Source organism: Anticarsia gemmatalis, chromosome 9 (assembly GCF_050436995.1).
Source record: "Anticarsia gemmatalis isolate Benzon Research Colony breed Stoneville strain chromosome 9, ilAntGemm2 primary, whole genome shotgun sequence".
Classification (NCBI taxonomy): domain Eukaryota; kingdom Metazoa; phylum Arthropoda; class Insecta; order Lepidoptera; family Erebidae; genus Anticarsia; species Anticarsia gemmatalis.
The window spans coordinates 5,259,438-5,395,426 of NC_134753.1; the positions used below are offsets into that span (position 1 = coordinate 5,259,438).

The 135,989-nt window shown below is 34.9% G+C and overlaps 9 protein-coding genes across 12 annotated transcripts; 8 read left to right on the plus strand and 1 right to left on the minus strand.

Moving 5' to 3' along the window:
- The first annotated feature begins 5,235 nt into the window (after nucleotides 1–5,235).
- LOC142975483 (uncharacterized) lies at nucleotides 5,236–6,502 on the plus strand. The gene is made up of 2 exons (XM_076118338.1): nucleotides 5,236–5,351; nucleotides 5,482–6,502. The coding sequence occupies exons 1-2, from the start codon at nucleotides 5,285–5,287 to the stop codon at nucleotides 6,153–6,155; spliced, it is 741 nt and encodes a 246-aa protein (XP_075974453.1). The 5' UTR covers nucleotides 5,236–5,284; the 3' UTR covers nucleotides 6,156–6,502.
- A 4,277-nt stretch (nucleotides 6,503–10,779) lies between these two features.
- LOC142975504 (uncharacterized) lies at nucleotides 10,780–14,819 on the plus strand. 2 transcript variants are annotated; one of them, XM_076118362.1, is made up of 9 exons: nucleotides 10,781–10,922; nucleotides 11,565–11,642; nucleotides 12,134–12,208; nucleotides 12,684–12,776; nucleotides 12,929–12,967; nucleotides 13,353–13,409; nucleotides 13,920–13,979; nucleotides 14,366–14,437; nucleotides 14,701–14,819. In XM_076118362.1, the coding sequence occupies exons 1-9, from the start codon at nucleotides 10,853–10,855 to the stop codon at nucleotides 14,730–14,732; spliced, it is 576 nt and encodes a 191-aa protein (XP_075974477.1). In that variant the 5' UTR covers nucleotides 10,781–10,852; the 3' UTR covers nucleotides 14,733–14,819. The 2 variants fall into 2 exon arrangements, with proteins under 2 accessions (XP_075974478.1, XP_075974477.1); XM_076118363.1 differs by lacking the exon at nucleotides 12,684–12,776 and having other exon boundaries at nucleotides 10,780–10,922.
- Nucleotides 14,820–16,249: 1,430 nt separating this feature from the next.
- Nucleotides 16,250–20,669, plus strand: LOC142975543 (uncharacterized). Its single transcript, XM_076118463.1, has 8 exons — nucleotides 16,250–16,386; nucleotides 16,883–16,966; nucleotides 17,471–17,560; nucleotides 17,729–17,767; nucleotides 17,881–17,937; nucleotides 18,241–18,306; nucleotides 19,688–19,762; nucleotides 20,452–20,669. The coding sequence occupies exons 1-8, from the start codon at nucleotides 16,317–16,319 to the stop codon at nucleotides 20,481–20,483; spliced, it is 513 nt and encodes a 170-aa protein (XP_075974578.1). The 5' UTR covers nucleotides 16,250–16,316; the 3' UTR covers nucleotides 20,484–20,669.
- Nucleotides 20,670–22,548: 1,879 nt separating this feature from the next.
- On the plus strand, nucleotides 22,549–29,718 carry LOC142975706 (uncharacterized). Its single transcript, XM_076118707.1, has 21 exons — nucleotides 22,549–22,671; nucleotides 22,996–23,631; nucleotides 23,713–23,754; nucleotides 24,104–24,151; nucleotides 24,256–24,297; nucleotides 24,521–24,565; nucleotides 24,810–24,854; nucleotides 25,015–25,074; nucleotides 25,381–25,425; nucleotides 25,518–25,559; nucleotides 25,644–25,688; nucleotides 26,023–26,067; nucleotides 26,217–26,261; nucleotides 26,522–26,563; nucleotides 26,721–26,765; nucleotides 26,914–26,955; nucleotides 27,109–27,153; nucleotides 27,557–27,598; nucleotides 27,726–28,772; nucleotides 28,861–28,902; nucleotides 29,491–29,718. Exons 1-19 carry the CDS (start codon nucleotides 22,605–22,607, stop codon nucleotides 28,766–28,768), a joined length of 2,466 nt encoding a protein of 821 aa, XP_075974822.1. The 5' UTR covers nucleotides 22,549–22,604; the 3' UTR covers nucleotides 28,769–28,772; nucleotides 28,861–28,902; nucleotides 29,491–29,718.
- A 1,638-nt stretch (nucleotides 29,719–31,356) lies between these two features.
- Nucleotides 31,357–38,065, plus strand: LOC142975696 (uncharacterized). Its single transcript, XM_076118694.1, has 18 exons — nucleotides 31,357–31,492; nucleotides 31,630–32,433; nucleotides 32,516–32,554; nucleotides 32,905–32,949; nucleotides 33,170–33,211; nucleotides 33,318–33,362; nucleotides 33,645–33,686; nucleotides 33,803–33,847; nucleotides 33,968–34,009; nucleotides 34,238–34,429; nucleotides 34,774–34,857; nucleotides 35,174–35,215; nucleotides 35,343–35,384; nucleotides 35,598–35,639; nucleotides 35,834–36,232; nucleotides 36,551–36,583; nucleotides 37,187–37,225; nucleotides 37,746–38,065. The coding sequence occupies exons 1-18, from the start codon at nucleotides 31,423–31,425 to the stop codon at nucleotides 37,763–37,765; spliced, it is 2,067 nt and encodes a 688-aa protein (XP_075974809.1). The 5' UTR covers nucleotides 31,357–31,422; the 3' UTR covers nucleotides 37,766–38,065.
- A 617-nt stretch (nucleotides 38,066–38,682) lies between these two features.
- On the plus strand, nucleotides 38,683–41,138 carry LOC142975494 (odorant receptor 4-like). Its single transcript, XM_076118349.1, has 5 exons — nucleotides 38,683–39,503; nucleotides 39,696–39,792; nucleotides 40,082–40,186; nucleotides 40,458–40,613; nucleotides 41,082–41,138. Exons 1-5 carry the CDS (start codon nucleotides 38,683–38,685, stop codon nucleotides 41,136–41,138), a joined length of 1,236 nt encoding a protein of 411 aa, XP_075974464.1.
- Nucleotides 41,139–42,896: 1,758 nt separating this feature from the next.
- Nucleotides 42,897–58,034, plus strand: LOC142975457 (uncharacterized). Of its 3 annotated transcripts, none has more exons than XM_076118302.1 (28): nucleotides 42,897–42,984; nucleotides 43,628–43,675; nucleotides 44,065–44,109; nucleotides 44,474–44,530; nucleotides 44,714–44,761; nucleotides 45,140–45,196; nucleotides 45,469–45,519; nucleotides 46,268–46,318; nucleotides 46,485–46,541; nucleotides 47,248–47,301; nucleotides 47,774–47,818; nucleotides 47,995–48,045; nucleotides 48,172–48,474; nucleotides 49,125–49,178; nucleotides 49,784–49,840; nucleotides 50,249–50,305; nucleotides 50,546–50,599; nucleotides 50,732–50,785; nucleotides 50,880–50,930; nucleotides 51,128–51,178; nucleotides 51,403–51,456; nucleotides 51,899–51,952; nucleotides 52,345–52,401; nucleotides 52,994–53,338; nucleotides 53,664–53,723; nucleotides 55,896–55,955; nucleotides 56,122–56,193; nucleotides 57,119–58,033. In XM_076118302.1, the coding sequence occupies exons 1-28, from the start codon at nucleotides 42,915–42,917 to the stop codon at nucleotides 57,943–57,945; spliced, it is 2,844 nt and encodes a 947-aa protein (XP_075974417.1). In that variant the 5' UTR covers nucleotides 42,897–42,914; the 3' UTR covers nucleotides 57,946–58,033. The 3 variants fall into 3 exon arrangements, with proteins under 3 accessions (XP_075974417.1, XP_075974418.1, XP_075974419.1); XM_076118303.1 differs by having other exon boundaries at nucleotides 53,000–53,338; XM_076118304.1 differs by lacking the exon at nucleotides 46,268–46,318 and having other exon boundaries at nucleotides 57,119–58,034.
- A 2,766-nt stretch (nucleotides 58,035–60,800) lies between these two features.
- On the plus strand, nucleotides 60,801–66,169 carry LOC142975244 (uncharacterized). Its single transcript, XM_076117979.1, has 8 exons — nucleotides 60,801–60,845; nucleotides 61,237–61,296; nucleotides 61,463–61,534; nucleotides 61,763–61,823; nucleotides 62,460–62,606; nucleotides 62,871–65,210; nucleotides 65,314–65,396; nucleotides 66,035–66,169. The coding sequence occupies exons 1-7, from the start codon at nucleotides 60,801–60,803 to the stop codon at nucleotides 65,370–65,372; spliced, it is 2,784 nt and encodes a 927-aa protein (XP_075974094.1). The 3' UTR covers nucleotides 65,373–65,396; nucleotides 66,035–66,169.
- A 1,609-nt stretch (nucleotides 66,170–67,778) lies between these two features.
- LOC142975456 (uncharacterized) lies at nucleotides 67,779–120,678 on the minus strand. Its single transcript, XM_076118301.1, has 5 exons — nucleotides 120,573–120,678; nucleotides 120,257–120,403; nucleotides 93,242–93,389; nucleotides 77,120–77,221; nucleotides 67,779–69,200 (listed from the first exon to the last, which is right to left on the minus strand). The coding sequence occupies exons 2-5, from the start codon at nucleotides 120,275–120,277 to the stop codon at nucleotides 69,148–69,150; spliced, it is 324 nt and encodes a 107-aa protein (XP_075974416.1). The 5' UTR covers nucleotides 120,278–120,403; nucleotides 120,573–120,678; the 3' UTR covers nucleotides 67,779–69,147.
- Nucleotides 120,679–135,989: the final 15,311 nt, after the last annotated feature.

Below are 135,989 nucleotides of genomic sequence, written 5' to 3' on the forward strand. Positions count from 1 at the left end.
TTAAAAGTAAGTAATCGCTTTATTGTTAATCATGTGAATCATAATTATTATTATTATCATTGTAGTGCTTTGTGGTATACGATGTTTTTTGTTTAATTACCAGGCGCATAGATAAACAAATCTGATGGTTTTCCAACACGGGAACAGGCAACATACAATTGACCATGTGAGAAACATGGGTTTTCTAGATTAATACCACAAACACTTAATGATTGCCCCTGGGACTTGTTTATAGTCATAGCAAAAGCAAGCCGCACTGGAAACTGTAGTCGTTTAAACTCAAATGGCACATCAGTCGGAATCATTGGGATGCGCGGTATGAGAACATCTTCTCCTTCATACTTTCCTTTGAGTATAGTTGCTTCTATCACATTGTTTAGTAATTTTTTTATCGCTAACCGTGTACCGTTGCAAAGACGCGGTTGGTTGATATTTCGCAACATTATAACCACCGATCCAACCTTTAATTGAAGATTGTGAGGTGGCAATCCTGGCAAATCCAGCGAGTTTAAAAATTCCGGTGGATAGTTGACTACATCATCTTGATTAGTAGCCGAATCAACTGATTTATATATCCTCAATTCGCCTGTAATTTGTTCTTGAATTTTGAAATTTAATTCATTTACATCTATGTTTTTTGCAGCCAGTATAGCTCGTTCGCTCAACCAATCATAGTTTCTGTAATTTTGAGAAACATCTGGAAACACCTTTTGAATAAGTTCATCTTTTGATTGAGTTAACTGACAAAAACTTTGAGGAAAGTTAATGCAGCCAGTCAACATGTCTATAGGAAATTTGCCATTACCAATGTCAATGAGTTGTTTAGAGAATATGTTTCCAGATTGGTCATTTTGCAACTCGACGCGCATATTCTTGCTTAAATGTAGTACTTTAACATGTTTCCACAAATTGGAGGACTTTAGACATGCATTGAGTTCATCAGCTGGCGTTGATCGTGGAATCACTGGCAATGTTTGACGAAAATCTCCTGCTAATAAAATCATTGCACCACCAACTCGGTTATTATTGCTCCGTAGATCTTTTAAGGTTCTGTCTAAAGCCTCCAAAGATTTTTTATGTGCCATCGTGCATTCATCCCAAACAATCAATTTACATTGCTGCAAAACCTTTGCCATTGCAGAGTTCTTCGAATCGTTGCAGGTTGGAGTTTCATTGCTTTGCATATTTAATGGCAATTTCAGTGCTGAATGGGCTGTTCGACCACCTTCAAGCAAAGTTGCTGCGATTCCCGACGAAGCGAGTGCAAGTGCAATTTTATTTTGTGAGCGAATTGTTGCTAATATTAATGAAATCAAAAAAGTTTTTCGTGTACCACCAGGTGCATCTAAGAAGTAAATCCCTCCAGTTTCATTATTTGTTACTTTCATAAGAGTTTCAAATACATACTTCTGTTGTTCATTTAACAGTGGAAGATTTGTTTGAATTAATTCTTTCAAAGCGTTGAGATCATACAGTTTTTCTCGATGCAACTCTTGGTTAAAAGCATCATGCATTGGACGATTGGGCGCGGTCAGGCCTAATTGAATTAATAGTTTGTTTGACATTATCAAGCACATGTCCTCAATTGAAATCAATGCTTCATTGTAAATTTCTTCACTGATTTGTATATTTGGATTTCCCATTCTATTCCGTATTTGATACAAAATATCATCACACATATAATCTTTGTACTTGATCCACAAATCAATTGGGTTTGATGGGAAGCATGTAGATATGATTATAGAAAACAATGTTCGTATTTGATGAGCGTGTGATGATATTACAGCATCATTGAGAGTTTGATCCCAATGAGCGTCATTTTCAAGCAATTGCAAACGTTGACAGGCTTCTCTGTAGGATCCGCACAATTCACCATCAACAGTTCGTAACTGTTGGAATGATGTTGGGCCACGTACATTGACTAATAGCAGTCGTAAATAAAAACATTCATCATTGCTTGGATGTACTGAATAAATCCGGCCAATCGCATCGGTGGAATATACATCTGTATATCCTGGAACTGGTTTTCCTTGTTTCCGTCGTATAAATCTCCTTGAGGATTGATTCCAGGTATAATATTTTGGCATTTCAGAATATAGCAATGTTTGTGCGAAATCATCGTTTTGGCATGTCTCAAAAAAACTGGTTGATGTAGTAGATGGTGGCTGAGCAGCTCTTTGTACTGCGTTCTGTGCTGTAAAATACACTCTTTGTCCATTTTCTAGCTGACCCGACAGACTTCGTCCTGTCAAAAAGATTTGTAAATGTTTTTTTGCCTACGTATTTAAAAAAAATCTCCTGAACTAAAACTGGTTAATGTAGTAGATGGTGGCTGAGCAGCTCTTTGTACTGCGTTCTGTGCTGTAAAATACACTCTTTGTCCATTTTCTCTTTTTCATTTTCATGTGCTGTAATATTGCTTTGAATGTCACCACGATATACGAATTTGTTTCGTGTATTAGTTGACAAAAGCAAACTCAATAGGTTAGGTCACAGACAATTTTTTTTTTTAATTTGATATGACTTGAAGTCAAATCCTTTTAAGCCGTACGAATTATTTTGTTTACGTAAAATTTGGATATTAAAAATAATAAAACACTGTTGGTAAAGCGATTTTTGTTTGACTGATGTAATGACGTGGAAACTGATGCATTTTATCTCGCGTGCCGAAACTAATACAAAAGAAACGCGAGTTTCGGAACGCGACATTTAAACTCCTCCAACTATGTATTCTGTGCTCCAACGAACACACGCACATTGTTTTGACAGATACGATCTTTGACTTTAGGAACACACCTACATTGCTTAGACAACAATGAGTGCATGTAATTTTGATATGAACTTTATACCATAGCAATAAAGCTCAAATTGACTACGTTTTAGTTACAAATCATTTGTATGAGAAAAAGAAAAGGGTTATTTTTAGGATTTTTCCAGCGATAATTCTAATTTTTCTCGCCGTAAAAACCATCCTTAAACTTCAACGAACATTTTAAAAAAAGATTTGGCCAAATTGGTCGAGGCGTTGTTGAGTTATGCGCTTACCAACACATTTTGCGATTCATTTTTATATTATAGATTATATTACGTGTTAGTTTCGTACCTGTTTTCAGCAGCTCTTTCCTCTAAGATCCCACTCTACAAGATTTCATACTTAAACGCAATATAAGACCGGAGACAACGGCTCAGATTGAACACATAGTTTGAAACACATAAAATCCAATCGAAATTCACTTCCTTCTTAATCCGGACCGTAATCAAGTGAATCGCAATTAAATTAAACAGCCATTCACCAACTTCACTTTGACTTCTCAGCTCCAAGATACGGATTTCCATTAAATTAAACACCGTCTTCGCACAACTATTTATAAAGATTCCGTGGTAAAGGGTGAACTCTATTCAGGATGTGAAATTTGACGTGTGAGACCTTAACGGTTCAAATAAAGCGTGCCCGGGAGACCATTGTGTACGATTCAAAGGTGGAACATATCTATCTCATAACCATCGAAATGCCTTATTATTCCTTGTGATTTCTTCATTTTGATGAAAAAGACGTACTTTTATAGAGCTGTGTGTCATTTTATTCATTTATTTGCTTGCTTTTTTTAGTTTTCGTGCAATATATGTTGATTGTTTGTGGACTTCTGAAGTAGCAACTTTTGATTGTTTAGAAATATGTGTAGTAATAAATAAAAACGTTGTAGTGTCGTGGATAACTGAGTAAAATAAACTGTTTGAATATGTATTAACAAAGTCTTTAAGTTAAAACATCCAAGCTATCACCTGTATCCAAAATGTATTCAAGCTTCAATAACTGAAATGAAATTATAATAGTATATGTCCTAAGAATGTCATAATTTTAATTCTGATATAAAATACAAAGGTAGGTATTAACCGCACTCGTAAGATATCCATTCACCGTATGAAAACGTATAACATTGCGTGTGAATAAGAATACACGCAAAGGGCCCGAATACGGCTCACGTGTATAACACGTCCAATATCTTACGACCCGTTTAACTTTATTTGCGCCTTATTCTTTTCACTATTCTTTAAGAGGGAAGAATGGCAACAGAGCTCAAAATACACTAGCCACCTTTGAAGATGATCGTGAAGCGTGTACGTTCGAATTTATATAGATTTAGAACGCATTCCACAAATGAACACAATTTAAAGACGAATGCCTCTTTGGATTTGAAATTTGAATGAGCGTGCCTCGATTCGACCGTAATGACGTCATATTTTCCTGTTTGGGGTCGAGAGACAGAAGGGTTAGCTAGATAAATTTCTTTGTACGTTATGCAAATAAAATGTATTCAATAACTCTTCTATAACCAACACTTTGTTGTAAGAGAATAAACAACAATTTTAACGAGAGATTTTTGTGGCATATAACTCGCATAAATGTCACAATAAGTTTACTCTTCTAGAGGAATTTACTATGTAACAATAGATTTCTATATGATAATATGATATGTATATCATAGTATGTCTTGCAAACTTAAGTAAGGGGAAAGCTCGCACATCTTCATTGACTTCTATTACAATGCAAATTAATTCCACTAATAACGAATAACACATTATTTGAGTGCTCATCAAATTCCAATATTTAGTTCCGCAAATAACCCGAGGGAATTGCAAAGCCGTAGCAAGCCATACTCGTGCGGCATTAACATGAAGTGGATGACATACTCATCGACTTAATCCACATTATACATGCATCAAAGACTCGAGAATAGCATTGAGTACCCCTGTGATTTGGGAACAATACGAATTATGAACCATCGCTACGTTTGAGAGCTACTTGACCCATTTATGTCAGTATTAAATTACAGAACCACTTTTTATGCAACTTTAGACCTTATGAGTGGTCAATAAAGTAGAAATTAGGTAGTTATGAAGTAACGAGACAATAGTTTAAACGTAATTGGAACTATTCCGTGCAATTTAAATAAACTTGCTACGGAATTAATTTTTCTAGTACCAAATGTCAATAATAATATAGTCATAAAATACTGATGATAGGTCAATAATAAAGATTTTTTTTACACGTGCAATTCTTATCTTTATTACAGATTAAAAATAGTGTCATTACTCCATATAATTATGTAAACATTAGTTCGTGATTAAATTTTATTTAGTTGTAAAAAATATCAAAAACATGACCAATATAAACTATTACGACGGTAATTATAATTTTTATGGTATTATTTTTGATTTATAACCTAGTGTGCTGTGAAATCAGTAGCGTGTTATTCTTGAGGGTTGGCAAGCAACCATCAAGATGATCCGCATGTGGTCGTTGGCGCTTGCGCTTTTTCTGTGCGTCACGGCAGTCTGCGGACAAGAAGGTAAAAATAAAATTGTCGTCTATATTTTCAAATACTCTGTTCTTTTAAGTAAATGTTGTGTGGATATCAGTGCGTCATTTATTTGTTTTGTATTGTATTTTAAGTACATTGTAACTTTAAATTTTTTTAGAGCCGGACTTAAATGAAGAACTTACCAGCCTAACGAGTGCCTTACAAGGAGTGGATGATGGTTTACGTGAAGTGAGCTCGACGATTACTGATCTAAGTGATAGTACATCTGGTTTGGAAGGTGCAGTCTCAGATTTAGGAGAAGAGTTTTCTGAAATCGCAAGTGAGCCAGGCTGTGAACCTACAAATTGTTGTATTCCAAATCTGGCTTGTCCTGGCATCCCTGTAGAAGATGGTAGTCCCGAAGAGGGAGGCAGCCCTGATGACGGTGGAAGTCCTGAGGAAGGAGGTAGCCCTGAAGACGGTGGAAGTCCCGAGGAGGGAGGCAGCCCTGAAGACGGTGGAAGTCCCGAGGAAGGAGGCAGCCCTGAAGACGGTGGGAGTCCCGAGGAAGGAGGCAGCCCTGAAGACGGATGTAGCCCTGAAGAAGATGGGGGCAGCCTTGGAGACGTGGGTTGTCCTGAAGAAGGAATCTATCCTGATGTGGAATATCCGGAAGAACCAGCACTAGAATTTGGTGGGGGTCCCATCCCTGACGAAGGCAACCCTGATGAAGGTATCCCTGAAGAAGGCAACCCCGATGAAGGCAACCCTGATGAAGGCATCCCTGACGAAGGCAACCCTGATGAAGGCATCCCTGACGAAGGCAACCCTGATGAAGGCAATATTTGTTGAAATTTATTTATTTCAAATACAAAAATTTATAAAAAAATATTTATTTATTTTTAAACTTCTTATACAAAGTTGTGTAAAGGCGGACTTAACCTTGGGGTGATGCAGAGATTAAATGAAGCAGAAAAAAATATAAAGGTTCACAAATAAATCTAATCTTATTTATTTGTAAACCTTTTAACCTGTAAAATCTAAATCTAGACATCATATTTGTATTTGTACCTAAGCAATCATTATAAATGTAACTTTCTTTTAGAGTTACGCTCTCAGTTCAAAATGTACTAGGAAACAGTTCTCTATATTTCCAATTGCTGGAAATAATAAATAAAGTGAGTTTGATAGAAATACGAGCCTTTGAATTTCATTTAGTACTTACATAACCTTATCTATACTAATATTATAAAGCTGAAGAGTTTGTTTGTTAGTTTGTTTGAACGCGCTAATCTCAGGAACTACTAGTCCGATTTGAATAATTCTTTCAGTAGATAGCCCATTTATCAAGGCCTACCTTGATAAATGGGCTATCTTGCTTGGCATCTAGCTTGATATATAGCCTACAGCCTACTATAGGCTATATATCAAGCGAAGTTGCGCAGGTCAGCTAGTTTCTTTTAAAATTCCTAGTACACCACAACAGAATGGTTTACATTAAAAGTGTTAACAATTTGTATTAAAAGTTGAAGACATTTGCAAACAGTTCTGGCATGCAAATTAGGTAATGGTGGTTATACTTGAAATTATCTCACAAATTAAAATAATAATTTTAATTTTTAAACTTATTACTACTACAAAAGAAATATAACAAAATAACCCAGGCGAAGGCAACCCCTTCGAAGACAATCCCGATAAAGGCAACCCCGACGAAGGCAATCCCCATGAAAGCAACCCCGATGAAGGCAACCACGACGAAGGCAATCCCCATGAAGGCAACCACGACGAAGGCAATCCTAGAAAGGCTGTGTTTACGATTAAGGCCGAGACGTGTGCGTTCGCGCAGCGGAATGTTGTTGAATTTAAAGATATTAATTATGCAGATATTTAGTGTATGACGTCGTATAATTGTGTGTGGTAAAAAAAAAATTGTGTACGCAGCTATTGTGGAGAAATTCACCAAAAACTGATTCCGCTGGGCGAACGTTGTCCTGGCGGAACTTATTTTAATCCATAGACTTTAGAAGAAAAGAGGTGTGTCCAAAAATTAGTGTGTATTTGTGTGTAATTGTGTATGTATGAATAAAATGAGTGCATGCATAAACTTCGGAGAAATTCAAGTTTCCGCTACGCGAACGTTTGGCCATTAGCTAGTTTTCATATAAAGCGCTTACATAGAGAGCTGTAGATTTTTACATACGTTGTTTTGAATTTGTTTATATTTGTTTAAAAAACAGATTTAGAAAAAATCGTAGGGCTTAAAAGATAAAAATATAAACGTAAAATACACTTAATAGGTCTTAGTTCTTAAAGTATGCACTTTGGGGTCTAGATTTTCACGTTTATACAAACCTTGTAAGTATCTGAAACATGTTGCCAAGTATCAATGATGTTCCGTTATTAATTAAAGAGTTAAAGGACAATTTTACCATGAATAGATCACTGTTTACAAAACAGTCAAATATCACGACGTTCTAAAGGAATTGCATGGTAAAATGTATGCCAAAAATTAGTTTATTCATTCAACTATTCACATGCAAAATTTCATGTCATTAAATTTAGTAATTAAAGAAATCAATTAAAATACTGACGAAGCATCGAAAACCTACATAACCCGACCAAGTTCGGATAGCTACAAAAAAGCGTCCATGCAATATATTTAGGTAACATCCCAAAATTTACCGTATAATACCGGTATTGAATTGGTATAGGTGATAACACAATTGTTGTTTCGATATAATTTAAAGGTCATTTATTTTTGTACACCAAATGTTAGTTAAAACAAATTTAAGTTTATTGCTATCGTTGCAAGCGTTTGTTAACGTTATTATAATTACTTATTTAAGTGTGTAATGAAACATAATTAAGTATGTACTTAATAAAAAAAATTTTTGTACACGGATATTTAAATAGAAAAGTACTTGTTAATTGAAGATTTGTTTTTATCGTAGATAGTTGGGTTATTATTAAAAAAATATTTTTAATTCAAGAAATGCAATTGTTTTATTTTTTCCTAACGCTTGTGTACGGAACTGTACCATATTAGTAAATACTATATTGGAAGGTTAAGAACGTCTCTTAGATATATGGCTGGGCCGCTTTTTTGTAGCTATCCGAACTTGGTCGGGTTATGTAGGTTTTCGATGCTTCGTCAGTATTTTAATTGATTTCTTTAATTACTAAATTTAATGACATGAAATTTTGCATGTGAATAGTTGAATGAATAAACTAATTTTTGGCATACATTTTACCATGCAATTCCTTTAGAACGTCGTGATATTTGACTGTTTTGTAAACAGTGATCTATTCATGGTAAAATTGTCCTTTAACTCTTTAATTAATATCGGAACATCATTGATACTTGGCAACATGTTTCAGATACTTACAAGGTTTGTATAAACGTGAAAATCTAGACCCCAAAGTGCATACTTTAAGAACTAAGACCTATTAAGTGTATTTTACGTTTATATTTTTATCTTTTAAGCCCTACGATTTTTTCTAAATCTGTTTTTTAAACAAATATAAACAAATTCAAAACAACGTATGTAAAAATCTACAGCTCTCTATGTAAGCGCTTTATATGAAAACTAGCTAATGGCCAAACGTTCGCGTAGCGGAAACTTGAATTTCTCCGAAGTTTATGCATGCACTCATTTTATTCATACATACACAATTACACACAAATACACACTAATTTTTGGACACACCTCTTTTCTTCTAAAGTCTATGGATTAAAATAAGTTCCGCCAGGACAACGTTCGCCCAGCGGAATCAGTTTTTGGTGAATTTCTCCACAATGGCTGCGTACACAATTTTTTTTTTACCATACACAATTATACGACGTCATACACTAAATATCTGCATAATTAATATCTTTAAATTCAACAACATTCCGCTGCGCGAACGCACACGGCCGAGACATTTTTGATTTAACTATACTCAACTCAACTCCAAGCGAGATGTACATGTTATTGACTACCATACTTCTTGGTTAGGTTGTTATAAATGTAGTGAAATAATTAAAGCCACTGGTCGACTACACGTCAGACAGACTTGTCTTCGACTGTTGTAGGTACAGCAGTGCGATTCTGTCCAATTCGAACCATTGAGTATCGAGATATTGACATTTGAAATGTACTGCCAAAATATTTCTAACGGAGCCCGGTAGAGGCGTTAAACAGATTTTCATACAAATTTTCTCGATAGCTGGCCGGTTGTCGCTAGTCGATAGCAGTAGAAAATCGCGGTACAGTAGCATGATTCTGTACAATCGGAACCATCGAGATTTGAGAGTTTGACATTTAAAATGTACTACAAATATATTTTCTACGATGTCCACTAGAGGCGCTGATCAGATTTTCATACCAAATTTTTCGACAGGTAGCCGGCTGTCACAACCGACCTGTCATCGAGAGTATGAAAATCTGATCAGCGCCTCTGACGGGTGTCGTATTTTAGTAGTACATTCTAAATGTCTAAATTTCGATACTCGACGCGATCGCTCTACTATTATACATATGCAAAAATATTATCACAACCGTCAAAAACAAATAAAAGAATATAAAACAAAGGCGTCCATCTAGTCTAACTATAATCCGACAACTTAGTAGAGACCCTAGATGTGCACGATTTATCTACATTATAGAAAACAATTCTGTGTATTTAGTATTAAGTAGCTGTATTGCACAGGCCACCGTCAACTGCATAATCTTGCCGGTCATTGATTTCTTAAACTCTAAATTTAGCGCTTTGTTTTTCTGAAACTAGAAAATAAATGATTATTAAAAAAAAAATACATATCACAAACATTACACCAGTAGCGAAATTCTGCATAATCTCTACTGTCGAGTATCGAGACTTTGACATTTAGAATGTATTGCAAAAATTGTTCCTACGACGCCCGTCAAAGGCGCTGATCAGATTTTCATACAAAATGTCTCGGAGACAAGCTGGTTGCCTGTAGTCGATAATAGTAGAGAATCGAGCTACTGTATGCGTATTACGTATCTCAGGTGACAACTAGTGTACGTTAAATTGATGGTCACTATTCGTGAGTGAACGTGTTAATCACTATAATCTAAAAACAATGTACAGTATAAACAGGTACAGGCTTTCAAATAGTTGTCAGCTGAGATGCTTAACAGCTCCTCAATTTTGCCATGATTTGGAAATACGGTCGGTGCTACGAGTAATTACAAATTTAAAAAGCAGTACTTACCCTCGCAAATAAGTATAAAAGAACAGGAATAATCGAATTTGTTATTGCAATTAATTACAAGCTAATGCAAAAGCTATGTCCCACTCACACGTGATTAGTTTTTGCTCACGTTTTCAAAATGCAATGAAAAATAACACATTACGTCAATAACAAAGGCGATGGATTCTTTGCTATACAGTATGACGCACATAATAGGAGTAACGGTATAAGCGTGATCACGGATTGGTATAATTGTCTCAATATAATATTTTATAGCATTTGTATTCCACTTATATTTAAAAATACCTTTATATATTCTAACAGTTTATCAGGTACTCGTAGAGTCATCAAGATGATGAATAAATCTGTATTAACGCTTGTGCTGCTTTTATCATTTACTGCTGCGATTCGAGGGCAATACGGTAAGATTCTTGTTGCACGCCGTACATACTTTCAGAACTACTCAAAAACGAAGAAAAATAATGTGTTGACCTCAAAAACCAAGTAAGTGCTCATCGTTAAAAAATTACTCGAGCGGGCGATAACATCGAGCAGCAATCAGGGCTCGATCGAGTAAAACTGTAAGTACGGAGAAGAGGAGAACTTCATAAACAACATATTTAAAGTTGTCAAATATAGTTTGATCAAGATTAATACATTGTTTTATGAAACTCACTTGTAATAGTTTTGAGAAAGAATCATTATTATTGAAGCTATATAGCTGTGATAGCCGAGTGGTATAAATTGACACCTCCCACGCAAGTGGTCGCAGGTTCGAACCCGAGGCAACACACCAATGACTTTTCGAATTTATACGTGTATTAGAAATAATTATCACATGCTCCAACGGTGAAGGAAAACATCGTGAGGAAACCTTGCATGCCTAAAATTTGTTTAATACACTTATTGAGGACATGCAAAGTCCCCAACCCGCCCTTGGCCAGCGTGGTGGACTCAAGGCCTAGCCCCTCCCTCATTACGGGAGGAGACCCTTGCCCAGCAGTGGGACATTAATGGGTTAAATTTATTATATAAAAATGAAAAATAATTAATATATAATGTAGGTTCAGCGGTTGGCGTCGCGAGTGGTGCCGCAAATGGAGTAGGGACAACAACTTCAGGACTCGCTGCTACTAATGGAGGTATAGATAAATATATTGTTATTCATAATAATATCTATGGCATAAAACTAAGTACTATATAGACCGTTTGTACTGAGGTAAATAAAAGCGACCCACCTAAAAACCGATTCCTGTACCTCGATTCTCTACCACTATCGACTACCAACAACCGGCTAGCTATCGAAATATTGACATTTAGAATGTACTGCCAAAACATTTTCTACGACGCCGTCAGAGGCGCTGATCAGATTTTCATACAACATTTCTCGATGACAGGTCGGTTGTCGGTAGTTGATAGTAATAGAGAATTGAGCTACTGAAATGCCAATGTCATAACGCCTTTATTGGTGCTATTGTGTATTTTAAAATATTATATACCAAAATGGATCCGCCGGAGATAGTTTGCAGTGAAAAGCTATGGGGGAGGCCTTTACCGAGCAGTGGGACGATATAGGCTCATATTTATAAACCTATCTTAAATAAAGTTCTTTAAAATGTAATCTCTTTAATAGGTTCAGCAGTTAGCTTGACAAGTGGGGCAACAAACGGCGCTGGTGCAGCCACAGGAGCCGCAACTGCAGCTGGAGGTGATAAATATAGTTTAAAAATTGCATTTTTAAAATGAACTACCCGTGAAAGGAAAATCAGGTGATGTTGGTTTGCCTTTGCGTTCTTGGTTAGCGTCCTCGGAGGTATCAAATCTGTTGCTGCTTGCAGTCTACAGTGCATGTCGCAAACGCACCGTTATAGTAGCGCGATTAAAACGGAACCATCGAGTTTCGATACACTGACATTTAAAATGGCCTGAAAAAATAGTTTCTACGACGTCCGCTAGAGGCGCTGATCAAATTTTCATACAAAATTTTTCGATGGCTGCTAATTAATTAAAAGCTACTTGAAACCAGTTATTTTAATGTCTTGATCTTGATGATGTAACTCATAAGTTCCTCAAAGCCTATTGTCACTTGGCTGTATTATTTGTCACAGATCTTTATTTGATGTCACTGTGTATTTCACGATACTACATAGTAAAAAAAAATATATTCTAATATAATGTATTAGGTTCAGCGGTCGGCGTAGCAACTGGTGTAGCAAATAATGGATATCGAAATGGTGCAGGAACCTTGACAGGAGTCGGAACTTCGACATCATCGGGTATTATTTATAAATTGATAATAATTGTTGCGGCTATTGTATTGTAAAGCTAGCACATAGTAATTAATATTTTTGGCAAAATTGTGTCATAATTATTATACTTGACGGCAAAACTGTTTCAATAACTAATATTTTCTTTTATTTTTGATCAGGTGTGGGTCAAGCAGTTGCTTCTTCTACTGGAGTTAGTGGTAAATATAATTTAAATGCGTTTACATTAAGCTTGAAAAAAGGTGTATTTTCGAATTCGATTCGATTTCGAATATCATTCGCTTTGGCCCTTGTGTTAGAGAGTGTTGTGTTGATACATATGTAAATTGTGCATGTTTCACACACGCCACTAATGGTTGCTGGCTCCGATTTTAGGTATATTATTCCTAATCGCATACTGGTTTAAATTTAAGGACTAAATTATCCGTTAAATTAAAATTAAAGTAGGCGTTTCTTAACCTCTAAGTATACGCTGCATGGTTAGTGCACTATTTATGTAAAATAATATAATATCGATTTTACGTGTAAATTGGTTACTTACCCAAGAATAAAGTGACAGTAAACTAATGTTTTTTTTTTCGCAAGGAACTTCCGTTGCATCAAATCCTGCATCGACGCAGTCACAAATTTCATCACTCACTGGTAAATAAAGTAAATTTATTCGATAAGGTATATTTTATAACAGATTTTAGAGTTCTGAACTATTACGAAGACTTCGCTGGGTGCCTGTCTGTCACCAGATTCTATCTCACGCTATCGCTGTTGAAGTATTTCTATTGCCGCTATAACAAAAACAATACAAATGGTCGGTTGTGTTTTTTTTTAATAAAAGAAATGCATATTATACCCATACTCTACTCTGGTTCGACAAGTGGAAGCGAGTGGAGCCAAGACAAATGCAGAAATAGATTTTATAGTAAACTATATGATATTAAACATAATTGACCCCCGGTTTCTGAGTACATTTGACGGCATTTTATCTATTCAATAGCGTTTTTTTTTTTGTATAAGTTTTAACGCTATTAATAAATAAACTGCAGCTAAATGCACCTCAGAAACCGGGGGTAAAAGAAATAGCTTCACTATTACTACTGTACATATAAATTTATACTTTAATGTCTATCTATACTTATATGAATGTGCTTGTTTTAGGTAGTGGAAATGGTGCACAAACGGTGATCGTCCAACAAAGCCCACCGTTCCCTCCACCAGGTATATTTTTGTCATTTTATTGCAGTTAACTAAATAATTTACTCAGTTTCATATTCATATAAACAATAACAATAGGAGCTTATGATTGATTTGAAATTAATAATCTTCTGGTATTATCAATCCTAAATTTCTTTAAAAACCTTTTAAACAAATCTTCAAAGTTTAATACATTTATTGAGGGCATGTAAAGTCCCCAACCTGCACTTGGCCTGCGTGGCGGACTTAAGACCTAGCCCTTCCCTCGTTTGGGAGACTTTTGCCCAGCAGTGGGACAAAATGAGTTAAAAAAGAGTTATTCCTTTCCTGTTAAAGAAGATTAATTCCCTGTAAAAAATGTATGACCTTTTTGGGCTTAGAAATTATAATTTTACAATAATAATTACCAGGAGCACCGGGAGGGACTGGACCTTTCGGATCTCAAGATCAACTAGAAAATTTGATACTACAGACAGCTTCAGGTAAATGTATTTAAACTATATTGCGAGTCCAATAATAATCTAAGAAAGCTAAGCTAAAGGAAAATAATTTACTAATTATATTCTTTACACTTACTGTCCAACTAACCAAGTAACCATTATTTCTTACATTTCCTTCAATTATATTTATCTTAGCTATAGTAAAGATTATCCTTCTAAAATTAAATTAAAATAATATCTTTACACTATTATAATTCATTTTCAAAACATAGGTGAGGTTTTCATATTGTTATTATTTGTTGCAGATATTACGGGCTTTGCCTCCAGTGTCGCTTAGTTGCACTTTGAATGCAGGATAGGCGTTACCGGAGAAAGGGACAATATGCATGTTACCTAACAAAAATAATAATTAATTATAAAAATACCTACTTTTTCATTTACCCTATTTTGTTCATCATTGCTTTGCGAGTCTGTTCTGTGGATTGGTGACCATCTTATACGTGCTATTTAAATTCAATGGCGGTTACTTGGTACCTACCCGTAGCCGTCATTAATCAACCGGTTATTAGTAACTGAGAAAAAATAAAAGTTCCCAAAATAATAATCATTTATTTCGACCAAACGACCATAAATATAGAAAAAAAAATTTACTGAAGAATATAGCTTTATCAACTTAAATATGTATCATCAAATCTTTGGTTCTATACAGAAATTTCCAGTTATCACTGGAAATAAGAAAAGTATTATTTAAGGCACGGGGGTTTATAACCCCTTTGAATATCCAAGCTACGTACTGGACCGAGATTTAATGTATATTGATGACCGAGGAACTAAATTATAGTGAACGACACTGTATACTACATACATCAACAGATAGGTACTACAAACAATAGTCAGTGAAAATATTTTAATATTTTTAAATATTTTGTCTCCGATATATTGAGTAGAAAGTTAAACAATAGGTAGATTTTATTATTTCCTCTCATATAAAATAATTATCTTATGAAAAAAGTATAATGTTTTCATTACAACTCTTACTATCGACAACCTTGCAGTACATTTTAAATATCAAATTCTTAACTGGTACCTACTGACGATACAGGCTACAGCAACGTATTGTTGATTATTTTCATAGTAATTCTAACTAGATTTGATCAAAGCACTGCCTATACGATTTGAGTAGCTACTAGCTATCTGTATTTACCTAACCACACAAATTATCCCCCACTCTATCCAAGTAGTAATTATCACAAAAAAATAAATAATTACCACTAACTAACCACACCAGAAATCTCGATGCCCGGATATAAAAAACAACTGTCAAATGTCCGATAATTTATAACCTCGAAATATATAAAATCTAGCCTCTAACACGGGATGTTTAACCATATGTAATTTAATCATTATCGGACTGAAATACACAAAATCCTTTTTAAAATTCAATTCAATGGTGTTGTACAAGGTGTGCGGTAGGACCATACCAACATGATCTCATTATAAATATATCCAAGGGCCGGCGCAGGCGTGCGTAGAGACCATACCTAATAACTAAATAGTTCTTCTTACACAATCACTCTAGAAATAATTTTCTTCTCTGCTAGTATTTGATTTTGCGGTTATACTTTAGTTTAGTTACCTGCCTGTAGGGTAGGCAGGACTTGATTAAATTTATTTTTTTCGGGAACCATTTATATTTTGCGGTAGAATAATTTGACTGCCATAAAACGTGATAAAACTGTCACGCTATTCCATTAAAAAAATACTCGAAAATCACATAAAAATGTATCGAAACGTGGTCACGGCCAAAATATAAATATTTTAATGCACAGGTTTAATATTTTTATAGCATTTCAAATTTTTAAAAGCATAGATTTTGAAGTTTAGAATTAGTTGCTGTTTCGGCAGTCAAGTTGTCGTCAAGATGAAAAATAAAACTCTACTAGTACTTGCATTTCTATTATCATGTGCTATAACAATCCAAGGGCAAGCAGGTTCGTAATATTTTTTATTTATTTTATACTACTTCTTTACTTTAATACAACATTTCCTGCACTATTATTTGGTATTGTGTCCTTGGACTTACAAACATGCAAAAAACGGACACAAAAAACAACCAAATAACTACATATAGGTAAAATGCGTACCTTAAAAGGCATTTTAAAGTAAAATGCGTGTTCGCGTTAATTCCCGTATTCTATTATACATTACATATTTTTGGATTGCACAAATATTTTGTTTACGGCCTCTCGACGGAATAGAAGTGCCCTGGCCACCTTAACCACCTTTAACCACCAGTTAATATTGAAATGTCACCTTGCCACACCGTCGTCGTTACGTGAGTTAGGTGACATACATTTCAATATTAACTGCTTGAATACGTAGCCAGCGACGCCTTCATGGCGTCCTGGTGAGGCAGGGCTCTAACCACTGCGCCTCGGAGGCATTTTGATGTTGTACTTAAATAATAAATTTATTATGTACTTACAGCAACGGGTGTAGCAACTGGTGCAGCCACTGGTGTAGCTAGTGGAGTTGGAGCAGCTACTTCAGGTGCTGCGTCTGCAGCTGGAGGTAAATTCATAGTTAAAAAAATCTGTGTTGCAAGAAACTAATTTATACTGCATATATTTTAAAACCGCGCTTTTCAGAGGTATTTCTTTCACGAAGAAATTTGCATCGAAATACACTTCATTTTAATTGAAACCACTTTTGAAATGTCTACCTACATGAAGTGTTGATTGATTAATTGTATTGATATACTTTATGTAGGTTCCCTGATGAAAGAAATGGCCGAATGTTATAAGTGGCTTAATACTATCCTACTAATATTATAAATGCAAAAGTTTGTGAGAATGTATGTATGGATGTTTGTTACTCTTTTACGCAAACACTACTGAACCGATTACGATGAAATTTGGTATGTAGGTAGCTGAAGACCTAGAATAACATATAGGCTTATCCCGGAGTTCCCGAGGGATCGGGATTTACGGGAAGGGTTTCCACGCGGACGAAGTCACGGGCGGCCTCTACTTAATTATAAATGAAAAATATGATAAGGTCATAATGATATGATAGGTTCAGGGGCCGGTGCTGCGACTGGAGCGGCAACTGCAGTCGGATCTGGCGCAGGAATAGCAACAGGCACCGCAGCTTCTACGGCTGCCGGTAAATTATACTACATTTTTTTTTTTATTCTTATATAATTTTGAATGTGATTTTAGTAGTGTGAAGTGAAAGAATTACATAGTAAGTTTTAAACATACTAGAAGTCATAAACAAAGTGTAATTATGACCAACATTTGTTTGAGTAATATTTGTTGATTATATATTTAGGAGCTGGGAAAGCAGTTACTGCTGCCTCTGGAGTCGGTGGTAAGTGAAACGTGTACAAACTAAAAGTAATGGATTCATATGTTATATAACCATATTTGTATATATGTTCAAAATGAATTAGCCAATAACAATAAACTTTTTATTTTATTTAGGAAGTGCCCTCTCTTCCGCTCCCGCAGCAACACAAACATCAATTTCAGAATTATCTGGTAAATCAATATTATTTTTTCTATGTAATAAGACTACCGTTTACCGTTTAACTCGCAAAAGTTGCTTTAATTGTCAAATTTGCATCCTTTTTTAAAAAAAAATATTTACATAAATGTTACGGCAATTTAACTAAAAGGTGATTTCTATGTTAAATGTAAGGAAGTTTCGGTCGTAGAACTTATTGCGGACCCCAATATTTTTTTTTTTTCATTTTGAAAAGTTGCACCTTCCGTCAGTATTATTGTATAGTGCATTAGGCAAGTAATATAAGTTGATTCATTATAATAATATGTTTGTTACAGGATCTAACAATGGGGCACAGACAGTGCTCGTGCAACAAACGCCCATTCCGAGACTACCACCACCAGGTATGTTCTCGTCACACATGATTTTATTACTGCCATTTGTACATTTAAGTAATAAAACTGTGCATTTATCCATATAGGTGCTGCCGAAATTCTGTTGTTAAATATTTTGACAAAAAACCATTTGTTATTGATCACAATGTTATAAAATGTTTCATGATATACGTATGTTGTGTGTACCATGAAAACATTTTCAACATTGATAAACATTTCTTAAGGATTTTTAAACATTAACTGAATGTTACGATTCCTAAATATTTTTAGTGAATGTTTTATAAATAAATTTAACCCATTAATGTCCCACTGCTGGGCAAGGGTCTCCTCTCGTAATGAAGGAGGGGTTAGGCCTTGAGTCCACCACGCTGGCCAAGTGCGGGTTGGGGACTTTGCATGCCTCTCAATAAATGTTTTAAACAAATTTTTGGCATGCAAGGTTTCCTCACGATGTTTTCCTTCACCGTCGGAGCATGTGATAATTATTTCTAATACACACATAACTTCGAAAAGTCATTGGCGTGTTGCCTCGGGTTCGAACCTGCGACCACTTGCTTGGGAGGTGTCAACTTATATAGTGAATGTATTAGATAGAAAATATTTGTAGTCACTACTTCTTATTCTTAATCTTCCACGCTAAGAATTGATTTTGTGTCGCGGTGACTTTTACAAACCTGCAAACAACGGACACAACCAGACCCGGAACAACTATTTGTAAATCGCACAATTAATTGTTCCTTGTGGGAATCAAACTCACGAGTGTCCGAAGCAAGTGGATAGTGCGACCACCTTAACCAATGCGCCACAGATGCCATTTTTAAATAGCATTATGACAACTCTATATTAGTTAAAAAAAATCTTTAAAACTCGTTGGTTTTTATTAGGTTACTAGCTTTTACCCGCGACTTCGTCCGCCACCTTAATTTTCCCATTATGCGTCATTTTCCCGGGATAAAAAGTAGCCTATATCCTTTCTCGGATATCAAACACTTCATACCAAATTTCATGCAAATTGGTTCCGTAGTTTAGGCGTGATTGAGTAACAGACAGACAGACAGAGTTACTTTCGCATTTATAATTTTAATATGGATTATTTATTACATTAAGCTGCACGTTTGGCGCAAACAAATGGTTAAAGTGGTCACCTCGTCACAATAATCAAAGCGCCGCGTGTGGTGGGTTCGAATCCCACCCGGTGCAAATCTTTGTGTGATGAGCACAAGTATTTGTTCTGAGCCTGGATGTTAATGTATTTATTTAGAAGTATAAGTTAACAGTTTACATTTTCGTAATTATCAGTTATTTGGTTACCATAGTACAAGTTCTGCTTAGTTTGGAATGAAATGACCGTGTGTGAGTTGTCCAATGATATATTTATTTATTCTCATAGGAGGACCACCACCAGGAGCAGCAGGAGCAGGACAGCAGGACGGTCTCGAAAGGGTCCTTCTATCTACTATTTCTGGTAAATACAAACAAAATAAATTATTCTACGAATTCTAACTGCTTTAAACTACATAATGACATGTTGATACCAAGTCCTGAATTAGCATGGCCGCGCACACATTCAATACGCCAAAACAGGCGGGTTAAAGACTTACCTTTAACAACTGTCTATAGAACTCTCAGACATGACCATCGATTCATCATCGATTTTTAACTGTTTCATCGTGAAATCAGCATACATCTGACCACAATATAGAGAGGTGCCGATAAGTTTCGAGAACAAAAAAGAATAGTATAACAGGTGATACCTTTTTTAATAGGAAAAAAATATCGCAAAAATTATAAGAAAAATAATTTACGGGGCGATTTGAGGTCGGGAAGGGGGTTGGAGGAGCATTTAGGTAATGAAAAAAAAAACGGTTTGTCGCATTTTCCGGACAAACTACGAGTCCTAGAAAAATAAATATAAAAATGACGGACTGGCAGAAAATGCCATTGGCATTAAGTCCGCCTTTATACACTTTTGTATAAGAAGTTTGAAATAAATAAAGAATAAAACAACAATAGTAGTTTTACAATTTTGTATTTTACTGTATTTAAAGGCTTTGGCGCGGGTCTAATAGGCGTATAGGCGCAAAATATGTGAATACTAATAGACAATACCACTTATTTTGATTCTATATTTATTTGTTAATCTTATGTTTACAGGTGTGTCGTCACTTGCCTCCTCCTTCGCGTAGATGAACTGTGATGGAAAATGTATGATAATGTCTATATATAAGAAAAATCTGGAATCATCACAATATCAATAATAAAAGCAACCCGTTTTATTAACTATGATTAACAATTACCAAAAGTAATAATTTCTAATGAACAATATAATTATTTGTGTATATTAACAAAAATTGTGTATTTTTTACAAATTGGCTTCATTTACATATTGTTGGTGACATTGATCAATAAAATACCTAAATTCAATTTAACCGATGTTTATTATGAAACCTGCTTTTTGTTGACCTGTGAAAAAACTTTTACTATTTATAGTAGACTTCCCTTTTTATAGTATACTTTAAAGTCTATTTGTTTATTTTATCTGCCAAGTCGAGCGCAAAGCAAACGCTGCCGTACCATCCTTTACCGGAACCATTACGCCGCATTTTCAGGCCCTTATTCGAGAACCTCTAGATAAGACCAGCACGCAGAATTTTTTGTCGTCTAGTAAGCTATATTTAAAATCCAAAATTTCAAGTCTGTAGGTCATTTAATTCCGAAGTTAAGCGAAAGCAAGGTTTCGCACTCACAACCTTCACAACAAAATAGAACTAGTACTTCCCATAATCTTAGAGAGCTGAAATTTGGTACAGAGTTAGGGTTTAATAGCCATATAAAGGGAAAACTGGAGTACCTGGTGACCTGGCTCCATCGAAACTTGGCCAGTTTTTGGTGGGATTTAATTTTGCAGTAAAACCTGTGCGCAACATAATTTTTAAACTTTGCAAGTTGCAACAAATGGAAGAATTTTCATGTTTAGTTTGAAAATAAACCAAAACACTATCAAGAAAGAGGTTCCTTTCTGCTTATTTAAAGCCCAGTACATTAATTGATTTCGATTAAGATGGTGATGATATTGGTAAAGAGATGAATTTCGTACACTGATAAAGTTATATACAGGACGTTGATAATACTTTGATATCATATAATTTTACGACAACTACACAGCCACAGATAAGACTTAACTTACAGATTCACGATAACAATGTAGATAAACTAGTATAGCCTAAACGGGATAGCGGCGACAACGGTGCAGTAGCTCGATTCTCTACAACTATCGACTACCGACATCTGGCTAGCTATTTAAAAGTGCCTCTAACGGGCGTCGTAGGAACTATTTTGGCAGTACATTTTAAATTTCAAACTCTCGATACCCGACAGCACCGACTGTAGAGAATCGCGCTACTACACGGGACAATTTATTATTTGTGCGATTCACAAATAATTGTTTCAGGTGTGGTTATACTTTGTGTCCGTTGTTTGTATGTTTGTAAAAGTTGCCGTGACACAAAAGCAATTCTTAGTGTGGGAGTTGTCTTTTAGAAAAAAAATATGTATAAATCACACAGCATCTCATCATGCTAATATATCGTATAACAAAACATAAAAAAAAACAAAAAGGAGATATTTTACTATCATCGAATGATGCACCGGATTATTTGTATTCTTATGGGATGGGCTCTTGGGGGAAATAATGACACAAAAAAACCTTTTATTTCAATATAAATGCATAAAAAATTTTCAAGATATTTTAAAGTTCTTCGCATCGCAATCTTCATCGTTACTGTTGCCTTTGTCATCAGTCCATCTATCCATCTATGGTCAAAGTTTAAAGAAGAATAAGAAAAACAGTAAAGAAATCAATAAATAATTTAATGTGTGTACTTACCAAACTGGCTTGTAGACCAAGAATAATCTATTTTAATGCTACTGTACATAGGAGATATATTTATGCAAAAATCTTATAGTTTTGCGTTCCAATTAAAGGACCTATTAGTTTCCAGATTAATTATTCTGAAGGTGTCTACCACGTGTTGTATTTCCCACTACATTGAGGAGCTTCATTTATAGAATGTTAACTCTATATTCCATCCCAAGGAATGGTCACGCATGATATTAATGGGATATTAACCACGTGCGTCATAAGATAAAATGTCCTGATTATTACGTCATAAAAATTATCACTTAATCACGAATCTAAGAAATGAAAGTAAAATGTTATTTTATAGCCTTCATATTGTTTATAAGCTTGGAACGTGAACGATTGTATAATTTGTTCTGCCTCGTATAATTGTAAACACATACACAAGATGAACCGACGCTTAAAAGCGACCGCATTGTTGTTGCTTTTCAATCTTTGTATTTTAAGACAAGCTCGTAAGTATTCCATACATACCAAGGATTTAATAATATTACTTCTTAACTTTTAAACTCTCGCGTTGCATGTTTAATGAGCCTGCGACCACGGCGAGTGCAACCTGCGCCGAAACGTTAGGCATTTTAGGTTAAACTGCGTGTTCGCGTTAATTCCCGTATTCTATTATACATTAAGTATTACTTCTTGCATTAAAAAAAATATTTATCATAAGATTTTTTTTACGGAATTGCGCCTAGCAGAAGCTTTAATATACTCGCTAATAATTGAAAGCATTTTACAGTTTTGTAGTGTTGGTCTACAGTTCAAAATTTCTATCTTTACAGGGTCAACTAATTTAGGCGAAGGTTTAGGTGTAACAACCTATGGCTTAGGTTCAACGGCAAGAGAAACTTCTGGTATTTTGCCTGGTTTACCTTCTGTGTACAGAGGTGATAGTGCCGCGCTTGATGGATTTGGGGACACGATTAGGGGTGTGGGTGATTTAGTTTCTGGAGTCTCTTCATTGGGTGCCGGGCCTGGCGGAATACCTGATGTTGATTCTTTCGGTGTTCCCTACGGCGGTGCGTCTCTTCCTTTATCGAATCCTACATCTACAATCAATCCTGTAACTACTGGTAATCCTGTTTCAACAATCCCTGTAAACCCGGTGTCAACAATTCCTGTAAATACAGCCAATCCGGTGTCAACAATTCCTGTAAATACAGCCAATCCGGTGTCAACAATTCCTGTAAATACAGCCACTCCGGTGTCAACAATTCCTGTAGTTACAGCCACTCCGGTGTCAACAATTCCTGTAAATACAGCCACTCCGGTGTCAACAATTCCTGTAAATACAGCCACTCCGGTGTCAACAATTCCTGTAAATACAGCCACTCCGGTGTCAACAATTCCTGTAAATACAGCCACTCCGGTGTCAACAATTCCTGTAAATACAGGCAATCCCGTAACCACTATACCAAGTAAGTAGAGTTCATTTGACTTGAAAAAAAATAAACTATATTAAATACAGCTTTTAAAATCTAATTTTGTATATTTGGCAGCGACTATAAATGGTATTGGACAGGGCGCAGCTACAGCTTCAGGTAAATAATTAACTGATACAAACTGGAAAAAATGTTATTCAGACTATGATCGATCTGGTTTTTTACTAAGCAACAGAACTTTAAAAAATAGCAGCTTATGTGCAGAATATACAAAAAATGTACGAAAATCAGGCTCCAGGCTTTTTTCCTCCGTGGTGCTGTGGTCGCCACGCCACCACCATTGCGTTGGGAGGTCGTGGCTTCGATTCCTACACGGAACAATTATTTGCGCGATCCACATACATAACTGTTTCGGGTCTGAGAATGTCAAAGTCCCCATGAAAAAAGAGCAATGCTATGTGCGGGAGTTGTCTTTAAATAATAATAATATTAATGAGTATTAATACAGGTGCTGCCACCGGTGGCGCAGGATCAGGCGCAGCAGCTGCAACCGCTAGTAAGAATTATTATTTTAAACAGAACTATTAAAAAATAATTACTTAGTGAAAATATGTTCATGGGTATATTGTTCCGTCTCTTATCAATGTATTTGAATCGCAGGTGGCGCAAGTAACGGTGGACAAGGGGCAGGCAGCGCAGCGAGTAAGTTTATTTTATATAGTTACTTTACGACATCAATTATATCAATCACACTAATTGATTAAAAATAGGTTTCTTTAAGAGTTGATCACTTTAAAAAATACTGCCAAAATAGTTCCTATGATTAGATTTTCTGGCTAGCCGGTTATCGGTAGTCGATATAAGTCAAGAATCGAGCTACAATTTCATATATAGATTTCTCATACACGACCTTTTCCGCATTCAGGTGCTGCTACTGGCGCTGGGTCTGGTGGAGCGGCTTCCGCTGCTAGTAAGAATTATTGTTTTAACTATAGTATAGAACAAAATCTTAATTTCATCACTTCAAAAATAGTTACGTAACTTTCAGACACGCAAAGATTCTTTCATATTTTTCTTGATCTCTATAAAAAGTCTTTGCAGTATCATATGACACCTCAATGTACTTTAAAATAGTCTGAATTCAAGAAATTATTAATAAGTAAGACCGAAGAAAATTCCGGTTTAATTACAGTATAATATTTGTTTCCATACAGGTACTGCCACTGGTGCTGATTCTGGAGGAGCAACTACAGCTTCTAGTAAGAACAAAATACTGAAAATAATACGTCAAAATTGGTTTCAATTTGTAGCGTTAGGAATGCAGTGCATCGCTTTATTATTAATACAAGCAATGTAAAATTGTAAGTAAACACATGCAATAACATATAATTTTCACTACTTATTTATTTTTTATTACAGGTGGAACAAATAATGGCCAGCGAAATACAGCCAAAGTAGCGGCAAAGAAAGCAGCTCGAGGCAAGTGTTAACGAAAAACCGTTATTACAGCAACAATTAATACAATCACTAATCAGTAGCGCAATTCGTTACTGTCGAGTATCAAAAGTTTAACATTTAAAATGCACTGCCAAAATAGTTCTCACGAAGCCCGCTAGAGGCACTGATGAGATTTTCGTACAAAATTTATCGATAGCTAGCCGGTTGTCGGTAGTCGATAGTAGTAGAGTATCGAGCTACAAAGCTTGGTTCAACCTCATGTGTTTATTATATGACTGGATAAAATAACAGCCGACAATTTAACTTTAACTTTGTACTTTCTCACAGATGCCGCTAAGGTTGCTGGTCCTGGAGGTTCTGCTACAGTTGTTGGTAATTATTGTTATATTTGGTCATGAATATACTCAGATCAAAATTAATTCCTCAACAGTACTCGTTGAATTCTACAAATATTTTTCTTACAGAAAAAGCAAACGATGACGATCAAGGTGCAGTAACGGCTGTCGGTAAGCAATATAATGTATATGATTATAAATCACATTTAAATAAGTATCATGCTATAAATAATAAAATAATATTTATCCACACAGGCGCTGCATCAGGTGCTGGTACCGGAGGAGCGGCTACAGTTGCTGGTATTTTTTTAAATAACCAGTAGCGTGATTCTCTACTACTATTGATGACCGACAACCGGCTAGCTATCGAAAAAAAATGTATGACAACCGGTTCAACGCCTCTAGCAAGAGTCGTAGAAACTATTTTCGCAGTACATTTTAAATGTCAAACTCTCGATACTCGATGGTTTAAATTGTAGAGAATCGTGCTGCAGAGTAAATTAGTATTAACTAATAAAGAAAAAAACAATGCGTTGTATTTTTAAAGCCTTGATTAATAGAGTGAAGTATTTTATAAAAAAAAGTAATATAATATTATGTTGATCAGAATTTCATAAGATTTATGTTTCCACAGACGGAGCCAGTAGTGGTGGGCAGGGCGCTGCCAGTGCTGCAGCAAGTAAGTAATTTAATGTAACTTCTTTTGCAAAAAAAATTAATACATTACATTGGACGAATTTTCATTTTGTTTACTGTAAATTTTTGCGTCTTAAAAAAAGGATCTTTACAGCAACATGCTTTGAACAGAATTTTGCGAATGATTCACAGGTACAGCCATTGGCGCTGGATCTGGTGGGGCTGCTACTGTTGCTAGTGAGAACTATCACATTATTAAAATTCAAAACTTGGACTGTAAAATGTAACGAGTAGCGAGAGTAGTACTGTCGAGTAAAGAGAGTTCGATATTTAAAATTTACTGTAAAGTAGTTCATATGGAGCCCGGTAGAGGAGCTAAACAGATATTCGTGTAAAATTTCTCGATAGCTAGCCGGTTGCCGGTAGTCGATAGATGTAGAGAATAAAATAATCTTGGTTTATTTAACAAGTACTCATCAATGTATTTTTTGTAACAGATGGAGCAAACACTGCTGGCCAAGGCGTAGCTACAGCTGCAGGTATATCAAATACTCTTATATTAGTTGTTTGTGTAGTCAGTTATTACTCGTCATAATACATATGTGCGAGCTGAAAAAGATGGTCTTATATATTATGCAGCAATATTTTCATTTTATTGTGTATTGATCTGAATTTAATTACCAATTCTGTGCATAGGCGCTGCGACGGGCGCTGGATCTGGTGGTGCTGCTACAGTTGCTAGTAAGAACTACTATCACATTATTAAAATTCAAAGATTTTGTTGACGGGTGACGGTTGACGGAGGTCGATAGTTGTAGAGAAATGAGCTACAGAATAAAATAATCTTGATTTATTTAACAAGAACTCATCAATGTATTTTTTGAAACAGATGGAGCGAGCACTACTGGTCAAGGTGTAGCTACAGCAGCAGGTATATGAAATACTTCTTGAAATATTAGTTGTCGGTGTAGTCAGTTATTACTTGTCATAATATGTGCGAGCTGAAAGAGATGGCTTTATATGCAGCAGTTTTTTAATTTTTTTGGTGAATTGATCTGAATTTGATTACCAATTCTGTGCATAGGTGCTGCGACGGGCGCTGGATCTGGTGGTGCTGCCACAGTTGCTAGTAAGAATCACTGCATAACAAAAATTAAGTGCTTTAATATATTTTATTAGCTGACCCGCGCAACTTCACTTGCGTCACTTTCATTGCTTCATAAGAGAGAATGGGTCAAATTTTCCCCCGTTTTTGGAACCTCTTTTACTAGTACTCTGCTCCTATTGGATATAGCGTGATGATGTACAGCATATAGCCTTCCTCGATAAATGGGCTATCCAACACCGAACATTTTTTTCAAATCGGACCAGTAGTTCCTGAGGTGAGCACGTTCAAACAAACAAACAAACAATCAAACAGACAAACTCTTCAGCTTTATAATATTAGTATAGATGAACTTAAAAACATAAGCATTCCTTATATTAAATAAATTGATCACTGCGTGAAAATTACATGACAACGTTTTACTCAGATGCAGCAAGTAGTGGTGGACAAGGTGGAGCTACGGCTGCTGGTAAGTGCTTTTTATCGACATTAAATAATAAACTGAATAAGAAATAAGCGCAAGAATAAATTCCTTAATTGCTTTTATAAAGTTGCTGACACACGTATCAAAATATTAATTGATTATGTATTCACAGGCGCAGCAACGAGCGCTGTATCAAATCCTGTGACTGCTACTGTTCCTGTAACTACAGTGAATCCTACGTATACAGCTGTACCTGTGACTACTACCAATCCCGTATACACAACAAATCCAACATATACTACAAATCCTGCTACAACTTATCCCGTAGTTGCTAATCCTGGAACTACTGTAAATCCTGGAACTACAACTTACCCCGTAGTAACTAACCCTGGAACTACTGTAAATCCTGGAGCTGCAACTTACCCCGTAGTTACTAATCCTGGAGCTACAAATTATCCCGTAGTAACTAACCCTGGAACTACTGTAAATGGTGCAGCTGCAACTTACCCCGTAGTTACAAATCCTGGAGCTACAAATTATCCCGTAGTTACTAACCCTGGAACTACTGTTAATCCTGGAGCTGCAACTTACCCCGTAGTTACAAATCCTGGAGCTACAAATTATCCCGTAGTTACTAATCCTGGGACTTCAACTTATCCCGTAATTACAAATCCTGGAACTATTGTAAATCCTGGAGCTACAAATTATCCCGTAGTTGTTAATCCAGGAACTTCTGTAAATCCTGGAACTACAACTTACCCCGTAGTTACTAACCCTGGAAATACTTTAAATCCTGGAGCTGCTACTTACCCCGTAGTTACTAATCCTGGAGCTACAAATTATCCCGTAGTTACTAATCCTGGAACTACTGCAAACCCTGGAACTACAACTTACCCTGTAGTTACTAATCCTGGAAATACTGTGAATCCTGGAACTACAACTTACCCTGTAGTTACTAATCCTGGAACATCAAGTTATCCCGTAGCTACTAATCCTGGAACAACTAGTTATCCCGTATCTTCCAATCCTATATCTACATTAACTCCCGGTGCTACAAATTATCCCATATCTGGGAATCCTGTAACCACTTTGACTCCGGGAACTACAAATTACCCCGGAACTACAATTAATCCTGGATCTACAACTTATCCTGTAACTACAATAAATCCTGGAACCACCGCCTATCCTGTGACTACGAATCCTACTTATAATTGATCATGTAAGTTAATTTTAAATTACTAATTTTATAAAACTGACGTACATGTGCACATTAATGTTGAATTTACTAATTTACGTATTTTTGGTAGCTGCTACAAATACTGAAGGGCAAGGCGCAGCAACAGCTGTGGGTAAGTAACAATTGTATATTAGGTACCAAAAATAATAACTTGGCAACAGAACCCATATGTTGCTGTACTATTGTTATTGTTACCGATTCATACATAATGTATTATCAAGTTGATTGCATTATTTTTTATATAACCCTAAAAAAATAAAAACCCGATTGCCAGTTACTGAAAACAAAATGTCAGTGGGTCAGTTGTTGTATGAATGTTTCTGTAGCTCGATTCTCTACTACTATCGACTACCGACAACCGACCTGTCATAGAGAAATTTTGTATGAAAATCTGATCAGCGCCTCTGACGGGTGTCGTAGGAAATATTTTGGCAGTACATTCTAAATGTCAAAATTTCGGTAGCTAGCCGGTTGGCGGTAGTCGATAGTGGTAGAGAATCGAGGTACTGATATTTAACTGGAAGGATATCGATCTGGAAATAACTTCATGCACACAAGTATTGCTGCAAGTGGACCCGGAGGCGCTGCTTCAGCTGTTCATAAGACTAGGCAGGGCAAACTAAATCTTTGAAATAATTCAAAGATAATATTAAGTTACATTCAAATTACTTTCAATATTAAATTCGTTTTTTTCGTCCAGGAGCTGCCAGCGCCGCTTAAGCAGAAACCATTTTCAGCAGAGTTTTTGTCACAAGATCTTTTTACCAGAAGCAAAATTAAATCTTTATTTTGTCACTTCTATCTGTTTATGTATTGCATTCTGTTAATTTTATGTTTTTGTTATATGTAATCAAGACAAACAGAAATTAGAAAGGATTTTGTTGCTACATATGTACCTTATTATAATAATAAAGTTTTGTAAATAATATTTAAATGTTTTTCTTTCATTTCCATTTTTTTGCACACATTTGAAATCAAGTCCATGATCAATATTTGGCGAGCTTTATTATAAATCGTCACTTAAGTTTTAAATAATACTAGCCTGGCAGTGTAACAGTATACTTGTTTAAAAAAAAACCAACAACCAAAGTCAAATATGCTTTATTTCATAAACTTTAAGAAGTATTAGAATTGAATTTATGGATACAGGAATAAAGATTTGTCAAGATTAAACTCTTTTTCTTTCTATCTTTACGTACGCAAAGCATATTAATTCTCAATCTCTCATGGATCATACAATTTCAGTTTGAAAACCCTACCTAATATAGGATACAGTTAAGAAATCATTAGTGCTAGTAAACATTTGCAATACAAGCTCTTATCAGCAACACAGGTATCTGGTTATATCCTGTGTTGTTTGTTGAACTGTCCTGTACTGTCCAGTGTTTTTCTATAAACAACAAAGCTACTATTATAAACAGCAGAAAAAATCTTATATTCGCTTTTGACTTATATTAAATATCGCCAGCAAAATTTTACAACAGAAGATTTTGTTCTAAAAGACAGTATTAAATAGCTGCTGAAAAAGAGACTAAGGAAATGTTCTACATTTATTTTTAAGATAACTCAGAAGCTGCAATAGAGCTAAGTGGATTTTTTAACTGCTATTGACTGTCTACTTCCATAAGGACGGCGAAAGTTGCATGGAACCTTGGTGGGTGCCGGAGGAAACATATTTGAAGTATAAAACTATCAACTATTGGGACTATAGAATCGACAATTAATGTCGATTCTATAGTCCCGATAGTTGAAAGTTGATAGTGATAGTGATACTGGAATAAAGCTATAATCATGTACATATATGTATGTTTTATTATATTATTTTACATGACATCAGTGGGAAAATTGCTTACTATTATATCGACTGCCGTATCAATGAGCACCTCTAGCACTATAAAATGGGTTAGATTACAAGTTAGAGTAAGTATTCATAAGAATAAGGTAATTAGCATGCAAACTAGCTACTAGCAACAGATCTAGTACTAAACTTTTCCAAAGTAAACTTAAAAATAAGCGCTGGTGTGCTTACAGATGATTATTTATTATAAGTTTCTAAAAGTAAATAGGTAAATACCTCCCCATGATGAGCACTGTAGCTATTCGTGTGAGCTTGTAGCTAGTCCAAATGTAAAACAACAAAAATAAATACACAACTATCACGTAAAAAGGGGTTCTGAATGGGTGTTAATCTAAACAGATCGGTCCCCAAATGATTGGGAATAAATTAGGTAGATAAACGCATTACTGTAACAGACTGAAATAAATACCAAGATTTTTTAGGAGATCAGAAATACATAAGAAATCTAGTAGCTTTAAATCATATTACTTAAAGTATCCAATTGTGTTACAAAGTTTTGTTCAATAATATAAACAAGTCATAAAAATGCAGGAATAATCACGGATTTGATAACAGTCAAATAAATATATGTTTCGTTAAAAGGTAATTAATTACGTGCGTCATTAGAGAAATGACCATATTACCTACGTCATAAAAATTATAACATGATCACGAATCAAAATTATTGTAGCAATATAGTATTTTATAGCTTTTCTTTTCTCTTTATAAGCATAATCTTCGCGTGATGTATTCTAGAAGTTATCAGTCTTTCCGTTATAGGCGACAGTGTACAAAATGATGGACCCACGCCTAGTAGCCACGGCATTGTTGTTGCTATTCAATTCTTGCATAATAAGACCAGCACGTAAGTTTTCATTGCTTCTTAATAAATAAATACCAGAGTAATTATTTATATTGAATCCGTAATAATGAACCATTTTGTGAATTAGTTTATCGATTATATTATCTAAACGTAAAAATCGTGGTTCTGTTTTGTTTCAGAGTCTACAGATTTAGGTGAAGGTTTAGGTGTAACAACTTATGGACTCGGGTCTACTTTAAGAGAAACATCCGGTGTGTTACCCGGTGCGCCATCTTTGTACAGAGGAATAAGCAATGCACTTGGTGGAGTTGGGGACACAATCAAGGGTGTGGGTGATTTAGTTTCTGGATTCTCTTCATTAGGAGCCGGGCCTGGCGGAATACCTGATGTCGATTCTTTCGGCGTTCCTTACGGCGGTGCGTCGGTACCTTTGTCAAATCCTGGAAATGCGGGAGGCCCTGGAAACGTAGTAAACTCTGGTAATACAGGTATTCCTGGTAATACGATAAATTCCGGAACTACAGGTATTCCTGGTAATACCATAAATTCTGGAAGCACAGGAATTCCCGGAAATTCTGTTATTCCTACAAACACGGTAAATTCCGCAAATTCGGTAATTCCTACAAATACAATCAACCCTGGATATACAAACAACCCTGGTACTGGAATCTACCCTGGAAGTACAGTTCCTGGCAATACAGGCAATACAATAAATAGTGGAACTACAATAACTCCGGGATCTACCACATATCCCGGAACTACAATAACGCCAGGAACTACAAATCCGGTAACTACTGTAAGTCCCGGAACAACCACCTATCCCGGAACTACAATAACGCCAGGAACTACAAATCCGGTAACTACTGTAAGTCCCGGAACAACCACCTATCCCGGAACTACAATAACGCCAGGAACTACAGCTTATCCCGTAACTACAATCACTCCGGGAACTACAACTAGTCCCGTAATCACGGCGGTACCAGGTGAGTAAAATTTTACACAGTTCGATAATTTTGTACATTCCAATATTGTTTATAATATAAAAATGTATTTTTTTCGGAGCAGTCACAAATGCCGGCGGACAGGGCGCAACTTCGGCTGTTGGTAAGCATAGAGTACATATAAATGTGCAGTGACAACTAACTTATTTCAAAATATGTTAAAACTGACAACATGTCGTTTTAAATACAGTAGGGTAAATTTGGGTAACTTTGAATCATTTGGATAACATTGACAGAGGGAATTTGAACTAGTGTGGATTATTTTTTCATATGAAACCAACACAATTAATAAAGGTTGATTTTAGTTTTGCAAACTTTTATAAGTTGTGTTGGTTTCATATGAAAAAATAATCGAAACTAGTTCATATTCCCACTGTCAATGTGTACCCAAATGATTCAAAGTTACCCAGGTTGACTGTAAAACTGTGAATTTATTAAATTATCTGCACACAGGGACTGCCACCGGTGTGGGGTCTGGAGTAGCTACTACAGTTGCTAGTAAGAATAATATTAACCAAAACTAGATATCTCAATGTAATAATTTTGGTAAATTTCAAGTATACCTGTATGACAAGATGTATGGATGTGAATGAAACAAGGGAAGTTTGTAAGAAGTTTTTGGGTAAGAAGGCGAGGTTTTATATAGTTATAATGTAAATTGTTGATATCATATAACGAATGATCAATTAATTATATTGTTGTACGTATTCTGACACAGACGGAGTAACTGGTGGTGGACAAAGCGCGACTTCAGCTGTAGGTAATGAAATAAAATATTGAACAAGATTTATAATTCAAACAATATTCATTCTATGTACAACAATATCTAGTTATAGAAAAATACTTATAAATGTTTTTGTTTACAGGCGCAGCTAACGGCATCGGATCTGGATCAGCTGCTTCAGTTGCAAGTAAGAGTTAAAAGTGTTTATTTCAATAACATAACAGCAACAAAATCACTTGGGGTCCGTTTTTAAGCAAATACTCCATGAGGTAACTCTAGTCTTCCTTAATCTACATTACTATGTAGAGTTATAATATAAAAATATAGTTATGTTCACCTACAACAAAATACAAACGCCGTAAATGGAGTCCAAAATTCATATTAAAAACCATCATGAATTGTTTTATAAATCTATTATTTTTATAAAATAGTTGAACAGTTATATTGAATACTACTTCATTTTATACAGACGGAGTTGGTAACGGCGGACAAGGTGCAGTCGCAGCAGTAGGTAAATAAATCAAGCAAACTATATTAGCCTCTTAATATAAAGAAATGATATAGCTGCTCACATTTATTGAGCAAACAATCTGAAAATGTATCAAACTAATAAATGTTTGTACACAGGTACTGCCACGGGCACTGGATCTGGAGGAACGGCTACAGTTGCTAGTAAGAATATTTTTCAACTAAAATATGACACCATTACAGAGGTGTCTTAATAAAATAATAACAAAACAATTGTTTTATGTTTCTGTTACATATTTTAACAAAAATCATCTTCTAACACAGATGCTGCCGGCAGTGGTGGGCAAGGTGCAGCCACGGCTGCAGGTATAAACACAAAATATTTTGAAACCCATTCAGAAGCTTTAATATTCACTTTTTCAACCCATAGTTGTTCCTCTATTGGACAAAAAAGGGTCTCTTCCCGAAAGAGGAGCTTAGCCATATTTTCACCACGCTGTCCAGTTACGGATTGGGGACTTTGCATGCCTTCAATGAGTTATCAAACTTGGCTACCACTGTCTCACATTCAATAAAAAATAATATTTTTTACAGGTACTTCCACAGGCACTGGTTTTAGTCCTGTATCTACTGTTCCTGTAACTACAGGCAATCCTACATATGGAGCTATACCTGTAACTACTGTGAGTCCCACGTACACCACTGTTCCTGTGACCACAACAAGTACTACATATACACCAGTTCCGGTAACTACAACATATCCGGCCACTGTAACTGGTATACCAGGTAAGAAAATATTGAGTAGATTTTTCCATTGTTTTATTGATTACATAATTTAAAAGTTTTGATAGATTTGCCATGGATCCTTAGAATATAACAGCAAAAAGAGATAAAAGTCGGTTTCATGCCCAAAAAAAGTTTCGTAGCAACTTTTTTAAATCAGACAAAGCGTCATACAAAAAAAATATATATAGATATTTCACAAAATTAGTTTGATAACGTGCCCAGTAGTTGGCTAGGCGATGCATGTATTTTATACTCCTCTGCCTAGAGCTTCTGGCGTGACAGACATAACATTTACCTTAGTAGTATAGTAGAATTGATATAAAATCTTATATTTTTTTGGACAGCCACAAATAATTTTGGCCAAGGTGCTGCCTCATCTGTAGGCGCTGCTTCGGGCGTAGGATCTGGAAGTGCTGCCTCAGTTGCCAGTAAGAATTTCTGTGCTAACCAAACCTAGATATATAGAAATATTTGGTAAAAAAATCTGTAATTATACTGCTTGTAACGGAATTCCCACACGGGACAATTATTTGTGTGATCCACTAATAATTGTTTCGGGTCTGGTTGTGCTTTGTGTCCGTTGTTTGTATGTTTGTAAAAATCCCCGCGACACAAGAGAAATTCTTAGTGCGGGAGTTGCCTTTTCAAAAAAAAAAGATACCTATCAACTGTTAAATTACTAGATGGATGATAGATAGAATGTTAAAGTTTACATCAAATTCTCATAAAAATAATTTTATACAGATGGTGCAGGTATTGGTGGTCAAGGCGCATCCGCAGCTGTTGGTAAATAAAACTGCTTAGTCAATTTTGATTAGTTTCTTTTAGTCGTTACACGTCTTTAGAAAAAGTGATGATTTGATATTTGATATTTGATTTGTTTGAATCTCATAAAATAATATTTTGTATACAGGTAGTGCGGGCGCTGGACCTGGAAGTGCTGCTACTGTTGCTAGTAAATATAATAATGTCTTCAGTATAAAAACTTTTTAACGTAAAGATTTTTATAATTTATGACTCCACCCGAATTGTTTAATCTTAGAAGTCTCATTTGTGGTGATGTTTTTCTGCTCAAGCGTTTAGCTGCTCAATTACATCTTTATTAGTATGTTAAATAAACCTGCTAATTAAATTTTGCCAAAACTTAATCATCAACTTTTAAATGCAGATGCTGCGAGCAGTGGAGGCCAAGGTGTAGCCACGGCTGCAGGTAAAAATACGAAATATCTTAATTTAGGCTAAATGCTTAAAAAAAACAAAATCAATTTAATTCTCTCTAAAAATTGAAATTAAACGCTCTTTCTCGGTCTGCAGAACTTAACCGAAATATTCAGATGGGAGGCAGGATTATTTGTGCATTTATATAAATATTAAGGATGAAATAAGAATAATATAAACTTACAGGGGCGGCGGGTAGCGGACTGAATCCCGGAGTAGGATCCATTCCAATAACTGGAACGAATCCTACATACACTGTTCCTGTTACTAACTCTAACCCCACTTACGTTTCAAATCCTGTAACTACAAATTATCCCGTAGCTAACAATCCTATATATGCTACTAATCCTGTAGGTACAAATGCTGTAGCGACAAATGCTGTAGCTACAACTCCCGTAACTACAAATTATCCTATAACAACAACAAACCCAACGATTACAAACGTTCCTGTAACTACAAGTAATCCTGGAATTACGAATTATCCCGTAGCTAACAATCCTATATATGCTACTAATCCTGTAGCTACAACTCCTGTAACTACGATCCCAACATATACAACCAATCCTACAGTGGGAAATGTTCCATGTGAGTAATATTTTATATTATAAATCAATATACATAAAACTCTTACGTTACTGAATGAATGACTAACTGATGGACAACACACAGCCGAAACTACTGAGCGTAGAAATAAAGATTCCTTAAGAGTAGAGGAGCATTAAGAGAAGATATTTTCAAATCCTATTCCAAAAGTTAGTTATATTATGAACGCAGAAAGTTGGTAACATTATGAAAGTCTCTACAATTCATATTAATATACACAATTAGATTGCAAACTTTTATATAAAGAAATATTATACTATTTAAAGACCTAAGCAATTAATTATATATTTTTGTTAATAGCTGGATATGGACAAGGCTCAGCTGCTTCTGCAGGTATGTTAACGTAGTTTTAATACGTATAAGAAACAGTAAAATTAATGTATCTTGCCTGTAATGCCCGGTTTCTGAGGCACATTTAGCGGTAATTTATCTATTCAAACGATCATGCTTATATAAACTTAAACACTATGGAATATATAAACTTGTGCTTAATTTACCTCAGAAGTCGGGGGTAAATAATGTAAAAACATGGTCATGCTGGTCTCACATTTTTTTCTCGCAGCGAGTCGCGTACTAACTAACCTATCCACTTCGCTGTAAAACAATGTTATAGGCTTTTACATATATATCTTGTTTACGGGATCCCATTCAATTGATAGGTACAATATCACTATTCTCTACTACTATCGATTATCAACAACCAACTAGCTAACTGTATTATGAAAAACTGATGAGCGCCTCTAGTGGGCGCCGTAGGAACTAATTTTACAGTACATTTTAAATGTACTCCTCTCGATTCTCAATAGTGAATCGCGCTATAGGTTCTTATAGCTTATAGCGCAATTGATTATTCAAATTATATTATATTCGTTCTTATAACAAATCCAGATATGCTTACATATTAACTAAATATAATAAATAAATGTCTCCACACAGGCGCTGCTGCGAGCGGACTCGGAGGTGCTTCAGCTTCCGGTAAATATTAAAATATCAGCAAGAATTAAGAGAGTATGAAAAGTTACATTGGTCATATTCAAAGCATTGTTTCTTTAGTCATAGTAATTACCTCCAATAAATCATCATTAACGGTGAAAGTTAGACTCGATTCAGTCACCCTTACACCTAAGAATGATAAATTATTTCTAATACACACGAAGCGTACCAAAAATCAGAGCTTCAGGTTTTCGGAACCACGATTCTAATTCCTAATTGTAGAAGGCGATTGGTTATGTAGTCGTAGTTATCAGTCACTGCTAATTTTACTATACATTTTATATTGTATATTTTAACCCTCTTATTCATAAACACACTATAAATCTATTTTAGTTAAACAACTACCATAATATTTTTTCTCTTTTTTTTATCTCGCTACAGAGAGAAAGAAACAAAACGCTTTACAAGCCTTTCGTAACTTTATATATTTTTATGAATAAGAGGGTTAGATTTTATATTGTTCTATAATAATTTTATAACTAATGACTTATGTTTAACCCAGGATCTGCCGCTGCTTTCTGATCAGAAACAAACAGCCAAACCTTCAGCGGATATCAAATGGGCAGAGAATGAACCACTTAGAAATAATAAATAAATAATAATGATTTATTTAAGTTTCAAATAAAATTGTGTATCAAAGAAAAACCAAATGGAAAATGCTGTTCGATGAAACTAGAAGTAAAGTTATATTTTAAAACATAAAAAATAATTGATGTCCTATTTTAAAAATGAATTCCTCTATATGAAACATAATAACGTTACACCCCAAATATTTGGAAAAGAAAAGCTGATACCAAATTTGGAAATAAAGATTATACTGTACTTTATTGCTTTTATTTCATACCTACTTTTACCTTTTATCCACTATACTGAGAAATACAACCAATCAATAGAACGGTACTGTGTAATCGTGTAATATTGAAATGTCAATCCAAGCTTACTCATTACAACTTGAAATTGACATTAAAACTAGCCCTTTGATCTAGAAAACAAACTAGTTGTTTTAAAGTAATATGATTGACAGAAACACTCCTTTACACAAACCGATTTCTACAAGGATTAAGTTAAGTTTTATTTATTTTTGTCCTGGAATATTTGAATAATACTTTCTAACCAGTACAGGCTTTTGGCCAACGTCTTGGCCTTACTTCTCAAAAAGGCGATCAATGCAATACCAAGCAAAAGGCAGTAGTTGGTCGAATAAAATAATATGTTAATCAGTCTATTTAATAAGTAGTGAAACGTTGAAATAGTTTATGGTCGATTCTTATTTAGAAGTGCACATCCATAGTCTCTTAAAATTCAATTATTCAACATCACCTTACATGCAATCGTAGAGTCTAAATATATTTTCTAATTTATTCATTCGCTTAAACTATCGATAAAAATCAGTAGTATATTACAATTTAACAAAGCAAGACAACGTGTTTACAGTCAAAATGGTTGAAGCTGACAAATCTTATAACGATTTGAAAAATGATTTTATATATGAAATGGATTTCATTGCTAACATAGGCACTAAAATGTTTCTGTTTCCTTTTACGAATAGAACGAAAGTTTCTACGTACGGCTACTATTTTACATATAGTCTGGTGATCTTTACTTCAATACAATTATCCGTTACTTTATGCTTAACTGGTTTTGCTGATTGGTTCGAAATCATCAACATTGCACCAAATCTAGGAGTGTGTCTCATGATTTTAGTGAAGTATGGAAAAATAAACAGAAACAGAGATTTGTATAATGCCATATCTCAACATTTTCGCCTTGACGTTTGGGAAGCTATTTCAGAATCGAAAGAACATAAGAGAATTTTGAATCAATACACGCAAACTACGAGATATATCGTACGATTTGCTTTTTACTATACGATAGTTTTAGTAGCCATCGTTGTTTTATTTCCCAGGCTTATTATGTTGTACGAAACGGATATAATTGGTAAAGAGATGCAGTACTTGTATCCTTTTGATGGTTGGTACCCCTTTGACAAAGTGCAGTGGTATTACATTGCCTATGTCTGGGAGAGTTTTATGACTTCTGTGATTATTTTCCTCTACCTATTCGGCAATATGCTTCATATGACTTTTACTAGACATATTTGTATGGAATTGAAGATTCTTGGAGAAACAATGGAAAATCTATTAAGTGAAGATGATGTTACCAAAATTAACGGAAACTTAAAGATAGATTTAGACAACATTCACTATAATATAAGGAAGAAAATAAAGTTTATCATTTCCAAGCATCAATTTCTTGCCCGGTAAGTCTAACAGATCATTATTCGTACATGCATCTGCATGCATGCTGAAAGAAAAGTTTACTTTAATCACCTTATATTCATAAAATTGATATCCATGCCTAGTGCCACGCGTTATATTACCAAAGACTTATATTATAGACAAAGGGGGATTCAGTTATTAAGCCTAAAAGGACTTTTTTGTCTTTCTTCCAGCATTACCTCCGGCCTGGACACTGTCATGGGAGATGGAATGCTGTTAACATATGTTTTTGGATCAGTTTTCATTTGCCTCACTGCGTTTACAGCTACCGTAATACAATTTGACTTCTTTGAATTAACCGCTAAACTTTACTTGAGACTTGATTTTCTACCACTATCGACTATCGACAACAGGCTAGCTATCGAGAAATTGTGTATGAGAATCTTATCAGCGCCTCTAACGGGCGTCGTAGGAACTATTTTAGCAGTACATTTTAAATGTCAAACTTTCGATAATAGATAGTACCGACTGTAGAATAGATAATCGTACTACTTTGGTCATATATTTTTTTTAGCAATTTTTCTTATGTTTATAATAATCAAAAAAATATCTGTTTCAGGTTGTTGACGACCTGTATAAGTCTCTCCGTTATTTTTCTTTCTTTTGCTCTTTACTTGTAGAAACATTCTTTCAATGTATTATGGGACAACTTCTTATTAATCACGTATGTTATGTTTAGTTGTTGAAATAAAACTTATCTCATTTATTTATTTTTCAGCTTTATTTTCTGTTTATATTTCTCATTTATTGATTCACTTTAATGCTTATTTCTCTATCTGTTTTGTTGCTACAAAAAACGTGCGTTCAACGCACTGCTATTTTCCAGTTTAACATATTAATGTCAATATTGAACCTTAGCTCATCAAACGATGGCTGTCCAAACTTTGAACTATAAGTACCAATAATTTAACAAATATTCAACAATTAATTTTCAGAGTGAAAAGCTAGAAAGAGCGATATACTTTGCCGACTGGGTGTACGCAGACTCTGACACTAAGAACATGTTACTAATATTGCTTATGCGTTCACAAAAACCTTTCAGTTACAGCGCCAACGGTTACTTAACTATGAACTTGGATACTTTTAGTGGCGTAAGTGTCATTACGTAATCAATTACTTATATACATATCAAGCCTTCTTCTTACAGGGGTAGCCAGAGACTTGGTCCACATGGTACGATCCTTACAAAATTCCCTTGCTTTATTCTCATTCATAGATCTTGTCATACAGGACCGCCGGTTACGACTACTACACACTTGACCTTTTTGCAAGACATCGCCGATATGATTTGTGTATTTACACGAACGTGTCTCCTCGCGGCGCTTCCATTTACATCCACACAGAAAACTGTGTTCGTCATTCGGCATTCAATTACCTATTCATTTACGATTAACCATGTCATAAATCTGAACCAGTGTTAATGTTTTTTCGTTAGGAATATGTGTAGAAAAAATTAAACAAGTAATACATTCATAGTACTTTTATTCCGAGAAGAGACGTCTAGAAATGGAAAAGATTTTCGTACTTATTACTTAATTAAAATTGCGTTTTCTTTACAGATCTGTAGCCTCTCGTACCAGTTCTTCAATTTACTCCGCACTGCATACTCGGAGTAATATCTCAATTCTACTACAAAATAGAGAGACCACCAAGATCTAATTTGCACAACTTTACAAAATGTTTTCACTTATAAAACACACAAATACACTAAATTATACATATTTAAAACTGTAAATTATAATGTAAGCAAGTTGGTGAATGTTATTTGTAGACCAAAATAATTTACCTAATGTTGTAGTTTTCAACCAATCACATAGTAGATCAATTAAATAAAGACAATCAAAATACGAGCGTTTTATTTATCAATCTTATTTTCAGCACCACATCACTACAGGTTCTTAAAAACATTTTTACCTAGTTTTTACAGAATGAGCGCATCAGTAACTAATATCGCGTTAGTTGTTAGCTAAGAACTTATTAATCGTACAATCAAACGCTCACACTTTTAAGTTAGAGTCCAGACAGGCGAGTTTCTTTAAAAAAAAGTAATAATGTAGAATAACAATATAATCCAAAAAGGTCTTATAAGTACCTCTAGCCAATATAAAATTAGAATAAGTACCTCTATACTATCTATTTAACTTAACTTTAGCACGATGTGAGACGTTCACATAAACTTGAATGAAATCATAAGAATATTGCACAACATTGTCAACGTATTCCGATGCAAAACTAAAAGTATTATGAATATTTGTGCAGGGATATCTACAAAATAACGGCGTGCACTCGATGGCGAAAACGTGGAAATCTGCGCAGACAATAGCACCGTAACTTCGTATATTGAAATCGGCCCACGTTCGAAGTCGTAAAGGCAAGATGTCTATGCTCATATCGACAGTCTACGTGAAAAATAGGCGCAAAATAGATATTGTTTCGGTTCAATATTCACCCTATATTGAATTGCTTTATTTGGAAGTAAAGGCCTAATGTGTTTATTAAGAAAAGTTTGTATTCTTGTGATTTACGAATATCTTGCAAACGCGAATAGGAGGAAAGGTTATAAAGATAACTCGTTCGGTGATTTTATACAGAGTTGCAAATTTAGCTTAAGAGATTTACAGGGGTCAAGTTTTTCTGTGCGACTAACTACTTTTTATATCGCTTCGTGAATGCTTTGTGCATTATGCGCCTCCGTGGCGCAGTGGTTTAAGTCGCCATGCCGCTACCATTGCGTCGGAAGGTCGTGGGTTTTATTCCCATACGGAGCACAAATTATTGTTTCATTTGTTTGGTGGTACTTTGTGTCCGTTGTTTGTATGTTTATAAAAGTCCCCGCGCCACAAAGGACAATTCTAAGTGCTGTTGTCTTTTAAAAAATAAAATAAAAACCATAAAAAGTGTTAGTTAAAAAAACCTTGCTGCTTTAGTTACATGTGTAAATCCCCCATAGCATATTTTCAGCTTCTATGGGATTATAAAGGGTAGGTAGAATAAAGATTGAATTCTATCTATACGCCTTACACTTTGAACAAAAAAGTCGCAAGTTGAAAAACGGTATTATACACAAATTTCTGTCCCTCTAAAACTACTATTTTTTATGTAATACCAATTATATACGTTTTTTTTTAATTATGTACCTTTCCGTTACCAAAGTAATATTAAAAAATCCAGCTATACGGACCAAAACTTACTTTTATATAACAATAAACAAATAAAAACTATCATCGGTCACGAGTGTAGTAAAAAAACATAATTAATTAAGTTATAAAAGAAAACTAATATTTATAATATTTTGTCACGATTACTGATAAGGGTGTGATAATTTTTATAGGTTTTTTGGTTTAAATACGGAAGGTTTTTTTGGAATCTTCACTCAGTTGGGCAGACCGAAGATGGGAAGACTACATTGGACCGTCTTCGTAGTCCTATTAGCCTTACCTTTAGGGCTTTTAGCACAAGAAAGTAAGTTCTTTTTCATTTATTTTATATTTCTTTGTTTTTACTCAATGCCTCTGCAATACGTTTGTTTTACTTTTTCATTTTATTTTAAACAAATGTTATCAGCAAATATTAAATAAATTAAAACTACTGTCATTTACGAGGTCCTGGATTCGGTTCTGGTGACAGTCAAAAAGTTGCATAGTGGTTTTATATTCTGATAAAATATTATTAACTTGCGACCCAGCTTCGCTCGGTTTATCTAGTTATTTTATAAAAAAAGCCTTTGCTACTTTTACGTGTAAACCCTATTGCTATCATGGTTAGTAACCGACATACGGTTCTTATGGCATGGAACTAAGAATATAAACAGCGAATCTAGCTTTCATTCCAGCCGATTTTAGAAGAGAGATTATTATCATCAAACTAGCTGACCCGCGCAGCTCCGCTCACGCTTTCTTGTTTTTATTTAGTACCTCGCATTTTCGTATTTATTCACCTTTGACACCTTCTCTGGACTTCCACAAATAATTCAAGACCAAAATTAGCCAAATCGGTCCAGCCGTTCTCGAGCTTTAGCGATACTAACGAACAGCAATTCATTTATATATACAATGGATTAATTGTTTATCACCATAGTTTTACTTTAATTAAATATTATATTTAGTTCCAGATTCTTATGTTGGAAGTTCTTCGGGATCTTCATCACAATCAGGTAATTTATTCTATTTGGTAGCCGGTATATTATTTTTGATAATATATTAGGTCGGGGAAAAAGTCTTTTCGCATTTTAGTATGTATGAACTTGTAATAAAATCTCTTTGGCTTCAAGAATCACAAATGAGTACACGGTTCATTAGGTTTCTCTCAGTGAGCTCGTGAGGTACCCAAATATCGAGCTTTTTTGTGTAGAGTAAAGATTTTATTACATGTTCATACATACTATAATGCGAAAAAAAATTTTCCCCGACCTAATAATTATAACTACTATTGTTTTCCTATTTTCCAAACAAAGATTTAGTTTATAATTAAATAGATATTTTGTTGCTCTTTCATATGATATCTAACATCGTATATACAATAAATATTTTTTTTATATTACAGAGGGCAATGGAGGCAAAGTGATATCAGATTCTTACTCAGACTCATGTAAGTATTCAAACTTCTTCTCTTTGCAATGATTTCACAAGCGACGGCTAATAAGACTTTTATTAGACAACCGTATTAAATCATGATACTGTATGCTTATGCATACAAAAATAAACGGTAGAACAGTCTAAGAAATAACAACAAAAAGAAATCAATATGGTGCTTGTTTAACTATACCTACCTAAACTTTGAGTCATCGAATACTTAGATTGCCGGTGATAGTATAAGTGGATAACCCCCGGTTTCTGAGGTAAATTTAATGATAGTTTATCTATTCAATAACGTTGTTTATATGAGTTCCAACGCTATTGAATAAATCAACTACTGCTTAATCAAAAAATAAAAATTACTATGTGATGTTCAGATTCTGATGACGACGGCACCGGATCATCTTCAGGTTCCTCATCACAAGCCGAAAGTGGTAAGATTGCTTAAATTCTCATTTATTTTACATATATACAATTAATTGTTTATGCGAGTAGTAATAGAGTAGAGTAAGTAATTGGTTTAGTATGCAGTTAAGCCGTTTTTTTTTACAAAAGAAGAAATCGCATAATACACATCTTTGTAATAAATCATATTATTTACACCTATACAATCACAGGTGATGGAGGCGCTATAGAAGCTAACTCAGGAGCCTCTTCATATAGCGGTAAGCATAATAAAATCATTAGCCCAATACGTAAGTTGTTACATCGCTATAATATCACACAAGTACTACTTACTACTGCTATTAATAAATTTAACCCATTACTGTCCAACTGCTGGGCAAGGGTCTCCTCCCGTAATGAGACAGGAGTTAGGCCTTGAGTCCACACTGGCCAAGTGCGGGTTGGGGACTTTGCATGCCCTCAATAAATGTATTAAACAAATTTTAGGCATGCAAGGCTTCCTCACGGTGCTTTCCTTCACCGTTGGTGCATGCGATAATTATTGCTAATACACACATAACTTCGAAAAGATGACTTTACTACACAATTTTAACATGAGAATGACTGCTCTACAAAATCATATTCTTTTTCAATTTCAGATTTCGATGATGATGATGAGGAATCATCGTCGGGCTCCTCGTCACAAGCCGGAAGCAGTAAGCCAATATTATTACAATTAAATTATTTTGAAACTATATTGTTATATTTGCATTTAACTTATTGTTAGAGGCACCCATAGCTAGTTGCGCTCACTCTTGGCGCGGACATCCCATAGATGGGTGACCGCTTAGTGATATTTAAGCTAGGTGTCTCGGTGCTTCGGAAGCCACGTCGGTCCCGTTTGTTGTCTACCAAGATAGTAGTCGTTAAGCCATGTCAAAGGCCTTGCTGATTGTTTATTTGTACTTATAAAATTATATAATTCCAGGTGGCAGTGGAACTGATGTGGCTAGCGAATCAGAATCTTCTTCCAGTGGTGGTGAGTATTAATTTATCTGATTCACGGCAGTTTACTTAGACACAAAATGGTGAATCGTTGCAAATTCGAAGAAGAAAAATGCAAATTGCTACATTGCAATATCGCACGTTACAAAGCGTCTTCCTCCAATTTTTCGAGCATTTTCGTGAATTTTGCTGATCTCGTCTAAAATATGTTTAAAAATATGTCTATTGCTTTAGTTTCACATCTTCTCAAAGTTTAATTCGATATTTTCGTATCTATTACAATATAATCGTATTATTATTTTTTTTAACTTATCACGTTTTTGCCAGTTTAACACTTTGTGAATTAAAAGACTACCTTTAAACGTAGCATTTTTTTATTAAGACTCAAGGGGTAGCAGCTCTTATTCCGGGCTCGTTTACACACAAGGCAGTAAGATATATATCGGAGGCGCTCATAGCCAGTTGTGCTCACCGGTCGGTAAACAATCTGTGGGTTAAGCAACCGTTGGCGCGGTCATTCTATAGATGGGTGACCGGATAGTGGTATTTAAATTGAGCGTCTCCGTTATTCGGAGGGCACGTAAAAAGTCGGTCCTGGTTGTTGTCAACTAAGATAACAGACATAAAGCCATGTCAAAGGCCTTTCAGGCGGCTTGAACAACTTTGACACTAGGTTGACCATACGAGTAGTAGTTAGTAGTAGTAAGATATATCGTAATATTTACGTTAAAATCTATTGATTACTATGAAAGCAAATTCTGATTTTTATCTTTTCTATTTAGGATCCGGCAATAGTGCGTCTAATTCTTATTCCGGCTCCTCCACACAAAGCGGTAAAGAAACAAATAATAATTCTTATTCTTCTTTTTCCAATTAACGTTTCATTATTTTGTTTTAATTTAATAATAATTACCATAGTAAAACAGGATTTTTAAAGAATGCATATGATTTTATGTGTAAAGAACCAAAACCAATCTACATATGCTCTTATTATTTTAGGATCCGGTAATAGCGGCAGCAGTTCATACTCTGGCTCCTCAACACAAGCTGGAAGAGGTAAACCATATTTTTTTCCACTCGTCTATTTATTCAAATTGAAATCATTCGTCTCAGGCTAATGCCCTTAGATAAATATATAGACCTTAGCCTAAGAATATATAGAAACTAGAACCCACCCGCGACTTCGTCCGCGTGGAATCCCTTCCCGTGTTAATCCAAATCCCTCTAGAACTCCGGGATAAAAAGTAGCCTATGTGTTATCCTGGGTCTTCAGCTAACTACATACCAAATTTCATCGTAATCGATTCAGTAGTATTTGCGTGGAAGAGCAAACATCCATACATACCTACTCACAAACTTTCGCATTTATAATATTAGCAGGATAGTAGGATCTATGGCGGTAGTACAAGTAACTACTTATTACAAAGTCTTGGGTTAGATTCCCGGATCGATCATGTGTCTATAGGGTGCTCCTTTTCTCTATTTTGAAATAGTACTAGTTAGCATCATGCCTGGCTCCTATGGCAATAGGACGAAAAAATTGCAGCCAAAAGTAAATGTAGTTCCATAAGACACTTCTAACTACACAGATAAAGCTTACTTCCGACTCTAGACGTCTAACCACCGGTTTCTGGGGTACATTTAGGGGCAGTTTATCGGTTCAATAGCGTTTAAACTCATATAACAAAACGCTATTGAATAGATAAACTACCGCTAAATGTACTCAGAAACTGGGGGTAAACGTCATTTTTTTTAATTGTAGGAGGCGGCAGTACTGGCAGCAGTTCCTACTCCGGATCATCGTCACAATCGACCGGTAAGATCTTACTTAAGTATTATCCTGAACTCTTGTATACTGGCACTCCAATTAGAAAAACGGCAAAATCAATATATTATAGGTCGGGGAAAAAGTCCTTTCGCATTATAGTATATGTATCAACTTGTAATAAAATCTCTTTGGCTTCAAGAATCACAAATGAGTACACGGTTCATCATGTTTCTTTCAGTCAGCTCGTGAGGTACCCAAATATCGAGCTTTTTTGTGAAGAGAAAAGATTTTATTACAAGTTCATACATACTAAAATGCGAAAAGACTTTTTCCCCGATCTAATATTTGATTAAATGCATTTGCTTTTGTGTTTTTACGTTATTGAAAAAGATATGGCAAAAAAATGGAAAGAGGTTAACGACTTATTATATCACTATCAACGTGAAAATGGGAATTTAGTTTTAAAAGCCACACTCACGAAGCATCGAACGCGCCGACATTTTATTTATTTTATGTTTAGGTTCTGGCCGCAGCGGATCATCATCTGGTTCATCTGCTGGAAGTTGTGAGTACTTTTTAGTAGTTTGAACTCACCATGTTCCAAAATTTTAATGCTGATTTCAGAATTACAAAACGTGAAATAAAAAGGGCCATCAAAAATAAATCTTTACATTCCAGAAATTATACTTCAAGTAATTCGAAAATAAAAATAACAGAATAAAATTAAATGTTTTATTTCAGCATCTTCTGGAAGCGGTAAAAGCGGATCAAGCAGCTCATCTTCGAGTTCATGTGAGATTATTGATATATATTTTAATAGAACTTATTTCATTGTATTTCAAGTATGTTATCAATTTTACATAGACGCATTTTTAAATATTGATAAAGTTTTATTTAAACAAATCGATCAAATTTCAGGGTCATCAGTCTCTAGTGGGATATCAAGAAGACCGCCATTTGCTTACCCAGGACCTAATATTCAACCCTACCCGATTCGCCGACCATACTTACCAAGCCCGTATCCAACACCTATGCCATACGAGCCACAGATAGAACCATATCCAGTTGAACCTATAGATACCTCTCCAATTGAACCACCAATCATAGAAGAACCTCCTGTGGAGCCACCAAGTCCACCTCCTTCGAAGCCACCTACAAAGCCTCCAGCATCAACACCTGCGAAACCACCCACGAAACCAGCTACTCCGCCACCTGCATCAGGTATCTTTTATGTTCGATTTTTAAGACCGTTTAAATAGATGTTTATTTATTTAAATGCTAGATAGTTACACCACGTTTTATCAGTACTATAAATAATTTAGGAAATTTGTTTTTTCATAAACTTAGTCTATGCAATATTAGTTTTCTTTAAAAATATTTCTAAGCCTACAAGAGAATCTTTCCATTTTATTCGTAGCCTTAAGCAGCGTGTTGTGTTTTCATATGTAAAATAGTCAAATAATACCATATAGAACGACTACGTATAAAAACTGCTAACATTTATTACCAACTAAATTGACGAACGTCATTTACCTACTGTTTAATTTGTCGTTGGACGACTATCGTCACTAGCTGTTCCCATTATAACGATTGTTTGTCGTCAAAATTTTTTATTCTTTATCTAGCTGTTCCCACTGTCACGATAATCTATCGTCACTGCAAAAAATGTCGTAGACGACAGTTAGTCGTGTCGTCCTCTATGTGAACACCTCCATTTAAACACATAAGCCACGACACTTAAAACTACACGACCATCTGTCGTCACGACATAATGGGAACACGTCCTTAGGATGTCAAGTTGGATTCGGGATATGACTATATCAAACAAGTTCTATGGATACTGTTGTAAACGAGATTTGTATTATTTATAGGAGCAGCAGGTGGAAGCGCAGCAGCAGCTTCAGGCGCGTCTTCTTCGGTTGTTGGTAAATGAAATATATTTTTTACTAGCTTTTACCCGCAACTTCGACCGCCACCTTAATTTTCCCATCATGCGTAACTTTCCCGGGATTAAGTAGCCTATGTCCTTTGTCGGGTATTGAAATATCTCCATACCAAATTTCATGCAAATTGGTTAAGTAGTTTAAGGTTAAGTAGGCGTGATTGAGTAACAGACAGACAGACAGAGTTACTTTCGCATTTATAATATTAGTATGGAAGTATGGATTATAATGCCTACTTTTTTTCTAAAGCCAACTGCCGCACAGCCCCACAGTGTCCCCACGACACAAGAGCAAAAATTTATTCTTAATGCTTCTCTTGTGTCGTGGGAACTTTTGCAAACATACAAACAACGGACACAAAGTACAACCAGACCCGAAACAATTATTTGTGGCACCTCATTTGGCAAATGTTACCAAAACTCTGTTAAGAATTTGAATAATTTTTGGATCAACAAAATAAGAATAATAAGAACGGGAGGACAAATGGAGATTATGGAGAGTCATAATTTCGTAATATTTTTTTGGAATAAATAATATAGTTGTCGCTATAAGGGGGCATTAACTAAATGTGAATGCAATAACTACAGGAGGTGCGGCTGGCGCGGCAGCTGCATCTTCAAGCGCAGCCTCATCTGCAGTTACAGGTAAAAATACTATAATATACTCTTATTAAGACTATATTATCAACTACGGATTTAAAAAAATAGTTACTTGTTGTTGTATAATTTAACATAGAGATTCAAAACAAGAGTTTTTGCAAATTGCACGTTTGACGCAGTGGTTAAAGTAGCCACCTCGCCGCAAAAACCGTAGCACCGCGTGTGGTGGGTTCGAATCCTACCCGGGACCAATCTTTGTCTGATGATCACGGGTTTTTGATCCGAGCCCGGTTGTTAATTTATCTATTTTCATGTTTGTAGAAGTATATAAGTAAGTTTAGTTTTTAGAAGAATATAAGTATTTGGTTACCATAGTACAAGCTGTGCTTACTTTGGAATCAAATGACCGTGTGAGTTGTTAAATGATATTTAATTATATTTATTTATGTATAGGTGGTGCACGCAGCGGTAATGCAGCTGCTTCAAACGCAGCTTCGTCAGTCTCGGCTGGTAAAACAAACTTACTATTGCCTGTTACTCCAATTGAAACTAAGTGTTCTATCTATAATAAATTAATAGCAGTGATAGATAACCAATCATGACATGTGTGTACACAAGACTCTGAATTTCTTAGGTTTCGTGTGTACTAGAAATTATTTTTACAGACATACATATACAATATTATACCTAAATATTTAGATTGATCATGATGTGATTGATATTGAAGATTGATGATGTTGTTTTTAAAAGGTGCTGGTAAAGGTGCCGCGGCGGCAGGCAGTGCGGCTTCATCCACTGTTTCTGGTATTATTATATTGATGTTTCTTAACAATTACATATAAATTTATATACAAAAACTATTACATACAGTAATATTCATGGCTATTAATTAGTTCATTATTATTATAAATGCAATAATCATAATATTTCTACAAGGTGCATCTGGTGCTGGGTCATCAGCAGCGGGTTCCTCTTCTTCAGTTTCGAACGGTACAATTTATTGGCTATATTTTTTTCTTATTAAATTATTATTAAATTATTATTTCTGGCTGAATACTAATTTAACTTTTTTTTTTCTTAAAAGGTGCCAATGGTGGTGCAGCAACAGCGGCAGGCGCCTCATCATCAGCAACAGGTACAAATTTTCCTCGATATAAAGTTTTCTTTTACTAAATTGAATTTGTGATTTCAGAGAAAAACACTCCTAAGCCAATACTATCCAAAGTCATGCATAACCCTCTAGTCCGGAGTTATTTGAGTTAACTTCTACTTGAAATTTGAAGTTATCTAGTAATGATTATTAACTTGAAACGATTATTATTTTCATAAAAGGTGCGACTGGTGGTGCAGCTACAGCGGCAGGCGCCTCATCTTCAACAATAGGTGAAAATTTAGCTTCCAACAATAATTAATTTATAACCAACATCTTTTAAATTATAAAGCTATATATTACTGGAATTGATGGTATTCATTTTCTCATATAGTGATTATGACTCAAGCATTTAAGGTTAAACCACTGTCGAGTTGCATTTTTGTTTTATTTGACATTAAAGTTTGATGATACTTAGTAGTTTGTATAATATTAACTTGAAATCACTTTTTTAAAGGTGCAAATGGTGGCGGCGCTACAGCGGCAGGCGCTTCGTCCTCATCTTCAACCGGTAAAGATTTAATTTTAGCTAGGCTTAGTAGTTTTAGTAGTGACAGCCAAGTGTTCTAAGAATGTACCTCACACGCAAGTGGTTAATGGTTCGCCCCTTCCCTATTTCCCCCTTACCCACATCACCAGATAGTAAAGAGGATGCTTTCTGATTCAAAAATAACCATATAATAGCTATGCAAATACTAAAAAATTCAAAGCTTTTGTGTTGCATAAAAATAGATGAGTACTTATTTGTCACTAGCTGACCCGTGCAACTTCGCTTACGTCACATAAGAGAGCCATTTTTCCCGTTTTTGTAACATTTTTCACTGGAGAATTTTTCAAATCGGACCAGTAGTTACTAAGATTAGCGCGTTCAAACAAACAATCAAACAAACAAACTCTTCAGCTTTATAATATAAGTATAGATTAAAAATAAATAATTACTATTTTCATTGAAGGTGCGAATGGTGGTGGAGTAACTGCAGCCGGCGCTTCATCTTCATCTGCTACCGGTATATATTCATCTTTTACGATAATATACTGAGTTCACTTTATTCTGATATAAATCGCTCTGTAACTGAAATAATTTTGTGTTACCTCTGTATATTAACGGTCAGTTCGTTTATCAAAAGCAACAGACAAACTTTAGGGGTAAAGTAAAATTGACAGTCAAATCTGTTTCTACACAAATTTTAATTTACTCATAGTTTTATGAAGAAACAGTTTTAACACAAATGTCAAGTAAAAGTGGCTTTAACGGTTACTTTAGAAATGTATAAAGAAACCCACCGTAAGATAGGAAACTATTATATTTAACTCAGTCCGATCTGTCTTTGCCTGTGTACCATGTACGTATATTTTTATTGATAGCTATTCATTACTAAAATGATTACGACTTTTATAGAAGGTGCCAACGGAGGCGGCGCAACATCAGCAGGTGCTTCTTCTTCTTCTGCTACCGGTACGATATTACATTTATTGTTTCTACCCCGATGCATAATTATCTTTCTTAATAATTTCTATCTTAAATTGAAAAACATATATATATGTTACTGTAAAAGCCCGAACGGTGGTAAATCCTAAGATTTTCCGGTATAACCTAAGATTTACCAACTCGCAATAGTAAAAGTCCGAACAATTCTTTTATTTCGAACTTTTACCTATATTCACTTGATGATGTCGGGATGTCGCCGGAGCCCCGCTTCGCGGGGCTCTTCCTTCTGGGTGGTTAAAAAAAAATAACCACGAAGGCTAAGGTGGGAGCTTCGCTTCGCTCGCTCCCACCTTAGCCTTCTAACCTAACCTACCCATGTCGCTGTGCCCAAAACTCCTTCTTTATAACTATGTCACAGTATATAATTATATCGTGAAATAGTTATGAAGGAGGATTTTTTTATATATGGTAACATAGTTTTTAAACTCTGGCTTGTTCGGACTTTTACCATTGAGAGTTGGTAAATCTTAGGTTTTACCGGAAAATCTTAGGATTTACCACAGTTCGGGCTTTTACAGTAACATATATATTTCAAATCCGTAATATGTTGTTATTTAAGCTGCAGGCGATGACGATGCAGCTGCCGCCGCTGCCGCTGCCGCTGCGGCTGCTGCAGCTGCTGCAGGTGGTGGATCAGGACAAGAGCCAGCGCCAGGTGAAGAGCCTGCACCAGATGAAGAGCCGGCACCAGGTGAAGAGCCTGCACCAGATGAAGAGCCTGCGCCAGGTGAAGAGTCTGCACCAGATGAAGAGCCGGCGCCAGGTGAAGAGCCTGCACCAGATGAAGAGCCGGCGCCAGGTGAAGAGCCAGCGCCAGGTGAAGAGCCGGCGCCAGGTGAAGAGCCGGCGCCAGGTGGAGAGCCGGCGCCAGGTGAAGAGCCAGCCCCCGGATCAGGTCAACCAGGTTTGTTATAAGTTTTGATTACAATTTAAGTGTAATGTATGTTTACAAAATCCCTACAGTCAATAATTTTGTGTTAGTCAGGTCAAATAATTTTATATGCATAGATGTTTATAATTCTATTATACATTGATTATAATATCCAAGCGGTATTTCTTTTTTTAAGTTATAGCCATTATTGTTAAATGTGTAGGGCCGAAATGGATGAGACAAGCGGAGGACCATATAAAGTGGCGTGTTGATGGGGAGGCCTATACTCAACAATGGGTGGAAACGGGCTGATTAGATAGATAGATAGGTAGCCATTATTTACTTTTTTCTGTTTTAGCATCGAGTGACGGCGATGGAGCAGCAGCTGCTGCGGCTGCTGCTGCCGCTGCAGCTGCAGGTATTACATTGTTCATTTAATGCTTAATTCGTTAAATTTTATTGAATTTGCCAAAAATTTATGCACCAATTAACACCAGAGTCATTTGAAATAATTTATGAATGACAAGGTAGAATAACCATCCTAGCGGTATATTTAAAATTCTATAATAATTTTCAATTAAAGTATCTCCAAGTACTAAAAACGTACTACACACGCTACAAACTTATTAACATATATTTATAGTCGAATGTTCAACCATCATACATTTACAGCCGCAAAATTAATTGTCGATGGTCGATAATAGCAGAGAATCTATTTAATGTATTAAACTAGTCCCAAAAATTAAGGGATATTAAAAAAGAATCCAAATTTTTGGGTGATTTTCAACAAGCTGTAACTCCGAGGAAAATGGTCGTACAGAAAAAATAAAAAAAACAAATTGTAGCTCCAAGTGTCTAATTTTTAGATATGACCATGAATTTTTTTTGTCATGGCCAGGTCTGGAGAAATCCTACGAAAACTACCAAAAAAAAATTTTTCCACATTTTTTTCCTACTAAAAAAAGGTCCACGGGCTTCAAAAATTTTTTTTTATTCTTTCTTTCTAAAGTTCTTTTAGAAAATTTAATCCTCTTTAATTTGCCTTATTTAAAAAGCCTGTACGACGATTTGCCACGGAGTTATCGTCAATCAAAGCAAAAAAGTTATTTTTGACTTTGATATTCAATAACTCCGGAAATAATGATCGTACAGGAAATCAAAGGAGGGTTTTGAAAACTGCACAATATTCTCTATAAGAAAATGTAAACATCTTCTAAGAATTTTTTTTTTTTTTTAATTGAAACCTCGGACTGAAAAAAAGACAAAAATTCGCGAAATTAAGGATATTTGGATAACTTGGTATAACTTTTGATAAAATGGATGAACGAAGGATATCGTCGGTAATTTTTCAACCTCAAAGTGTCCCCTAAAATGCCTCAAAAATTCAAAGCGCTGCGATTTTTTTTTCATGGTGCCCCGAAGCTTCAAATTCTTTGTTGTTGCAAAAATCACCATTGTGAGCAATGTTGTGATTTTTATTCATTTTTCTAATAAAAATTTTTTTTTCTCCCTAAAATCTTTATTTTTTCGATTAAAAAGCAAATCGCGTGCCTATGCTCACTCCACGACATCGTCGAGCCCGATTGGCTTATGCGCATGACCATCACGATTGGGGACGTAGACAGTGGACCAGTGTCTTATGGACTGACGAATCTCGATTTTGACTTTATGGCAGCGATAGACGATCTCTCGTTTTGCGATTTGCTTTTTAATCGAAAAAATAAAGATTTTAGAGAGAAAAAAAAATTGTTATTAAAAAAATGAATAAAAATCACAAAATTGCTCACAATGGTGATTTTTGCAACAGCAAAGAATTTGAAGCTTCGGGGCACAATGAAAAAAAAATAGCAGCGCTTTGAATTTTTGAGGGATTTTAGGGGACACTTTGAGGTTGAAAAATTACCGACGATATCCTTCGTTCATCCATTTTATCCAAAGTTATACCAAGTTATCCAAATATCCTTAATTTCGCGAATTTTTGTCTTCTTTTCAGTCCGAGGTTTCAATTTAAAAAAAAAAAATTCTAAGAAGATGTTTACATTTTCTTATAGAGAATATTGTGCAGTTTTCAAAACCCTCCTTTGATTTCCTGTACGATCATTATTTCCGGAGTTATTGAATATCAAAGTCAAAAATAACTTTTTTGCTTTGATTGACGATAACTCCGTGGCAAATCGTCGTACAGGCTTTTTGAATACGGCAAATTAAAGAAGATTAAATTTTCTAAAAGAACTCTAGAACGAAAGAATAAAAAAAAAATTTTTGAAGCCCGTGGACCTTTTTTTAGGAGGGAAAAAATTTGGAAAAATTTTTTTTTGGTAGTTTTCGTAGGATTTCTCCAGACCTGGCCATGACAAAAACAATTCATGGTCATATCTAAAAACTAGACACTTGGAGCTACAATTTGTTTTTTTTATTTTTTCTGTACGACCATTTTCCTCGGAGTTTCAGCTTGTTGAAAATTACCCAAAAATTTGGATTCTTTTTTTATATCCCTTAATTTTTGGGACTAGTGTATATATTGATTGGATAATATCCAAGCGGTATTTTTTTTTTATTAATAGTCATTAATTACTTTTTTATATTTTAGCATCGAATGACGGCGATGGAGCGGCAGCTGCTGCGGCTGCTGCTGCCGCTGCGGCTGCAGGTATTGCATTGTTCATTTAAGAGTTAATTTATTGAAACATTAAGCTGTAAGACACAATTTTCATAAGTTACGTACAAAACCATTAAATGTGCATTTTTTTGTCCATTTCAACGTCTTTAATTTTAAAACACACATATTTCAAATATGTCATGTATTTTTATTTAAGCTGGAGGCGATGACGATGCAGCCGCTGCCGCTGCTGCTGCGGCTGCTGCAGCTGCTGCAGGTGGTGGATCAGGTAAAGAGACAGCGCCAAAAGCGCCAAAAATTTTTGCACCAATTAATACCAGAGTCATTTGAAATAATTTATGAATGACAAGGTAGAGTAACCTTACTATATTCAAAATCCAATAATAGTTTTCAGTTTAAATATCTCTCAATACTAAAAAAACGTCCTATACACACTACAAACTTATTAACACATGTTTATAGTCGAATTTTCAACCGTCATATTATAAATTTACAGTCGCAATATATTTGTCGATGGTCGACAGTGGTAGAGAATCAAGCTACTGTAGCTCGACTCTGTACATACACTCGATATTAACGTCACGCTATCGACTACCATACATTGCTGTCGAGCTGCTCGTTAGGAAACCGGCAGAAATCCTGCAAAGAATCGCGAGCTATTTAATAATATAGTGGATGATAAATAATCATGTAAGGTAATATTCACATAAATAATAATTATGGTATTCGTTAAATCGTATTAGTAAAAATAATAATACAGCAATAATACGAAAAAATCAAATTATTTTTGATCAACGAAACATTAAACACTTCGTTTTCTTGTTTTACTTACTATTTTTTTCTTGTCTATATCCATAGACAAGATAAAAACGAACTATGATCTTAGCTGTCAAAATTGAAGTAGGCAATCAAAAACGCCAATAATTGTGCCAATGAAATGACGGTCGTTTGTGAACTGCGGGAAATCCAAACAGCTGTTAGTGTGCTTCAATCAATCGTTCATTGGTCTGTTATTAATTCGGTCGGTCTATTATTAAAAGTGTTGATGGGATCCACTAATCACTAAAATAATTCTTGCTCGTATGGGATTCAACTAATAAGTTTAAAAAATCTAAAGTGACCCATTGTTAGGTAAGGGTAAGGTCCAACAACAATCATAGTTTCTAATGACTGATTTTGTTCTGTTGTTTTAGCTGACCAAGGGCCAGGTGAAGAGCCAGGTGTAGAACCAGGCAAAGAGCCAGGTGAAGAACCAGGCGAGGAACCAGGCGAAGAGCCCGGTGAAGAACCAGGTGAAGAACCTGGCGAGGAACCAGGCCAAGAACCAGGTGAAGAACCAGGCGAGGAACCAGGTGAACAACCAGGCGAAGAGCCAGGTGAAGAACCTGGCGAGGAACCAGGTGAAGAACCAGGCGAAGAACCAGGTGAAGAACCAGGTGAAGAACCAGGTGAAGAACCAGGCGAAGAACCAGGTGAAGAACCAGGCGAACAACCAGGTGAACAACCAGGTGAAGAACCAGGTGAGGAACCAGGCGAAGAACCAGGTGAAGAACCAGGTGAAGAACCAGGTGAGGAACCAGGTGAGGAACCAGGCGAACAACCAGGTGAAGAACCAGGTGAAGAACCAGGTGAAGAACCAGGCGAACAACCAGGTGAACAACCAGGTGAAGAACCAGGTGAGGAACCAGGCGAACAACCAGGTGAAGAACCAGGTGAAGAACCAGGTGAAGAACCAGGCGAACAACCAGGTGAACAACCAGGTGAAGAACCAGGTGAGGAACCAGGCGAAGAACCAGGTGAAGAACCAGGTGAAGAACCAGGTGAGGAACCAGGTGAAGAACCAGGTGAGGAACCAGGTGAGGAACCAGGCGAAGAACCAGGTGAAGAACCAGGTGAAGAACCAGGCGAAGAACCAGGTGAAGAACCAGGCGATCAACCAGGTGAGGAACCAGGTGAGGAACCAGGTGAGGAACCAGGCAAACAACCAGGTGAGGAACCAGGCGAACAACCAGGTGAATAACCAGGCGAACAACCAGGTGAAGAACCAGGGGAAGAGCCAGGTGAAGAACCTGGCGAGGAACCAGGCGAAGAACCAGGTGAAGAACCAGGTGAAGAACCAGGTGAGGAACCAGGTGAAGAACCAGGTGAGGAACCAGGTGAGGAACCAGGCGAAGAACCAGGTGAAGAACCAGGTGAAGAACCAGGCGAAGAACCAGGTGAAGAACCAGGCGATCAACCAGGTGAGGAACCAGGTGAGGAACCAGGTGAGGAACCAGGCAAACAACCAGGTGAGGAACCAGGCGAACAACCAGGTGAAGAACCAGGCGAACAACCAGGTGAAGAACCAGGGGAAGAGCCAGGTGAAGAACCTGGCGAGGAACCAGGTGAAGAACCAGGCGAAGAACCAGGTGAAGAACCTGGCGAAGAGCCAGGTGAAGAACCAGGTGAAGAACCAGGCGAACAACCTGGCGAAGAGCCAGGTGAAGAACCAGGTGAGGAACCAGGCGAAGAACCAGGTGAAGAACCAGGTGAAGAACCAGGTGAGGAACCAGGTGAGGAACCAGGCGAACAACCAGGTGAAGAACCAGGTGAGAAACCAGGTGAAGAACCAGGTGAAGAACCAGGTGAAGAACCAGGTGAAGAACCAGGTGAGGAACCAGGTGAGGAACCAGGCGAAGAACCAGTTGAAGAACCAGGTGAAGAACCAGGCGAAGAACCAGGTGAAGAACCAGGCGAACAACCAGGTGAAGAACCAGGCGAAGAACCAGGTGAACAACCAGGTGAAGAACCAGGTGAGGAACCAGGTGAGGAACCAGGCGAACAACCAGGTGAAGAACCAGGCGAACAACCAGGTGAACAACCAGGTGAAGAACCAGGTGAGGAACCAGGTGAAGAACCAGGTGAAGAACCAGGTGAAGAACCAGGTGAGGAACCAGGCGAACAACCAGGCGAACAACCAGGTGAAGAACCAGGTGAGGAACCAGGCGAAGAACCAGGTGAAGAACCAGGTGAAGAACCAGGCGAAGAACCAGGTGAAGAACCAGGCGAACAACCAGGTGAAGAACCAGGCGAAGAACCAGGTGAACAACCAGGCGAAGAACCAGGCGAAGAACCAGGTGAGGAACCAGGCGAAGAGCCCGGTGAAGAACCAGGTGAGGAACCAGGTGAAGAACCAGGTGAGGAACCAGGTGAGGAACCAGGCGAAGAACCAGGCGAAGAACCAGGTGAAGAACCAGGGGAAGAGCCAGGTGAAGAACCTGGCGAACAACCAGGTGAAGAACCAGGCGAAGAACCAGGTGAAGAACCTGGCGAAGAGCCAGGTGAAGAACCAGGTGAAGAACCAGGCGAACAACCAGGTGAACAACCAGGTGAAGAACCAGGTGAGGAACCAGGCGAAGAACCAGGTGAAGAACCAGGTGAAGAACCAGGTGAGGAACCAGGTGAGGAACCAGGCGAACAACCAGGTGAAGAACCAGGCGAAGAACCAGGTGAAGAACCAGGTGAAGAACCAGGCGAAGAACCAAGCGAAGAGCCAGGCGAAGAACCGGGCGAAGAACCAGGCGAAGAGCCCGGTGAAGAACCAGGTGAGGAACCAGGCGAAGAACCAGGCGAAGAACCAGGCGAAGAACCGGGCGAAGAGCCGGCGCCAGGTGAAGAGCCAGCCCCCGGATCAGGTCAACCAGGTTTGTTATAACTTTTAATTACAATTTAAGTGTAATATATGTTTACAAAATCCCTATAATCAGTAATTTAGTGTCAGTTAGGACAAGTAATTTCAGCTACTTCCCATTTGGTCAACTTCCCGTTTGGTAAACCTCAAATTATACCTACTTCATACGTTTAATCCTATTTATTTAATTTAGTACAGTCGGTGTGAAATTAATGTTGAAGTTTTTAAAAGTTTCAAAGTCTTAAGACAAAATCTCGACCATCAAAAAGTACGGCTTATCAAGGAGCAGTAAAGATAAACGTAATTCTGTCAATTTCCAAACTAAAATTTAATTTACCCGAGTGGAAAGCAGAAGTTATTTAGTACCTTGGATTTTGAAAAAGCTCCAAGAATTGCAATAAAAAGACATTTCCAAACACAGCTGTCAAAGGGTGATTTCATTTTAGCAGAGCGCTATTAAGAAAGGCAAAACCTCTTGGCTTGTTACAACATAAAGAATCTCACAATCACGCCGAACTATGTATGGCTCTTGCACATTTAACCAGGGAGTACATACATGATGGCTGGCTACACATTATGAGTCAAAGGTAAATTGATTTTGCAGTACCTATTGAAATTAAAGTCTAAAGTCTCTCGTCTCTAAATCTAGACTTTTCTTCTCCCACTTACTAATCCATACTATTCCATACTAATATGTATTATAAATGCGAAAGTAACTCTGTCTGTCTGCCTGTTACTCAATCACGCCTAAACTACTGAACCAATTTGCATGAAATTTGGTATCGAGATATTTCGATACCCGAGAAAGGACATAGGTTACTTTTTATCCCGGATAAATGACCCATTCCCATGGGAAAATTCAGGTGGCGGACGAAGTCGCGGGTAAAAGCTAGTCTACAATATATTAATACTATCAACAGTTTCATGTTTTCTTTCTGTCCTTGACTGTACCCATCTTAAATGAAAGTTTACCAAATGGGAATAAATGTATGAAATCAATAATGTTTACCAAATGCAACTTTTTGTTAGGTATAAGCTGAGGTTTACCAAATGGGAAGTCTACCTAATGGGAAGTCGCCGTAATTTCACATGCATAGATGTTTATAATTCTTATATGCAATGATTTTCATATACCCAAGCGGTACTTTTTTTTTTAATTCATAGTCATTATTTACTTTTTTATGTTTTAGCATCGAGTGACGGCGATGGAGCAGCAGCTGCTGCGGCTGCTGCTGCCGCTGCAGCTGCAGGTATTACATTGTTCATTTAATGCTCAATTTATTAAATTTTATTGAATTTGCCAAAAATGTATGCACCTATTAATACCAGAGTCATTTGAAATAATTTATGAATGACAAGGTAGAATAACCATACTAGCGGTATATTTAAAATTCTATAATAATTTTCAATTAAAGTATCTCCAAGTACTAAAAACGTACTACACACGCTACAAACTTATTAACATAATATATGTTTATAGTCGAATGTTCAACCATCATATACATTTACGGCCGCAAAATTAATTGTCGATGGTCGATAATAGCAGAGAATCTGTTTAATCTATTATATATTGATTGGATAATATCCAAGCGGTATTTCTTTTTTTTATTAATAGTCATTAATTACTTTTTTATATTTTAGCATCGAATGACGGCGATGGAGCGGCAGCTGCTGCGGCTGCTGCTGCCGCTGCGGCTGCAGGTATTGCATTGTTCATTTAAGAGTTAATTTATTGAAACATTAAGCTGTAAGACACAATTTTCATAAGTTACGTACAAAACCATTAAATGTGCATTTTTTTGTCCATTTCAACGTCTTTAATTTTAAAACACACATATTTCAAATATGTCATGTATTTTTATTTAAGCTGGAGGCGATGACGATGCAGCCGCTGCCGCTGCTGCTGCGGCTGCTGCAGCTGCTGCAGGTGGTGGATCAGGTAAAGAGACAGCGCCAAAAGCGCCAAAAAATTTTGCACCAATTAATACCAGAGTCATTTGAAATAATTGATCAATGACAAGGTAGAGTAACCTTACTATATTCAAAATCCAATAATAGTTTTCAGTTTAAATATCTCTCAGTACTAAAAAAACGTCCTATACACACTACAAACTTATTAACACATGTTTATAGTCGAATTTTTGACCGTCATATTATAAATTTACAGCCGCAATATATTTGTCGATGGTCGACAGTGGTAGAGAATCAAGCTACTGTAGCTCGATTCTGTACATACACTCGATATTAACGTCACGCTATCGACTACCATACATTGCTGTCGAGCTGCTCGTTAGGAAACCGGCAGAAATCCGGAAAGAATCGCGAGCTATTTAATAATATAGTGGATGATAAATAATCCTGTAAGGTATTATTCACATAAATAATAATTATGGTCTTCGTTAAATCGTATTAGTAAAAATAATAATACAGCAATAATACGAAAAAATCAAATTATTTTTGATCAACGAAACATTAAACACTTCGTTTACTTGTTTTACTTCCTATTTTTTTCTTGTCTATATCCATAGACAAGAAAAAAACGAACTATGATCTTAGCGGTCAAAATTGAAGTAGGCAATCAAAAACGCCAATTGTGCCAATGAAATGACGGTCGTTTGTGAACTGCAGGAAATCCAAACAGCTGTTAGTGTGCTTCAATCAATCGTTCATTGGTCTGTTATTAATTCGGTAGGTCTGTTATTAAAAGTGTTGATGGGATCCACTAATCACTAAAATAATTCTTGGTAGCTCGTATGGGATTCAACTAATAAGTTTAAAAAATCCAAAGTGACCCATTGTTAGGTAAGGGTGAGGTCCAACAACAATCATAGTTTCTAATGACTGATTTTGTTCTGTTGATTTAGCTGACCAAGGGCCAGGTGAAGAGCCAGGTGTAGAACCAGGCAAAGAGCCAGATGAAGAACCAGGCGAGGAACCAGGCGAAGAGCCCGGTGAAGAACCAGGTGAAGAACCCGGCGAACAACCAGGTGAAGAGCCCGGTGAAGAACCAGGTGAAGAACCAGGCGAAGAACCAGGTGAAGAACCAGGTGAAGAACCAGGCGAACAACCAGGTGAAGAACCAGGTGAGGAGCCAGGTGAGGAACCAGGCGAAGAACCAGGTGAAGAACCAGGCGAACAACCAGGTGAAGAACCAGGTGAGGAACCAGGTGAGGAACCAGGCGAAGAACCAGGCGAAGAACCAGGTGAAGAGCCAAGCGAAGAACCGGGCGAAGAACCAGGCGAACAACCAGGTGAGGAACCAGGTGAGGAACCAGGCGAAGAACCAGGTGAACAACCAGGTGAAGAACCAGGTGAGGAACCAGGCGAAGAACCAGGTGAAGAACCAGGTATGGAACCAGGTGAAGAACCAGGCGAAGAGCCAGGTGAGGAACCAGGCGAAGAACCAGGTGAAGAGCCAGGCGAAGAACCAGGTGAAGAACCAGGTGAGGAACCAGGTGAAGAGCCAGGCGAAGAACCGGGCGAAGAACCAGGCGAACAACCAGGTGAGGAACCAGGTGAGGAACCAGGCGAAGAACCAGGTGAACAACCAGGTGAAGAACCAGGTGAGGAACCAGGCGAAGAACCAGGTGAAGAACCAGGTATGGAACCAGGTGAAGAACCAGGCGAAGAGCCAGGTGAGGAACCAGGCGAAGAACCAGGTGAAGAGCCAGGCGAAGAACCAGGTGAAGAACCAGGTGAGGAACCAGGTGAAGAACCAGGTGAGGAACCAGGCGAAGAACCAGGTGAAGAACCTGGCGAAGAACCAGGCGAAGAACCGGGCGAAGAACCAGGCGAAGAGCCCGGTGAAGAACCAAGTGAGGAACCAGGCGAAGAACCAGGTGAAGAACCAGGCGAAGAGCCCGGTGAAGAACCAGGTGAGGAACCAAGTGAAGAACCAGGCGAAGAACCAGGCCAAGAACCAGGTGAAGAACCAGGCGAAGAGCCCGGTGAAGAACCAGGTGAGGAACCAAGTGAAGAACCAGGTGAGGAACCAGGCGAAGAACCAGGCGAAGAACCAGGCGAAGAGCCAGGCGAAGAACCGGGCGAAGAACCAGGCGAAGAGCCCGGTGAAGAACCAAGTGAGGAACCAGGCGAAGAACCAGGCCAAGAACCAGGTGAAGAACCAGGTGAGGAACCAGGCGTAGAACCCGGCGAAGAACCAGGCGAAGAACCAGGTGAAGAACCTGGCGAAGAACCAGGCGAAGAACCGGGCGAAGAACCAGGCGAAGAGCCCGGTGAAGAACCAAGTGAGGAACCAGGCGAAGAACCAGGTGAAGAACCAGGCGAAGAGCCCGGTGAAGAACCAGGTGAGGAACCAGGCGAAGAACCAGGTGAAGAGCCAGGTATGGAACCAGGTGAAGAACCAGGCGAAGAACCAGGTGAACAACCAGGCGAACAACCAGGTGAAGAGCCAGGTATGGAACCAGGTGAAGAACCAGGCGAAGAGCCAGGTGAAGAACCTGGCGAGGAACCTGGCGAGGAACCAGGCGAACAACCAGGTGAAGAACCAGGTGAGGAACCAGGCGAAGAACCAGGTGAAGAACCTGGCGAAGAACCAGGCGAAGAGCCCGGTGAAGAACCAGGCGAAGAACCAGGTGAAGAGCCAGGCGAAGAACCAGGTGAAGAACCAGGCGAAGAACCAGGTGAAGAGCCAGGTATGGAACCAGGTGAAGAACCAGGCGAAGAACCAGGTGAGGAACCAAGCGAAGAACCAGGTGAAGAGCCAGGTATGGAACCAGGTGAAGAACCAGGCGAAGAGCCAGGTGAGGAACCAGGCGAAGAACCAGGTGAAGAGCCAGGTATGGAACCAGGTGAAGAACCAGGCGAAGAACCAGGTGAGGAACCAGGTGAAGAGCCAGGTATGGAACCAGGTGAAGAACCAGGCGAAGAGCCAGGTGAAGAACCTGGCGAGGAACCTGGCGAGGAACCAGGCGAACAACCAGGTGAAGAACCAGGTGAGGAACCAGGCGAAGAACCAGGTGAAGAACCTGGCGAAGAACCAGGCGAAGAGCCAGGTGAAGAACCAGGTGAGGAACCAGGCGAACAACCAGGCGAAGAACCAGGCGAAGAACCAGGTGAAGAACCAGGTGAAGAACCAGGCGAAGGACCAGGTGAGGAACCAGGCGAAGAACCAGGTGAAGAACCAGGTATGGAACCAGGTGAAGAACCAGGCGAAGAGCCAGGTGAAGAACCTGGCGAGGAACCAAGTGAAGAACCAGGCGAAGAACCAGGTGAAGAACCTGGCGAAGAACCAGGCGAAGAACCAGGTGAAGAACCTGGCGAAGAACCAGGCGAAGAGCCAGGTGTAGAACCAGGTGAGGAACCAGGCGAACAACCAGGTGAAGAACCAGGCGAGGAACCAGGCGAAGAGCCAGGTGAAGAACCAGGTGAAGAACCAGGCGAAGAACCAGGCGAAGAGCCAGGTGAAGAACCTGGCGAGGAACCAGGTGAAGAACCAGGCGAAGAACCAGGTGAAGAACCAGGTGAAGAACCAGGTGAGGAACCAGGTGAAGAAACACCAATTGGTCCTGGAGGGAACAAATGCGAGAATAGTGGTTCTCGTGGTAAATCAAGGACCTACTCATTTTATGAGCTCTACAAACGCCTGGTAGAAGGTATGTATTATTGATCTTTTTGGTAATGTGGTACATTTTTTGTGCTTATTCTTTGCATATAGAGAGAGATCTTGTGAAAATTATTTAAATAAATGATTTTCAGCTATTCGGCGTAGAAAAGGTAAAGGAAAGGGAAGAATACCCAAACTTTGTTTCTGCTAATGCTGGTCACCAAGAATTATTAAGGTATGTGATCACCGCGAGAATAAACAGATGTTTTTTATTTAAATCTCAAGTTTCAATTTGAAATCAATAACATTTTATTATGAAATAGTGATTATGAAAGTAGATGGTAGACCTAGTTGACCCAAACAGTAGCTCGATTCTCTACTACTATCGACAATCGGCTTGTCATCGAAAAACGGGCGTCTTAGGAACTATTTTGGCAGTACATTCTAAATGTCAAACTCTCGATACTTGACAGTACAGATTATACAGAATTGCGCTACAAGAGCGGAATATTCTGACAGTATAGAGTAGTTCAACGTTCAAGATATAATAAGGAATCAGTTCCCACTATCTGAATCCCGATTTTCTACAATTATTACTACTAAGTATCGAGAGTTTGTTATTTCAAATGTACTGCATTAAAGTTCCTAAGCTCTTCAGATTTTCACACGAAAATTCTTGATAGCTAGCCGGTTGTTGATAGCGGTAGAGAATAGTGATACAGATCAACGCCCACGCTATATGACGATAATTACTTAGGTGCAAAGATTTGACTTTTTTTATTAAATCAATGTACTGGATTGTTAATCAAAGAACGAATGGGAAAAGCGCTTCAAGTAACAAATACAAGTTTAATGTATCCGGTTTCATTCTAGGTACACAGAAAAAACCATTTACGATGTTGTTAAGACGGACAGCGGCTACTCAAAATGGACTACGAGATATATTTAACCCCATCATTACAATGTATTTAGTAATGACTATTTAATCACAATATAGCAAGCATTATGAAAATGTATATTTTGTTTTATTTATGCACCCACGAAGGTTAAATAAACACAGCAGTCACAGCAATTGCTGTGTTTATATTTTTATTAGAAATAAATAAAATGATGTACCCATTATTCTCAAATACTCTTGTATAGTATAAACTTATAGTAACAAATGACAGTATTGTTGTGATTGGTTAGAAGCCTGAAAATCGTCGATGATATTTTACAAATAATTAGATAGAATTCTATAAAAAAACAAATGGTACTTTAAACAGAATAAAGTTTACTAATAATGAAAAATCTACGTATAATCCCAAATATTCGAAGCAATGTTCGCGTCAGCCACATCCAATAAAAATGTAGATCATTTTCTATTAGTTTAATCACGGCTATTGGGTGACCATGATTTGAATGTCAAAGGAGCTTTTGAAAAACGTGCTTACTTCTCAAGCATGAGAGCTCCAATAAATGTTAGATACAGAAGATGGCTGAATACGGAAACAAATCTAATTTAAAAATAAATAAGTTTGAGAACCCACAATTTTTAGTTGAGCAAGAAACTATGGGTGTGATATTTTGTAGAGGGGCGTTACAAAACCTACACAATAAACATGTATATGTATGTGTTACTATAACTAGCAAAACAGCTGTGTTTAGCGGATTTTTATCATTGCGTTCCCCACAGGAGTCACTGCAGTGTATATTATGACTGATCACAGGATTCGATCGTCCTAGGTTTGTTAGAATTTTACTGGCTGAAAATTCGATGTAACAACACCCGTCGTAATTTAACGAAATACTCCACTGACATAATATTAGTCCATAATATTTTGTGCAGATCTCAAAAAATTTTGTATGCTAATATTGTGACACTGTTTATGAGTATGAATGCTTGAAAATGCTATCGGAACGGTAAAAATTACAGAAAAACCATACCTTTGATGGATTCACCCCCTTATACACGAATTTCGTTTAGGAGATGAAATGAGCCATGTAAGCAGACTAAAGTGGCTGCTCACTACATCTGGTAACGCAAATCTCATTACCTTTACTACATATTTCCAATAATTCGTTTGGAGTGCGGAAAGCCCCTTACACACCGGAATCTCGGCTTACAATGTGATATTTTACATATTTTGCGTTTAATTTATAGCTGTCCTGTCCCCTCACATAGTTTTTTAACAAATCAAAATTATATTTTTTTTGTAACAATTTTTGAGACCAAATAGTGTAATCACAAATATGTATATGCAATATGGCTTAAACTTAAACTAAATCATGCATGGTATCGGATACGATTGTTAAGAAAATCTTAGATGGTAAACCTCAATACTCTAAAATCTAAATAGTTAAGACAAAAACTAACTATAAATATAAACCTTTTCAAAAGTTCAAACACGCCAGTGTAATTATTAAATTAGGGCAATTCTCTATAGTCAGCACTGTTGAGTATCGACGGTTTGTCATTCAAAAACTGGCATAATAGCTTTTACGAAGCCCGCTAGAGAAGTGACAGATTTTCACACAAAATATTTCGATAGCTAGCTGTAGGTACTAGGTAGCCAATAGTAGTAGAGCATCGAGCTATAGTTTAAAATAAGTAATAGGTTTTAAATAAAACATAATATACAAACAAATATTTTTTATTTACAGTTTTTTTTATAAAATTCGCAAAGTCCATACAAAATTATAATACAGCATTCGGCACATACATACATATATGTAATACATGGGTACAAAAATATATTACAACATTCGTTCACTACTTTATTGTTATCACAGTTTTTGCAATCATATTGTATTTACATATTATACGTGAAAAGGCATCTTCCAACATTTTTTTTCTAAAATCGATTAACTAAGTATTCATATTATATAAATCTATTCAAACAAAATATTTAGCATCAAAGCAGTATTTTTAAAACAACAAACAATAACTCCTGTAGCACATCCGCGGTCAGTTTCAATAACCTACCATACTCAACCTTCATTATTATCTAGAACCGATCCATATCTTTCTACGTACGGTCGTTTATTGTAAGTTAGGGTTTGCCACACTAACCCCCGGTTTTTGAGTATATTTAACGGTAGTTTATATTATATTCAATAGCGTTAAACCTCATAAAAAAAAACGCTATTGAATAGATAAACTACCGCTAAATGTAGTCAGAAACCGGTGGTAAATCAATCCCACGCTCTACCAGCCAAACAACAACCTATAAGAATGTTGCCAAATAAATCGATCTATTCCCGATTTTAGTATCTGGTGATGCAAATTGTCCATCTATTACCCCCGGTTTTGAGATCCATTTAGCGGTACTTTATCTATCCAATAACGTTTAAACTTATATAAAAAACGCTATAGAATACATAAACTACCCATAAATGTACTCAGAAACCGGGCATTAGTAATTCGTTCCCATCGTTCGGTTTATGTAGTTTTAAAATATACTTGATGTTTTTGTGGATAAATGTAAGTATGTTAAAGCTCAGGTTTTAAACCTCGATTCAGCTAAATTAACATTACCTAACGTAACTAAGAGTGTTCGTGGTAATAATCTAATTATTTCATTTGTCAAGATACTGGTCATTATGCTTTTCAAAACTAGGAATCCTTGCTTTGAAAACATTTAGAAATGCTTCGTCGTACTATTATTTTGATCTATAAAGATCACTGGTTTTTACTGGCTGCTTCCTTTTAACCGATTGCATCGATTGTCTAGAGATATATTTCTAAACGAGCAATCGATCGATCGTTGTTTTAAAATAGAAAATTCTATCTATGTTTTTTTATTTGTCATTTTCTTTATTTATGTTTTATAACTAATATTATTCATTATTGGAAAATGTGGAAGAGCCTTTTTATATGTAACATTCGCATTCATATTCACATTCATATTTAATTTTATACAAAGAAAGGTACTCAGGTATTAAATAATTATTTTGTACAAATAGACGTAGACACCATTTCGTGTTTTTATTTTAACTAGATTGTTCTACCTTCTTAGATAGAGACGCCTTCTATAATAAAACCGGGGTAACGCAGGCCCTGCAAGCAAAAAGGCTTTGAGTAACTTACTTGCAAAATATAATGCCTCCAAAGACTTTTTTGATTAATTGAGAAACAAAATTGTGAAGTTCAAGAGTTCTATGTCAATGTTGGTAACACAATTTTGCTTAAAATAGTAATTATTAAAAATAATGCTCAGTGTACGTAAGGAAGTTTTTACAAAAAAATGTAAGATTGCATTAAGTGCTAAGAGTAAATGAGGCGTTAATTTTAAATAAGCAGTTATATGTATATTATCGCGAAATTAATATTGGGGATACACATGCAAACCATCACCATTTCCAGCATACTGTAGTTCATTCAGCACTATAACTGATACTAATCTTAAAATCTTACATTCAATTAGGCAAAACATCATATTTTATTATAAAATAACATGATACAAAATAATGCGTTTGGCAAAACAGCGACATCTATCCTCCCCTACCCGAACTAAGTATTACTCTTTTGATCAGAGACGTACTCCGACGCGCTAAAACGTAGGAAATTATCTATTATTATGTTATTATTAAATTTATACATCAATAACAAACAAAACTATCATAACAATGAGTATTATTACAACATATTCAGCCTTAGTTCAATACTTTCGAATAGATAACAAAAAACTAACATGTATTTGATAACTTTGCAATATTAACTGAACAGAACAAGGTCAAATATAAAGAAATAACAATCACAATGAGTTTTTACATCGATTTCAGTTCTTTTATATTCAGCACAATAACGTATTCAACATAATTATTGTTTGATTCCTAAAACCTTGATTTAATGAAACGGTTTAATTTCGTTTTAATTTAATGAAAATACCTGTTAAAAATAGTGTTGATAGTTTTAGGAAACTGTTTTACAATAACGCGTGTAATTAAATCGAGTTGAATAATTAAATTACGACTTGTTTATGCAACAAATTTGACTGACAGGGCCGGATTAGACCTGGCTGTAATATAATAAATATTATTTTATAATATACAACAACGTGTATTTACTTACACTAATATTAAATATGAAGCCAGCAACCAATGAAATAGTGAAATTTAAAATACTGCTCGAAGCCAGTTACATTAATTATACGATGTAATTGTAATCAAATACGTGTATAATTTTAACTAAGTACTTAGAAATCACACTCGAAGGTATTTTTATAGAACTGCATTATAATCACTTATCAAGTAAGAACATAATTAGAAAAACAAATGATCTAACATTCCGGAGACAGAAAGCGAAACATTATAGCTTCATGTTTCCATCGCTAACTTTCCCAATATTTTTCACTGCATATTAGTTTTGATACTCTGAAGTCTGAAGGACTTTCATTTGTGACATACAAAAATTTTATCATTGTTGATAATACCTGCGTACTTTTATATTAGTTAAGTAATACCACAAAACCAAATATTTTCGCTGCATGTCAAAACCAGGGCGCCTCCTCTCATTGTCTATCCGCGCTAACAATTTAATACAAAATGTTACAAACACATTCAATATAAGCAAGAATAATCACTCAAGTAAAGTTATATCAGTATTGAAGAGTGCTTGAATGTCGGACTTTACAAACTTGGTACTTGAGTCGATAATTTTAAGGTTGAAATTGGGGTGTGTCATTTATGTCGGATTTCACGCTCGTCGGCTCGGAAATGCACAAAGTTTCCTTTTGTGGCGTTTCTCATAACTTGATTTGTGACGGCGCAACCCTTCAGCCGGGTTCCGGCATGGCGCCGCAGCGGCGAGACGCGTCACTTCCGGCATGTGGTGAACACGCACACATACGAGAGAGCGGGCGATCATTTCATCCCACAACTTTATACTAAGTAACACTAACATTTTGTGACTTCTTTTTAGTTTCTCGTCGTTGGTTTCTACTCATTTTGTTTTGCTTGTAACAAGCTTTTAAGAATTCTATTTTTGCATTAACTTTACTGGATACATCTAAAACCGTCACCCTTATGCTTTTTGATGAAAAATCTTTGCTGGTTGTTACATTTGTAGCCCAAAAAAAAGTATATTTAAGAGAAAATATTGATGTGAATGTGACACAGCGTAGTATAACATAACACAATTTCATTTAGGACTCTCTGTAGAGGTATCATACCCTGAACGCAAAGGTAATATCAAAGATCATAAAACGCTGATCGCTTCCCTCATTACCAAGACCTCAACCTCACATGGAACAAGCGATGCACGTATTACAGACGTGCAAAGTTTTAAGTCAGACAAGAACTCGTGTTCATTAAGAACAAACCTAGAATTTAATTCGTGTTAAAATTTAAACAGGCTAAAGTGCATGTAGACTGTTTAGTATTGTTCACTGAAGGCTGAGCCCTGTTAGAAAAGTAAATATACATTGTATAACTATGTTGTAGCTCTAAAAAAAAAATATTTTACGATTTTTCGGTCTGCAATTTGATAAACATACCGTATGTTATATGCTTATTTATTTAATGGTGTCCTATCGCATTTCATAAGGGAAGTTCCCTAAGATAATTCTTTTTTGTATATAAAGGGCAAAGAACTCCATTAATCAACTAACCACATCCTTGTTCCTCACATAAAAACTTTTCAAATACAGTCTACTTAAAAAGTATAAAATAGTATTTCATCTTAGTTCAGCAACAAATCTTTTACTTATTTGTTCAGAACAATGACGAAGCAAAACAAACAATTTCTTCATAAAAGAAAATACATGTCTAAGCTGTCACAGCAAAAAAGCTTATGAAACTGTCTCGAGTTCCCAACTCCGAGGGAACTTTCAAGATATATCCGTTTTTCCGCCCCCCGTTTAAAACAATCGCTGTCTTACAAGTACCGCTTAAAACTATTGCAAAGTATCTATTTGCAGAACAAAATACAAAACACGAACATTTTTCAAAAGCATAAAACTAAAGGGTTTAATTCGACAAACACACAACTCCCTCGTATTTTTGTGAGCAAACATATAAATATGCATTAGACAAATATCACGACAGCTCGGACTAGAAATGGCAGAGGTGGATTTGGGCTTCAATTAATTTTGTAAGTCTCAACTCTTTTATTAAATCAACACGCGGGCAACTGTTCACTACCCGTGTACGGGCTTGTGATATGTCAATTTCATAATTAAAATGCGTTTGACCGTACCGGAGGGCCCACGAGATTAAGAGTGGACGCAAATTGAATATTCCGGACGACGGGTTGAAAGTGAACCCCGAAAATATAAATGAAGTCATCGAGAAATTTCCTCAAACACAATTAAAAAGGTCCGTTATGAATAATTTAATCTCATACTGTTTGGTGTTATTAATTTGATGAAAATTCTTAATTTGCAACGACCCAAAATTATTACAGCTCTTTGGATATTAATTGAATACGTTTGTTTAGATGATAAAAATATAAGTTAATTTAAATTTTGAATTATTTAAATCTCACGATATTAAAATATTATGTGTTATTTATTTTATTTTAGTCTACTGAAATATAATCTTCTGCCTTCTTATTTGAAGCGTCTCTGAAACACGTTAAAACCCAACATACCAAAGGCATTAAATATGTCCTTAGCCCTGACACCAGATTATCACAAAATATTTATAGTACGTCTACGGTTATATCCAAAATTCGTATCGAACTACCACCAAAGTCCAAGTCGAAATAATAATGCATATAATATCCTCTAAGAAACAAAACATGAACAATATTATTATCTAAACCAGTAGTGAAATATTGTACATGCAAATGTAGACAATGCATTGACACCAATGACTCAGCAACCAGTCAAACTGGACTTTAAATTACTCACAAGCATTTCCTATACGAAAATAATACAACCTCATGTTTTTAATTGATCGCAGTTTGACGTGTCAAAATGGTTTGCCCTCAGGTCAATTCCAGTGTTCTAACTGATAAGGCCTGCTGCATACCGGGCAAGTCAACTTGCCTCAATCACTTGACTAATACAAGAAAAAAATGTTTAATAATGAGTACCTCTTTTATTTATGTTTTAGGCGAAAGTACTGATTTGTTTCATTAGTACATAAATCCTGTATTAAATTGAGTTTTATGTTTATATTTATTAATTTTCATCTGATCTGTTAAATCACCACACTATCATATATTACAGATCAAATGAAAAGTTAATAATACAAACACAAAACTCAATTTCATAAAAGATTTACGTTGGAATTCGGACTGGACCAATAATTTTATGTCTGGTTGCCTTCGGAGTTCCCAACATTACATTTATGTGATTCATTGAATGGTTTTTGTTCCTAAAAGTACCGCGGTTTAAAAATATAGGAGGTTTTATGAACTTTCCTGTCTCCTATTTTAATTGGGTTTACCACTTATTTTTAATTGAAGTCTTTTTGTGTCTTTGAAGTTAATGTTTGTTGTTAATTGAACTACAATCGTATGCAGTAAAAACTCACGAACTCCAATTTATTTAAGGACAGGCAGTACTTTCACAGCAAGAATAGTAACATTGACATTGAATGGGTGCCAAATATAGCCTGTTTTCATTGATTACTAAGGACGTGGCAAACAAGTCTTTTAGATTTTGAGTTAATCTTGTAAATTAGCGTGTTCTTAGTTTAATTTTGTTTCGTTTGGTTGCGTGGCTGTTACATTGATTGATGTACCTTAGTCGATGTACTGTTCCATATACCTAAATTAATTACAAATGTCTCACTTTTAACGACCTCTCAACATCTTATTACTAAAAAAAATTCACGCTACGGTAAGACTTTACTGCAACAGATTATTTATGTCCTACGCATATCTAGCCCGCCATATATTTATTAGACTTGTCTAATCACTATCATCGTGCGCGAATGTCCTAAGTCTTGTCCAGTCGTTCCGGCAATTGCGTGCGTGAACCAGTGACCTTCGTAATGCCGGATCAGAAAGCAAAGCTCTGTTTCCCTATTCACTTTATTTATAATTATTTTCTTTTGTTAGCTATTGTTAAATCAATCACGACTTTCGATATGGCTTGTCGCAAAATTTTCGTGTAATGTGTCCGTAATTATTACTGGCTGGCCTAGTTTTGTTTGACATAGTTCTCGGTATATGTAACCGACTGTACCTTTCTAACTCGGATCAATAAAAATATTTTGATTACAGTACTAAATAGGATGTATTACTTTTCAGTGTAATAAAATACTGACACTAAAAAAAATATGTTTTTTTTTAATAAACTGAACCATTGCTGTCCCACTGCCGGGTAAAGGTCTCCCCCCGGAATTAACGAGAATTTGTCCTTGAGGCCGAGTACGTTTAGGGGCTTTTCTGATTTTATGTACTTACTAACCTAATAACTTTAAAATAGCTTTAAGCGACACGAGATAGCATAGAAACAAGTATTTTACATGGATAGAAAACTAGTTCCAAGTGATTAAATACAGTTATTAGCTTGTACATTTTTACATAATTATTTAAATTAAATGTTGTTTAACACGACTTGTGTTGTAAATAACTACGATAGTTAGAACACTTTGAAACTTTCTTCATCATAAATTTGCAAATCTATACTAATATTATAAAGCTGAAGAGTTTGTTTATTTGTTTGAACGCGCTAATCTCAAGAACTTAATTAACCGATTTTAAAAATTCTTTCAGTGTTAGATAGCCCATTTATCAAGGAAGGCTATAGGCTATATATCATCACGCTACGACTAATAAGTGCAGAGCAGCAGTAAAAAATATTACAAAAACGGGGAAAATTTTGATGCAACCGAAGTTGCGCTGGTCAGCTAGTTTAAGATAAAGTAACAAATCAATCGACACTTGTAAATTTTAACGTAACTGGAAATATAATAAATATTGTATTACATAAAGCTTACTACACGTTAACGACCCACTACAAGTTTCTAGTGCGTGTAAGTAAACAAGCGCTCCTGGCTCCGTCATAAAATTCGGCAATCATCGCTAACGTAACACAATAACCCCCCGGTTTCTAAAGTACATTTAGCGGTAGTTTATCTATTAAATAACGGTTTTTTGTATGAGTTGAAACTCTAGTGAATAGATAAACTACCGCTAAATGTACCTCAGAAACCGGGAGTCAGTAACTTAGCGGACTTTACAAAATCGATATCTTTTTTAATACAGTTACAGCCAGCAAAATAAATCCTAATCTTATAAGAAATTTTAATACACACAAAAAAGAAGAAAATAAAATATCTATTTGCTGATTTAATAAGTAAAAAAAGAAAATATCTATGTACTGATTTAATCCAAACCTAAGTAAAGTTTACTATTATTACTTTATCAATGCAAAACAAAATTCAAAGTTCATATCTCTTCATGTATCAACACAGCTGATAATTTTCCAACATAATGGCTAATGGTAGCTAATCGTCCGTCGTCAGGCGACGCCTTAGCCCTTAGCCTATTGTCAGTGAACAATGGTGGCCGTTACGACATAATATTAACCTACTAACACTTCCTACTACACCGTATTTCCATTTCAACTGTACTTTACAACAATGCATTGGATGTACCCGAATCTATTCCCGACAGCAAAAAAAACTTAAAAAATTGTATTTGGTTGCTGTGAAGTCGTTCTGCTTATAATATAGTTAATGTTTTCTTTTATTAAAAACCTAAAATATATCGTAATGAATATGTATTTTACGAAACACTTGTCAACATAATATATTTAACTATTATCTAAAATGTATTAACGTCAAATGAGAGCAGAAAACATGACTAAATACATAATTTTAAAACAACAAATTAAACACATTTTTCTGTTGGCACCAACTTGAAAGACATTTGGAAAATCTTCAAAATACGATAATAGATTAAGTTTTGTACAAACCACTCCATATACTTTAGCCAGTCTAAAATTAACTAAAAAGACATGCAGATACAAACAAAACAATAACATTGCGACATAATTACAAAAGCTATTTATAATTGCAATATATTATCCATTCTAATTACTATTATAATAACATATTAGAAGATATCTATCTACTTAATATACTGGCAGTGCGAACATGCAAATTATTGTGCAACGCAGGTAATAAATAAAACAGTTATCATTTCATTATATTTATTTATAAATTATAAATAACATGGGCTATATTCACAGCTACATTCACAACAAAATCACTATACAAATATTATACAAATTATACAGCACATTTGTATTATAACAACAATATACAATTGTAATTTTTATACAACATACTATACCATTTTCCCACTACTGGCATATTGCCCAATATCCCAAGGGGAAAACAGTCAGTTGGGAATAACTCATGCAATAACTACCCATGCAATTAAATTTTACTACAGCATTATTTAACAAAAAAAAGTAATAATTTACAATCAATATGCTATTCTCCAATTGATAGTTTTTGGTAGAATAACATATTAAATAGTTACAGTAAACCACACAAAGTTGTAACACGAGGTTGGTTGAAGTAAATAAAGGAATTTCTTCTAACATTAGCTTGACCTTAAACGTGCTTAGACGCCAGAGACAGGCAGTCTCTAGGTGACGTCACAGTCCAGTGCATACACTTACATAATATTTATCTATTTAATTTCGTTATATAATTTGTACCAAAAAATATCTATTCACCCTTTGTTAGTATTTTTCTATATAAATTAACGACTCCTCCGGGATTAATATCACTTAAACCTAAATATATGTACAGGTACTTGTTTGCCGAATTGGCAAGAAATATTGTCACCTATGGTATACAAAATTCATAAATGCTTGATAAGATTTGCTTCTGAACAGTTTGCTTCTCAATCCATTAGGAAAATGAAAAAAAGGGACAAAGTATTCAGAAGTAAAAAGTTGTAGTCAAGCGTGTATGAATTGAAAGCGTTGTACGTCGTGTTACAATTTGTGTGGTGTATATTAGTGCTAACTACATATTGACTAGGTATTCATCGGCCGTAAGGTTTACCTTGCGAGCCAGGGGGTACGAAGCCGTAGCCAGAAGCTCCTACGACGACACCACTGGTCTGACCAGGGTCACCGCTCGGAGAGGGGGGGAATAGCACTGGACCTGGAAAACACATAAGATACACATTAATATTATACTTCGGAGTCCTCAAAATCCTTTAGACAAAAACCAATCACCGATTTTAGGTGAGAAGGTGTTTGTTATTGGTTTCTTTGTTGTCGCAGAGAAGAGTGAGAGGTTAACTTGTGAAATGTTATTAATATACATTATACACCTTAGTACAAGTGCATAAAATATTTCTCGTGGTCAGTGATCGAGTTAAGTATAGTGAGAGAGAGAGAGCAACATCAAGTGTATTAGTCTATAATTCTAAATCATTTCGAATATTCTAGATAATTCTTTGTAGCTTTTGACCATTTTAACCTTGTATATTCTTGCTAGCTTGCTTATCGTTGCTATGTGTTCGACGACTGCACCTACTTCTATTGATATATTTTCTTTCTATGAATTTAAGAGCATGATTTACCAATACTCAACACTAATTACTGCATAATTTATAAACTGTACGCTAAATAATAACCAAAAAAGCATCACCATAAGACGACAACCGGACAAAAGCAACATACCAAAACTAAGATTGCAATCAATCTGTCACTTTATCTTGAACTAACGACTATTATAAAATTTGTCAGCAGCTCTAACAAAGGTAAATTCATAACCCGTTAATCAATTGTCAAGATTTTATCAATTAGGTAAACGAATTTGACAATGAAAAAAAAGAACGTTGACCGTTTGACAATTTGAACGACAATGGCCTTTGGGCGAAATAGAAGGGGAAGAGAATAGTTTAAAGTATTTATAAACACGCGACATGTTGTATGTATTTTTAACTATAACTACTAGTCTACTTGTCTACTTTGTTGATATAGCAGCTATTAAATAAGAGTTGTATAGCCGATCTAGATATTTATTAAACGCTAAAAACCTGCGAATATGATTTTTGTTTCCTAGTATATTATGCTACTACTTTTCAAATTACTATATACAACATAACGCATGTTGTGCCGTCTTTTTTGTCCTTAAAAAGAAGGAGTTTCTCAATTCAACCGTAATTTATTTAACGTTTTAATTCAATCACTTTTTTATATATCTACTGCCTCGAGAGAACTTTAATAAGTACAAACATTAAAATACATACACAATGCACACTCAACGCACAAACAAGTATCTGTCGGTCCCCAAAATATTTGGACCGTGTGAATATTGCAACCTTGACACCAAGCGCAGTTACTGCACGGTGAACCACCATAACCAACAAACGACCGTTAAAAGCATTCTTATTTAAAACCAAAATAAGTAGAATATAAGGCTACTTCGTTGATATTCTCTTTTCTACTACTATCGTCCATTACTAGGTAGCTATCGATAAATTTTGTATGAAAACCTAGTGTGCTATTTTTTGCGTATTTTTTTCTATTGACAGCTTTTTGTAGGCCATAATTGTATATATTGGCTTAGCCTTTGTTCCAAACTTTGTTGGAGTCGGCTTCCAGTCTCACCGGATGCAGCTGGATACCATTGTTTCACATGGAGCGACTGCCTATCTGACCTCCACAACCCAATACCTGGGTTATAACACGATACCCTTTCAGTAAGACTGGTTGACAGACTTTCAAGCTTCTGACTACTGTTAACGACTGTCAAAGATCTTCGTAAATTACAGCCGGGACCCACAATTTAACGTGCCTTCCGAAACACGGAGAAACTCGATATGTATAAGATGGTCACCCATCCACAGAAAAACCTCGGCAAGCATAGCTTAACCTCAGAGATCGATCCGCGCGGCTGTTCTTAACTAAGCCACGAGCTCCTCCTCCTCTCTCCTCGAGTATATTTACTAAAATTGTGGTGAGTAATGTGTTATGACAAAGTTGTAATGAACTGCATATGACTGCAAATTAACGTACACTAGTTGTTAACTGAGACACATTTCGAAGATTCTGTTGAGCCTAAAGTATGGTCCCGTAGAAACTACTTTTTGCACATTTTAAATGTCGGACTGTAGATTTTAGAGGAGAGATTATTAGTAGAAATCGCTACTGAAACCTTATCAAAAGTTTGATCTTTAATCGCAACCGGACTAGACGATTTCCTTTAAATAGATACAAATCAATATTTCCATTTAGAATAACCTACGTAGCACCTACTATATAATTAGTCGTAACTTAACACGAATTAAAACATTTATATATTTGTCATAATAATGAAGATATGTTGCCAATAATTTAGCCAGTAATTGAGTTATTACGCAATTATTACATAAAACGGATTCAATCCGGCTTAAGATCGTATCGCAGATGAGATTTTCAAGTATTTTTGTTAACAATCGTCAAGCCGTAAATAATTTTCGTTTTATTGCAATCTTCGTGAGAACTTTCACATCTTCTGAATCATCCCACAAACTAAAGGATTTAACTTTGATAAATAAAGTCATCAAGTATATTGGGTTAGTTTGATAGCCGGTTTCACTTCTTATAAATAAATTCGGATAGCCCATTGGGTGGAATTTTCACTTATTTACTTAGCCTTCGTGGTTATTTTATTTTTAACCACCCAGAAGGAGTGCGACAGTCCGGCGACATCTCGACATCATCAAGTGAATATAGGTAAAAGTTCGAAATAAAAGAATTGTTCGGACTTTTACCATTGCGAGTTGGTAAATCTTAGGTTTTACCGGAAAATCTTAGGATTTACCACAGTTCGGGCTTTTACAGTAACATATACAATTATTGCTGTCAATTTATCGGTTAGGTTATCTGATGATTTATTCCTACAAGCTGTGAAACCGGCCCTGAATCTTCTCGGCCTTATCAAGCATTTAACTAGAATAATAAAGATTCTCACAATTATTATTATTTTGCCAAATACTTCCGTTAGAAAAAAAACTTTGCTCTACAAAATTAAAATGACTATCAAACAAAAAGAACAATTGATTTTTTAATAAAGTGACGTCAATGTGTTCGAAACATAATTAAATAATTACATCGCATGATATACGAACTATTTGCTTTAATTAATTCTGAAAGATTAATGATTGTTTCAAATTAATGAGCTTCACGTGTTTTTGTTATAATTTATTCTGATGATTTGTTTTTTATTTACATATCAATTTTTACGGATATTTACCTAATATTGTAAAATAACTTGAAGATAACTGATATTGTATTACAACCCAATTAACACGTCCCATATTTCGTTTCTTTTGTCTATAAACTCAAATTATATTGCAATAAAGTCAGTAGTATCAGTTAATTAGTATTAATATTATTATAGAGATCTTGTGTCGCAGACATCTACAACGAACAGGTCGCATGTATATTTGTTACAGACCGGAATCGAACCAACGACCCGCAGAGGTAGCAAACCAGCAATTACTATAACTACTAAGCCTTCAGATAAAGTCCCACATTCGAAGTAAAATTGAATTGATTTTACCCTGAATTATGGGAGTATTGCCCATAATAATGGGTAAAACCATTTGCAAATATATTTTTGCTTTTATCGTAACCATTAATTTGCATTTCCTTACTTGGTCGCAATTACTTAAACTGTTAAACGGCCCTCTATTTCTTATCTTACCTAATTCTCAGTTGGTAATTACTACAATTGAGACCCATGAACAACCATGCTGTTCGGCTAACATGCAAATCGCTACATTTCTGTTTTAAGTCGATTTATTCAACTATTTATTTTGCCTTTAAGTTGTTTGTAATGAGCTGCTGATGATATTGTATTTGTATAGCGTAATAGCCGAAATAGGCAATTATGCTAATATTTGTGACAGCGTTATTTTTGCGTAAAGAAATTTATTGAAGCTGACATTAACCGATCGAAGAAAATTTTGCAAAAAAATACATCAACATTTTGGCCAAACAGGGAATCAAACCCAAAATCTTACGTACAGCACGTACGGCTAGAACAACGAAACAAACTTTAATCAAAGTATTAATTCATTTGATACACATTTTGAATGCCAATTTTTTAATCAAAATATCGCGTGTCCAATGTTCAACCAACATAAAAAAATAAATAATGTCATCATCCTTCAATGTCAACATTCACTGGAAGTGACAGGCCTATTAGTGCCCCCAACCGTATAATAACATTTAATTATTATATCAAACATCCACTATCATTTAAAACAAATATAATTGTCCCTGTACCCATTCATAAAGTTACCCAATCAATGCAAACGTAAAATAGCAGTAACACAATAAGCTTTCGTTAACCTCAAAATAACTGCTAATTATAGCAGACAAAATTATAACGTTACGAAATGTGGGTCTATGACAAATAAGATGTTACAGCACTAGTAATGGGAAGTTAAGTGGACAATTACGACATAATATGCCAACTCAAGGATATTTTGAATAGTTTAACTATTGATTGCTATTACCTTTTTGTTAGTGGATTAAGATCGATTGTTTTATGTTTAAATATTTTATAATAGACAGTTTTATTCGCTTTAAAAACGATTACTCTGCTCCCGTGATACCAAACAACCTAAATATCTTTTAAAGAATTGATCCTTCTTCTTTTGCTGAATCACTTACTATCAAAGGCATCTAGACTAGTGAATGCAATCCCGATCTCGCGGGATCCCGATCTCGCGAGATCCCGTGTATTTTTTCGGGATCAATCCCGATGCATAATTTGACGAGATCCTGTTCGGGATTGACAACGGCAACTTGAGGCAACAAGACTTTCCAATTGCCAAGTAAATTTCTCATAAAGAAAGAAATTAAATATATAATTACACGATTATATCGTAAAGAACCAACCCAAGTAAAGACAACAGTATTAAACAAAGAGGACATGCCACTTTTTATGATTGCAGAAGATTTTAATGTAAGTACTCCTGCTACACAAACGAATACTTCACTCAAAGAGTAACTAGAAGAAACTCTGCGAGCGTCTAAAAATGTAAAAGGACTTTCACACACATACCACAGTAAACAAGCTGTTTTAATCGTATTATTTTTACTGTCTAGACGGGATCCCGAAAATCTTGGGATCCCGCGAGATTGATATTTTTGATCCCAAAGGATCTCGAGTTGACGATCTCGAGTCGGGATTGCATTCCCTAATCTAGACCTATAAGTTGGCATTTCTTGACCCTATTCCGGTGGTGACGTCCTTTTTCAGGTATCCATTGGGTGTTGGAACGTGCTCATCTTTCAGAGTGCAAAGGTTTAAGGTAGCTATCATACACAAAAATAATTTTCCAAATCAGTCTATCAGTTTCTGAGATTAGCGCGTTTAACTAAACTTACCAAAAAACTCATCAGTTTCATTATGTTGGTATGGATATCTAATTAATAAAAACGCTAATAGGCAAATAGCTATTAACATCGTTAAGTTTTTGTTGAACCGCATAAATATCAATTTGCATGTCATTTTTTTAACTGTAGTGCAATTTTTTCATACAAACAAAACAAGCAGTCTTTAACTTATCATTAATTTAATAGAGTGCAAAATTATAATTTTATAGACAAATAGGATGACCTTGCTGTGTGATATCATTAGAAACTAGGAGATAAATACCAGGTCCGATTTAAAGTAACCATGTACATTGTACAGTCGTCAACACTAATAATATATTCCTTCCAATGAAACACAAAATTTACATTGCTAGTATGAGTTTGATTCAATTATCCTTCCGTAATATTTGTCGTGGTCAAAAAGCACTCTGCTACTTCAAAAAAATGAGAAGACCCCGATTATTTTTGTGAATTTTTTTTTTTTTTTTAAACTTGAATAAATAATTTTAAAAAAGTAAGTAAATTTTTGCTTCAAACAAATGTGAAATTTGTCCAAATTGATCCAAAATCTCAAAGATTTTTCTGACATATTATCGATTCATATCATATTATAACTTTTGTGCAAAAGTGCAGTCCAAATTCTACTATTTATCAATGGTAAAATAAAAAAGTAAGTTGTCTTAAAAACCCCGTGATTGCTGCCTTAGGCCATTTCAGTGGCTCGGACTTATTTACGCAACCTACAATGCACAGTCTATTTATATAGTAATATAGTAACTACCATATAATTAATCGTAATGCCAACATACTATGTAATGTATATAGTAAAAAAACAATGATTTTGTTTCTTTCTGTATCAAATTAATCATGTTCAGACATAGTTATGTAATTTGACTGATGATATTTATTTTATTTAGAGTAATTATCAATCAAATGTGTTTGTTTTATAATTAATTGATTGGAGAACGAATGGAAAGCGACCGTTTCCATCCTTGGTTTTCTTTTCAATTATTATTCTTTAGCTGTCTCTATAGCCTGATAGTTATTTATTCAGCTATCAAAATTACGTTTAAAGAATTGACTAGTATCCCTAGGTATATTTTCCTAAATACCTATCTCAAACTATTTTTGTAGGATTATGAAGGTCTTGTATAAGCGTCAACTTGTCTTCACTAAAATAGGCTTTTATTCCAATTCAGTAAAGTCATTTAGTCTCCATCTTGCCTTACGTATAGTATGCGTAGTTAACAAATTCGAAGGTGAAACGATATGGCCACCATCGACCAACAAGATCTTATCGTATATGCTCTAATAAAATAAATATTTCACCATTCAATCAACAAGAAATTGTATTATGATTGAAGATAACGAGTAAAATTAATAAGTGAATATTTCATACATTTTCGAACCGTGAAAGGTTTCTTGTTACAGATTTAATTTGATATATCACACTGTTATTAAATAGTTAACACTCACATTCAGCTAAATTAAGGTCACAGAAATTTAATATGCATACGAAATTCTTCACTTCGCCGCTTTTCATATATGTTATCTGTGAATATTACGGCAAGATCCTTTTATATTATAATCCTTAGTTTCCTTTCATTTACGACATTTATTTTACGTTGGATCGATAAAAGATTATATTATAAGAAAACCTACAAGCAGTCGCAACGACATAAAAAGAATAGGAAAGGAATATCCGAATACAGTGTCGAATACATACTCCATTCGGATATTCCTTCTGTAAGAGGTGACACCGGTACAATGTTGTTCCTATTTTTGTTTTTCCATGTATTTTGTTCGTAATTTGCTCGAATGTTATCACTTGCAGGTATTAATACCAACTAGCATTAACCAAGAACTTCTACATAATAAAGTCTTGATCTTTGGAGAATCAAACGGTGCGAAGATGCATGTTATGTTTATCTAAACCTTGAATCCTGTCAATCATCATTGTATAGTTTCCCAACACACTGACGTAGGTCTCCATTCAACTATACTTCCGAGATATAATATACCTATCATTATTGTTGATTGTCTTACAAATTGCGCACGCCTACTCTTTATTTAATCTATGACATGATGCAAATTACCATTGCGACATATAACCTTAGATCAGCTGATATAATGACGGTCGTGTAATTATGTTATAACTGAGTAATTATTATGAAAAAATATCTGAAATGATTTGTTCCTAGAGCTCTCTCTCTCTCTCTCTCTTACTCTTATTACTTTAGTATTAACAACTAGATTTGTGATTTGAGTACCTTTACAAAACAAATAAATTAGGTAAGTACAACAAAATCTGAAATATCTGTTTGGGAATCAGAAAAGCTTTTTTATTAAATAGTAATCGAACCGCTTAGCTCTTGGTGCGTCTTTAGTTCCTCTTTAGTGCACTGACACGTAGCACCTCAAACACTATTATATTACACAAAAAGATACAAAAATTGTCCTCTGATTTCTGACTTAGAGAATCTCTGGAAGTTTGAGCAGTGGGTTGCGAATCCATTGATTCCTTTACTGTGAATGTTACACCAAGTCATTCACAATCATCCGATCCTACCAAACCAAAGGTCATGCAGTCTGACCACAAGCACCCAAACATTAAAATTAGTCTTATCATTCCATAAACCTTCGTTATCTAACCACGCATAAAGCTATAAAGATAATTAACGCAATACTATGCTCCAATTACTATAGAATCGCCATGACATTGGAACAGCGAAACAGAGCGAGCGAACATTGGCAAACGCACTCGTGACTCTAACGCGAAACAATTAAACCTAACTCCTTTAGGTTTTATACATACTAGTGCAATTATACATTGCATGATCAAATTTAACACCAAATGTAAGATCCATAATGACGCACTTTCCTAAGGCTTTTCTATGGCTCTACTTTCCGAGTAGCAATAAATTCGGTTAAATGTGAGTTAAACAATCATATTTTACGATATTTAACCTTAAAGAAAGTGATGGTTTTTGGTTACAACGTATAAAACCTTTGAAAACAACAAATGACATGTCATATTGTTTTCAAAGGTTTTACACATGCCGATAAATTCAATGAATTTTGACAGAAAGTATAGATTTACTTAATTGGTTTTACAGTTTGGCTGCAGCCTTAATACACATTTAGTAACATGATAATATCTATATTTTTTTAATAGTAAGGTAATTAAAATTCTAGACTGACCACGTTCTAGTTGTCATTGGTAAACGATGTGATACTATCGTAGTAATGAATGAGAATGACTCTTTATCTACGCTAAATGGAATTAAAAGGGTCCTTACACAATCTGTCTGGCTAATAAATATAACAATATTTATTATTTGAAAGCTTTCAGAGATTCGAAACGATAAAAACAATATGCTCTTAATTTAAAACGGCGTTAGCACACAGACTTAGGCATTGTTTTGGCGGGAATATGCTTTTAACGTCAATTTCATTTGACAGTTTAAAAATAGAATGGGGTTAAAAAGATATGGTAGTTTTTTTTTAATTATTAGAAGCATGGCGGCGAGAATAGCAAGCACATTTTTTTTATGTTATTCAGACACCGTTGTATTAGAAATTAGATATTATGAAAAGTCCGAAACCTAGGGAGTTTTCATGCATATATTCAGTTCAAACAATACCTGTTCCTTTTTACAGCAATGTATGTGTGAAAAGGACATGCAACAAACAAAACAAAAAGAAATGTTTAGACTAAATATATAGTACAGGAGTTAGACGAAAATATACAAATTACTTTTTTTATAACGCAAAATGCATGAACAAATGTCAACCAAATTGATTTTGAGAATTAATGACATGCTTTTAATGTAACTAATATGAAATATTAGGTATAAAGTTTTCGATACGATAATAATTAATTCAAAACATTAGATTTCTTTAGTAGGTAGTTTGAAAGATTAATATTGGGTAATGACTTGAACCTTTAACTTAAAGTATACATTTAACTGAGTTAGTACTTTCAGACGATATAAGTTAATAGATGTACAACAACCTGAAAAAGATGACACAAATAAATACAATACTGATGTAAAACAATTTCATTTCTGTTCTAATAATAGCATTGAAATACACACCTAGAAACTTACCTTGACCTTGCATAAATAAATAAAATATATTTAAATATGTATAACTATATTAAAATACTGTCAAAAATTTTAAATTAATGCAACATTCAAAATGCAAAGTATATTTACTTAGGCGACACACTCTAAACAGTTGTGGGCAAGCATAATTAATTTATTCTGATTGAGGGATGCGTCTGTCAAACAGAAACACTTGCGTTCGCGTCATGTCCTCGGTTTTTGCTCGGCTGAGCATGATTTTGTCATTAGCGAACCCTTCTATGACCGCGTCATACTGCGGTTACGCATAACGTCCATGTTACTAACATTATTAAACAAAATATGCCAGGGCTAGCTCACCGAGCTGTCGATACGACTTAATTTGCAGTGGAATTTGCAATTCTTCATTGATAATATGATTTTCTAGGTCGATTTTAAATGTCAACGATAGACTAAGATGGATGTGATAGTGTTGGTAAATTGGCTCATTATGACGGCATAAAATTAGCATTATTGGCTGATTTTATTCGTGACACGTGACATTTGACTAAAAGGCTATAAATAAATTTTAGCTTCCGATAATCTTCCTATATAGAACAAAGAACATTATTGCATAAGCGTATCATTCTATGCATACTTCAAAGAAAAGATATCCGAACTTAAGTTGATATTCTTAATACTTAGAACAAGAAACTAAGAAGACGATTATTTGAACCACACGTAACAAACACTCTTTACCCATTTAAGTTTATATTTACGCGTAAACAACACTTTTGTGTGACAAAGTTAAACAACAAACATTTGCGTTAGTATGCGTTGTTTTGAACACAAACAAGTTAAATCATGTATTACACGGATCAAGGCTTTAGTCCGTGTCATTTTGTGCTATTAACATAACTAAGACTTTGACCAGTCGGTTTTGAGGAACAATTTGTACGGCTGCGTAAGTAGCTAAATATGTAATTGCTCATTATTTTCTAAGTAATATTTACTAGTCATAATAATTATTTATCACTATGGAGAATATCTGTTTTAAATAAATAAACAATTTTCGTATTTTTTTCTGCTTTTAAAATCAACTCGCCGATTTCAAAAGCAAATATAATGTTCTTTTATTTAAAATTTTAAATGGTATATTTTTTAAATTATGACGCGTATTAAAAAAATAGCATAAAATCCTATTCTGAATATTTTTATTGATACTAAATTCACACTAACCAGCCAGTCCACTGTAAATTAATTTAACTGACACTTATATTCAACGCTACGTTGAGTCTATAAATTAGATTAAAACCGGTAACCATGTCAATCATAAATTCTAGAATAATATTTACGTCATTACGCCGAAGCAAAGTTTACAAAGTCAATATTGAAATTCAAACGAAAGATTCTATCCTCGTCAAGATATTTTATTTGTTTTTTTTTTTTTTTTTTTTAAAAAGACAACTCCCGCACTAAGAATTGCTCTTGTGTCGCGGGGACTTTTACAAACATACAAACAACGGACACAAAGCACAACCAGACCCGAAACAATTATTTGTGGATCGCACAAATAATTGCTTCGTGTGGGAATCGAACCCACGACCTCCCGTTGCAGTGGTATCGGCGTGGCGACCTAAACCACTGCGCCACGGAGGCAGTCTACTATTTATTGAGGATACTGTGTATATTTCTCGAGACATGCACATTTCAAGTATCAGAATCTAATTAAGTAAATAAATATCATTGGACAACTCCCACACGGTTGTCTGATTCAAAACTAAGCAGAGCTGGTACTATGGTAACCAAACAACTGATAAACATACTTATATACTTCTAAAAACATCATTATATAGATAAATTAACAACCAGACTCAAAACAGATACTAGCTCATTACACAGATTTTTGTCCCGGGTGGGTTTCGAACCCACCACACGCAGCTCAACGGTAAAATACTTAGATAGCAATATCAAATCAACGCAAACGTCTGTGAAGGACTGGCATTAAGAAAAATTGAGACCATTAAGATCGTTTACATAACGAATGCAAATAGGCTAACATTGTTGTTTGTTCTACGTAGAAAAGGGCAGAGCGAGTTAATTATGTTTAATTTCCATACAGCCATACCTTGTATCAATCTACCAAGACTGCCAACATTCCGAAATAGTACTTTGTTCTTGTGTCGTGGAGAATTTTACAAACATATAAACAACGGACACAAAATACAACCAGATTCGAAACCACTACTTGTGGATGGCACAAATATTTGTTCCGTGTGGAATCGAACTCAACCTCCCGTCACATTGGTAGTGGCGTGGCGACCACCTTTACCACTGCACCACGGAGGCCGTCAATGAAATATAATCATTAAAAAAAACTACACCGGCTAGCTACTTTTTTTCGTGTTGTGTGGTAATAATCAAGAATGCCGATAATAGGTTTACGTCCAAATTTTGATTTGTCTATCAATCAAAGCCGTATCAAAATTGAATGGTTAATTAATGATATGTAATGATTTAATTCTAACCGGAACATTCTAGTTTTGGCACACATCAAGTTATGCTGAGAAGTTATATTTTATGTGCAAAAAACATTTGATAAGTAAATCAATCTTAATAGATTTAAATCAAATACCTGGACCATTTTTTTTTTCACAATTCAAGCCTAAAGACAAATCATGTGCGTGACTGCGTGTAGCATGCCAAGCATGCTTAGGCGTGTCTATAATGCATCTATATCAAGCCTATTATACAGTAAAACTTTTTAAATTACGTTTTATTTACAGCTCGGTTTTAAAATGAGCCGCCTTTGCCATTTTCGTCACACAGATTTGCTAATGGCGGCGACAAACGATATGAAAACAAAATGTTAGCCAGGGGGGGTTTGTCAAACGACAGGACATTAGCCGTCGCGACTCGCCCGTAAAAGGGCCAGTCTGTAATAACAAAAGCATTTACCAAACATTGTATCAGTAACATGCAATTAATTATACGGCATTTGTACTTGATTATACTTCCTCGAATTATGTTTTAGACGTATGTATCACGACACGCCTATGCAAGTAAAAAAATGACATTGCATTGGCCTTCAAATAGTTTTAAAGCCTCGGGTGTTGTGAAGTTTGTACCATAATTCAAAGCCCTTGTACTACAACAGCTACCGGGAACAACAATATTTTTATTATACATAGTTTGTTTAGCTACCAAAATTTAGAGCCCTTGTAAGACAACTACCGGAAAAAAACTATTTTTGTATCAATGTGTGCTATGAAATACTAAACGATCACCCATCTGTTTCACGAGTTACTAAGAGCATCTATCATTACCAATCTTTAACCATGAATGGTATTTCACTCGACAGTTCTTAAGAAACATTAAAACTACAGAGTAAGCTCCAAAGAATGTGTTTATGCAATGAATGCTTTTAGTTTAGGTATGACAATAAACTGTTCTACCCTCAGTCAAATTTCGTACGCATTAAGGACTTTTCGTAACTCAAACACGAGATATACATCGGACTCGTAACTTATCAACTATGTTTTATGCTGATTGTGCAATATTTTGACCACTTGATTGAATTAATCGCAAAACAGATATAGTTACGATGACTGATTGCGCTAGAGCAATCATTAATATTCCCAGTCGCTAAGATATTTGAATAGTGGAAGAAAATTGTGAAAATTATAAAATATAGATTATATTGACTAGTATTCAAATTGCAATAATTTTGTAGAAATAGGGACTCATAATATTGACTAACTTTACATTTCAGATCAATTACAAGGAGGCACATTAAAAGCCATAAGTTTTACTTTTTATTACTTGCTGATGAAATTTAATTGAATATGTATTACACAAAAGTAAGAAGGATTCACATATTCTTAAGTGTTGCCATTATCAAACAATGTAACACATTTCGCTCCTTCAATGCAAAAGGGCCACAACTAAAAAAAAAATGAAAATCGTTTTATTGCAAAAATGACACCTGAACCGACTATATTTTATAGTAAAAAAAAAACCCCCATCATTTTTGCTTATATTATGGCTGCACTGACTTACTGCCCTTTTTGCATTAGCTCACTTTGACAGGTAATGTCAGTGCAAAACAGCCACTTTGCGAGTTGCGCCCGGAGATTCAACGCAAATGCTCGTCAGTTGCATGAAAAAGTGCCACAATCCAAAATATGTCTGTGTTGGGTGCAAAATTTCAAGTTAATGTGATTATATTTTACAATACAAAACTGGCATATTTTGGAAAACGTCCTTTTTGCATTCTAACTATAGTATTTGTTACCATATTTTGTAATACAAAAGTGCCATATTTCTGAAAACGACCGTTTTGCATTCAAACACTAATATTTGTTATTATATTTTGTAATATAACAGTAGCACATTTTGAAATACGTCCCTTTTGCATTAAATTATTGTGGAATAAATAATCATTTTTAGCGTGCTAGAATGGGAAGGCCAGAAATATGACCGTTTGGTATGATAATAATTTTAGTTTTCGTTACAATTTTAAAAATAAAATTATACATTTTGATGCAGGCAAAGTAAAGAGGCACCCTTTCCTTTCAAATTCCTCTTTCAGGGGCTAGATCCGACCAGTCCTTTTCAAATGCGTCTAGGTCATCCCGCCATCTCCATTTAAGTCTCCCGCGTCTGCTATGACCATCTTCTGGCATCCAGTTGGTAGATATGCGGGTCCACCTTTCCGAATACATATGGATAATGTGGCCGGCTCAGTTCCATTTCAGCCAGGCGGTCTTCTCCATTACATTGGCTATGCGAGTTTGGGAGCGCAGTATAGAATTTCGGACGTGATCTGTTCTTTTGATGCATAATATACTATGCTCCATCGCTCTCTGGCTCTTTCTGGTTTTCCGTAAGGGACCATGTTTGGGCAGCGTAGGTAAAGACGGGTAGTAGGTATAAACATGTCGACGAGCTTTCACTTCAGTGACAGTGGAAGGTTACCCTTCATTAGCTCTTTCCTGGACCAGGATCTCTTTCAGGCACTTGTGACACGTTTGTCCAACTCTTTGTCCCGTCGGTTGTTAAAAGAGGTTATCTGGCCCTAGCAAGTGTACTCGTCGACATAGTCCATAACGTGCCCGTCTACCTCGACCCTACGTTTTGTGTTGTTGGTCATAACCTGGGTTTTTGTACGGTTCTTACTCAGTCCAATCTGAAGGTTTGCCGTGCTTTGAGCATTGATTCGAGTTCCGATGCCGAAAAAGAGAAGAGGACTATGTCATCTACAAAACACTGGTTTGTTAACTGTTTACCACTTACAACTATACTTTTGATTGCCATAACACCGCCAGGCTCCTGAAAATTTCTCTGAGGGTGCTGGTAAATAATTTGGGAGATAGTGGGTCTCCCTGTTTCACGCTTGGAATGATATTGTCTATTGCTTTGATGAGTTTGATGTATGAAGGTTCGATTCTACATAGTATCTTTAAGTAGGACTTGGATGGAGTGATGATTCTATGGCGGAATGAGTAATGCTGTCAAAAGCTTTGGAATAATCCACGAATGCTAAATATAAAGGCTTATAAAACTCAAAAACCTTTTCTATTATCTTATTTCTTTAATACTCCTGCTGCACTCAGTCTACTCGTCACGTTACCCATTGATTGATGATGATGATTGATGTTTAATTTTACTAAATAATGAAAGTTACGCACAAAGTTGATCTCAATAATTTTACTTACTTAATAAAAAGTTAAGATTTTTTCATTTAGATTGTTTAATACAATGTTTTCCTGGTCTATTCAGTTATGGTTTTACTTAGTAATTATTATTAAACTTTTTGATACGGTTTTTTTACCAAAAAAGTACAATTAACCATTTTTATTTGTAAAACTGTGTTTAATTTTTGACATATTTCTCATAATATTGGTTCAAATTTTGAATGCAAAAGGGACTTATATGCTTTTTTCTCTTAATAGGTAACAGCTATTACAAAGTTTATTTTGTAGAAAGATAGAGCTAAAAAATACGCATCTAATGATATATTAACATCTTATATTTAATAAATAAATATATGAAATGTTATAAAAAAACAGTTTCAAAAATTTGTTTTGGCTCTCCTGTAAAATTTATAGATTTCGATTTGTGGCCCTTTTGTATTCAAGGAGCGATTTGTTGTGAAATAATAAATGGTCACTTCTCTCCATAAATTCATGTGAAGACAACAATGTCAGTTTTTGTGCGACAGTTGAGAGCGTGAGTGTGGCAACATTTTGATAAAGATCGGCCAACAATTGTTCTTCAGATGACCTTCAAACGTTTGTGTCTTAACGCTTACACATTAGGGTGATCGTTATGTACGTTGTTATATTAAATTGAATAACGTAGCGACATTTTTTAGATTTTACTGCTAATGCCGAGATCATTAAGATTACTTTATGAGCAACAAAATGATTGTTTACCTGGGAAAATACGTCATACATTCCATAGCTTTTCCGAGTTTTTTAGATTTGAACCATTTAAACATTCATCTCAATGCTCTTTAATACTGTGTCTAACATTGACCCATATAATTACAACTGGCCTTCTGTAAATTTATCGAAGCCTGTTCAAAACAAGCCAAAATCCCACGTCTATTTTGTAACACACACGATATAATATGTTGCAGCGATTTAAAAAAATAATCAGAACCATATCCTGTAAAGTCATTCAAAGTCAAGTCAAAATGTCATTCATACACCCCAAGTCTCAATTTAGCTTACCGGTGTTAGCCCTAGGATCCCGGCCACCAGCTGCAGATAGAGTGTTATAGCTCGGAGCTCCAAAGCTACTGCCGAAGTCCGAGAAGTCTATGCCGTAGTGGCCGAACTGTGCCGATGTGAGCGCTATACACGCACACAGGGCTAACGCCTGTGGACAAGAGAAAAAACAACTTAATAATTTATTCCTTCAAAATTAGGCACAGTACATAAGTCTACGAAGTTGGCACATTTAATTCTCTACCACTATCCACTACCGATAATCAACTGGCTATCGAGAAATATTGCACCAAAATCTGATTTGATCTAGCGTGCTCCGAGAACTATTTTGGCAGTATATTTTAAATGTCAAACTCTTGATACTTGAATATAAACGATAAAAACACTTTTGCTTTCACCATCTTTCCATTTCAGTTAAATAATAATTAACTCAGGTCTTAAGACAAAATCCTTGTTGAACAGAATATAGATTACACCTTCAATAGGTATCTTAGATCTATTGACACGCGGTCAAAGGTTAAACAAGCTAACAAATGGTTTAATTACAATGTCTATTAAACAAACTTTACCATCCAGTATAAAATGACCCCTAAATCTAATATTACAAGCACAAATTTTAGGCATTGTTTAAAATTGTGTTCGTGATTTGAGTAGCCGCAGCTAACTAACTAGTAACAGCTTAACTAATAATGTTAAAGTCTGTCGTTATATTACGCTTACACGACTAGGCTGCTAAATTGATTGAAACGGAATTTGGCATGAAGGTAGTCGGGGACTAAGGGTCAAATATATTTAATTTTCGATATCCACGAACGAAGCCGCGGGCACAGCTAATAATAAATAAGAAGTTTTGTAGAGAACATTCTTAAACGCAAACGGTTATTAAGTACGGTCTATTGAATAAATAAAACACGCGAGTAGCGTTTAAAATATCATTACAATAATGTTTATAAAATTAGCAGTTTCCGGGTTAAAAAACGACAAAAGCGACATACCGTATCGTTAAAATAGCCTTCAGAAAGCCTTAGTTGAATCTACGCACCGATTTCCTAGATCAGATGGGTCATTCAACTGCGTAACGTAATTATGAAACAAGGACGTGTCTTCGTATAAGTGTTAAACAATTTATAATCCTTTTAAGTCATTATGAAGTACCTTGTAGACTCTTTCAAGATCAGATTAAAATAATATATGAAATCAGCTTCATCCAATACGAAGATGATAGCTGTATTTCAAAACAATTAAGTTCGTGGAATTAACATTTTAAAACTAGACTATAATGTCATCCTGTCTGACCAATCACGACTCCCCAAAGGTCATAATTATGATATTTGCAACTCATAATTTAAGATTTGATCGATAAAAATACTCGTACTCACGCATAACATATCGCAATATACCTATAAAATCAAATCAATATACATCAGATCAGAACCGAAATGTTAGATTATTCGATGCATATGAGCCGACTTCATAATATTTATCATTATAACAAAGAGCCTTTTAATCTCGTTACATGGTACAATTAAGTAACATGTAATATTTGTAACATATCATTTATTTAATCGACGCAATCTATCAATCGGTTTATTGTATCGCGGTAGGTCTTCCGCGGTATTTCGAAAACTGCTCTTATTATTGTGTCAGCGATACCTATGGACAGCTGCGTAACACAAAACCATAAGGCAGAAATAGCTACTTTATTTTATTGATATAGGAATGTTATTACATAAGATTTTCACGAACCAAATTATTTATAACAGGAGTAATGCATTCTCGCTCTACATTCGCACATTCTAATATGTTTTGTAACCAATCTTTGAAGATAGTATAATCACCTTCACAATGCTCTAATCTTATAACAACAGCAATCCATAAATCGCAATTTATGTCAAAGATTCGAAAGATGTACCAGCCAAGAAACTTTTACCAAGTACGTAACACTTAGCATTTCTTAGATGTATATAGGAATTTGTTACTAAACGATGTGATCACGTAAAGCCATCCACGCAGTCTAATCACGCCGTCAATTAAACCTTCCATTCTCCTTACACTGAAACGCTCTATATTCTCCAAACAATTTTGTAACAGCTTTTAGTTACGAGTTACGACAGTAAAGGTATAGCACGGAAACGTAAGTTAACTGTTACGTAAGTACTACATACAGTCATACGGTAACAGGTTTAGATACTAACAGGTATGTGAACTTGATATGTGACCTCAGTGCCGGTGGGTGTGCATGAACTCTCAACAGCTGATATGTGCACGTGTGCGAATACAGACCGGCGACAGAAACGCTACTCTCGATTTCTATCATTTCGTTTTCATTCAAACTGATAAACAAATTAACTGCGACCGTGTTTAATTGGTGACTTCTTGAATCTAGTTCCGACCTCAAAAAAAATACCGCAATGTATCTCGTATCTTACTTCGGTTAGCCGCTATTTTAGTGACAAAATTTAGCAGGATTGACTTTAGACAAAGTCTAGTTGCAATTATTGAAATAATGTTGCATCAATATGTATGATGCAAAACTTTAAGGTGTAAAGTAATATATTACTCAAAGGCGTATCAATTATAACTGAATGTTTCAAGCAGAAGCTGGTAATAAAATACGTGGAAGGCTTAATTGCATATTCATGTTTAACTACATCCTCCCACGCTAATCCATTTAAATTGAACCAATACTGTAATTTAGCAAACCTATAATTTCTATTTCAATGAACAATCAAATTCGTATCACCCACAATATAAACAGTTCAACCCGAGAACAATAAAGCTTATTTAAAACAACTTAATCAACTATTACATAGGAAATTTATTGTGGAACGAAAACTTCCGTATCTTAAAACAATTTATCTGGTTTACTTTCGCAACTAAGCACTAGCCCAGTGGGCAAGTAGTCGCCCGTCTGCACAGACCTACGCAACCTGCCTATTACCATTTAAGGATAGGTTGTAAATGCTTTCTGAATCCAATATGGTAATTAGTTCAATACACCTCGCTTACAACACTGTGACAAATTTAGCCGGTGGTTCGTTGCCATTTAGCGATAGGCTGGATTTATCTAAGCTGGTGTTGTCATTTTAAATGTAAGTGGGTAAACTTCCGCAATCCAGCCGATTTGAATATTACTTGTAAGAATTCAATTAATAAATTAAATATCGGCTGTCGCTTACTACTTTATAAAATTGAATAATTACATTGGCGCAACGTTGTAATTGAGGTAATATATCACCTACTAACATCTGATATTCAGTATAAAATGAGCAGTTTAATTTGATTTCTTTCCCGCAACACTTTCAGTACTCATTATAGAATTTCTTATCTCAATAGGTTATCAATGTAGTCTATTAATACGGAACATTTAGACATTATACATACATTCGAATACCAACATTTTCACTTCGAAACGAATTTTAAATCAGGATACCTAAGAGCCTACTGAATACAGACACCCCTTTTATTCTCATGAGTGCCAAGAAATACTTCATATTGTCTCCAAATCCCACAAAATCTTAACAGTAATTATATTATATTATTAAGTAACGGTTATAGTCCTATTCATTGTCACACCTTGACACCTTCACATAAAAACTGTACAGAACTAATTACATTAATGTTGCGTGGTTTCGCCCAATTTCCCATAACCCAGTTAGGAGACCATAAAATGTTTTTCAATTATGACTGATTGTTTAATAATGTCTTACCCTTTTTGTGTTAATATTTATGAGAATACTTCACAATTGAAATACCTTAATTAATTAGGAATAATAAAAACTAATTGGGTATTTTAAAGTTTTGATCACGACATGTTATAAAATAAAGTCCTCTCAGTGCGTCTGTCAGTCTGTTAACGATAAACTCAAAATACTAAACAATTTTTCATTCGCATTTAAGCAATGGATAGAGTAGTTCTGGAGGAAGATTTAAGTGCATAATTTTTTAAAGTTACTAATATGCGAATTATAGACACATTTTTATGTATAGAACTTTGGTTAGCACTAGCGTAGTTTCACGTGTAAATTAACGAACAGAAACGTAACTAAATCTTAACAAGTACGTATGTGATACTTAAGTAAGATTAGATACTTAGGAATTCTATTGATAATTATTTCCTAACATCTGTTAAGTTAATAGTAGGTGCACAAAATGTGTGGTTAATCGGCCATTGTTTTACAACAACTATAAACCATTTGCCTAGTTAAACCGACTTGCATCTCGTTATCAACAAGATCACTTTCTCAAGCCAACTATCATTATTCATTATGAAATATAGCATATAAATGTATAACGGGGTTGTAGTAAAATAGTACGAATATCTAAGTGAAGTAATAGATTGAACGCTGTAAGAAGTTTAGCAACTAGCAACTGTTGAAGAAACGGTGCGATAAAACTATAGCGATAGTATATATGTGTTTACATAACCGTTAGAAAGTAGGGAAGATTATCTGGACGCTGTTTAGTTTAGAAGCGAAATGTAATTAAGTAAAGTCTGTTAATGTTTTTATTACGTTTAGGAACTGTTACATACATACAAACATAAAATCATGCCTTTTTCCATGTAGACTGAGATTAAAGAACGCCACTTGGTACAATTTTAATTAACTTGCCTTGCCTCATTCACAACTATTAAAACATTATCGTTATTCAGTAGATATTGTAATTGCAATATTTATTATTTATTTATTTATTCTTCTTTCTGTCCTTTTAATATAAAAATAGTTAAACCATAAGTGATAAAACTGAGACTCAGTTCCCATATTTTGCTTTGTAAATAGCACATTGGTATCAAAAACACGAACATTATTTTAATATGAAGCAATACAAACTAATTTATCTATCGTTTCATACTTTACGTAAAGCGTGAAACAAATAAACGTTTTCAATATTAATTTATTCATGATTAAGGGGCGTTTCGCTTAAAATCGCGATTAAACTTACAGACAAACGTTTAGTGTTTTCTGTCATAATAATAAATGCTTTACGGTTTTTATTGTAAAATATATTTAAGGGATTTGAGATATTCAATGAAGTAAGACTGGTGCAAATGACTTTTCTGTTGCAGTACACCTGCATCTTTAGTGATAGCAGTTGTAATAAATTATTTACAAATTTATTACTATTATAACTTTTCTCTTCGTGCAGTTTCTGGAAAAAATATTTCACGTAGATACAAAATTTAATAGAAGAATGATCTAAAGGATATAAATAGAGAATCTATTGTACAGTAATCATAAAAGATGATAACTGTCATATACTCATATTCCGAATAACTCCTCTAAAGGTTTCATTAGGTTACAGCATGATATGCTGTACGTATAAAACCTAGTTTTTGACAAGCTCATTAACAACATTGTGTAGTTGCGTAGTCTCTACGTAATCGAACCATGTGAAAAGGAGTCAATAATATCAGTTCTAAATTAATTCCACTTACTTACCTAAATAAAATCATTTTAATAGAAATCGCTTTACTGTTATTATTTAATGTAAACTGGAACAATTTCTATAACTAAAAGTACCTCATTGGTCTGATTGCTAACGGCCTTTTCACTATTATATTGATATCTGTCGTAATATTGATTATTTACTAGACAAGTGTTATTACGCAAACCCTTCGGAACTACGGCCAAGTTTCTAAATGTAACCTTTTGTGATGACTCAAGGTAACTGAGTGTAGGGCGAAATGTAAATCACTCGAACTAAATATATGCATAGTACTGACAAAGTTGACATAGAAGTCTATCTTCAATCGTGTTTTAAAAACATACTTTCTTCTTTTTTATAAAGGACTACAAAGCATTAGTACTCATTCTCGAAGATCCTTTCAAGAATTAATATGGTAAACACAATATGGCTTTAGCGGGGTTGGATTTTAATACATGCTAAGTGCGAGAGTCGCTAGTAATTGCTCTCCGTAAGATATGTAGATGTGAATTAAGCAAAAAAAGTTTTGAGGAATCGCAACAAATGGCGTTCTTTGGTCTCCTTCATACCCCTATGGAAAAAAGGTGAGGCTTATTATTTTTTTGAATGTATGCATTACACTCTGTACATTTTATTTATTAAAAAAAATGCGACATAATTAATGATTGAAGGTCTACATGTTTCAGTCTTACGTCAGCAAAAACTGATTTATCGTACACAACTTTAATCTTTTAAACCAATGTCAAAAGCAATAAAGTACGCACTTAATTAAAAAAAACCGTAATAATAATATCATTGTATGACAACGGCTAGGTCATTGCCTTTGTCGAATCCGAAAAAAAATATAACAACTAACCTCTAAATTATTTCGAGCAAAAACAAGGTTTATTGCCTAATTATTGTGTAGAAACTGATTAATTCTCATCGCAAAATCGCACTAGTTTCCAGCAAGGTCCGTTACGACAGTGTACGTGCGTACATAGTTGTTCATTGTACTTATATCGTGGTCATGTGATTGGTACAACGTTCACTTGAACTAATTTTGGAAAACTGAATGTAAGGACTGTTATTGAAAGCGTTGAACTTGAACTTCAAAGTTAGCTTACCATTATTTTAAGAAGTAAAGAATTCTTGTCTTCCCCTTAAAAAAAAGTATCTTTATTTACACAATCAATTTAGATGTTAGGTTAAAAATAATCTTGGTTTGTCTGCAACTGGAATACTAAGATGTATATTGGTAAATGTTACTTAAGATTCTTGCTGTGTTAAGTCCTATAATATACTTCGAAATAGGTCATATTGCCACAACGGAAGCAAATGGTCTGAATATCTGATCAAGTAACTCATTTAAGCCACTTATAAAGTTCCACGTAACACAAAACTCTTCTATTTTACTTTCAAAACTAATAAAAGATAATTATGTTTAACATTTTGTTATCAATTGAAGCTGGTAAGTATTGTAAAATCTATTACATTACCGTGTTACTTAGATATGCTTGAATAACACTATACTCAGTATTCAAATGGTTGCAAATTGCAAGTTTGGTATACATAATTACTGTTTAACCGTAAAACTGTAAATCAATGCCGTATATTAATTCAGTTTTTAATAAGGAAAAGAGTTTATCGGACTGTTTCGTGGGTTATGGATAATTAATATTAGCAATGTTAGGCCCTTGTAATGGGGGCGAGTCTGTTGTCATATACCCGGCACGTTACTAAACTGCTATAGAGAATAAACAAAAATAATTAATTAACTATAAAAATTTCTCCATCCTGGGAATCAAACCCGGCACCTAATGTGTGATGTATTGGCCTACTTTGTCCAGACATCAGACGCATCAAAGTACAAAAAATATGCTCTAGTTTGTACCGTTTAGTTTTGGCCGTCAAACTTCATACACATAATTATCATACCTTGATAATTACAATTCCTATTACGACATAATTAACTGTTAAAATCTCATAATCAAAATATTTTAAACCGATCATATCATGCTAAATTAACAGGCTGCATACCTTCAAAATCTGTACTTGAAATTCAACAAATTCTTTGCACACACATTATTTATGCTCCAAAAATGCCTAATTAACGTTGAAAAATATCTTCTCAGGGTAGGTGATAAGATTCAGAATTGCACAACAGTTAATATGCTTGATGTAAGGACTTGTACAGACAAATGAACTGCGATAAACGTTGTAATTTTGGTCTTTTTTGCCCTCTCTAATGATCTCAAGTAAAATGACTGTAATGTTTAAATAAGTAAATGGTTTAGTTTTATATTTTACGGCTACTAACTAGATTAGGTGGTTTAGAGTTGTCTTTCTTTACAATCTACGATGCGTATACGAATGTAATTTATAATCAAAACTTGAGATATTTTTCATCTAATATCCAGAGCGGCGTTTCTCTACAGTCGATACTATTGAGTATCGAGAGTTTGACTTTTAAAATGCACTGCAAATATAGTTCCTATGACGCCCGCTTGAGGCGCTGATGACTGATCAGATTGTTATACAATTTTTTTTCGAGCGATACCCGATTAGTAGCTCCTTCGCGTATTAGCTCGTTCTCTACGTATCTCATACTGTTACTTAAAATGTGTTCCAAATATGCAAATAATATTGTGTTTTGTATCGTGTGAATTATTTTCAAGGGCTGCAATTTTAATTCACGAACTGTATCAGTGTTTGTAGTCATGCAATTATTCATGTTTTTGCGTAGTGTTGTGTAAATTTTAGCAACATCCACCGATTCATCGTTTACAATGTGAATAATAAATGTGATGATTTATCAGCATCGAAACATTATAATGGTTGTACAAAATTCTCGATAGAAACACTATAATTTATGGACATAGTAGTATAAATATTCTCTATTATGTACCATGTGTGTAAATATTATACAGATACTAGGGACGAGCACTACCATTTCAATTAAGAATTGAATAGAAACATAATATCATGAAACCAATAACTAAAATAAAAACAAAAAATATTGTATCTCGTCATTCACACAGCCTCGGCAGATTGTTGCTATGGCAACGGCTTACGTTCGCACACATTCTCAAGATATTTATAATATTCGAATATAGGTAACCAGCGCAGACTAATAAAACTATTTGTAGAGATAATTGTAGCACAGAAAATACATAAAAACAAACAAAAATATCTCTCTAGAATGACTCTAGCATGTTAAGGGTCCAAGTAAAAAAAACTAAGTATATCTTGTCCTATAATCTTTGATACTTTATATACTGAACAAGCCCTACGCATCAAGTATTTACTATAACTCAAATCGCTCGCATGCGTGCGGTGAAAATGAATCAAGTGTGAACGCACTTGGTTGCGCGTAGTTGCGACACTGTGACGCAACTACGTCCGAGCTATTGTGCAGTGGAAGGCTATATTTAGCGTTATATGTCTAATGGCCAACTATGCGCCACTTTAGGAACAACTAAACTACGTTTAGAACTTTTTCCTTGACGTTATCAGTAGCTAGAGATAAGCAATATTATTTTTGCAAGTCACGCATCCCATGAAATTTCGGGAACCATTATATTACAAATTTATTTTTGATGTTATAGAAACTGACTATCAAAGATCTAGTCTTCCATTTAAGTGGTATATATTTGGCCACATTGACAGGTTAATGAGATGTAATCTCAGTGCTCGAATTACAAGACCTGCGTGCGGAAAGCGGTCCCAAATATTTAAAGCATGTACCATTAACTTTACCTCTATATACTCGCTTAAAGCTAGCTCTAGAATCATGTGATACAAAAAGTTTATACAGAATGCATGTAGCCTAAGTGAATCTTACCCATAACCAATAAAAAGCAAGCGTTAAATTTCATTTCGATCGACTAATAAAAAGTGACGCTTCTCAAAAATATGGTTTCCCACACGGTACCAATAAAACACTGAAGTATGTATCGCTCTATTAAATCGTATAATTGGTTAAAATGCAGGTTACGGTAACATTGCACAAGTGACTTTGGACTGCGGATGCCGACAGTAGTAGCAAGTACAAGACAGCTCTTTAGACGGAAGACGCGTGTTCAGAATCTGTGAGAAACTTTAAACACTCATTATATAAATAAATGGTCGCATCTTTACGTAATCTTGGACCAACATCTCTTGAATATTTCCATATAACACGTGCTATAACGAGCATGCTTCATAGGAACTCACTTAATAGTTATTGTAAGCAGTAGAATTAGGATGTTTTACAGCTGCAATTCTGCATTTTTAGATAAGTTATGAGAAAAATACCTTAAATTTTTATTTTATTTAGCTAGGCACGGGTCTCTACCATAAAACGGATTGAGGATCACAAATCCAGCGTGCTGGTCAAGTAAAAAAGTAATACGGTAGATAAGAAAGTACATATACATCTTGCATTCAATATGTCACACTATAAAAATGTCAAATAAACGCTAGGTAGCTCGAATTATAACCAATAAACTATGCAAATAGCCGTCACGATATATTCTGGATAATACAACCGTATAATGAAACAGAGCACAATCATTCTTCATTAAAAGTAATGTGTTCTGACTTCCTTTACTCTAAGATAAATAAGTAAGGGATTATGTCAAGGGCGGCAGCATTCGCTTGACAACATCGACCAGTGATCATCAAACCGTATAATTGTGGTAAATGCTAGTGGGCTGTCGCATTCACTCGTCGCAAACGATCAGATAAGTGTTAAATGACCGTTCCTGTTATTACGATTACCACAATATTAATGATAGATCTTAGTACTGCTTATTTCATTCTACACGGTCTTATAAAAGAGCACAACCCACTACTCGTATTAGCATGTTAAAGAGACGTAAAAGAGGATTGATTTTTTCGTCAAAATAGATGTCAAAAGTTTTACTACGATACATACATACTTGGATACATAGTTCTTCTATACATGCAAATTTTAAAGATCATGCATTGTGTGCATAAACATTCAATTAAGCACCTCTATGCCAATGAGACTGTCATATAAACATACATGAAAGAAATGAGAGTAGGGAATAACAAAAGAGCATCTACTTTTAAAACTTGCACTACAAAATGCTTGCTTTGCTTCACGCCCGCATGCTTCCTGTTACTTAGCGTATGAGTTTAAAGCCATACGCAACTAATATACAAAATAATAGCATTATAAGTAAGCGGTTTTGCTACGGATCGCCGCACATAAATAATACTCATGCAACTAATACATCTTGTTAGTAATGGAGCGTTATCTGCAACTTAAAGCCTCTTAGTTTGAAGATGCGTTTGAGAATAAATCTACTGCAATTCGTGCAATTGGATTATTGATACTACTGATGGTTCAATTAAAGGCTAGAATTAACATGCAATTAAACTTCACCATGCTAATGAGTCTGTTAAACAATTTAAGCTTATTTTTTTTAAGTGCAACTGATGAAAAAGCAAACTAAGCAAAGCAACTTAAAAAAATATAATTAAAATTATCTTTAACACACAAAATATTGAGAAGATTTTAGTCAAACATATGTAGGCACATCAAACAGAAGCGTGATGAAAACCCTACTAATATCTAAAAGAATACGATCCCAGCTCTATATCTTTAATAAAGCAGCAATTCAAAAATTTCCCCACAACATAATTACTGGTCTCATATTTTCCTCTACAATTAAAGCCACTATTATAATTACCATACAACAAGATCTAGTTAACTAAGTAATAAGGCTTTCATGTCTATAGACTATGTATTTGAAATGAGACATAAGATCGTGGACTTTATGTGACAGTGTCTGAGCTTGCCGGTACTCCCACTGCTGTTTGTTGAGGTCGTGTGGCGGTCGTTCTATTTAAATATCTACTGTAGGTAATTTACAATACATTTAACTTTAAATTAAATAATCAAATATCATCGCACAGCTCAAACACGGTCATTTGATTCCAAACTAAACAGAGCTTGTACTATGGTAACTAAATAACTGTTAAACATACTTATATACTTCTTAATAACGTGCTTGTATTGATAAACGCGATTCGTCTTAGGTATATAAAGGTACGATAAACTAAGATATGGGAAATGTTATGATGTACGGACAACGTCTCTAAGCAGTACCTCACTCACAAATTAGTTTAGCAATAGATTCGGTTTGTTAGCAGTAAACAAAAGTAAGAAGTGCAATTTGTTAATTGTGCATTAGACTAATAATGGATGTAATAAACTTGATATTAATAATAATTTTCACTGCCAATGAGTCCCGAAAGATAGCTTAAGGTAAGCAATTGAGGTGGTCATTATCAATTTTCGACATAGAAAGCATAGTATTATTTATATATCATTGCTACAAGGATATTAATATCATATTATTTAAACAATAATTAAAAATTCGTTCTATCAAAATGTTTACAACGCAGTAAAGTTGCAATATAAATTCTTGAACAAAGAAAAATAATTGGAAGAGGAAACAATTAATTTTATACATCCTCAGTTGTCGTGAAATTGTTAGACGACGAGTTTTATTAGCATTGTTAAATACATGAAACAAGTATAATTACTAAGGGCTTAATCGCATTAGGCCTATTGTCTGTAGCTCACGAGAATAAACTAATTTCCAGTCAAAAGATCGCAAATACTCGTTTTTTTAGAAATAGTCGAGCAAACATTGATTTTTAAAGAAATTAGTATCTATTTGTATACTTCTAATCAAGTAAGAAGCGACTTAACAAAATTAATACCAGTTAACCACGCAATGCAGTCTGAAAACTAGAATTCTGAGACCTGCTATTTAGCACGTAATGCTGAAGTTGGGTAACAAATTATTTGGCAGATATTTTGCATAATTTGAATATACCGTTAACCAAATAATTGGTTTGTATGCAATTTACGTCGAAGATGTTTCGGTGCTCAGATAATTATTCGGTGTTCACTATCAGATGATTTTTATCACGAATACCGGATGCCATTCACGGTCAAACGTGAAGAAAAATAAAGCGTTCAACGTAAATCTAGTTTCACCGATTATAGACGATAATTGATTCTTATCAGAGCTTGTGTAAGGTTATGTGTTCGTACGACAGTCATTATGTCTGACTGTATGTCCGACAGTCTGTCTATTAACTAAACCATTAACATATTTAAACGGATACAACTACATATTAGGGTTAATAATTTAAGGATGCGAGCCTCGGCCTGTGTTGAATGATTTTTCGGAGTCAAAAGTATATTTTGCCTTAATTTAGTTTACGGAGTCTCTGTATGCATAACACGAATATTTATCTTTCCGTACCAACTTTTATATTTACAAATAGAATATCTATACTACAAATACGTGTATAATAAAGATTGTACATATAACCAAATATCCAGAAAACCAACTCTTAAAGCGATAAAATAATTGCACATACATTGCTCTAATTCTTTGCAAATAAAATCACAAGTAAACCTAATAAAAGACATGTATATCGTGTGTACAAAGTGGGGTTAACTGCAGTACGTGATTTATGAGTCTGTTACGAACTATTATGTTCAAGCATTTATTACGTAGAGTAACAAATAGCATGTAACACAAGTGTCTCCGTCGTTAACTGTACGATTTGTATAAATATAGCACTAACGATATATTTGCATAACGTCTTGTAGTGAAATATGACAATTGTTTTACATACAGTTTCGTTATACAATTACTCTTTACCGTACAAACTATTAAAAAACTAAACTTACGGGTTACGGGTAGATAAATATGAACATCAAATCATGCATTGTTGCCGTGAGGTAGAGCAAAGATGAAAGAATACAACATGCTAAAAAGCTTGAAAACTGATTTTACTTCACCCTCATTAACATTTTTGTCATACAAATCGTCTACAAAAAATAAAGAAAATGAAACCGTTCCTCATCAACGTTACTATCGAAAAACCTACTCTAACTCAACTTCCAGATATTTTTTTTTTAAATTTCGTATTGCATAGGAATTCAAATCAAACGTACGATAGCCTTCCTTCCCATGTATTATGAAACACTCAATTAATTATCATATGAGTCGGAAGTTTAAAATTAATGATACTTTTCCCGTTCCATACAAAGTTCTTAAAGCTGGCTATTCGCAGTAAAACATATACAGTTTATATGCCATTGACATTTATGAATTGTAATATAGATAGTATAGAATGTTGTTATACAATAATTACATCGAGAAGGATAACACGTGAACAACCGCTCTACATAGTCCTTTCTTGATAATAAAAATAAAAACAATTTTCGCAAGGTCGTTTCCGTTGTACAAAACCATGACATTAATGAAACAAACACGTACACGGATCAAACATTACTTTAACAAAAAATAACAGTTATTATAATTCATCATCACTAGAAAATAGCTTATAGTTTTTTTTTAAGACAACTCCCGCACTAAGAATTGCTCTTGTCTCGCGGGCACTTTTACAAACATACATACAACGGACACAAAGTACAACCAGACCCGAAACAATTATTTGTGGATCGCACAAATAATTGTACCGTGTGGGAATCGAACCCACGACCTCCCGACGTAATGGTAGTGGCGTGATGACCTAAACCACTGCGCCACGGAGGCAGTCTAAAGTTATCGTTATAAAACGGTTAAAAACGAAGGTCGTTGTTTAAAATTGGTTGAACAAAAAACGGAAACAAAAACGGTTTTGATTATCCATCTTCAGATACGCAGCGATGCTAATCATTGTTCTGAGTGTCACCTACATATTCAAGGTGAAGAGTACGTCACTATTGCAGTTCTCGATACAACATCATTATGCCACACCTCTAGACTATGTCCAAGATATTTTACTGCTACAATTTACTAGTTACATTCGATTACTATCGATAAATTGTTGGTGTTTGTTTGTTTGGTTGCGCATAACTTAAAAACTACTGAAGCAGTTTTGATATTTTTTTGATAGGAAACTTAACCCGTTCTATGTTTGACCACAACCGATTATGTGTATATAGAAATATGGTCATAAACGTTTATATTGACAGGAACTATGTACAAAAGTGTGGGCGTCAACAATGATTTGGACACAATTGGAACGAAAGCGCCAAATCAAGAAGGCCGTAACGCCCTTGAATTTTCGTCTTACATAAAACATTATTATATCAAAGCCAACATTATGTCCGTGAAGGACGTCTCAAAATTATCTTCCGAAAGTTTCACTTTTTTGTTGACATTACACAATTTTATTCTTTTGAACTAATAATTAACAGTCCAGTTAACGGATAAGAAAAAAAAACCACTTAATAATATTTAATACCAACTACGAAATTTTCTCTCTAACACTATCACTTTTACTCTATCGATTGCAACTATAAAATCAACTTTGATACAATGAATTGCAGTTCGTGTGAACACAATCACGGTAATGATAGTAAAACACTTTTAAGCTTGAAACTCTATGAGAAATAGGCGGAAATAATACACCCTTCAAAAGCTACACTAAACAAGATTTATCACCCACTAAAATTACAATATCATCGATTCGTTTTCACATTAAACCATGATACCAGTAATTTATCGACTACTAGAGGCCGCCCGCGACTTCGTCCGCGTGGAAACCCTTCCCGTGTAAATCCCGATCCCTTGGAAACTCCAGGATAAAAAGCCTATGTGTTATTCTGGGTCTTCAGCTACCTATATACCAAATTTCATCGTAATCGGTTCAGTAGTATTTGCGTGAAAGAGTAACAAACATCCATACATACATACATTCTCACAAACTTTAGCTTTGATAATATTAGTAGTATAATATCTACAAAAACGACGTTATTCGATTGACCACTCGAGAATCGACTAACAAAGAGATATTAATCAAAATTGGCTTGACATACTCTAACGACCAACACTGTAAGATTAGCTGAGTTATGATACGTCAAATTAATGATTTACTTAAGGGCAATTTAGGGTCATTAACATTGATGTTGCGACTACGGTGGTCGTTCCTCCAGGTCTGTTGACTTTCGCTGACAGACTAGTTCTCTTACGATTACAAGAATTACAAAGTATCAAATGATTTTCTTGTAAGTGGTCAAGGTATGTGATAAGCACCTGCTACATAGTCGAAGTAAAACGTAACTAGTTTGTAAGACGATGTTTCATTGCACTCACGAGTACCTTTCGTAGTTTGAATCTGACTGTATTTTTAGTTTCATTTTCTTTTACCGTTTGTGATGTACCGTCTCTCTTCTCTTTATCCTCTCACCTTTTATTTTTTTCTCTTTCGCTCTATCTGCCTCCTCTCTTCTTCTTTCTCCCCAATTTAAAACCGACTCCAAAAAGGAGGAGGTTCAATTCTTTTAATTATTGTTAATATTTCGAACTCTGCTTGACTCCATATAACGTTGTTCTATCATGCTTTGCAGGCGTGACGTTGAAGTTGCTCGCTACAAAACCTTGGAGCTCAGTCACCCAAACCAATAAACCTCTCTAAGACATAACAAGACTGTCCCAATCGTTCTCAAGACCAGTGCAAGTCAAATAATTCACGAATATTTATTACACACGGTTCCGCATTCCTTTGTAGTTTATACTAAGTTGTACAGAGTGCGGTCTACCGATCCGGCCGGATTTCATACATTCTCGTGTTTCCCTGCATTATTCTATTACGGACGTGTTTTTTCTTCACATATGTATTTAAAGATCCGTGATAACGTTTAATGTATGTGTACGTTCTTCATTACGATTTATACAATGCCAACCTGTGGTCAGATTATGATAATTTTACTTTGATTGCACTGGGAAAGGCATACAACAATAATATGGATAGAATTGTTGTTATATCTGCAATAGTGGCTTGAAAACGTTATATGAACCATTTTCCAAATTTGCTTTGCCCATTTTTCACGTTCCTGTGTAAGGCGATTTTAATGGGTATATTCCCGGTGTCCACCCCCTGCTTGTCCACCCCGGGTGGACAGAGACACAAATCTTTTAAAAAGTTCTCGGTGTCCACCCCTGGGGGACAGTGAGAATTAATTTTAAATTATTCCCGCTGGCCACCCCGGGTGGACAAAGACACGATAGGTAGTTCAATACTGATTTATTTCTAGAAAGGATGAGGATGTAAAGATTTATCTGTGACTTTGATTAATACCTATTGTGATAATTATTTGTGTAGATTGCAAAAGTAAAAGATGTTGATAATATGATTAAACTATGTACCTACTTAATTAATTTTCTTATAATTATTTACACCCAATTCCAGCAAGTGGACATTGAGAATGTTTATTTAAGCAGTGGCTTTGTCCACCGGCGGTGAACATCGAGAGTAGTAATATGAAACTCGTGTCTTTGTCCAACCGGGGTGGCCAGCGGGAATAATTTAAAATTAATTCTCACTGTCCCCCAGGGGTGGACACCGAGAACTTTTTAAAAGATTTGTGTCTCTGTTCACCCGGGGTGGACAAGCAGGGGGTGGACACCGGGAATATACCTTTTAATGTCTATTTTCGTACTTTAAAGCCATTAACAGCAGTTAAAAAAACAGCGTACATAATATAACTATTAATCTTGTTACAAGCACGTAATTATTCGTTCAACGGTCCATGTATTTTGAATATATCATCCAATTTCGGTCATCCATTACTTTCGGTTATGTATCTATTTAGCGTGTTGTAATCTTACGTTTTCCACTTTTCCGGTCCAACACTGTCATTATTCAAGTTAAGTAATTATAATTCTAAGCACTCGACATGTAAAACTAGGTTATGTCCGATAAATATATATTAGAATAATCATTTTACACTGCGTCAAATGACTTGATTTATGCAAATATTATCCAATTAAAGTTTAGGAAGTACTACATATAAATTGAGGCGGATCATTGATGACGACATAATGAATAATGTATAATTCGTACATAAAATAAATCATTAAATTATAGATTCAAACATTGAATTTATTTTGAGAATACATTACGATAGCGTGGAAAACACTTCCGAATATTATGGAACGAATGGAAAACTCGATAGTAAGTAATCATAGAAACTTGGAGCATTTAATAGCTTTCTGCAGACATTATAACCAATCTAACGTATAAGTTGTTGAACCTGTTATGAGCTTATGTGACGCGATAAAAAGCCTGCTCGGGCCATGAATGGGCAACATACGTCACATAGCGGGAAGCTCGGCGCGCGCTCGCAGACACATGCTCATATGACCGGGCGGGGCGCGTGCGCCGGACCGGTCCTACAGCTTCCGCATCCGACTACCGCCATATATTTATCGATTTTATATGCATATTGTTTGTTTATTTTTAGTTCCTTTGATTAACTCGTCTAATAAGTGACCTTGGTGTCCCCGGAAAAACGTTGTTAATCTTGATTATGCTCGTTCTCGTGACGCGATTGGATTACCAGATTTTTATATAGGCTTATTATATATTAATGATATTTTAGTATAAATAAGTTTATACAATATTACAAATGTGTTACTTTAATTGCGAAATCATAAACCTGTATTCGATTTATTATTTCTTACGCATCCTGTTACATACATGTCATAATAACTAGTACTTACAATGATTAGTTGTATAATCAATAAAACCGCAAAAACTTGTATTACAAATGTTATGATATTTTTATCGTTCTACAATATTCTGGTTCTAATTGTAACAAATACATACTGGCTTAAATCTTTTTTCTCAGAAAATAATTTATCTCAAAATCATAGCAGATATCGAAGTTAACCATTTTTCGCCATAATTTTTATTTACAAACTAATGTTATTACCAGTGTAACTCATACGAATGCGATTAAAACTCATAACTAACGACTTAATAAACTTGAGCATACATACTTACATACAAATATATCGTCAAAATCGTCACACACCGCTCTCTCCATTACATCAGTGAAGAAAAAAATATAAAAAAATCTCATCAACGGCGTAAGATGTTGCGAAAATCACAGCAGAGTCAACCATGAATTATTGACAAATTATATAACAATATTAGCATAATAATGTAATATTATTTGACGTTTATTATGTACTATATAGAGGCTTGATATTTACTTCGAAATATTGATACTAATAATGTATTAATGCAATAGGAACTATAGACCGACAACTTGGTAGAGCCTTATGTGCAAAGTTTGCGGATAGCGGAGATACACAAAATCTAAAAATTAGGATAAATCGGGCATTTGCAGGCTTCGGCTACTCTATTTCAGACATGCACAGGATTATTAGTATCTATCAGTAAATCATACTAAAGCTCTATACTAAATTGTTGCACTATATGTTTGTCGGTCTATTATTTATTTACGACTAAACTACTCAAACATTCGAACGAAATTGGGCAGTGTGATAGCTTGTATCTTAGGTAAAGGTAAGCAAGTAAAGTCGATATAAACAAGCCAGCTATGACATTATTTCGAATGCCCGTATATGTATCGACCGATAGTTATTTATATACTGCTTACTCATTGATAAAGAACTAGATATATTTATTGTCAAGGCAAGTAAGTATGAAAATTTATTTTAAGTGTTATTTTTAAACCTAATTAGTTATTCTAGAGCTAATTGACTAAATGTTAACCTAGATCAGCAAATGCGGTAACGTCACAAAGAGGCCAAAAAGTTAAGTTTTTAAATAGTCAAGAAAGTAACTTCATTAATGGCTGGTTATAGTATAATTAGACAGATACCTGTCTAAATATAAGAAAAAATTGCCTGATTATCACCCGGTATCATTTCTTTTTAAACTAGAAACTCTTTTTATTTTTCTCTTAAACCAAGTGTCACGTAGCAACCAATCTTATTCTAAACTCAATCACAAAATATAATACTGGCCGCAAGCAAATAGTCAACAAAACAAAACAAAAGCCAACAAACCAGAGTATTGGAAGATGTCAATTACAGAACACTCACGAGGCCACACATTTATGTAAACACACGATAAGGTCTCCACAGACATTAAGGCGATACGACATATTTAAATTCGCCTTGACATAAGGCCAGAACACTTGGATCTAGAAAAAGGAAGTGGCCAAGTGATTTTACAATGGAAAATTCGTCTATTCACGATTATAGTGTCGTTACACGAAGGCCGACGTCAATGACTGACATTGACACATCTTCATAACTATGGTATTAAAACCTCGTTTGGACTTGAGATTCTCTTACTTATGTTATTACCACCTAGTGAAGAAACTAATAAAATGCACTTAATGTACTTGTACAATTTTATTTGACGAAAACAACAGGAAAAATACCATATAGAGAAAATTGCTATCGTTCTACGCATTTGCATGTTGAACATCCACTACTAAATATGGGCTGAGATCTCGGCGTGTGGTACACGGAATCTTTCGAAGGTATTTCCTATGACAGGCCTTGACGTTACTTGTTAGATCTACCTGATAGACAGAAGTACGTCTATTATCAAAGGGCTTAATCAAGACCTCAAATCTAAATGCTTTCTCTATAAGGAGTTAATGTAGTAAACTTGAACAATGTGTTTTGATAAACGTCTAGACAAATTGTGTGGTAAAAGTAGAGTTTGTAATAGCTGAGATGCAAGATTGTTAGCAAGTACAATAGACGGATAGTGATTTAAAAAGATTATGGGCTCTAACTACATACAAAAATGAATAATATCTCTATTATACAATACTGTTCATGTTCTGCATACAATCATATGTACACGTGACCAGATTTAGTGTATAAACTCCCATAGAAACGGAACAGAAGCCCAAACACGCGTTGTAACGGTGCAATCGCAATTTCGCTTTCTACCTACATTTTACGAATGCGCTTTCTGTGTTACACAATACTTTACGACTCGGCTCTTAATACTTCGCTAACCCTATCATTAAAGCACTATTATTTTTGTCACATATGAGATGTGGAAACACAATTTTATTGTCTAACAACCGCTTGTTAACAATTCTCCGAGATACCAATTGTTTGTCTAAAAAATGGTTTTCATTGTCTCGTATACGCTTCAATTACTCTTCAAGAATAATCAACCAACGACCAGATAATGGCTACAGATCATTAAGGCTTGTACAAAATTAACCCACATGTTATAAAAACGGTTCGTTTGCAGTACAAATTAGGTCGTTCACCCACCATCCGTGAGTCGTGAAGGTCGCTTTTTACATATTATCTCGGTCACGAGCCCGGTGATCATCTGGCGATCATGAATTACAAAGATATGCGAATAAGCCACGAAAAAATACAGCAATTATTATGCGAACCATTGTTTGACGCAACGACACCCTTGGCCGTAATTAATCAAATACTTTTGTTTGATTAATGCAAGCGTGTAAGCGTAGTACACGTAACGGAGTTTGTGTCAGCACATGCAGATTGTGTTCATCGCCTCTGATATTAATTGTCTGTGTACGATGTTCAGATATTGCTCAATAAGGAAACGTAGCCGTTGTCTGCTCTGATGTAACTAAACACACATGCTTATAATAAAGCGGTTAAGTAAATCGACGCCTATTGAAAAATGATACACTCTTGATTTGGTTCTTATTCTTATTATTAAGATCATTTGTCATAGACTGACAGGTCGTGAAATTAAATTAAAGATACTAGAACATTTCTTTCGCAAACGTTCTAGGAAACGTAGATAGGCTATTCTTGGTTTTGAATCGAAATAAAACTCCTTTGTCGATCGATAGTCGAGCAAGTACCAAGGTTACTCAAATAGAATGTAAATTGGAGTGTAACTAAACATAATAATATGCAACAAAATGTCAAATGTGTAAAAAATTAAGTCACATTTACTAAAACAACCTTATTATAGGTTATTAGGTACAACCTTCAAAACTAAAAAAATCTTAATAATAACTTAAATATTTGAAACACTTAATTAACACTAGGTCAATAAACTAAAATAGGTATACAAAATATGTAAACTTGTAAATATATTTAAATTATTCAAACACTAGTTTCCGAAAACTATAATTTTAAATTTATTGAAATATAATGTGGTCTATTATAGTTATTGAAAAGATTTTATAAATAATTTTAAATAACAAATGGATATAAGAACTCGTAAATTTTAGTGATGACGTCTTTGTCCACCTTCCTCAAAGAATCAATACATAATGTTGTTTTAAACGTATTATATACATACATAAATACATAATATCACACCTTTTTTCCACAGGGATAGGCAGAAACTAAAGAACGCCACTTGGTACAATCGTAACAAACACACATATTAAAAATACATTTGGTTATATACTGTACATAAGCTTATACTTAAATGTATAACCATATGTAAAAAAGCGATTTCCTAGCACTATCAACTATCGTCAACCACGTAGCTATCGAAAATATTGAATGAAACGTATTCCACAAAATGTATTTCTTTCAAGTAATATTAAAGCAAACGCTCGCAACTCGATAGTAGGTACCGAGGGTAAGAAATCTCGCTACAGATTTTTCATCACCTAACGTCCTATCGTTTCTCGAACGAACCCACGGTAGTTCACAATGTAAGTCATAGTTCAATGTTACCATCTATCAATGTAACTATGTTACTCCCATACGGCAGTTAGGTGATATTTTATATAGATAATATGATTTGGAACGTGATTTACAGAGGCAAATCATTGAACTATCTAAATAAATACTTTTAGATAGAGCGAAAAATCCTGTGTGATAATAGTTGAAGTAGAAAAAATAAAGCTCAAGGATTATTTCGTTAATTCGTTTGTACGTGCAAATCTATGAAACTTTGACTATCCTTATAAAAACAACGCGCAAAATATTAGTGATTTTTGATAAATAAACTACAGTTATCTGTATTTCGTAACTGAGTTCCCAAGAAAACCGCTTCACAAAATGAAATACCGATCTACAAGTGCAATCACTTTGTAACCAATCACATAAATCTTTGATCAAAGAATCACAGCTTTAGCAAACAGTAATTTAAACTAAGTTGCAATTTGAAGCTAAACTCATTCTAATGTCCAGTGGTTTTCTGTGAGTTTGAAATGTAGGCAGGCTTTATCTAACGCGATCTCTTGCAAGCCTATCGGTAGATCATTACTGTAGTCCGACAACTTAGTAGAGGCCCTTTGTATGTAAGATGTAACTAGAGCAAGGGGTCCCAACTTTTTTTGGACTACCGCCCGTTTTCTATAAAAAATGAATTCAACGCCAATTTACTCGACATTTATAGAAATGTTATGTGTTTTTGTTATTTATCATTTGTCTTTGGATTCATTACCGCCCCTCACTAAATGCTTCAGCGTGAAATTTGTGTTTATCCAAAAATCTTTAATAAGAGTCCCCATTTTTATCCTTTGAGTACCCTACAAAACTAGCTATTGAAAACCGACAAATTCCCGTCAAATAAGTCTGCGGATTAAATGGTGTTCTAAAATCTAAGTTTTAAATAACTTCTCTACCTGTGCATCTTGTACACAAGGCTCTTTACAAAGCTATCGGACTTTATCTAAGTACTAGTAAGCGATATGAATTGTGAAACTATTACTTGGATTAGTTTGATATCTAACAATTTTGCTGTTACGATATAATAGATATTAAATATTATAGAACGGACAGCACTGACGGTTTATGGCGCTTTGTTAGACCTTAATATGAGTAAGGTCTATAACTACTAGAAGATAAGTTTTTGCCTAGATTCCTTATTTGGGAAATAATTTTAAACATTACCTACCTACCTTTTCAAAAATATCAGCCAAATCCAATGTCGCGTTTTTGAGAGAACATATTTGGGCGAAATCCACGTAACGTGTGATTGGCAAAGAACAGAAACGCCAAAAAACTAAAGGGGATATTATTGAACTGTAGTTATTCCTTTTCTTTAGTCCTTTTTTTGCCTTACATATTTTCTAATTCCTGATTACAAAAAAAGACAATTTTTTGGTTACATTAAACTAGTTAGGTGAAGAAAAACAGACCGTGGAAAGTGTACAAAGAGTCCAGTTTTATGTCTTCATTGAGTGTATCTTGGTAATAAATCTAATTCCGATTTACCCAAGTACTGTAAAACTATGCAATTTTACCACAGGATTTTAATTTTAATAGTTAATTACTACGAAATTTCACTATTGGTCGTAAACTATTTTATGATTAGTGGTCAACCTAGAGTCAAAGTTGTATAAGCCTCGTAACAGGCCTTTGACATGGCTTAACGACTGTTATCTTAGTAGACAACCACCGGAACCGACTTTTTACATGCCCTCTGAAGCACGGAGACCCTCAGTTCAAATAAGTGTTATTTGTGATCACCCATCTAAAGAATGACCGCGCTAAGCGTTGCTTAACCCTCTGTTTGTGCCCACTAGCGATAAGCGGCTCCATCGTAACTTTGTATGTAAATAAATGTTTCTTTAATCCAATAATCCATTTTTCACACTCCGTATTAAACAACTTTAGCGGAACAAAGGCGTTGTATACAATTAAAATAATAAGCAAAAAAACACTCGCATATCAAGATTTCAAATCTAAGTATTCTTTATTTGTATTCACGTTGGTACATTCGTTAAAGTCAACAAAAGGATGACAATCCAAAAAAATTGAGGAACTTCTTTACGTAACGCAGCGTAACGTGTAACTAAGCGAAATATTTCACAAACTTTCTTTGTATTATGGATCTTTTTGTGTGGTTAATGGTCAAGCTAATGTCAAAGTTGTTGAAAAAAGTATGCAGTAAAAGAATTGTAGTAACTTTCCCTTTAGAAGCCCAGTTTTCAATACTGTATGAAAGGTCAATCGAAATATAGAGTAATTTCTTAAATATGTTTCCTATTAATAAATATCCCCTGTTATTAAGAGGACCTATTTTATCTCTGACATACACCTACCCGATAATTTATACATTTATTTACCATATTAATATGTTTTTCTGATTCATTGATTAAGTTTACTATGGTAATCAAAACTCCGTAAAAGGATTTAGCATATCTTATCTTCAACTACCAGTGTTACAAATTAATATAGATTTCTAAGAGATAAGTAGAATTTGTTATCTTATCAGAATCTTCATCACTGCATATTTTAAGCAATTTGGTTTTAATTACAATACGATTTATGTATCTGCTTTGAAAGATAAGACTGCTTAAAATTCCGACACATCCGAAGGCTCAAATAATTAAAATATAAACCATTTTCTTTTTCAAAACCTTTTCAATAACAAAGTGATGAAATTTCACATGAAACAATTTTGACCTGTAATTTAAATTTTGAAATATTTGCGTAAATACTTCAATTAAATTTTATGTAAATCGGAAAGGTAGTACACGGGTAAGTGAGTCCAATTATTTTCATGAAATAGCAAATTAATGTTTGGCAATATTTGACTTTTATTAATTATACTAACTAATTTTACGTAGTAAGTAAACTTATACTAATGAACTCAAAATTTGATATTTTTTTACAAAAAAAAGAGTTATGGATTTTGATGAATTTGGGAAACAACCTGGATTCTTTTACTTGGAACACTTCTGTTGAAATCGCGAACACAGGCCTTTATAATACAAAAAAGCAATAGGTATCAAAGCAATTTCTGCATCTTCGAAATCACGTAATTGAAAAATGGCCTTTGAATATCATACATTTTTTATGACCATATGCAAATAACTAGTCTTATACGGCCTAACATAGTTAATATATTAAAATAGCGAACAGGAAAGCATAATTATATTATGGTATAATAAATCAACAAATTGGTAACAGCATTATCACGGAAATCCGTGTTCAAAGCAACCGATACAATGATTAATGCTAACTAGTTTGGTGACTCACAAAGACAGCAAATACAATTTATCTAGACTTACTTTTACCTAAACTTGACTGCTTTTGACTACCTATTTATCGCTGCCGGTAGTATATCCAACCGTCGATCATGAGTACTAAGAGTACTAACACCGTCTTTTTTCATTCATATTAGAATTTCCTCAATAGTAGCGGTGTTTGGTAATGTACCCGGTATATAGTTTGCTATATAGGCTCGCCCCCATTACATGGGACTTACATTGTCAATGGCGAAACGTGAGTATATTTTGTATACCTCTATCTACACCCTCGGGTTTGTATGTATCTATTTTTATCAAAAAACTACATTTTATACGATGAAATAAGTATAAATTTATACAGAATAAAAATTACACAATACGTAATTTAATCTTACATTACTTTATCTGTGTTTTTGTTTAAATAAATTATAATAAATGAATTCTAATTAAAGAAAGGCTTATGAATGAGTTTGATACTTCCGATCTAGTTCAACGTAATGTGTTACAGAGTTACTTAATATTAGACACTTAATGCCTTATTATTGATTCTTAATTCATATTAAAGCCGATAACTTTAAATTCTTGCGTTGCGTTTTGCATCGATTTTAAAAGAATTATATAGCAATTTTTACACTACATTAATTCACAGCTACGCTTGTCCTCCCGATATAATCACTATACAATGACGGAAATTTTCATTTCATATTAAGTACTATTATCCTAATAGATAATATTGTCCGTTATGCTCTGAATCAACTAAACGCCGAATAAAAGAACTATACTGTCGCTATTTTTACTCAGAAAAAATATATACAAATCTACCATTTAATGCTAATTAAGAGCGTATAACCTTACTCACTTTTGTTAACAAAAAGCATTTTTCTAACGTCGGAAATAAAGTTCTCTCCACGTTACTGTAGTTTCTAACCGTAATATATTATAGTTTTCCAATCAACATCTTGTGTATTGATTGCATCATTTAACCGTATTTATCTTCAATTGCATCATACTTAATAAATAAGTTTACGTTAAGTTAAATAGCTTCAGATAATCCTTGTCAACGAAAACTGGTTCTTATGTAAGATGAGAAAACGAACAACAACAGTTATGTATGGATACGGATTAATCAACATTTTTAACAATGTCACGGTATGTACAACCTGAAATATACTCTACTTAGGTCGATTATAATATTAAAGCAAAAACATGCGGAAAATACAGACCATTTCTGGTTTGAAATATAAATAAATTGAGATTAAAACTTCGTCGTATAATAATTAATTTAAATTCTATGATAATTGATCTATTTCCCGGCATTTTTTAAAGTAATAAAACGATAAAAATAGCACAAAAGAACATTATCATTCATTGCTAAACAACGCACCGTATTTTCACACAAACTGATTAATGCTAACTATGTATTACTCAAACGTAACGTACGTAAACTACAAATTACTATTTCGTCATTGTTGTTCATGATCATCATACTACGTGATTTTTTTATAGCCGTGTGTTAAAGAACTTGACACAATTGTATAAAAACTGGATCATTGACACTTCAACACTTGTACTTTCGTGACAAACTAAAATAATAGCCGCGAAACATTCGATTATGTGTATAGACATAATACTATTTTGATAACTGTCCTCGTCGATTTAACTGCAGTTACAAATATTACGACAATTGTTTAGAGTTCTATTTAGCATTGATTTTTTTAACGGCTCGTATTCTTGAAAATGTTTAACTAAGGTCTTGCGAACAAAGCACGGACACAATTTTTTAAATCACACTAAACGACAACATTGTCATTTTTGTCACCGCTCACTCGAACATGGTCAAAAAAAAGTGTACTCACGATTTTCACGCAGTGGTTCATGATGTATGTGCTTAATCGGTCTGTCACTGTCACAGTATCACTGTAGTAGCGCGCGCACTATGTCCGAATGGCGGATGCTTTCGACTGACGGTGGCGAGCGCAGAACTGCAGGACAGGCCGCTCCCGCTGCAAGCAAAGCGGTGGTGGGTCCACAATTACTAACACGGTAACCGGTAACTGATTCTATTAGATCACGTGTTTAAACCTCCAAGTGTAGCAATACGCGTACGAAAGGAATCCTTCAGAATCCGATCTTATCAAAATTGGATCGTAAAAAAATGTTCGTATTACGTACAGTGTTAGTGTTTTGTGGCGGGTGGATGTTGGCGGCGTGCGCGTGAGTCGGGTAGTAAGCGCTGGGGCAACGTGTTCACATTATATAGAACGGTACGACCTCCGACACGCGCGGGAAGTGCCCGCGCTGCACCACGTGCTCCTACTACCGTGACAACTGCACCACCGTGCACTTACCACCGGTTAACACGTAAAAAAAATATAATATAAAATAATTGTGATATTTTAAATTAAGAAGCAGCAACAATTTAATAGTGACTCTACATGTAAATAAAAAACAAGTATCTAGTTACAAAGTAAATAAAATCTTTACATTTGGTATTGCTTTTTCCCATCGAATAAGGTATGTTTATCTTATCACGGTTAAAAAAAATGGAGTGGGTATTGTAATCAAACATTTTTTACTCTCAATTTCCTACCATTTTTTGCTTTACCGGAATTACTCATATGGGGGTTTAACCAACGATCGAAATCCTTATAATTATAAACAAGCAGTCATAAAAACGGTTGCTTGAAACACTTTTCCTACATTTATAAATTTTTACTCAAAGGTTTAATCTTCACGAAAATATAACACACTGTAAGAAATATTTTAGTGTCAACGTTTTACGCACTTTTAGTATATTTTTTTTATAAATAAGGTGAAGTTTCTATAAATGGTACATAACGACATACTACTTATATATGATCAGAAGAGGCTTGAGATTACAATAAAAAAAATCAAACACGTATGTCAAAAAATCTGAAGATTTTTTTAAATATTAAGGTTAGAAATGGAAGAAAAGTAGGAAAATACGGAATTTTAAGTTAGGTGTCTAAAATAGTTCTTCGAAATACGCTAGGATCGCTTAACAATATCTATTCAAAAATTTTGACACGTATCCGTGAAAAGAAATTCTCTCCCATGCATTTACATACTAATTGCTTGTATATTGTGTCTGCTATAAGGGACAGGAAATAGTTTAAAGAACATCGTAAACAGCTTAATATAAACGAGTGCTTCAAGTGTACCCAACACACTTTAAGCTCACACTACAGGCCTGTAGGAAAACCGGCGGAAAACCCTGATATATTCCAAGAGCCCTCTTGATATGTAGAATAAACCCACTACAAGATATATGTGTCATCACTACCTACGCCCAATTATATTTAACCACAATCAAGTCAATGAACTTTGTCTACTTATCCGCAAATAAAAACTGTCCTTCATAAAAAAAAAATTAACAGTCTGTTTCTGTGAATTATGTCAAATTACTTCAAAAGCCGGACATGAAAAGTACAGGAAAAAGCTAAAGATTTCGCGACGCACGACTCCAAAAGACCCGTGATACACGTGAGGTTTTTTTATATTTCATTCACTAAATTAAAAATACGTCCTCCAAAATACGTTTAGTTAAATGAATCTTGCAAAATCACAAAAGAATTCGTTGTATACGACTGTAATTAAGTACGTCATTAAAACAAACGTAATTAGTCTATAAAAAATGTAGGCTGGAAGGACGGCAAGTAATATCATCTAGTTAAAAAAAAAGAAAAAAAAATGTTCGCGACCTCATTCTCGTAAATGGTCGTACAATGTCAGGGCATGTCCACATGTGACGATATACTTTCGCTGTATAAATAAAGCTGCGGCTGAACTTGCCCTTGTTTATGTTGAAATGACACAGTAAAAAACACTAGTAACTTGTAAGCTTCCGTGTACAACTGGAAGGTAATTCGCCCGTGGGCTGGATACAGGGCAATGTCAGAGAGTGGCACTTTTAAAAATCCTTCTTCTTATATTTTATTTCGATACTTTATGGATATGTATGATGTAATAATCTTAAGTGTTTTAATATAATTACACGTATTTGTTATTGTTTTTTTCGTTGTGAATTATTATGGCTTTTTTTTCTGAAAACTGTAGACAATAGTTAGGTAGTTATGTACTTAGTAATCGATTTACAAAGATGATGTTTCGAGACGACAATGAAGAAAGAAACTGAGTCATTTTTAATTAGGAAAATTCGTGTAAAATGATGTTACTGAACTAAGTTTCGGTCATGGTTAAACTTGCAGATAAAAGCGGTTAACACGCGATTACTAAAATACGAAAGTAAGACTATCAACTTCCAAGTAGCAGAATAAATTACCTGCCTTTTGAAAAATATTTATCCCAATTAAAGTTGTTTCTGACTGTTGACTGTCTTGACTGCTCTATCACAATTTATACGAATTTAATCATCAAACATAAAACTATCCTTTTTTTACTTTTGGTATTGAAACAAAAACAACCTTGAACTTTTTTAAAATCCTCTTCAATCTAAATATTACAAAAAAATCGAAGCACAATTAAAATAAGTTTTAAGTCGCTTCTCTTTTTCCTCGGACATTGATTTATGAATTGCACTCATGCTTGTTTAAATTCATTGATAGGCTCCTTATCATATAGGTTTCATAGCATGGAAGAGTTGTCACTCTTACATGCTATGAAAACCATATGGTAGTGGGGTCAGGCGTTCTAATCTTTTTCCTCCACATCGCTCTATTCTGGATATTGTTTTCGGAAATATTACACTCACTCATGTACATCACATCTTTTTGTGCTACAGTTTCCCATCCAGTTTGTGGCCTTCCTTCATTGCTAGGCAGTTTCCGAAATGCACTCAATTGCACTCTGCTGAAACACCTGAGAGGTTAATGACGCATCTGTTCTTAACAAAGGCCAATGTCCGGCTCTTGACTTTGACGTCTTTAATGAATGAATAAGGAGGAAAATCACATCTTCTTACTCAACTTAGTGAAAAAAAATGTAAATAATTCATTTTTCCTTTGTCCTAAGGAAAAGATTGCAATTCGTAATTTTTTGCTACATAATGTGTTGCTTTGTATTCAGATTTGATTAGATAAATGACGTTCGATGTGTTCAGTTATGAAGTCTGAGACTGAATTTCAAGGATGGTTATGAGGAAAATGGCTAGTTCAGAGAGAAAATTTTTCATACAATGTAAAAGCAATTTGTACGAGGAAAATGATTATTGTACTATTCCTTTCTTTTTACTCTATACGATATGTCTACTTTTTATCACGGAACTACAAAATAATTATCCACTAATCCAAGATTTGTCGGTCGCACCTCAGAATTTGGACCTTCTTGGGTACAATTCAGGTAGAAACTATGTAAGACAGTCGTCGGGAAAAGTTATATCTCATCCAACTAGTCCAACGAATCTCCTTCCTGGGCTGCACCTTTACTAACTAATTAAGCCTAATTCAAAGAATAGAACCCGTTCTAATGTCTGTACCAATCAATTCTACGAACGTTAAAGTTCAACATTATTCTTGACTGACGAACTTATCACAATCAGACCATGAAAAGAAAGATGCAATAGATAAAAATAAAGCTTACGACCATCAAATCCGGGCCAACGAAAAAATGCCTTAAGAAATGTTGATGACAGTAGTTGGAAGATCACTGGTGATGTAATCAATGATATAATTATTTCACGTGATTTGACGATGTGAAGCCGCTGACCAAACATGACGGACATTTCTTAAAGGGGTCACGTATTCGTAATTGTTGAATGCCAATACTTAAAGCACCTAATCATAATAATGGAGTTATGCTAACGATGTGATGAAGAAAATATGGTATTTACTCTCTGTTGAAGCAATGTTGACATTTGACAGTGGAATTTTATTTTTCGGAGCCTTATATTCCATCAGAACAAGCACATAGTACGGTTAAAGACGGCATAGTACAAATAAGAGCCTCCAAACCTTTATCAAATATAATTTCAATGACAACATTTCATACCCGGCTTATCAAGCACCATACTGCCTATAATTCCACTAATCTAACCACTAATCAAAATAATGCTCATAATTAAATGACAATTCCGAAAAAAAAGCTCTTGGCCCGTACGTACGCCAAACGCATATTAAGACTTTTAGCATCGGAATCAAAATATACTTACGACTAATGAGCAACCTGAGCAATATTCTAATTCATACTCAAATAAAACCTTCCAATAATCTCTAGAAAGATTCACAAAAAGTCTGAATCTAACCAACCGAGTGAATATTCCAACCTTCAATTACCGTTCGTTACATAACGTCAAAGAAATTCGTTTTTACACTTGCTGCATTGAACTTGAGTAAAAAGTTCGACATCGACCTAATTATTAGAGTCCATGGTACAACGAGTTCTTTTGTTAATGAGTTGGTTTGAAAAAGTTTACTTAGCAGCCAATTAATATAACTATCGACTACTTACATTATATTTGAGCGGCACATATACATTAAACAGTAGGTCAAAATATTATACACTACGAATCACCCTTCTGTTCAAAAGAAAGGTTTATAGATCCTTATCTACTGGTATCTATTCACAATTGCTAAGCCGATAAAATCTGGTAAGTCTTTTGGGAACTCAGAAATCGATATTTTTATACTCTTTTTCAGTTTATACTGCTGCTTGAACAGGCTGCTGTCAAAAATACTAGGCATGTCTCTCTAGTTCTGAATGGTCAAAGTTGTTTGTTAATACAAATTTTGGTCTTGGAATCTTAAAAATGGTAATGGTTAATGACTAGCTAAAATGCTGCAAAATAGTTTTTAATTAAATAATGAACTTATAAATAACTTAGAGTAACTCAAACCTTAATGACTAGCTAAAAATGCCGCAGAATAGTTTTAAATTAAATAATAAACTTAATATAGATAACTTAAATCTTTACCCAAGTTAAGTCATTTACATATAGTATACTTGTCAAAATTGATGTTCATTAAAACTTCGCATAATAATTAGCAAATGTCGTCGTACACTTGCGAGCATTAAAATATAATAAATCAATTACTGTGACCCCTAACGGATTAAAAGCCGAATGTATCATCACTGTATTCTGACGGCCAAGGAATTAATTACTTATCGATCATATAATATTCAAGATCAAAAGTCTATACTTCTCTACTACTTGGATAATTTTACATATTAAATCTTCCTTTTGGAATTTCAATACATTAATACTTAATTCCAAAAACCCAAATGTACTATTTGAAGGTTCTTTAATATCCTTAATCTTTCAAGGACCCATCACTTATTAATAATTTTATTTTATTTGGAAATCAATTAATAAACTACTTAATCATTTCATTCGTAAGTGCCAATCGTCGATCATGACTAGTAAACTAAGCATACAAAAAATATATTTTAAGTTTACGTAATATTGATAAATATTAAGATGGATCGGTCACACACGGAAACCTATGGGGGAGGCCTATGTTCAGCAGTAGACGTTCCATAACTGAGATGATGATGAATATTGTTAAATAACCCTTCAGATAATAAATTGTTTTGTGAACCAATTATCATTTAAAAAGCTTCTATACATTTTCGCACGATTATCGCTCGGTTTCGTGTCTCAATACATCGATAGCAATACAGATTAAGAGAGTATAAATATTCAGTATCGTCTTGGCGCTATAATGAATTAGAGAAAAAAAACGAATAATCTTTACTCGACAAATCTAATTACAGGCACGCCCTGAAACGACCTGGATTTTAGTAAAAACTGACCTCGATGGCATATATTATAATCTATACTAATATTATAAAGCTGAAGAGTTTGTTTGTTTGTTTGTTTGTTTGAACGCGTTAATCTCAGGAACTACTGGTCCGAAAAATTCTTTCAGTGTTACATAGCCCGTTTATCGAGGAAGGCTATATATCATCATGCTACTACCAATTTTAACAGAGTACCAGCGAAAAATGTTACAAAAACGGGGAAAATTTTAAATTCTATCTTATGTGACGCAAACGAAGTTGCGCGGGTCAGCTAGTGTTTTATAAACGTTTCTCACGATCCTGTCAATCTGACACAGTTGTATACAATAGAATTATCACCAATTTGCAATCGATCACCCGTTTTGTATCTTCGTGTCAACTATTTCATAATTTCATTTCTTGGGACAGTCTGATGACCATGAAAATAATTATGAGCACGATGAAATGGACGCCTTAGTAACAGATTCTCTTAGAAATATTTTGTTTTATATACTCTTGTTCAGACCCTGCCAACATGCGATATAATAGGATAGTTGTGCCCTAAACATACTATAAATTACGGAGCTAATGTAATTTATTACACCTCATCACATTAATTAGAGTACGTTGTGTTATTATTAAATTACAAGAAAGAAATATCAAACGTAAAAAGTAAACTAATAAACCTAACATAATGCTACGTAACACAAAGAACACGTAAATTACATAAAGCAGACTTGCTTTATGATTTGACATTCAAATCATTCAATGCACTGGTGATAACCTCAGCGAAGTTCGACCAAACATTGCACATTACACGGTACATCACACAAAGTAAGCGTACTCCGCAAACCTTCACCTTGCAGATCTTTCGATCAAGCGTGACTCCGATCGAAGAAAAAACATTTATTACTTAATAACATCAGTTATTTCGTGCCAAGTTCATAGCTGGCGTCGATTGTCTAAAATAAGACCGATAACAATGCCGATTGTGGACGAATAATGCGGTTTCGTGCGATTTTTCCATTCAATCGCTTTTCACGTTCGAACCGATTGTTAATTGTTTGTGGTAAAATGTATGCAAAATAAATATAAGTAGCAGAGTCTATAAAGTGAATGATTTCTATAAGCATTACGTTAAGGATGTTAACTGGACGTCAAAATTAAAATACACAGAAAGTACATAATACGCAGTTATAAAAATCTAAATAAGTATTAAAATATTTTTTTCCGATAGTATTTTATATTCGGGCAAATAATGTCAAAAGGCTTCGCTTTTCAGCTTTTAAATTTTTAAAGGCATAGAATTTTATCTGGAAGCTATTGTATACGTATGTACTATCGAACAAACTGAATCATGACCCACCATGTGCTCATTTTCTAAAACGTGTCTATATACGCGTAGGTCGAAATTGGCTTGAACCTTTCGTTTCCTTGGTAATGAATTTGTTATCTGTCATTATTGCGACAAATCTTTGTGCGCCAATACAATAATACTTTGCTACCGTTTTCAACAGGCTCCGTGGCGTAGTGGGTTGATGTTACGACTGCGACGCGTCAGGAGTGGGTTCGATACCAACTCAGGGCATGGTTTATTCGGCCATTATAGGAAATAATGTAACTATAAAAATTAAATAATATAGGGTAACCAGCATAGTTATTACCCGGTTAAGGACTTGATACACAATTTTGGTCAATAGTGTCTTTATTTAGTAAAACATTGACATACACTCTATTATAAACGCAACTTAAATATTATTTCTAAAAGAACATCAGACCTTTGTTTCAATAACTTTATACTAATTCAATATAAAACACTTAAAAACCATAAATACTAGCGAATACTGTTAATTCAAATGTGTTATCCTTAACAAATATTGCAACAAACTTTTACTTTTTCTTTTCGAACTACACGCCTGTCGCACAAACGTCGGACATGAGTTCTATAAATTAAAAATGTTACCAATATTCTAAAAATGACATATATCGCAATTAATTTGAACTGGTTACTTTAGAAATTAAAATAAAAGTATTATTCCTTAACATTGGCAATCACTGTATGATGGGCAATGACTGTAATGGTTACCCTAATCGTTTCACAGATTTCTAAATGACGTGCTATTTGATATTTGACACAAATAGGTTTTTTCGTAGTGAAAAGAGTTTAGACTATTTACATTCTACATTCAAATTAAGAGTGATTTATCGAAAACGTATCTACGCACTGTAATAACAAAGGTCAAAGTTGTATGTAGTCGTAGATACATCATAACACAGTCGTATGCATGTTTAAAATGTCCTAAGTGCAACTTTGACGATAGAGACGAAATTCTTACTGTTTTGACGGTGTCAAGCGAATTATCGGCAAAATGGGTCATGAATCAGTTGGTTCGATAGTACCTCTCTATACCCAAGCTCTGGGATATAAACAGTCTTCAGATCTTCGCACTCTTAACTCAGTTGATTGAGCCTAAACCTGAAAGTTATTAGTTTATTTCCTATGCAATCAGACAGCTATAAAGATCATTCATCACTAAAATAATATTTTAATAGATCGTAAGTTTTAAAAACCAAACAATATAACGATGGCTAAGTTACTAATAACTAAAAAAATATATCATACTTCCTAACCAAAAAGAAGTCAAGCTAGGATCTGACCTCAACAACCTTCCGAGAACAGTTCTACATACTTTATAAGTACATAAGTTATAATTACAGAGACCTCTAAAGCTCTAAGTATTTGGCGTATCAATCAATCACAACAACACCAGTAATTATTTTCTGATCGCCACATACCTTTGTGAATCAGAATCATTGTAGGCTCTTATATTATGTTCCGGGAAGAAACTTGCCCACATGTTTCATTCGTTAAACAGGGTGATGACAAATCGCTATTGATTTATTTTTATTTTTGACGTTGCCTTACGTGTTACTCATTGAGGCACTATTTCGTTAAGTCTTCCGGTGTTCCTACAGTTTTTTTACACAATATTTTAAGTAGTAGATAGGTCAGTAACGCTCTACTGAAAAGTTAAATCTACAGATCTAATTAATTATTTATATTTAGACCTTGCATGTCTTAAATTTGTTGTTACATTATTTGAGTTCATGCATAGTCCCCAACCCGCACTTGCGCAGCGTGGTGGACTAAAGGCCTATCCCCTCCCTTATTTTAGAAGAGACCAGCCCAGGAGTGGTACAGTAATGGGTTCAAAATTAACGATTTATACCTGTGTTTTATCAATTGTGTTATAAGTAGTTTTATTATCCAAAGAAGCATGATTAAAACCACCATAAAAGGGTCGTTCTTCTTGGATCCTACTGCGGAACATTTTTATATCATAGTGCAAAGATACGAGGTAAATACTATTTATAGTCCGAATGATTCGGTGAGATCAGATAACTTTATCACAGGTGACCTACTTCAAGGTTTACTTGTAAGGAAATAGTTCATGATGCATTAAACATGACTGAAATAGAATATATTTATATTGCACCTGTAAACAGCTTTACATACGTACACATAACAAGCTCAATGGTCTGTCCTTGCCTCAATTTTAAAACCAAATCGGTCAACTAAGTAATAATTAAATATACAAAAATATTCAAATTGCTTGCGCACACGCAGTAATTAAATTAAAAAATCGAACTTTAAAAAGGTACAGTTGTTGTAGTTAATTACTTTTGTTGCGGCATACAATTATTCTATAGAATTAGGTGAATGTCGGAATAAGAAATAGTAAAAGTATAACACATATTTAATAATTAGAATACGATAATTGTGAAACCGGAAGGAAGGATGACGGTGGCATAGACCTTGCATCCACTTCCTATAACGTAATCGGAACTAGTACAGATAGCAACAACCTCCATACTCGACCTAATGAAATGTATACCTACGTATTAAATTGTTAAATTCTTATTAAAATACAATGTCAACCGATTATAATTGTGGAAAATGCTGTTTTTAAACTTGTTCTACTTGAAAATGCGATATTATGCAGTCAAGACTATAGGCACGCGAGGTGCGCTCCAAAATGTAAATCGTAATTTTCATATTAATCATGTCTAACCTATTCATTAATCTGTGGATTATAGCTAGTATGACGTGGATTATACAATAAAGTTGTTCTTATCTACGTCAAAATTGCAAATACATTTTTTTAACCAATGTTCTGTTATGTTAATTAATATTTCAAACGGTATCTTATAATTGTTTTTAAAATTCATCGTTTTCACACATCATTTATACATAAAGTTAAATAAATAGGATTAACCAAGGCCTAGGACAGGGCGTTGTAATAAGAGGCAATTATTTTAAGTTATCAGCTAGAAAACTTGAATTTATTATGTGTAAAGAAAGAACTTTCATGCGACTGATTTTCATACTGACTAATCTTAATTTTATTCAGATTTCTTTAAATACTAAACTTTTAAAGAACTTAAACTAGACCTTCTCGTTAGTTTTAAATAAATTAAATAAGGGCAAGGAAACACCCTTGTATCTGTTTTATTTATTTATTAAATACCTTCCTGCACTATCATGCAACTTAATACTATTACTGTATGTTATCTAGACAACCTTTGGGAAGTGTTGAGATTTGCATGGCCGCGAATTATACTCATGGCGTTTCCTTTTAGGTGTGACTGAGTTCTGCTAGCGTAGCTATTTTTAAGCCACTCGCTGCTCAATGAGGGCAATCAAAAATATTTTTTTAACTTAGAATTATATTGCTTTATTAATGAAATCTCGGTTAATTTTATCTGTTTTGATACTTTTAATCCAGTTTTAAAAGAGACAGTCCAAATCAACAAGGGTTGCAAAATGTCTTGGGGAAACATAAACGTAGATACCCTATATTCTATATTGATAAAGAAAACGTCGTGTTATTTTTTCTAGTCAAACGGGACTCCTCCGATATAAAAGGTAACTGAAAAATAAGATGTAAAGACCTGTTTTTACTGGTACAAAAGTAACATTTTGTGAAATAAATGTAAATTTTATCGTTAAATTATCGGTATCTCATTGTCAACTTCAGGTTAGCAGAGCAAATAAATTGATCCTTTCTTATTACTCAATGATAACTCTTAAACAATTAGGCTTGTTCGCTAATTGAAGGGGAACATTGACACAAATTTCACCTGTCGTGTCGTCATTATCGGTTTAATTAGAGCCAGGCCCTTCTTGTATTCTCATCGAAATGAACCAGGTCATCACGACAATGTTTCTTAAGAAAATTGTTTCATGTCAAGATTATCACTAGGCAGTGGCCATTGTATTGTGATTCAAATACAATAACACCTAATAAACTAACTGGTAAAACCCAAACACGAATAATCTTTGGGGAAATTACTCCGTATCCTTTTCAAATAAATACTAAAAAAAACGTAAATCTGTCGCACTGTTGTCTCATAAGAACAAACCCCTAGTTCAATACGATTCTAAACTGAAGAGAAGAATATTTGTGGTAAAATTATTTAAATTACTGTGGCTGATCAAGAGCGGCTTGACAGACTTTACATGACTTTTGAAATCCGTTGGAGTTTTTGGTACCAAGTATATTTCCGAGAGAAGTCTTGTAACAAAATTTGCTCTTATTTTTTTCTGTGTTAGCTACTGTTTTAGATGGAAATGGATAATGGCCAAATATCTGCAAGAGACAGATTGTGAATAATGGGACTCAAACCCGTGACCTCGGAACAGCTCTACCCCATTCGTCAATTGGGTCGTCAGTCAGACATGCTTACGTGACCACTCGCACGACTGCTCAATGAAATTTCAAGAAACTTAATTTTAAACCTTGATAACACTAAATACGTGCTAAATTCGAATGACATTAAATATGTGCACTTATAAAATATTAGTTTTCAAATAGTATTTTTTTTTACAATTAGACCTAGATGTCATTGATATTAAAAAAGTATTAAATGTAATAAAAACGAAATTATGCAAGTACGCAAGGTTGAATGATAAAATACCTAAGGTAAGTTTGCGATATACATATTTTGATTGCGTTGATGTAGCAAGTTAGCGAATATATTGTCATGTTTATAGGCTCAAGCATACTAAAGACTGAAAATAATTGTAAGAGGTTGGAGAGCCCCAGTCATTCCTAAAAGCATCTAAATTCATCCTAGTCCTACATGTTTGAAGCTTGTTCCAGGTGTTGTACCTGGACTGAGGTCCAAACACGTAGGAGTTCCAGACCAAAGCACTTAATATAAACAACCCCAAACTAATCTTGCTAAACTTGCTATAATCAAACTAATAACCTCTCGTGAAAATTGAATTGACGATACCGAAATCGTGGACTCCTACATTTTTACAGTTAAACACGTCTTGTTCACTCCCTTCATATTTTTTTAGATCGCGTAGTCTAGTCCTATTCCGTCCCATAGTAAAACTCGTTTATTATAATAAATACTGCTAACTAGCCCCATAGCTACTATCTCTTGTTATCCTGAATAAATAGCAGCCGATAACATGCAGGATTAGCGAAAGAATATCCTATAGCGCCTCGGGCGTTTCAAAGATTAGCGCGTTTAAACAAATCGACAAAATAAAAACTGCTAAGCTTTATTATAAGAGGTCCCTACTATAATAAATCTGTAGATAAATATTTTTATATTTGTGCGTCATTTAAAACCAGTATATTTTCTATGGCCTTTAAAAATGCATAATAATATAATTTTATAGGTAGTCTGTGTAGTTTTCTAGTTTCATAAACCTATCATTAGTTAGGTAGTTAATAAAATTTTAATTTCAATCGTAACCTTGCTGGTAAACAAGATATTATTATAATCTTATATTTTCATAATATCTTATGGAATCATTGAATCATGCAGCAATTATTATCAAAGATAAAGTCAGTCAAATAAAATTCTGTCAATATTGTCACCCCTATAGTAAACTTGCGAATCTGCATGTGATATGCGAATGAAAAAAGTATTCTACTGTTAATCTAGGCTATAAACTTTAAGTAGGTATAAGAAATTTAATTGTAAATATTTTAATAGTTGTTCTGGGAAAGAATTACAAACATACACCCATCCTCACAAACTTACGCATTTATAATATTAGTAGAATAGTAAATTCTCAACTTAGACCGTGACAATATTTTTAATCGCAGAGAAAATTAAGTCGTTTTATCTCCTCTGAGTTTTTGATTATAATTATTATTATTTATAATAACTTCACTTAATATTAACTACAGATCAATGTATTTAGCCCTTCAATTAAGTATTTGGTGTGACCAAAGATCGATCGTTAACCATTGAGCTGGAACCACATACCTAATAGCTTTTCAATAAAGAAAATATACTTATCATAGCTGCGTACAACACAGATCTGTGGAACACGGGATTAATTCCTGAAAAGAGCACGAAGTTTTTCTCTAGTAAATTCGCAAAATCAGCCTGGAGTGACTTATCTCTGTTACACAGCACTAGATTTTTGAAAAAAAGGATTCGGAAACACATAATAGTAATTTATGTGTGTTTGTTACGAATAGTTACTACGATAAACCCTGATGATGTGCCTTTGGGAAAACCGCCGTGATTTTAGAAAATCAGAACTCTCGGTATAAATGAATGAATATTTTATAGTTCAAGATTATCTGTTTTACTAATGAACTCTACGCATCTGAAAAAAAGAAGTTAAGGCTAAGCTAAATATAAATTTGTTTTAACTGACATCACGCACTTTTGTTCTTGTGTCTAAATTTAACCAACAAGAAAAGATAATTGTTTATCTTCCGTGCACGGTCAAGGCTTAACCAAGATACCTACTTCAATCCCAAGCTTATAATGTACTTTTTGCTTATTTTACTTTGCGTTAAAGACGTTTACTCATTATGATATGGCCGCAACCGTAAGTACCTACTAGATACTTAAAATTTATTAAACCTTGTAGATAATCCGAGACAGTAATCAGCAGCTTCTTGTCCCAACCTATATTACTGTTTTCTAAGCTTGGATGGAAGGCTTTATAATATTCTTTCACCAACCAAAACACGCACTCAGAAGCGAGATGAGACGGGTTTTCTCGTGCCCTCGGAATAACGGAATCGCATAGCTCGTAATAGTATCAAACAAAAATTAATCAATGGAATGTTTCTTTTGTCTACATATTCCACATCGATCGTTCGTGAAGTAACTATAGGTAAGTACCTAGCCTAAAGTTTTACATAGCAGTGTAGTAGCTGCAGTGAAAAATCTCCTTTAGAGTTGTCTCGACCAAAACATTATTACATAAGTTTAAAATTACCTTTTAACGTAAACGCAATATTATTTGCATTTGAGCATGCAACAGTGTGTCGTGCGACCTCTGGTAGCGAATTGAGTAATTAACGTGTATTTTGTTGGGACGACGTTGAGGCCGAAATAAATAGGACAGAACCATCGCAAATTGTTAAAATACCGGTTACTTTGTTAGATTACGTTCTCGACGCCCATTATTGTCCTTGTCCCATTGCTGGACACGAGCCTAGTCTCGAAGTCATCTGTCACCACTACGGTCTGATAAAATCGACCTAAAATGAAGTGACTTATTATAAGTATAATAGGTTACTATAATAGGTAGGTACCTACCTACCACGAAGAAAGGCTGGAATGATGACCTCCCAAACCTCCCGTGTGACATTAGCTGATAAGATTGGTTAAAAGGGCAAACGTTTTGAAAATGCCTAGGTAAACTCTCTATTCCATCATACTTTAAAACCAGCAAGTATACCTAACAGATCTGACAATACCCGAAACAAGTAACGGCACGAAAGTACCTATTAATTAAAAATATTCCTATATTTACTGAACATCAGCCGTACCTTGCTCTAGGGGCCGTTTCATCTGAAGGAAAATTCGTCGAGTAGGTATTAACGTTGAACCTTACACATTTAACCAATGATGCGTTGATGCAAAGACCATACTTAGTTTGAAAGCAACGCCCGACGCATCTTCCGTTAGATGTGGACCGACCCTAAAATGCAATGCAAAAGTGTGACATTAAATTAGTGCTATCAAGTGCATAACACAAAATACGTTAACCTTGTTAATTTCAACGTATAAATTAACACGACTGATATAGTATGTGCGTGCGAGAACTCATTCAATCAGCTGTTATATAACAATACAGATTAATCGATTAGGTACACATTTGCGAGTAAACTAATATAACCCGTAAAAAACGGTCATGCAGAACACTCGTTGATTAAAAACAGTGTTGTTTTGACTTGAATTAATATTGTTTTATAAAACAATACACAGCGCTTGAATCAACTACCTACAATGAGGATACAATCTTCAGGTTTGGATTCCAGTTATTGATCCCTCTTGTAGCCATCGTGTTTTATTCGAAGGAGGTATATTTAATAAAATAGCGCTTCAAAAACGTCTACTAAATCCTAGTTATCGCATAAAAAGATCAGAAATTCTCTTGATTCAAATGTATAGGTATTGAAACTTGTGTAAGTTTAGAGGATTATCTCGCATACTAATCAGGCCCTTGTTGGTCTAAATATCACAATAGTGAGTACTGCTTGCTACAGACAGCGTGTCTCGCATTCATAGTACTGTCGATATGACTTCATCGACATACCGACAGGCATGTAGAGTTGTAGACACCTCATAAACACCTAGATAAATAGACGGCAAGGGCCAGCTTATGAGTAAGTATCAGATTACCAATCCGCTAGTTAAAGTAACAGGAAATACACGAAAACAACTTAAATAGCCATCTAATAAACGGGTTATTCCCCGAGTACCGATTTGTTTTTAAAATAGTTTGTTAAGATAATAATAAATCGGGGTCCTCCGGGACGGGGGCCTTGGGGATCGGGGTACTAAGGGAATAACCCTAATAATCTATCTGATACTTATCCAAGTGTAAAAACTGGGAAT

Coding starts and splice junctions, on each gene's coding strand:
- LOC142975483 (XM_076118338.1), top strand. CDS start 5,285: ATGATCCGCATGTGGTCGTTGGCGCTTGCGCTTTTTCTGTGCGTCACG. Junction 5,352..5,481: donor GGCAGTCTGCGGACAAGAAG/GTAAAAATAAAA, acceptor AAATTTTTTTAG/AGCCGGACTTAAATGAAGAA.
- LOC142975504 (XM_076118362.1), top strand. CDS start 10,853: ATGATGAATAAATCTGTATTAACGCTTGTGCTGCTTTTATCATTTACT. Junction 11,643..12,133: donor ACTCGCTGCTACTAATGGAG/GTATAGATAAAT, acceptor TCTCTTTAATAG/GTTCAGCAGTTAGCTTGACA. Junction 12,209..12,683: donor AGCCGCAACTGCAGCTGGAG/GTGATAAATATA, acceptor ATAATGTATTAG/GTTCAGCGGTCGGCGTAGCA.
- LOC142975543 (XM_076118463.1), top strand. CDS start 16,317: ATGAAAAATAAAACTCTACTAGTACTTGCATTTCTATTATCATGTGCT. Junction 18,307..19,687: donor TCCGAGACTACCACCACCAG/GTATGTTCTCGT, acceptor TTATTCTCATAG/GAGGACCACCACCAGGAGCA. Junction 19,763..20,451: donor CCTTCTATCTACTATTTCTG/GTAAATACAAAC, acceptor TTATGTTTACAG/GTGTGTCGTCACTTGCCTCC.
- LOC142975706 (XM_076118707.1), top strand. CDS start 22,605: ATGAACCGACGCTTAAAAGCGACCGCATTGTTGTTGCTTTTCAATCTT. Junction 23,632..23,712: donor TCCCGTAACCACTATACCAA/GTAAGTAGAGTT, acceptor TATATTTGGCAG/CGACTATAAATGGTATTGGA. Junction 26,068..26,216: donor CGCTGCCAGTGCTGCAGCAA/GTAAGTAATTTA, acceptor AATGATTCACAG/GTACAGCCATTGGCGCTGGA.
- LOC142975696 (XM_076118694.1), top strand. CDS start 31,423: ATGATGGACCCACGCCTAGTAGCCACGGCATTGTTGTTGCTATTCAAT. Junction 33,212..33,317: donor AAGCGCGACTTCAGCTGTAG/GTAATGAAATAA, acceptor TTTTGTTTACAG/GCGCAGCTAACGGCATCGGA. Junction 35,640..35,833: donor AGGTGTAGCCACGGCTGCAG/GTAAAAATACGA, acceptor ATAAACTTACAG/GGGCGGCGGGTAGCGGACTG.
- LOC142975494 (XM_076118349.1), top strand. CDS start 38,683: ATGGTTGAAGCTGACAAATCTTATAACGATTTGAAAAATGATTTTATA. Junction 39,793..40,081: donor TCACTGCGTTTACAGCTACC/GTAATACAATTT, acceptor TATCTGTTTCAG/GTTGTTGACGACCTGTATAA. Junction 40,187..40,457: donor GACAACTTCTTATTAATCAC/GTATGTTATGTT, acceptor ATTAATTTTCAG/AGTGAAAAGCTAGAAAGAGC.
- LOC142975457 (XM_076118302.1), top strand. CDS start 42,915: ATGGGAAGACTACATTGGACCGTCTTCGTAGTCCTATTAGCCTTACCT. Junction 43,676..44,064: donor GGGATCTTCATCACAATCAG/GTAATTTATTCT, acceptor TTTATATTACAG/AGGGCAATGGAGGCAAAGTG. Junction 50,931..51,127: donor CGCCTCATCATCAGCAACAG/GTACAAATTTTC, acceptor TTTTCATAAAAG/GTGCGACTGGTGGTGCAGCT.
- LOC142975244 (XM_076117979.1), top strand. CDS start 60,801: ATGGAGCAGCAGCTGCTGCGGCTGCTGCTGCCGCTGCAGCTGCAG. Junction 61,535..61,762: donor TGCTGCAGGTGGTGGATCAG/GTAAAGAGACAG, acceptor ATAAATTTACAG/CCGCAATATATTTGTCGATG. Junction 65,211..65,313: donor CTACAAACGCCTGGTAGAAG/GTATGTATTATT, acceptor AATGATTTTCAG/CTATTCGGCGTAGAAAAGGT.
- LOC142975456 (XM_076118301.1), bottom strand. CDS start 120,277: ATGAACCACTGCGTGAAAATC. Junction 93,390..120,256: donor TGAACCACTGCGTGAAAATC/GTGAGTACACTT, acceptor TCTTGTCCACAG/GCGTTAGCCCTGTGTGCGTG. Junction 69,201..77,119: donor CGTACCCCCTGGCTCGCAAG/GTAAACCTTACG, acceptor TTTTGCTTGCAG/GGCCTGCGTTACCCCGGTTT.